Raw genomic sequence first — 121,896 nt, forward strand, 5'->3', positions numbered from 1 at the left:
CCCAGTCTGTTTCTGATCCTCCAGCTCCTCTCCTCCCTCCCCCAGTCTGTTTCTGATCCTCCAGCTCCTCTCCTCCTCCCCAGTCTGTTTCTGATCCTCCAGCTCCTCTCCTCCTCCCCCCAGTCTGTTTCTGATCCTCCAGCTCCTCTCCTCCCCCCAGTCTGATCCTCAGCTCCTCTCCTCCTCCTCCCCAGTCTGTTTCTGATCCTCCAGCTCCTCTCCTCCTCCCCCAGTCTGTTTCTGATCCTCCAGCTCCTCTCCTCCTCCCCCCAGTCTGTTTCTGATCCTCCAGCTCCTCTCCTCCTCCCCCCAGTCTGTTTCTGATCCTCCAGCTCCTCTCCTCCTCCCCCAGTCTGTTTCTGATCCTCCAGCTCCTCTCCTCCTCCCCCCAGTCTGTTTCTGATCCTCCAGCTCCTCTCCTCCTCCCCCAGTCTGTTTCTGATCCTCCAGCTCCTCTCCTCCTTCCCCCAGTCTGTTTCTGATCCTCCAGCTCCTCTCCTCCTCCCCCCAGTCTGTTTCTGATCCTCCAGCTCCTCTCCTCCTCCCCCAGTCTGTTTCTGATCCTCCAGCTCCTCTCCTCCTCCCCCCAGTCTGTTTCTGATCCTCCAGCTCCTCTCCTCCTCCCCCAGTCTGTTTCTGATCCTCAGCTCCTCTCCTCCTCCCCCCAGTCTGATCCTCCAGCTCCTCTCCTCCCTCCCCCAGTATGTTTCTGATCTCCAGCTCCTCTCCTCTCCCCAGTCTGTTTCTGATCCTCCAGCTCTCTCCTCCTCCCCCAGTCTGTTTCTGATCCTCCAGCTCCTCTCCTCCTTCCCCCAGTCTGTTTCTGATCCTCCAGCTCCTCTCCTCCTCCCCCAGTCTGATCCTCCAGCTCCTCTCCTCCTCCCCCAGTCTGTTTCTGATCCTCCAGCTCCTCTCCTCCTCCCCCCAGTCTGTTTCTGATCCTCCAGCTCCTCTCCTCCTCCCCAGTCTGTTTCTGATCCTCCAGCTCCTCTCCTCCTCACCCCCCAGTCTGTTTCTGATCCTCCAGCTCCTCTCCTCCCCCCAGTCTGTTTCTGATCCTCCAGCTCCTCTCCCTCCCAGTCTGTTTCTGATCCTCCAGCTCCTCTCCTCCTCCCCCAGTCTGTTTCTGATCCTCCAGCTCCTCTCCTCCTCCCCAGTCTGATCCTCCAGCTCCTCTCCTCCTCCCCCCCAGTCTGTTTCTGATCCTCCAGCTCCTCTCCTCCTCCCCCCAGTCTGTTTCTGATCCTCCAGCTCCTCTCCTCCTCCCCCAGTCTGTTTCTGATCCTCCAGCTCCTCTCTCCTCCCCCAGTCTGTTTCTGATCCTCCAGCTCCTCTCCTCCTCCCCCAGTCTGTTTCTGATCCTCCAGCTCCTCTCCTCCCCCAGTCTGTTTCTGATCCTCCAGCTCCTCTCCTCCTCCCCCAGTCTGTTTCTGATCCTCCAGCTCCTCTCCTCCTTCCCCCAGTCTGTTTCTGATCCTCCAGCTCCTCTCCTTCCCCCAGTCTGTTTCTGATCCTCCAGCTCCTCTCCTCCCCCCAGTCTGTTCTGATCCTCCAGCTCTCTCCCCCAGTCTGTTTCTGATCCTCCAGCTCCTCTCCTCCTCCCCCAGTCTGTTTCTGATCCTCCAGCTCCTCTCCCCCCCCCCCAGTCTGTTTCTGATCCTCCAGCTCCTCTCCTCCTCCCCCCAGTCTGTTTCTGATCCTCCAGCTCCTCTCCTCCTCCCCCAGTCTGATCCTCCAGTCCTCCTCCCCCCAGTCTGTTCTGATCCTCCAGCTCCTCTCCTCCTCCCCCCAGTCTGTTTCTGATCCTCCAGCTCCTCTCCTCCTTCCCCCAGTCTGTTTCTGATCCTCCAGCTCCTCTCCTCCTTCCCCCAGTCTGTTTCTGATCCTCCAGCTCCTCTCCCCCCCCCCCCAGTCTGATCCTCCAGCTCCTCTCCTCCTCCCCCCCAGTCTGTTTCTGATCCTCCAGCTCCTCTCCTCCTCCCCCCCAGTCTGTTTCTGATCCTCCAGCTCCTCTCCTCCCCCCCCCAGTCTGTTTCTGATCCTCCAGCTCCTCTCCTCCTCCCCCCAGTCTGTTTCTGATCCTCCAGCTCCTCTCCTCCTCCCCCCAGTCTGTTTCTGATCCTCCAGCTCCTCTCCTACTCCCCCCAGTCTGTTTCTGATCCTCCAGCTCTTCTCCTCCTCCCCCAGTTCTGATCCTCCAGCTCCTCTCCTCTCTCCCCAGTCTGATCCTCCAGCTCCTCTCCTCCTCCCCCAGTCTGTTTCTGATCCTCCAGCTCCTCTCCTCCTCCCCAGTCTGTTTCTGATCCTCCAGCTCCTCTCCTCCTCCCCCCAGTCTGTTTCCTGATCCTCCAGCTCCTCTCCTCCTCCCCCCAGTCTGTTTCTGATCCTCCAGCTCCTCTCCTCCTCCCCCCCAGTCTGATCCTCCAGCTCCCTCTCCTCCTCCCCCCCAGTCTGTTTCTGATCCTCCAGCTCCTCTCCTCCTCCCCCAGTCTGTTTCTGATCCTCCAGCTCCTCTCCTCCTCCCCAGTCTGTTTCTGATCCTCCAGCTCCTCTCCTCCCCCAGTCTGTTTCTGATCCTCCAGCTCCTCTCTCCTCCCCCAGTCTGTTTCTGATCCTCCAGCTCCTCTCCTTCCCCCAGTCTGTTTCTGATCCTCCAGCTCCTCTCCTCCTCCCCCCAGTCTGTTTCTGATCCTCCAGCTCCTCTCCTCCTCCCCCCAGTCTGTTTCTGATCCTCCAGCTCCTCTCCTCCTCCCCCAGTCTGTTTCTGATCCTCCAGCTCCTCTCCTCCTCCCCCAGTCTGTTTCTGATCCTCCAGCTCCTCTCCTCCTCCCCCAGTCTGTTTCTGATCCTCCAGCTCCTCTCCTCCTCCCCCAGTCTGTTTCTGATCCTCCAGCTCCTCTCCTCCTCCCCCAGTCTGATCCTCCAGCTCCTCTCCTCCTCCCCCCAGTCTGTTTCTGATCCTCCAGCTCCTCTCCTCCTCCCCCAGTCTGTTTCTGATCCTCCAGCTCCTCTCCTCCTCCCCCAGTCTGTTTCTGATCCTCCAGCTCCTCTCCTCCTCCCCCAGTCTGTTTCTGATCCTCCAGCTCCTCTCCTCCTCCCCCAGTCTGTTTCTGATCCTCCAGCTCCTCTCCTCCTCCCCCAGTCTGTTTCTGATCCTCCAGCTCCTCTCCTCCTCCCCCCAGTCTGTTTCTGATCCTCCAGCTCCTCTCCTCCTCCCCCCAGTCTGTTTCTGATCCTCCAGCTCCTCTCCTCCTCCCCCCAGTCTGTTTCTGATCCTCCAGCTCCTCTCCTCCCCCAGTCTGTCTGATCCTCCAGCTCCTCTCCTCCTCCCCCCAGTCTGTTTCTGATCCTCCAGCTCCTCTCCTCCTCCCCCCAGTCTGTTTCTGATCCTCCAGCTCCTCTCCTCCTCCCCCCCAGTCTGTTTCTGATCCTCCAGCTCCTCTCCTCCCCCCCCAGTCTGTTTCTGATCCTCCAGCTCCTCTCCTCCCCCCAGTCTGTTTCTGATCCTCCAGCTCCTCTCCTCCTCCCCCAGTCTGTTTCTGATCCTCCAGCTCCTCTCTCCTCCCCCCAGTCTGTTTCTGATCCTCCAGCTCCTCTCCTCCCCCCCAGTCTGTTTCTGATCCTCCAGCTCCTCTCCTCCCCCCCCAGTCTGTTTCTGATCCTCCAGCTCCTCTCCTTCCCCCAGTCTGTTTCTGATCCTCCAGCTCCTCTCCTCCTCCCCCAGTCTGTTTCTGATCCTCCAGCTCCTCTCCTCCTCCCCCAGTCTGTTTCTGATCCTCCAGCTCCTCTCCTCCTCCCCCAGTCTGTTTCTGATCCTCCAGCTCCTCTCCTCCTCCCCCCAGTCTGTTTCTGATCCTCCAGCTCCTCTCCTCCTCCCCCCAGTCTGTTTCTGATCCTCCAGCTCCTCTCCTCCTCCCCCCAGTCTGTTTCTGATCCTCCAGCTCCTCTCCTCCCCCCAGTCTGTTTCTGATCCTCCAGCTCCTCTCCTCCTCCCCCAGTCTGTTTCTGATCCTCCAGCTCCTCTCCTCCTCCCCCCAGTCTGTTTCTGTTCCTCCAGCTCCTCTCCTCCTCCCCCAGTCTGATCCTCCAGCTCCTCTCCTCCTCCCCCCAGTCTGTTTCTGATCCTCCAGCTCCTCTCCTCCTCCCCCAGTCTGTTTCTGATCCTCCAGCTCCTCTCCTCCTCCCCCCAGTCTGTTTCTGATCCTCCAGCTCCTCTCCTCCTCCCCCCCAGTCTGTTTCTGATCCTCCAGCTCCTCTCCTCCTCCCCCCAGTCTGATCCTCCAGCTCCTCTCCTCCTCCCCCCCAGTCTGTTTCTGATCCTCCAGCTCCTCTCCTCCTCCCCCAGTCTGTTTCTGATCCTCCAGCTCCTCTCCTCCCCCCCAGTCTGTTTCTGATCCTCCAGCTCCTCTCCTCCTCCCCCAGTCTGTTTCTGATCCTCCAGCTCCTCTCCTCCTCCCCCAGTCTGTTTCTGATCCTCCAGCTCCTCTCCCCAGTCTGTTTCTGATCCTCCAGCTCCTCTCCTCCTCCCCCCAGTCTGTTTCTGATCCTCCAGCTCCTCTCCTCCCCCCAGTCTGTTTCTGTTCCTCCAGCTCCTCTCCTCCTCCCCCAGTCTGATCCTCCAGCTCCTCTCCTCCTCCCCCCAGTCTGTTTCTGATCCTCCAGCTCCTCTCCTCCTCCCCCCAGTCTGTTTCTGATCCTCCAGCTCCTCTCCTCCTCCCCCAGTCTGTTTCTGATCCTCCAGCTCCTCTCCTCCTCCCCCAGTCTGTTTCTGATCCTCCAGCTCCTCTCCTCCTCCCCCAGTCTGTTTCCCCAGTCTGATCCTCCAGCTCCTTCCTCCTCCTCCCCCAGTCTGTTTCTGATCCTCCAGCTCCTCTCCTCCTCCCCCCAGTCTGTTTCTGATCCTCCAGCTCCTCTCCTCCTCCCCCAGTCTGTTTCTGATCCTCCAGCTCCTCTCCTCCTCCCCCAGTCTGTTTCTGATCCTCCAGCTCCTCTCCTCCTCCCCCCAGTCTGTTTCTGATCCTCCAGCTCCTCTCCTCCTCCCCCCAGTCTGTTTCTGATCCTCCAGCTCCTCTCCTCCCCCAGTCTGTTTCTGATCCTCCAGCTCCTCTCCTCCCCCAGTCTGTTTCTGATCCTCCAGCTCCTCTCCTCCTCCCCCCAGTCTGTTTCTGATCCTCCAGCTCCTCTCCTCCTCCCCCCAGTCTGTTTCTGATCCTCCAGCTCCTCTCCTCCCCCCCAGTCTGTTTCTGATCCTCCAGCTCCTCTCCCCCCCCAGTCTGTTTCTGATCCTCCAGCTCCTCTCTCCTCCCCCCAGTCTGTTTCTGATCCTCCAGCTCCTCTCCTCCTCCCCCAGTCTGTTTCTGATCCTCCAGCTCCTCTCCTCCTCCCCCAGTCTGTTTCTGATCCTCCAGCTCCTCTCCTCCTCCCCCCAGTCGTTTCTGATCCTCCAGCTCCTCTCCTCCTCCCCCAGTCTGATCCTCCAGCTCCTCTCCCCCCAGTCTGTTTCTGATCCTCCAGCTCCTCTCTCTCCCCCCAGTCTGTTTCTGATCCTCCAGCTCCTCTCCTCCCCCCAGTCTGTTTCTGATCCTCAAGCTCCTCCTCCTCCCCCAGTCTGATCCTCCAGCTCCTCTCCTCCTCCCCCAGTCTGATCCTCCAGCTCCTCTCCTCCTCCCCCAGTCTGTTTCTGATCCTCCAGCTCCTCTCCTCCTTCCCCCAGTCTGTTTCTGATCCTCCAGCTCCTCTCCTCCTCCCCCAGTCTGTTTCTGATCCTCCAGCTCCTCTCCTCCCCCAGTCTGTTTCTGATCCTCCAGCTCCTCTCCTCCTCCCCCAGTCTGTTTCTGATCCTCCAGCTCCTCTCCTCCTCCCCCCCAGTCTGATCCTCCAGCTCCTCTCCTCCTCCTCCCCAGTCTGTTTCTGATCCTCCAGCTCCTCTCCTCTCCCCCAGTCTGTTTCTGATCCTCCAGCTCTCCCCCCAGTCTGTTTCTGATCCTCCAGCTCCTCTCCTCCTCCCCCCAGTCTGTTTCTGATCCTCCAGCTCCTCTCCTCCTCCCCCAGTCTGTTTCTGATCCTCCAGCTCCTCTCCTCCTCCCCCAGTCTGATCCTCCAGCTCCTCTCCTCCTCCCCCTAGTCTGTTTCTGATCCTCCAGCTCCTCTCCTCCTCCCCCAGTCTGATCCTCCAGCTCCTCTCCTCCTCCCCCAGTCTGTTTCTGATCCTCCAGCTCCTCTCCTCCTCCCCCAGTCTGTCCTCCAGCTCCTCTCCTCCTCCCCCAGTCTGTTTCTGTTCCTCCAGCTCCTCTCCTCCTCCCCCAGTCTGATCCTCCAGCTCCTCTCCTCCTCCCCCAGTCTGTTTCTGATCCTCCAGCTCCTCTCCTCCTCCCCCAGTCTGTTTCTGATCCTCCAGCTCCTCTCCTCCTCCCCCAGTCTGTTTCTGATCCTCCAGCTCCTCTCCTCCTCCCCCAGTCTGTTTCTGATCCTCCAGCTCCTCTCCTCCTCCCCCAGTCTGATCCTCCAGCTCCTCTCCTCCTCCCCCAGTCTGTTTCTGATCCTCCAGCTCCTCTCCTCCTCCCCCCAGTCTGTTTCTGATCCTCCAGCTCCTCTCCTCCTACCCCCAGTCTGTTTCTGATCCTCCAGCTCCTCTCCTCCCCCCAGTCTGTTTCTGATCCTCCAGCTCCTCTCCTCCTCCCCCCAGTCTGTTTCTGATCCTCCAGCTCCTCTCCTCCTCCCCCAGTCTGATCCTCCAGCTCCTCTCCTCCTCCCCCAGTCTGTTTCCTGATCCTCCAGCTCCTCTCCTCCTCCCCCAGTCTGTTTCTGATCCTCCAGCTCCTCTCCTCCTCCCCCCAGTCTGTTTCTGATCCTCCAGCTCCTCTCCTCCTCCCCCAGTCTGTTTCTGATCCTCCAGCTCCTCTCCTCCTCCCCCCAGTCTGTTTCTGATCCTCCAGCTCCTCTCCTCCTCCCCAGTCTGTTTCTGATCCTCCAGCTCCTCTCCTCCTCCCCCAGTCTGTTTCTGATCCTCCAGCTCCTCTCCTCCTCCCCCAGTCTGTTTCTGATCCTCCAGCTCCTCTCCTCCTCCCCCCAGTCTGTTTCTGATCCTCCAGCTCCTCTCCTCCTCCCCCAGGTCTGATCCTCCAGCTCCTCTCCTCCTCCCCCCAGTCTGTTTCTGATCCTCCAGCTCCTCTCCTCCTCCCCCAGTCTGTTTCTGATCCTCCAGCTCCTCTCCTCCCCCCCCAGTCTGTTTCTGATCCTCCAGCTCCTCTCCTCCTCCCCCAGTCTGTTCTGATCCTCCAGCTCCTCTCCTCCTCCCCCCAGTCTGTCTGATCCTCCAGCTCCTCTCCTCCTCCCCAGTCTGTTTCTGATCCTCCAGCTCCTCTCCTCCTCCCCCCAGTCTGTTTCTGATCCTCCAGCTCCTCTCCTCCTCCCCCAGTCTGTTTCTGATCCTCCAGCCTCCTCCTCCTCCCCCAGTCTGTTTCTGATCCTCCAGCTCCTCTCCTCCCCCCAGTCTGTTTCTGATCCTCCAGCTCCTCTCCTCCCCAGTCTGTTTCTGATCCTCCAGCTCCTCTCCTCCCCCAGTCTGATCCTCCAGCTCCTCTCCTCCTCCCCCCAGTCTGATCCTCCAGCTCCTCTCCTCCTCCCCCAGTCTGTTTCTGATCCTCCAGCTCCTCTCCTCCTCCCCCAGTCTGTTTCTGATCCTCCAGCTCCTCTCCTCCTCCCCCAGTCTGTTTCTGATCCTCCAGCTCCTTCTCCTCCCCCAGTCTGTTTCTGATCCTCCAGCTCCTCTCCTCCTCCCCCCAGTCTGTTTCCTGATCCTCCAGCTCCTCTCCTCCTCCCCCCAGTCTGTTTCTGATCCTCCAGCTCCTCTCCTCCTCTCCCCCAGTCTGTTTCTGATCCTCCAGCTCCTCTCCTCCTCCCCAGTCTGATCCTCCAGCTCCTCTCCTCCCCCCCAGTCTGTTTCTGATCCTCCAGCTCCTCTCCTCCTCCCCCAGTCTGATCCTCCAGCTCCTCTCCTCCTCCCCCCAGTCTGTTTCTGTTCCTCCAGCTCCTCTCCTCCTCCCCAGTCTGATCCTCCAGCTCCTCTCCTCCTCCCCCAGTCTGTTTCTGATCCTCCAGCTCCTCTCCTCCTCCCCCCAGTCTGTTTCTGATCCTCCAGCTCCTCTCCTCCTCCCCCAGTCTGTTTCTGATCCTCCAGCTCCTCTCCTCCTCCCCCAGTCTGATCCTCCAGCTCCTCTCCTCCTCCCCCAGTCTGATCCTCCAGCTCCTCTCCTCCTCCCCCCAGTCTGTTTCTGTTCCTCCAGCTCCTCTCCTCCTCCCCCAGTCTGATCCTCCAGCTCCTCTCCTCCTCCCCCAGTCTGTTTCTGTTCCTCCAGCTCCTCTCCTCCTCCCCCAGTCTGATCCTCCAGCTCCTCTCCTCCTCCCCCAGTCTGTTTCTGATCCTCCAGCTCCTCTCCTCCTCCCCCCAGTCTGTTTCTGATCCTCCAGCTCCTCTCCTCCTCCCCCCAGTCTGTTTCTGATCCTCCAGCTCCTCTCCTCCTCCCCCAGTCTGTTTCTGATCCTCCAGCTCCTCTCCTCCTCCCCCAGTCTGATCCTCCAGCTCCTCTCCTCCTCCCCCCAGTCTGTTTCTGATCCTCCAGCTCCTCTCCTCCTCCCCCAGTCTGTTTCTGATCCTCCAGCTCCTCTCCTCCTACCCCCAGTCTGTTTCTGATCCTCCAGCTCCTTCTCTCCCCCAGTCTGTTTCTGATCCTCCAGCTCCTCTCCTCCTCCCCCCAGTCTGTTTCTGATCCTCCAGCTCCTCTCCTCCTCCCCCAGTCTGATCCTCCAGCTCTCTCTCCTCCTCCTCCCCAGTCTGTTTCTGATCCTCCAGCTCCTCTTCTCCTCCCCCAGTCTGTTTCTGATCCTCCAGCTCCTCTCCTCCTCCCCCAGTCTGTTTCCTGATCCTCCAGCTCCTCTCCTCCTCCCCCAGTCTGTTTCCTGATCCTCCAGCTCCTCTCCTCCTCCCCCCAGTATGTTTCTGATCCTCCAGCTCCTCTCCTCCTCCCCAGTCTGTTTCTGATCCTCCAGCTCCTCTCCTCCTCCCCCCAGTCTGTTTCTGATCCTCCAGCTCCTCTCTCCTCCCCAGTCTGTTTCTGATCCTCCAGCTCCTCCTCCTCCCCCAGTCTGTTTCTGATCCTCCAGCTCCTCTCCTCCTCCCCCCAGTCTGATCCTCCAGCTCCTCTCCTCCTCCCCCAGTCTGTTTCTGATCCTCCAGCTCCTCTCCTCCTCCCCCCAGTCTGTTTCTGATCCTCCAGCTCCTCTCCTCCTCCCCCCAGTCTGTTTCTGATCCTCCAGCTCCTCTCCTCCTCCCCCCAGTCTGTTTCTGATCCTCCAGCTCCTCTCCTCCTCCCCCCAGTCTGTTTCTGATCCTCCAGCTCCTCTCCTCCTCCCCCAGTCTGTTTCTGATCCTCCAGCTCCTCTCCTCCCCCAGTCTGTTTCTGATCCTCCAGCTCCTCTCCTCCCCCAGTCTGTTTCTGATCCTCCAGCTCCTCTCCCCCCAGTCTGTTTCTGATCCTCCAGCTCCTCTCCTCCTCCCCCAGTCTGTTTCTGATCCTCCAGCTCCTCTCCTCCTCCCCCAGTCTGTTTCTGATCCTCCAGCTCCTCTCCTCCCCCCAGTCTGTTTCTGATCCTCCAGCTCCTCTCCTCCTCCCCCAGTCTGTTGTTGATCCTCCAGCTCCTCTCCTCCTCCCCCCAGTCTGTTTCTGATCCTCCAGCTCCTCTCCTCCTCCCCCAGTCTGTTTCTGATCCTCCAGCTCCTCTCCCCCAGTCTGTTTCTGATCCTCCAGCTCCTCTCTCCCCCAGTCTGTTTCTGATCCTCCAGCTCCTCTCCCCCAGTCTGTTTCTGATCCTCCAGCTCCTCTCCTCCCCCAGTCTGTTTCTGATCCTCCAGCTCCTCTCCTCCTCCCCCCAATCTGATCCTCCAGCTCCTCTCCTCCTCCCCCCAGTCTGTTTCTGATCCTCCAGCTCCTCTCCTCCTCCCCCAGTCTGTTTCTGATCCTCCAGCTCCTCTCCTCCTCCCCCCAGTCTGTTTCTGATCCTCCAGCTCCTCTCCTCCCCCAGTCTGTTTCTGATCCTCCAGCTCCTCTCCTCCTCCCCCCAGTCTGTTTCTGATCCTCCAGCTCCTCTCCTCCTCCCCCCCAGTCTGATCCTCCAGCTCCTCTCCTCCTCCTCCCCAGTCTGTTTCTGATCCTCCAGCTCCTCTCCTCCTCCCCCCAGTCTGTTTCTGATCCTCTCAGCTCCTCCCCCAGTCTGTTTCTGATCCTCCAGCTCCTCTCCTCCTCCCCCAGTCTGTTTCTGATCCTCCAGCTCCTCTCCTCCTCCCCCAGTCTGTTTCTGATCCTCCAGCTCCTCTCCTCCTCCCCCCAGTCTGTTTCTGATCCTCCAGCTCCTCTCCTCCTCCCCCAGTCTGATCCTCCAGCTCCTCTCCTCCTCCCCCCAGTCTGTTTCTGATCCTCCAGCTCCTCTCCTCCTCCCCCAGTCTGATCCTCCAGCTCCTCTCCTCCTCCCCCAGTCTGTTTCTGTTCCTCCAGCTCCTCTCCTCCTCCCCCAGTCTGTTTCTGATCCTCCAGCTCCTCTCCTCCTCCCCCAGTCTGTTTCTGATCCTCCAGCTCCTCTCCTCCTCCCCCAGTCTGTTTCTGATCCTCCAGCTCCTCTCCTCCTCCCCCAGTCTGATCCTCCAGCTCCTCTCCTCCTCCCCCCAGTCTGTTTCTGATCCTCCAGCTCCTCTCCTCCTCCCCCAGTCTGATCCTCCAGCTCCTCTCCTCCTCCCCAGTCTGTTTCTGATCCTCCAGCTCCTCTCCTCCTCCCCCCCAGTCTGTTTCTGATCCTCCAGCTCCTCTCCTCCTCCCCCAGTCTGTTTCTGATCCTCCAGCTCCTCTCCTCCTCCCCCCAGTCTGTTTCTGATCCTCCAGCTCCTCTCCTCCTCCCCCCCAGTCTGTTTCTGATCCTCCAGCTCCTCTCTCCTCCCCCAGTCTGTTTCTGATCCTCCAGCTCCTCTCCTCCTCCCCCCCAGTCTGTTTCTGATCCTCCAGCTCCTCTCCTCCTCCCCCCAGTCTGTTTCTGATCCTCCAGCTCCTCACCCCCAGTATGTTTCTGATCCTCCAGCTCCTCTCCTCCTCACCCCCAGTATGTTTCTGATCCTCCAGCTCCTCTCCTCCTCCCCCCAGTATGTTTCTGTTCCTCCAGCTCCTCACCCCCAGTATGTTTCTGTTCCTCCAGCTCCTCTATCCTCTCCTCGTACTCTGCCAGCTCGTCCCGGTGGCGCCGGGTGATGTCGGCCATCTTCTGTCTCTGTGCGTCCTGCAGCGCTGCTAACTCATGCTGGTGTTCATCTACCTCGCGGCCCATCTCCTCACGCAGCTCCTACAATCAAATAGAATGTTCCACAGACATTCTCTTAGTCCAAGCAGGGTTTTTAACAATCATTTAAATGTTATTCACAAAGCCCTTTTTACATAAACAAAAAGGTTCTATAGCAAGGCTCTCCAACCCTGTTCCTGGAGAGCTACCCTCCTGTAGGTTTTAACTCCAACCCTGTTCCTGGAGAGCTACCCTCCTGTAGGTTTTAACTCCAACCCTGTTCCTGGAGAGCTACCCTCCTGTAGGTTTTAACTCCAACCCTGTTCCTGGAGAGAAACCCTCCTGTAGGTTTTAACTCCAACCCTAATCTAGCACCACTGATTCTAATAATTAGCTGGTTGATAAATGAATCAGGTTAGTAACACCTGGGGTTGGCGTGAAAACGTACAGGAGGGTAGCTCTCCAGGAACAGGGTTGAAGAGCCCTGCTTGACAGTAACCCGGTCCTAGACTCCCAAAGAGAAAGCACACCTTTATGATCCTCTGAAGCTTCAGGACCTCTCCCTGGTCACCGTTTCCTGCTCCTGGGGGTATGGATGCCTGAAACATATAAATATCAGAATTAAACTTTAATATGGGTTTTACGTGTATGTATTGCAAAGCTTTTCATTGGCATTTGACATTAACCTTTAGATATCCTTCCAGTAAACAGTAATAGATCAAATGTGTTATATTCTATGTAATGAACGGTGTTGCAACGAAACCTACCTGAGACACGCGTCTCCAGTGGGAAACCTCAGCCTCCAGCCTCATCACCTCCGCAGACAGACGGTTAATCTCCTGCTGAGACCAGATGACGTCACTGAAGTCCATCTCGTCGCTGCTGCCATGGAAACCCTGGTGGAGGGCGGCCCCCGGGGGGCGGGACATGTAAGAGGAAGAGGTAGTGGTGGTGGAGGCGGTGGTGGTGACCGGAAGTACAGCTGGGTCGGAGGTAACCGATTGAGCAGAGTGCTGTAGCTTCCGGACCTCTTCCTGTAGTCCACTCTGACGGGCTTTCAGGTGGCTGATCTCCACCTGTACAGGTAACATCATGACATGACACGATGACACAGTTAAGAAGTAGCGTAGACACATCCAGTAACTTTGCAGGGTGCATGACACAAAAAGCAATGTCCTGAAAGACAGATGGATACCAGCACACTGTGGAATGCTCCCTCAGAAGACCGTGGCTATTTTACATTTACATTTTAAGTCATTTGGCAGACGCTCTTATCCAGAGCGACTTACAGGAGCAATTAGGGTTAAGTGCCTTGCTCAAGGGCACACCGACAGATTTTTCACCTAGTCGGCTCGGGGATTAGAACCAGCGACCTTTCGGTTACTGGCACTGAGCTCTTAACCCCTAAGCTACCTGCCGCCCTATCTATCCTTATTTCAAGATGATGACATTTCGATTTCATAGTGTATCATATAGTTCCATGTATCAGCCCCGTACATCTTTCTGTTGCATCAGGGTCCTGTACTCAGCAGACTGCCGTTTAATCTGGATCTCTGAGGCCTCCAGCTTCTCCTCCAGCTCTGCATGGATCCTCTTTAAACGCTCGTACTGAAACAAGAGGAAAGATAGCGTTAAAGTCCTCCTCTAGTCTCCTTTTCACATCATTTAATAACCTGATTTACTTAACAAACGGGCACATCTCAATAGGTGGTCCAGGTGTAACATGACATGGGGGGGGGGGGTTCCTCTTTTGTTCTTCAAGCAAGGGGGGAGGCCGTTGACATCACAAATTACCATCAGACTCTGAATGCCCTACTCCTTGACGTTTGCAAAAAATATATTTGTTTTACCCTTAAAACACTCATACTGCAACACAGAGAGAACACAGCTTTATACAATCATACTGCAACACAGAGAGAACACAGCTTTATACAATCATACTGCAACACAGAGAGAACACAGCTATATACACTCATACTGCAACACAGAGAGAACACAGCTTTATACAATCATACTGCAACACAGAGAGAACACAGCTTTATACAATCATACTGCAACACAGAGAAAGCAGAGATTTAAAGGCTTGTACTGCAACACAGAGAAAGCACAGATTTAAATGCTTGTACTGCAACACAGAGAAAGCACAGATTTAAATGCTTGTACTGCAACACAGAGAAAGCAGAGATTTAAAGGCTTGTACTGCAACACAGAGAAAGCACACATTTAAAAGCTTGTACTGCAACACAGAGAAAGCACAGATTTAAATGCTTGTACTGCAACACAGAGAAAGCACAGATTTAAAGGCTTGTACTGCAACACAGAGAAAGCACAGATTTAAAGGCTTGTACTGCAACACAGAGAAAGCAGAGATTTAAAGACTTGTACTGCAACACAGAGAAAGCACAGATTTAAAGGCTTGTACTGCAACACAGAGAAAGCAGAGATTTAAAGGCTTGTACTGCAACACAGAGAAAGCACAGATTTAAATGCTTGTACTGCAACACAGAGAAAGCACAGATTTAAATGCTTGTACTGCAACACAAGGAAAGCAGAGATTTAAAGGCTTGTACTGCAACACAGAGAAAGCACAGATTTAAATGCTTGTACTGCAACACAAGGAAAGCAGAGATTTAAATGCTTGTACTGCAACACAAGGAAAGCAGAGATTTAAAGGCTTGTACTGCAACACAGAGAAAGCAGAGATTGAAATGCTTGTACTGCAACACGGAGAGAAACAGGAGTGAGCACAAACACAATTATCAGAATCAGATGAACAATGAACGCACAGGGAATCTGTTAGAAATCTATACTTTTAGGACTGGTTTCACAGACACAGATTAAATCTAGTCCTGGACATAAAAGCAGAACTCAATGGAGAATCTGAATTAAAATAGCTGTTTAGTCCAAGACTAGGCTTAGTCTGAGTCCGGGAAACCGGCCCTATGATGGTGAGAACCCTCGTACCTCAGCCTCCACTTGCTCCAGCTTAGAACTGGACGCCAGCAGCTCAGTGGAAGCATCTGAAAGAAAAGTATGAAATACTGTGTAATAACAAGTAGAATACCATTCACAGCCATGCACCCATGTGCCACATGTAAAAAATAAGCCAATCAAGTTTTACTTCAACACTCTTTATTTCTACAGGGTGTGTCCTGTCCTATAATACAGGGTTGCTGTTAGCCGGTAATTTTACCTACTGTCGTATAATACAGGGTTGCCGTTAGCCGGTAATTGTATCTACGGTCCTATAATACAGGGTTGCCGTTAGCCGGTAATTGTATCTACGGTCCTATAATACAGGGTTGCCGTTAGCCGGTAATTGTACCTACTGTCCTATAATACAGGGTTGCCGTTAGCCGGTAATTGTACCTACTGTCCTATAATACAGGGTTGCCGGTAATTGTACCTACTGTCCTATAATACAGGGTTGCCGTTAGCCGGTAATTGTACCTACTGTCCTATAATACAGGGTTGCCGTTAGCCGGTAATTGTACCTACTGTCCTATAATACAGGGTTGCCGTTAGCCGGTAATTGTACCTACTGTCCTATAATACAGGGTTGCCGTTAGCTGGTAATTGTACCTACTGTCCTATAATACAGGGTTGCCGTTAGCGGTAATTGTACCTACTGTCCTATAATACAGGGTTGCCGTTAGCCGGTAATTGTACCTACTGTCCTATAATACAGGGTTGCCGTTAGCCGGTAATTGTACCTACTGTCCTATAATACAGGGTTGCCGTTAGCCGGTAATTGTATCTACGGTCCTATAATACAGGGTTGCCGTTAGCCGGTAATTGTACCTACTGTCCTATAATACAGGGTTGCCGTTAGCCGGTAATTGTACCTACTGTCCTATAATACAGGGTTGCCGTTAGCCGGTAATTGTATCTACTGTCGTATAATACAGGGTTGCCGTTAGCCGGTAATTGTACCTACTGTCCTATAATACAGGGTTGCCGTTAGCCGGTAATTGTACCTACTGTCCTATAATACAGGGTTGCCGTTAGCCGGTAATTGTACCTACTGTCCTATAATACAGGGTTGCCGTTAGCCGGTAATTGTATCTACTGTCGTATAATACAGGGTTGCCGTTAGCCGGTAATTGTACCTACTGTCCTATAATACAGGGTTGCCGTTAGCCGGTAATTGTATCTACTGTCGTATAATACAGGGTTGCTGTTAGCCGGTAATTGCCGGCTTTTGGCCTATAAAAAAAATGAAAAGCTGATAAATAAAATAGTTGCTGGCAAAATTGTCCGGGAGAAAAAAAACAATCCCATTGCAAATATATCAGCCGATGTAAATACATTTCACAGTCATGCTTATCAGTCTATAGGTTCATTAGCCAATCATCTTGGAGTGTTGTTTAGGGTCATGGCACCCCTTACAGGACTCCAATTTCTTCCAAATACCCTAGGCAACACACTCCTGTTCCCACACCTGTTCCCACTCCCCTGTTCCCACACTCCTGTTCCCCCACACCTGTTCCCACTCCCCTGTTCCCACTCCCTAATCACCCCTCCTCTCCCTTCTTCACCCCTTGTAATCCCCATATAAGCTGCATGCTCCTTCCCTACTTACCAGGGCCCGGTTTCCCGATAGCGATGGAACTTAACGAGTGTTTTTAACATTACATTAAATTTTTTACATTTTAGTCATTTAGCAGACGCTCTTATCCAGAGCGACTTACAGGAGCAATTAGGGTTAAGTGCCTTGCTTAAGGGCACATCGACAGATTTTTCACCTAGTCGGCTCGGGGATTAGAACCAGCGACCTTTCGGTTACTGGCACAACGCTCTTACCCACTAAGCTACCTGCCGCCCGCATCTTTCCTACAACGGCCGAAGATGTAACACGCTTTTCACCAAACACCACACACGAAGAGAGAACGGTTGCTAAGTGCGTAGTTGGAGCAAGTGTCGATACTGCTAGGCTCGAAAGAAAGGGAGCGCTGCTCTCGGAGCAGCTTTCTCCATTCAAATCGTTCCTTAACATTATAATTATTTACCAATACTGAGGACGGATCAGCTCCTAGAGAGATATTACCACGTACCGATGCAAATATTGAGGCGGCTTATTCTAATGCCTTACGCCCAAATAAAATTCATAAAAATCCCTGATTTGGCACATCATTACGCACACGTTAGGCTACACATCATGAAATATATTGAGACAAATTACAGACAGTAGCCTACAGGTAGCAAAATATAACTCCATTGATTGAACATGAAATGTATTTCAATATGATTTAAAATAGGCCTATAGCCTACTGTTGATATTTTAAACGCAGTCATCTCGGTTTTCATTTGAAGCATCATTTCATACAGTGGGGAGAACAAGTAACAGTCCTGAACCTAGCTTACAGTCCATGGTGGCAGTAACAGTCCTGAACCTAGCTTACAGTCCATGGTGGCAGTAACAGTCCTGAACCTAGCTTACAGTCCATGGTGGCAGTAACAGTTCTGAACCTAGCTTACAGTCCATGGTGGCAGTAACAGTCCTGAACCTAGCTTACAGTCCATGGTGGCAGTAACAGTCCTGAACCTAGCTTACAGTCCATGGTGGCAGTAACAGTCCTGAACCTAGCTTACAGTCCATGGTGGCATCAACAGTCCTGAACCTAGATTAAACTCCCATTAGACAGCTCTGCAAGCGTTATAATGTCTAAATGTGTTAATTACTCACCAGATATGCATCTTCGCTTAGCAACTATCTTCATTTACTGCCGTTACGGCCGGAAACACTGATATAATATTGATTTCTGTGCCTTTCAAATAGGCTACTGTCATTCCGAGGGAATCTGATATTGTCTGGAAGGAGATGAGGTATTTCATTTATCCGGCAGCTATGAGGCTCTACCAGGGTTGTCAACTACATGTGACACATATAAAGAGATCTGCTTAAAAGTAATTCACATGACAAAACAAACATGCCTTCACCAGCACTCTCTACACGATCCCACAAACAAAAATAGATTTTCTAACTAATCTCAGTCCAATTAGCCTAAGTTCTCAATAGTTACGTAATATACTTATTTAATTTAAAAATGTACTGTAGGCTGTGCATTGATGTCAGAACTGAAACAGCCCTCCCTGAGCTACTGACATCAGTCATGCCTAATCTTGCTTTGCGTACAGTATGTGTCTGTTGGAATGTAGTGATCAAAGTTCTCTGTGGTTCCTGTCTGTCTGTCTGTCTGTCTGTCTCTCTGTCTGTCTGTCTGTCAGTTTATCAGTCAAACCTGGTTTACTTATGGCAGCAGCACTCTTTCTTGACAACATTAGTGGACTAATGAAAGCGTCCACACACTAAAGTATGGAGACAGAAATCTCTTGGAAAAAAACGGCTGTCCTTTTAGTAGTGGTTTCTTTGCAGCAATTCGACCATGAAGGCCTGATTCACACAGTCAAAAGTTTGGACACACCTACTCATTCCAGGGTTTTTCTTTATTTTTACTATTTTATACATTGTAGAATAATAGTGAAGACATCCACACTATGAAATAACACATATGGAATCATGTAGTAACCAAAAAAGTGTTAAACAAATCTAAATATATTTTATATTTGAGATTCTTCAAAATAGCCACCCTTTGCCTTGACAACTTTGCACACTCTTGGCATTCTCTCAACCAGCTTCACCTGGAATGCTTTTCCAACAGTCTTGAAGGAGTTCCCACATATTGTGAGCACTTGTTGGCTGCTTTTCCTTCACTCTGCCGTCCGACTCATCCCAAACCATCTCAATTTGGTTGAGGTCAGGGAATTGTGGAGGCCAGGTCATCTGATGCAGCACTCCATCACTCTCCTTCTTGGTAAAATACCCCTTACACAGCCTGGAGGTGTGTTGGGTCATTGTCCTGTTGAAAAACAAATGATAGTCCCACTAAGCCCAAACCAGATGGGATGGCGTATCGCTGCAGAATGCTGTGGTAGCCATGCAGGTTAAGAGTGCCTTGAATTCTAAATAAATCACAGTGTCACCAGCAAAGCACCCCCACACCATAACACCTCCTCCTCCATGCTTTACGGTGGGAAATACACATGCGGAGATCATGCATTCACCCACACCGCGTCTCACAAAGAAACGGCGGTTGGAACCAAAAATCTCCAATTTGTACTCCAGACCAAAAGGACAAATTTCCACCGGTCTAATGTCCATTGCTCGTGTTTCTTGGCCCAAGGTAGTCTCTTCTTCTTATTGGTGTTCTTTAGTAGTGGTTTCTTTGTAGCAATTCGACCATGAAGGCCTGATTCACACAGTCTCCTCTGAAGAGTTGATGTTGAGATGTGTCTGTTACTTGAACTCTGAAGCATTTATTTGGGCTGTAATTTCTGAGGCTGGTAACTCTAATGAACTTATCCTCTGCAGCAGAGGTGACTCTGGGTCTTCCATTCCTGTGGCGGTCCTCATGAGAGCCAGTTTCATTATAGCGCTTGATGGTTTTTGCGACTGCACTTGAAGAATTGACTGACCTTCATGTCTTAAAGTAATAATGGACTGTCATTTCTCTTTGTTTATTTGAGCTGTTCTTGCCATAATATGGACTTGGTCTTTTACCAAATAGGGCTATCTTCTGTATACCCCCCCTACCTTGTCACAACACAACTGATTGGCTCAAACACATTAAGAAGGAAAGAAATCCCACAAATTAACTTTAAATAGGTACACCTGTTAATTGAAATGCATTCCAGGTGACTACCTCATGAAGCTGGTTGAGAGAATGCCAAGAGTGTGCAAAGCTGTCATCAAGGCAAAGGCTGGCTATTTGAAGAATCTCAAATATAAAATATACTTTGATTTGTTTAACACTTTTTTGGTTACTACATGATTCCATATGTGTTATTTCATAGTTTTGATGTCTTCACTATTATTCTACAACGTTTGTGCCAGACATAGCGTTTTCCTTGATGGCCCAAAAGCTCAATTTTAGTTTCATCTGACCAGAGTACCTTCTTCCATATGTTTGGGGAGTCTCCCACATGGCTTTTGGCGAACACCAAACATGTTTGCTTATTTTTTTCTTTAAGCAATGGCTTTTTTCTGGCCACTATTCCGTAAAGCCCAGCTCTGTGGAGTGTACGGCTTAAAGTGGTCCTATGGACAGATACTCCAATCTCCGCTGTGGAGCTTTGCAGCTCCTTCAGGGTTATCTTTGGTCTCTTTGTTGCCTCTCTGATTAATGCCCTCCTTGCCTGGTTTTGGTGGGAGGCCCTCTCTTGGCAGGTTTGTTGTGGTGCCATATGCTTTCCATTTTTTAATAATGGATTTAATGGTGCTCCGTGGGATGTTCAAAGTTACTGATATTTTTTACAACCCAACCATGATCTGTACTTCTCCACAACTTTGTCCCTGACCTGTTTGGAGAGCTCCTTGGTCTTCATGGTGCCGCTTGCTTGGTGGTGCTCTGGGGCCTTTGCAGACTCTGGGGCCTTTCAGAACAGGTGTATATATACACTCAGATCATGTGACACTTAGATTGCACACAGGTGGACTTTATTTAACTAATTATGTGACTTCTGAAGGTAATTGGTTGCACCAGATCTTATTTAGGGGCTTCATAGCAAAGGGGGTGAATACATATGCACGCACCACTTTCCTGTTATTTATTTTTTTGAAAAAAGTTATTTTTTTCATTTCACTTCACCAATTTGGACTATTTTGTGTATGTCCATTACATGAAATCCAAATAAAAATCACATAGCCTGTCTTCTTTTGAGAGCCAGGTCTGCCTACGGCGGCCTTTCTCAATAGCAAGGCTATGCTCACTGAGTCTGTACATAGTCAAAGCTTTCCTTAAGTTTGGGTCAGTCACAGTGGTCAGGTATTCTGCCACTGTGTACTCTCGGTTTAGGGCCAAATAGCATTCTACTTTGCTCTTTTATTTTGTTAATTCTTTCCAATGTGTCAAGTAATTCTCTTTTTGTTTTTTCATGATTTGGTTGGGTCTAATTGTGTTGTTGTTGTTGTCCTGGGGCTCTGTGGGGTCTGTTTGTGTTTGTGAACAGAGCCCCAGGACCAGCTTACTTAGGGGACTCTTCTCCAGGTTCATCTCTCTGTAGGTGATGGCTTTGTTATGGAAGGTTTGGGAATCGCTTCCTTTTAAGTGGTTATAGAATTTAACGGCTCTTTTCTGAATTTTGATAATTAGCGGGTATCGGCCTAATTCTGCTCTGCATGCATTATTTGGTGTTTTTCGTTGTACACAGAGGATATTTTTGCAGAATTCTGCATGCAGTCTCAATTTGGTGTTTGTCCCATTTTGTGAATTCTTGGTTGGTGAGCGGGCCCCAGAGCTCACAACCATAAAGGGCAATGGGTTCTATAACTGATTCAAGTATTTTTAGCCAGATCCTAATTGGTATGTCGAATGTTATGTTCCTTTTGATGGCATAGAAGACCCTTCTTGCCTTGTCTCTCAGATCGTTCACAGCTTTGTGGAAGTTACCTGTGGCGCTGATGTTTAGGCCGAGGTATGTATAGTTTTTTGTGTGCTCTAGGGCAACGGTGTCTAGATGGAATTTGTATTTGTGGTTCTCTCTCTCGCTCTCTCATATATATATATATATATATATATATACAGTGGGGAAAAAAAGTATTTAGTCAGCCACCAATTGTGCAAGTTCTCCCACTTAAAAAGATGAGAGAGGCCTGTAATTTTCATCATAGGTACACGTCAACTATGACAGACAAATTCAGAAAAGAAAATCCAGAAAATCACATTGTAGGATTTTTTATGAATTTATTTGCAAATTATGGTGGAAAATAAGTATTTGGTCACCAACAAACAAGCAAGATTTCTGGCTCTCACAGACCTGTAACTTCTTCTTTAAGAGGCTCCTCTGTCCTCCACTCGTTACCTGTATTAATGGCACCTGTTTGAACTTGTTATCAGTATAAAAGACACCTGTCCACAACCTCAAACAGTCACACTCCAAACTCCACTATGGCCAAGACCAAAGAGCTGTCAAAGGACACCATAAACAAAATTGTAGACCTGCACCAGGCTGGGAAGACTGAATCTGCAATAGGTAAGCAGCTTGGTTTGAAGAAATCAACTGTGGGAGCAATTATTAGGAAATGGAAGACATACAAGACCACTGATAATCTCCCTCGATCTGGGGCTCCACGCAAGATCTCACCCCGTGGGGTCAAAATGATCACAAGAACGGTGAGCAAAAATCCCAGAACCACACGGGGGACCTAGTGAATGACCTGCAGAGAGCTGGGACCAAAGTAACAAAGCCTACCATCAGTAACACACTACGCCGCCAGGTACTCAAATCCTGCACTGCCAGACGTGTCCCCCTGCTTGTCCAGGCCCATCTGAAGTTTGCTAGAGTGCATTTGGATGATCCAGAAGAGGATTGGGAGAATGTCATATGGTCAGATGAAACCAAAATATAACTTTTTGGTAAAAACTCAACTCGTCGTGTTTGGAGGACAAAGAATGCTGAGTTGCATCCAAAGAACACCATACCTACTGTGAAGCATGGGGGTGGAAACATCATGCTTTGGGGCTGTTTTTCTGCAAAGGGACCAGGACGACTGATCCGTGTAAAAGGAAAGAATGAATGGGGCCATGTATCGTGAGATTTTGAGTGAAAACCTCCTTCCATCAGCAAGGGCATTGAAGATGAAACGTGGCTGGGTCTTTCAGCATGACAATGATCCCAAACACACCGCCCGGGCAACGAAGGAGTGGCTTCGTAAGAAGCATTTCAAGGTCCTGGAGTGGCCTAGCCAGTCTCCAGATCTCAACCCCATAGAAAATCTTTGGAGGGAGTTGAAAGTCTGTGTTGCCCAGCGACAGCCCCAAAACATCACTGCTCTAGAGGAGATCTGCATGGAGGAATGGGCCAAAATACCAGCAACAGTGTGTGAAAACCTTGTGAAGACTTACAGAAAACGTTTGACCTGTGTCATTGTCAACAAAGGGTATATAACAAAGTATTGAGAAACTTTTGTTATTGACCAAATACTTATTTTCCACCATAATTTGCAAATAAATTCATTACAAATCCTACAATGTGATTTTCTGGATTTATTTTTCTCATTTTGTCTGTCATAGTTGACGTGTACCTATGATGAAAATTACAGGCCTCTCTCATCTTTTTAAGTGGGAGAACTTGCACAATTGGTGGTTGACTAAATACTTTTTTTCCCCACTGTATATATATATAAGAAATCAAATGCTATTCGCATGTTAAAATGTAGGCCTCTACCGAGATGCATTTTCTCCATGGTTTATGTTTTGGTTGGTGCTGATATGATATGCTCATATTGCAATCTTGGAATCTGATCACAGCTCAAATAGAAAGCTCTCTTGATTAGGCATACTGTAGTCCGGTTATAGAATAACCAACCAGCAACATGGCATGTAGCGCAGTGGTTCTCTAACCTCTCCTCTCCCAGAGGTTTCAGTTTTGTTGTAACCCTGAACTAGCTCAGCTGATTCACCAAGTCAAGGGCTTGAGGATTAGTTGACGAGTTGAATCAGGTCTGCTAACTCTGGAATAGATTAAACACCTGGAACAGCTGGGGGTCCCCGAGGAGAGATGCGAGAGCCACTGATGTAGAGAACTGAAACCGCTTCTAGCTATTACTTTCCTGCTGACTTGAGTGCCCTGCTGGCTGTTACTGGGGTACCTACCGTAGGTAGCTTCTGCCATTTGATTTCACTCACCTCCGACTTCTTCAACTCCTTCCAGAAGCATATCTTTGGTGAAGGTGGATATTTGTCCGGTGAATGAGGAGAGGCTTCCTCCGACCTGGCCGAGAGACTGGCCCAGGCCGGAGCCCAATCCACCCAGCCACGATGACATCTTCGAGAATAACTAGCTAGTTAGCTAAACAATAACAAACAGGCCGAACACTGGCTAGCTGAAGTTAGGCTAGCTAGCTGGTAAGGTGGCGATCGACTTTGACCCTACCCTCATACAATTCAGCTCTCTTGTCAAAACTCATAGAAACGTTCTTTGTGAATTCTTGTACTTTTTAAAAAAAAACTAGCTTTTGTCACCTTTGTGATGTTGTCAATTTGGTAGAGTGAAACTGGTTGGCAAGCTAGCTACTGTAGTTGGCTGGATAGCTAGTATGCTAACCTAGGCTTGCTAGCAGGACATGTCACTCACTGCAGTCAGACTAGTCCGGTGGATTTACGAACCTAAACAAGCTCGAAACTGGATGATCCGCATAACATTAACGAGAAGATTATCTGGTCTATTATATCAGTCGTCTTTATCGTGTACGTATTTACCGGTTCAGACAACGCACTAAGTCTGCCATCTCAGCTTGGTGCTGTGCTGTCACCAGAGAGAGCTTGACGTGGACAGCCCAGCCGCAACACGGAATCATGGGATGTTGGAGGGACACAACACTAGGAGCGCATTCAAGACAGCAATGCTTTCCACACTGTTATTAAATGCTGTCATGGAAATTATAATGCACTTTTCTCCATAATGTAGATTTCATACATAGATTCCAGTCAAAAGTAAACGCCCACAATATGTTCCTATGATATTTTTTTGCAAGTTCATATGACCTTTTTGTAAGGCAATGATCAAATCAAATCAAATGTTCAAATATATTCAAATCAAACTATGTATAGACAGCGAGTAACAGCAGCAGGGGGGTTAATGCAAATAGTCCGGGTAGCCATTTGATTAACTGTTCAGCAGTCTTATGGCTTGGCAGTAGAAGCTGTTAAGGAGACTTTTGGACCTAGACTTGGCGCTCCGGTACCGCTTGCCGTGCGGTAGCATAGAGAACAGTCTGACTAGGGTGGCTGGAGTCTTTGACAATTTTGAGGGCCTTCCTCTGACACCGCCTAGTATAGAGGTCCTGGATGTCAGGGAACTTGGCCCCAGTGATGTACTGGGCAGTACGGACTACGCTCTGTAGCGCCTTGCGGTCGGATGCCGGGCGTTGATGCAACCAGTCAGGATACTCTCGATGGTGTATCTGTATAACTTTTTGAGGATCTGAGGACCCATGCCAAATCTTTTCAGTCTCCTGAGGGGGCATAGGCATTGTCGAGCCCTCTTCACGACTGTCTTGGTGTGTTTGGACCATGATAGTTTGTTGGTGAAGTGGACACCAAGGAACTTGAAGCTCTCAACCTGCTCCACTACGCCCCGTCGATGTGAATGGGGGCGTGCTCGGCACTCCTTTTCCTGTAGTCCACGATCAGCTACTTTGTTTTGATCAAGTTGAGGGAGAGGTTGTTGTCCTGGCACCACACTGCCAGGTCTCTGACCTCCTCCCTATTGGCTGTCTCTTCGTTGTCGGTGATCAGGCCTACCACTGTTGTGTCGTCAGCAAACTTAATGATGGTGTTGGAGCCGTGCTTGGCCATGCAGTCGTGGGTGAACAGGGAGTACAGGAGGGGACTAAGCACGCACCCCTGAGGGGCCACCGTGTTGAGGGTCAGTGTGGCGGAGGTGTTGCCTACCCTCACCACCTGGGGGGCGGCCCGTCAGGAAGTCCAGGATCCAGTTGCAGAGGGAGGTGTTTAGTCCCAGGGTCCTTAGCTTAGTGATGAGCTTGGAGGGCACTATGGTGTTGAACGCTGAGCTGTAGTCAATGAATAGCATTCTCACATAGGTGTTCCTTTTGTCCAGGTGGGAAAGGGCAGTGTGGAGTGCAATAGAGATTGCATCATCTGTGGATCTGTTGGGGCGGTATGCGAATTGGAGTGGGACTAGGTTTCTGGGATAATGTTGTTGATGTGAGCCATGACCAGCCTTTCAAAGCACTTCATGGCTACATACGTGAGTGCTACAGGTCGGTAGTCATTTAGGCAGGTTACCTTGGCGTTCTTGGGCACAGGGAAAATGGTGGTCTGCTTGAAACATGTAGGTATCACAGACTCGGTCAGGGACAGGTTGAAAATGTCAGTGAAGACACCTGCCAGTTGGTCAGCGCATGCTCTGAGTACACATCCTGGTAATCCGTCTGGCCCTGCGGCCCTGTGAATGTTGACCTGTTTAAAGGATTACTCACATCGGCTATGGAGAGCGTAATCACACAGTCGTCCGGAACAGCTGGTGCTCTCATTCATGCTTTAGTGTTGCTTGCCTCGAAGCATGCATAGAAGTCATTTAGCTCGTCTGGTAGGCTGGTGTCACTGGACAGCTCGTGACTGAGTTTCCCTTTGTAGTCAGTAATAGTTTGCAAGCCGCTCTACCCTTTAGCTCAGTGCGGATGTTGCCTGTAATCCATGGCTTCTGGTTGGGGTTTGTACGTAGGGTCACTGTGGGGACGACGTCATCAATGCACTTATTGATGAAGCCAGTGACTGATGTGGTGTACTCCTCAATGCTATCTGAAGAATCCCGGAACATATTCCAGTCTGTGCTAGCAAAACAGTCCTGTAGCTTAGCATCTGCATCATCTGACCACTTTTTTATTGGCCAAGTCACTGGTGCTTCCTGCTTTAGTTTTTTATTGTAAGCAGGAATCAGGAGAATAGATTAATGGCAGATTTGCCAAATTGAGGGCGAGGGAGAACTTTGTACGGATCTCTGTGTGTGGAGTAAAGGTGGTCTAGAGTTTATTTTCCTCTGGTTGCACATTTAACATGCTGGTAGAAATGAGGTAAAACGGATTTAAGTTTCCCTTCATTAAAGTACCCGGCCACTAGGAGTGCTGCCTCTGGATGAGCGTTTTCCTGTTTGCTTATGGCCTTATAAAGCTCATTGAGTGCGGTCTTAGTGCCAGCATTGGTTTGTGGTGGTAAATAGACAGTTACAAAAAATATAGATGAAAACTCTCTTGGTAAATAGTGTGGTCTACAGCTTATCATGAGGTTCTCTACCTCAGGCGAGCAAAACCTTGACACTTCTTTAATATTACATTTCGCGCACCAGCTGTTGTTTACAAATATATATGTTAATGACAAATAGACAGACCACAACCCCTCGTCTTACCGGAAGTAGCTGTTCTGTCTTGCCGATGCACGGAAAACCCAGCCAACTATATATTATCCTTTGAAACATTTTATACACTATATATATAAAAGTATATGGACACCCCTTCAAAGTAGTGGATTCAACTATTTCAGCAACACCCGTTGCTGACAGCCATGCAGTCTCCATAGACAAACATTGGCAGTAGAATGGCCCTTACTGAAGAGCTCCGTGACTTTCAACGTGGCACCGTCATAGGATGCTACCTTTACAACAAGTCAGTTCGTCAAATTTCTGCCCTGCTAGAGCTGCCCCGGTCAACTGTAAGGGCTGTTATTGTGAAGTGGAAACGTCTTGGAGCAACAACGGCTCAGCCGCGTACTGGTAGGCCACACAAGCTCACAGAACGGGACAGCCGAGTGCTGAAGCGCGTACAAATCGCCTGTCCTCGGTTGCAACACTCGCTATCGAGTTCCAAACAAGCAACATCAGCACAATAACTGTTTGTCAGGAGCTTCATGAAATGGGTTTCCATGGCTGAGCAGCCGCACACAAGCCTAAGATCACCATGTGCAGTGCCAAGCGTTGGCTGGAGTGGTGTAAAGCTTGCCGCCATTGGACTCTGGAGTAGTGGAAACGCATTCTCTGGAGTGATGAATCACACTTCACTGTCTGGCAGTCCAACTGAAAAATCTGGGTTTGGCGGATGCCAGGAGAACGCTACCTGCCCCAATGCATAGTGCCAACTGTAAAGTTCGGTGGAGGAGGAATAATGGCCTGGGGCTGTTATTCATGGTTGGGACTAGGCCCCTTAGTTTCAGTGAAGGGAAAATCTTAACGCTTCAGCATACAATGACATTCTAGAATATTATGTGCTTCCAACTTGGTGGAAACAGTTTGGGGAAGGCCCTTTCCTGTTTCAGCATGACAATTCCCCTGTGCATAAAGCGAGGTCCATACAGAAATGGTTTGTCGAGATCGGTGTGGAAGAACTTGACTGGCCTGCACAGTGCCCTGACCTCAACCCCATCGAACACCTTTGGGATGAATTGGAACGCTGACTGCGAGCCTAATTGCCCAACATCAGTGCCCGACCTCACTAATGCTTGTGGCTGAATGGAAGCAAGTCCCCGCAGCAATGTTCCAACATCTAGTGGAAAGCCTTCCTAGAAAAGTTGAGGCTGTTACAGCAGCAAAGGGGGGACCAACTCCATATTAATGCCCAAGATTTTGGAATGAGATGTTTGACGAGCAGGTGTACTTTTGGTCATGCAGTGTAGGTAGAGTCAGGTAGATTATGCAGTTGGCCAGGTAGATTATGCAGTTGGCCAGGTAGGTTATGCAGTTGGCCAGGTAGGTTATGCAGTTGCCCAGGTAGGTTATGCAGTTGGCCAGGTAGATTATGCAGTTGGCCAGGTAGGTTATGCAGTTGGCCAGGTAGATTATGCAGTTGGCCAGGTAGGTTATGCAGTTGGCCAGGTAGGTTATGCAGTTGGCCAGGTAGGTTATGCAGTTGGCCAGGTAGGTTATGCAGTTGGCCAGGTAGGTTATGCAGTTGGCCAGGTAGGTTATGCAGTTGGCCAGGTAGATTATGCAGTTGGCCAGGTAGGTTATGCAGTTGGCCAGGTAGATTATGCAGTTGGCCAGGTAGGTTATGCAGTTGGCCAGGTAGGTTATGCAGTTGGCCAGGTAGGTTATGCAGTTGGCCAGGTAGGTTATGCAGTTGGCCAGGTAGATTATGCAGTTGGCCAGGTAGGTTATGCAGTTGGCCAGGTAGGTTATGCAGTTGGCCAGGTAGATTATGCAGTTGGCCAGGTAGGTTATGCAGTTGGCCAGGTAGGTTATGCAGTTGGCCAGGTCAGTGCTTGCAGGGGCTCACCTCTCGTTGTTCGACAGGGTATATGAAGGCCTACAATAGTTTCAAAATCAGTTGAGTATAAAGAGGAATTATTATTTTTTTTTTTTTATTTTTTTTTAGCAGACGCTTTTATCCAAAGCGACTTACAGTCATGTGTGCATACATTTTTACGTATGGGTGGTCCGGGGATCGAACCCACTACCCTGGCGTTACAAGCGCCGTGCTCTACCAATTGAGCTACAGAGGAACACATCTCACTGCAAGTTCTTCTTTTGGTCAGAGTGAGGAGGAAATGCCCCAGAGATATTTCAGATGATCAAAAACGTATCATTTGATTATCAATCAAAACCTATACAAGTTGTATACATATTATAGAAGTTGCCACAATAAACAAAAACATCCATTGTACAATAAAACAAAGACATGTACACATTTGAAAACAGGCTGATGGTGATAGCAGAGGGAAAGGCTTTCAACAATTCTCATTATTTTAAACTCACAACAAAATGCACACAGGGGTAACTCAAAATCCAAAACATCAAAAAAGCACCTCACCGCCATGTAAGAAAGGTTTTAAATTAAGTGCTTAATAAAACAGGGTGGTATTCACAACACATACAGAACACAAATGCATGTGACTTGGGTAAACATGGCAGTGGAAGTCCTGGTACTCTGCCAGAGACTTATTATTGTTATTATTATTATGACTATGATTCTTCTACAGCATGGTAGTTTGCACTGCTAAGAAAAGCAGTGATGTGTTTTAACTGAAGCAAATCATTTATGCATCCACAGATAAATGAAACAAAAACAAAAAACATCGTTTTCATCTTGAGAGTTGATGTTTATTAAAATAATCCTTTTCACATTTAAATACAATCTCAGTAGCTAGGTTTCCATCCAGTTGGAGACAGATTTTCATGTGAATATTCTAGAATCCGCATAAAGAAAATATGCACATTTCTATTTGTCAAACAGCAGTCAAGCGTCGATCATCATGTCACCAGAATAAGAGACTCAATATTTATTGGAAAGGAGCATCAAGCTCATCACCGTGGCCCTTTCACCACCCTGTGAAGTTCATCATAACTTATTTGATCTGTAGCCTAATAAACTGCATGGTTTCCCGAGTCGTAGTGGGAGGACCACACAACATGTCATCGCGTGACTCAAAGTTTACGTCGATATGATAGTTATTATATCGATATTTGCGCATAAAAAGACGTTTTCCACTTCAATTTCTCGCGTAATTAATTTTACACAGACAAAAAGATCGCACCGAAACTTTCAGGTTTCCATCACAGCTTTGCTTGCATAAAAACTGTGGATGGAGACGTCGTTTCTAAGGGGGAAAATAAACAGATTTAAGATAGCGAGGGTAACGTCATACAGGAGAAGGCATGAGGAGAAATTAATATAACTTTAATGAATACGCCATCATCACTGCACCGCCCACCAGCGTCTGACTGCACAATAGCTATAAAAACCCATTCTACTGTGAATAATCTGTGGATCTTTGGGTAGGGTTGCACCAATTCTGGTAACTTTCACAAAAAGTCCCAGGTTTTCCAGAAATCCTGGTTGGAGGATTCCAGTTAGTTGATTCCCTCCTTGGTTATTCACCTGATTCCAGGAAACCTCCAACGAGGATGTCTGGAAAACCTGGGAATTTGGGGAAAGTTATATGAATTTCGCAACCCTTAGAGGGGGATAACAGGGAAAAGGTGATTATAAGTCAGTCAGTGTCCCATAGAGTAGCCATCATGTCAGTTCTGTACAAATCGAAAAGGAACCAACGAGCCTCCAAGAGAGTCATTATCAGCAGCTTGCCCCATCCCTACTCCAACTAGCATCTGGTCCCAGATCTATTTGTGCCGTCATTGTCATGCGGGGTCCGGAGGGGTCAGTCAACTTCCCCCTTAGGAAGTTGGAGCATTTTGAATTTTTGGAGCATTATGATTAAAAAAAAAAAAAAATGTAAACCTTCAACTGCCATTTCCTGAAACCTAGAGTCTTAAATTATATCAAACAATGTAGTCTTGTGTTTGATCCTAAATTAAAATTGAGGTGGCCTCAGTGACACTTGAAATTACATTTAGGGGCAATGATTATTCTAATGAATAGGTGTCTTTATGTGGATAGTCTTATGAAAGTGTAAATTGGCTTCATTTTTGTTTGTGGAGAATATTCTGAATAATTAAATTACTGGATGCAATGTATTAGTCTAGCTTACTGTAGGCTATTTGGAATATGAAACAAATTGAACGAGGCCTAGATGAGCTTGTTTCAGATCTCCATCCCTGACCTCATCCATCAGGTCAGACTACTACGCTACCATTCATTCAACATGCCTTGTGGCGGCAGTTAGCTTAGTGGTTAAGAGCTGGAGCCGAGAGCTTGAGATTTTTCCTCCTCGCCCAAGTCCTCCGATTGGCTCTGCTCCAACTTCAGACGGTTGAGTCAAAAGCCACAAATTTGCCAACTAAAAGCCTATTTTTGCTATTATTTTAGGGTCGTTTTTTTTTTCTTCTTCATACCAGCGTACTTTGACCTAAAGTTGCGTGCATGGTAGGCAGGTGTGAACAGCAGAAACAGATCTGGCACCAGGCTAGTCTTCGACGACAAGGAGAACACGTCTTCACCTTACCCCAGATCACAACAACATATCTATTATGACATCATTCATGTTCTATCTCCCTCCAGGAACGTCGTGGATCTCGTGCATCTCTGGTGAATAGGTCAACAGGACAACCATGACCCACAGGTGCAGTAGCGCCTGAAACAAACACAAAATGGGCCCACAGACATTTCAGTTGATTCAACTGGGCTTAAGATCATTGTGACATTTTGAACAAAAGAGTGTGTAAAACAACTCACCATATACAGTATTACAAAAACCCGAGCCATGGGGTAGCGTCTCAGGAAGATTCCTAATCGGATGCTGGAAGGACAAGATTTTTTTGGTTTGTTGTCGAATTGTGAGATATGATGCGACACTCGTGTGGTTGAATGGTAAACATTTGTGTCTATAAAATCTGAATACAGCGTCGCAAAATATATTTTTAAAAAAATAGAAAAACACATGTATTGTGACAAGTTAACAATACCAAAACAATTCCTCAAACTTAACTTGAGGTAAGGCCTGTGTGGTTGAGTGGTAACATTCCAGAGACTAAGAACAAACATAACAGAGACCTGACGGTCTCTGGCCTGTCTACCCGTTTCTGTACTGTCTGTAAAAAGTGTGTTTTGATCCAGCCAACCCTCTGGTGTAATAGCTCACCTGAACCGGTCGATGGTGCTGGCTGCCTTCCGTACCTGGCCATACACTCCTGGACTATCATGGTCGTTGAACAGGATTGGTGCATTCCTCTGTCGTGTCCCTGTGTGAGGTCAACATAAAAAAAAGGCTTCAGTCCTGCCATCCAAGGGGTTATGGTGAAATCATAAACAAATCTCAGAAACATATTTTGCTAGTAACATCTCAGCTTCCCAAATCTGCTCAATCGCCTTTTTAAAAAAAAACCTGCAAATGCATTCTCTTGGACTGGATAAAAAGACCAGAGCCACGAACGATAAATTAGTGGATCTTTAAAGTCCTGCCACTGGAGAAAATTAGTGCTATATTTAGGAACAAGGAAGAAGACTTATGGGATTCCTTTTTGCTATCTGTTCCCGCTAATCTTGCAGATACCTCGAGAAGTGTCAATATAAAAAAAATATTGTGAATCTATAGGTCTTCAAAATGTACAACTGGACTCTGGTCATTTTGATTTCGCTTTCTTGTTGTAGAGCTGTATTTTTCTTGTTGTAGAGCTGTATTTTCCTTGTTGTAGAGCTGTATTTTTCTGGTTGTAGAGCTGTAATTGTTCTTGTTGTATAGCTGTAATTGTTCTTGTTGTATAGCTGTAATTGTTCTTGTTGTATAGCTGTAATTGTTCTTGTTGTATAGCTGTAATTGTTATTGTTGTACAGCTGTATTTTTTCTTGTATAGCTGTAATTGTTCTTGTTGTATAGCTGTATTTTTCTTGTTGTATTTTTGTTGTATAGCTGTATTTCTTGTTGTACAATTGTATTTTTCTTGTTGTATAGCTGTAAGGCCTCTGATACACTACGCTACAGTTAACTTAATAAAGACAATAAAAATAAATAACTTTAGGGGTAATGAAACATTGTACGAGCAGAGAACTGAAAGTGAATCAGTTTTGCTTAGTTCTGTTGGTTATGCCATGTTTAATGTAATCTTGTTTCTTCTTGTTATTGAAAGATACGTACAATTTGTTATGATGTTGATCTGAAACAAGGACAATTAAATAAATAAAAATATATCTAAAAAGAACCAATGACATTCAATTGGAGGCGGGATTAAGAAGATAACCAGTATGGTTGAAGCCCATTAAGAAGGAAGTCATACAAGGGTCAACAACCAACGATTTTGAAACGTATCTCGCTTTGATACAGTAGGTCAATGTTGAGATATGTCTGTGCACCGGTTTGCTGTTGTAAAGAGTATGTAGCTTAGGGCTACACATTATTTATGGAGGTATGTCTGGTGGCTGAGTGGTAATACTGGGTGGTCCTCTGTAGCTCAGTTGGTAGAGCATGGCGCTTGTAACGCCAGGGTAGTGGGTTCGATCCCCGGGACCACCCATTACGTCAAATGTATGCATGCATGACTAAGTCGCTTTGGATTTTTAAAAAAGTGTCTGCTCAATGGCATACTATATAATTAACATTATTATAGATTATGACAAACTGGTGTGCTTTTGTTAAACGCTAGTCGTTTCCTCAAATCCTAGCAATGGAATTTCACATAGCGGTCTTGATAGACGCTCCCTCATAAGTGGCAGTAGTCTCCAAGGTTACAATGTTGCAACAATCTCTGAAAAAACGTTGTGCAGACTCAAATTTATATAACAAATTTGTATTCTGAGCAGTGAGCACACACACTGCAAATTTTTCATCTACACTGCAAATTTTCATCTACAGATTTCTTTGATGAAACATTTCTCAGTTATGATTTTATGCAGATGTCACAAAAAGCTCATCTAGAAACACCTAGAGCATGCTGTCTATGTTCTAAAAAAAAAGATGCATTTCATGGCCATGTTTAGTCAATTTCACATGGAATAACACTGTATTGTTGCGTGCTTTCATGTAGCATCTAGCTGTGAGGCGAGTTGTGGCTTGTTCACCAGAACCAGCCTTCCTGCTTCCTGTTTTTGTGAAAAGTGAGCCTGATTCTGGACCAGCGGCTGACCAACAAACAGGCTTTTTTCCTGACAGGAGAGTGAAGAAGCCTGGTCACATGCTGTCAGCACATAAGTATTACTCCTGGGCCTTGGCCAAATCTTCACATCAAAACTGAAGCAACAGGGAGCAACAGAAGTGGGTTGAAAAGTCACCCGGCTGAATGCTTTGATGACTTAAGAGACTTTGAGAAACAAAGAATTATACAGGAATCTGAACATCTAAAATGAAACGGGCTGAGGTCTTGTTGTTACAGTGGCTTGCGGAAGACAGAGATGAGAGTTTGTCTCTAAATAGACAGAGGACATCCTAAATGCACCACAATGTCAGACAGAGGACATCCTAAATGCATAATAATAATAATAATAATATAATATAATATAATAATATGCCATTTAGCAGACGCTTTTATCCAAAGCGACTTACAGTCATGCGTGCATACATTTTTACGTATGGGTGGTCCCGGGGATCGAACCCACTACCCCTTGGCGTTACAAGCGCCGTGCTCTACCAGCTGAGCTACAGAGGACCACATGCACAGAAGATCTGAATAAAACAGGTTCTCAACCCACCAAAACACATGGAAATGATCCGAGCAAAACACACAAGGAGATTGAAAGATAGATTGAAAAAAATTAATATTTTTTTGTGATCTGCGTGGAAAGAGTGATCTTCACAAGCGACACTTTGATGTTCATCTGCAAACACACACAGGAGATAGACCACACAGTTGCCAGCAACGTGGAAATGCTTTCTGTCAAAAATACCTGCTGAAAAGACACACGATAACTCACACTGGGAAAAGACCACACATCTGTGACGGATGCAGGAAGAGCTTCACCATCAGATAAAACTTAAAAAGAGACACCAGGCACGGCACACAGGAGAACGCCCTCATCACTGCACTGAATGTGGGAAGACATTTGCAGACACCAGCGATCTTAAAAAGCCACCAGCGGATCCACACAGGATCCGAGTGTGGAAAGAGTTTCCATCATTCATGTACGCTCAGTGAGCACAAGAGATCCCTCCCTCTGCTCTCAATGTGGGAAACGCTTTACATGTACAAAACATTTGAGAGGCCATCTGAACACAAAATAAATCAAGGAAAGAGCTTGAGTGTTGAGTGCTTGTTCATCAAATACAAAAAAAAAAGCTTCTTAAATCTCAAATAAAATGTATTTATTTACTTGCAATGACGATCTATCAAATAAAGTTAGCTTTTAGCATCAAGAAAAGTACTACTTTAAGCTGGCTGACCATTTAGTCCAGGGGTGGGCAATCATTTTGTCTCGAGGGCCACACCAGGATTTGAAAATCCCCCCCAAACTAGCCATTAGCCTGGACCCAGACCAATACACCTAAAGGAGTTGGCTATACATCATTACCAGATCTGGGACAACCAGGCGACCTAGTCATATCTATCCACATGACATTAGTCTCACCTGAGCTAGTCAAAAGTAGTGTACTACCGTACATAGGGAATAGGGAGCCATTTGAGACGCAGTCCCAGCCTCACCTGGGCTCTCCATGCTGCTCATGTTAATGGCCGGCCCCCCGGTCTGCCCTCCTCCCTGGACGCTCTTCAGCTGCGCCTCCAGCCTCTCTAGCTGGAAGACCAGTGAGCTCTTCTCTGTTCCCAGGGACTCCAGCACGGTCTGTTTCTGGATCAGCGTCTCGGTCAGCTGGTGCAACCGGCTCTCTAGTTCCACCTGGCTACTGCTGCTCAGAGCCTTATTGGTCAACTAGGGAGGAGGGGGAGGGAGGGGGGGGGGGGGAGGGAGGGGGGGGAGGGGGGGGGGAGGGAGGGAGGGAGGGAGGAGGGAGGGAGGGAGGGAGGGAGGGAGGGGAGGGAAATGTAACAACATTACTTGTGCTACTTCTAAAATCAAATAAGTTTGTTGGTAGCATACGGTTTAGCAGATGTTATAACGCGTGCAGTGAAATGCTTATGTTCCTAGCTCCTAACAATGCAGTAGAATGTCAATAAAGTACACAATATTATATATACACTACCAGTCAAAAGTTTGGACACACCTACTCATTCCAGAGGTCTTCTTTATTTTTACTATTTTCTACATTGTAGAATAATAGTGAAGACATCAAAACTATGAAATAACACATATGGAATCACGTAGTAACCAAAAAAGTGTTAAACAAATCAAAATATATTTTATATTTGAGATTCTTCAAATAGCCACCATTTGCCTTGATGACAGCTTTGCACACTCTTGGCATTCTCTCAACCAGCTTCATGAGGTAGTCACCTGGAATGCATTTCAATTAACAGGTGTGCCTTGTTAAAAGTTAATTTGTGGAATTTCTTTCCTTCTTAATGCGTTTGAGCCAATCAGTTGTGTTGTGACAAGGTAGGGGGGGGTATACAGAAGATAGCCCTATTTGGTAAAAGACCAAGTCCATATTAAATGGCAAGAACAGCTCAAATAAGCAAAGAGAAACGACAGTCCATCATTACTTTAAGACATGAAGGTCAGTCAATACGGAACATTTCAAGAGCTGTGAAAGTTCCTTCAAGTGCGGTCGCAAAAACCATCAAGCGCTATGATGAAACTGGCTCTCATGAGGACCACCACAGGAAAGGAAGACCCAGAGTTACCTCTGCTGCAGAGGATAAGTTCATTAGAGTTAACTGCACCTCAGAAATTGCACTTTTTTTGATTCCATATGTGTTATTTCACAGTTCTGATGTCTTCACTATTATTCTACAACGTAGAAAATAGTACACATAAAGGAAAAACCCTTGAATGAGTAGGTGTGTCCAAACTTTTGACTGGTTCTGTATATATTTACAATAATATATATGGGGGATTGGAAGTGATGCAGACAATTACATTGATGAAAGTTACAATCTACAGTTTTTCTTCTCCTTCATGTTTTATTTTATTTTATTTTTATTGTGTTTTTGAATGCACTTTAAATAAAGATTGGATTTGACGATGTATAAGAGTGATTGTTTACCTGGTTCCTGAGCTTCTGCATCTCATCCTCCCGATCCTTGATGCGACTCTGCAGTGTGGTCTTGGCACGGTGGCTTTCTTCCTCAGCATACTGCAGCTCCTACGTGACACAAAAAGGCACACACTTAAAACGTTCCCCTTAGACCAGATACAGAGAATGAAACAGACTGGGACTACCTGGACCTGTGGTCGAATAAAAAAAAAAAAAAAAACGCACATTTTCCAATTGCGAAACGCTTCGTAATGTTTTTCCGTTACACACCTTAAATGAATAGGACCAAGTTTCACGTTTTATTAGTCGTATGCATTGGATATGCTTGGTCCATTGAAATGCTTACTTGCAGGTTCCTTCGACAGTGCAACAATAAGAAATAAAAACACAACTAAAGTAAATGTCTCAGTAGAATAGAATACACATTTTAGCATCAGTATAATACAGGAAGGAACCATTTATAATATTTACACGTGTATTGGGGAAGGGGGGGTAGTGTATAAAGTATAATAAGAGTCTGGTAGCAGCAGGTGTGATGTGTGTGTAGCATGAATGTACACTACATGGCCAAATGTATGTGGACACCTGCTTGTCGAACGTCTCATTCCAAAGTCAAGGGCATTAATATAGAGTTGGTCCCCCCTTTGCTGTTATAACAGCCTCCACTCTTCCGGGAAGGCTTTCCACTAGATGTTGGAACATTGCTGCGTGGACTTGCTTCCATTCAGCCACAAGAGCATTAGTGAGGTCGGACACTGATGTTGGGCGATTAGGCCTTGGCTCGCAGTCGGCGTTCCAATTCATCCCAAAGCTGTTCGATGGGGATGAGGTCAGGGCTCTGTGCAGGCCAGTGAAGTTCTTCCACACCAATCTCGACAAACCATTTTTGTATGAACCTCGCTTTGTGCATAGGGGTATTGTCATGCTGAAACAGGAAAGGGCCTTCCCCAAACTGTTGCCACAAAGTTGGAAGCACAGAATTGTCTCGAATGTCATTGTATGCTGTAGCATTAAGATTTCCCTTCACTGGAACTAAGGGGCCTAGCCCAAACCATGAAAAACAGCCCCAGACCATTATTCCTCCTCCACCAAGCTTTACAGTTGGCACTATGCATTCGGGCAGGTAGCGTTCTCCTGGCATCCGCCAAACCCAGATTCTTCCGTCGAGCTGCCAGATGGTGAAGCGTGATTCATCACTCCAGAGAACGCATTTCCACCACTCCAGCCGATGCTTGGCATCGCGCATGGTGATCTTAGGCTTGTGTGCGGCTGCTCGGACATGGAAACCCATTTCATGAAGCTCCCGACGAACAGTTATTGTGCTGACGTTGCTTCCAGAAGCAGTTTGGAACTCGGTAGTGAGTGTTGCAACCGAGGACAGACGATTTTTTACGCGCTTCAGCACTCTACTGAAGTCCCGATGATGTGGATCGGGGCATGTTCCCTCCTCTGCTTCCTGAAGTCAACAATCACTCCTTTGTTTTGCTGACGTTGAGGGAGAAGTTGTCATGACACCACAACGTCAGTTCACTGACCTCCTTGCCTATAGGCTGACTCATCGTTGTTGGTTACCAGGACTACAACCGTGGTGTCGTCAGCAAACTTGATGATGGAGTTGGTGTCGTGCAAAGCCGCGCAGTCGTGGGTGAACAGGGAGTCCAGCAGAGGGCTGAGGACACACCCCTGGGGGGGCTCCTGTGTTAAGGGTGTTGTTGCCAATCCTCACACCATGTGGTCTGCCCATCAGGAAGTCCAGGATACAGCTGTAGGGGTCGGTGTCCAGACCCAGGGCTCCGAGGTTGGGGTCGAGCTTGGAAGGAACAACAGTGTCGAATACTGAACTGTAGTCACCAAACAGCATTCTCACATAAGTGTTCCTCTTGTCCAGATGTGGCCGTGTGAATAGCCGTGGAAATGGCATCTTCCGTGAATCTGTTGGAGCGGTGGGCAGATTGGAGTGGTTCCAGTGTGCCGGGCCTTGATGTGGGCCATGACCAGCCTCTCGAAGCACTTCATGATGACCGAGGTGAGCGCGACAGGGCAATAGTCATTTGGGCATGTCACCTTGTTTTTCCTTGGGCACTGGAACGATGGTGGTTTCCACAGCCTGGGACAGGCACAGGTTGAAGATGGTCAGCAAACACTCCGAGGTGGCTCAGGGATGCCATCTGGGCCGGTGGCTTTGGGAAGATTCACTCTTTTGAGTTTTCCTCACGTTGAACCTCGGAGAGTGAAAGCACCTGGTCGTCTGGAGCAGTGAGAGTCTTCCTGGATTGTCAGCGGTTTGCCTCGAAGCGAGCATAGAATGTGTTAAGCTCGTCTGGGAGGGAGGCGTCGGTGGGCACCGCAGAGCTGGATTTTGCCTTTGTAGTCTGTGGTAGTCTGTAGTCCTCGCCACATACGACGCAAGTCTGAGTTTCACATTAATTCAAGTTAGAGGCTGTATTGTCTTTTTTGTGTCCTTAAATGGATTTGCCTTGTACGCGTCGCACGCCACCGAGTCATCGGGGTTCGTTCTGCTGACATTGAATGCTGCAGTACGGGCTCTCAGCATTGGACGGATTGTTATTGGAAATTACTGCACGAACATTCTGCGCAAACAAAGTAATAATTAAAACGCAAAAAATCAAAGTCGAGCAGGAACAGGGCAAGACGCGCTCCCTCCTCAACGCCGCCATCTTTACTCGCTAGTAAAGCCACAGGTGATTCCTCCCATCTCTGTCCTCCGTAGCGGGGGTCGACGCGTTAGCAGAGTGCCACCCACTTTTCACGGAGTCGCAAGACATTCCCCGCTTCTTACCAAGGCTGTATTTGCCGCTAAACAAAAATGTGTTCAACATCCACTGACGTAACTAGCACTTTTTTACTAGATAGCTACAGTAGTTGCCTTGGTAACCAAACAAACAGACTCCCTAGCTTAGCTAACTAAACCGTCAGTCCTAGCTTGATATTATGAACATCGAATTCAACATTTCAAACTACTTTTGCTTTCAACAGCAGCTCAAACATAAAACATGTAAGAACGAACTTCATAGCCATTAAAATTATACCGTACATTACAGGGAAATAAAGCATGCTCTAGAATGCCCATCAGAAAGGAGTATTCAACAATGCCATGGTATGATATTGTATATTATGCTACCTGTTTGTAGCGCTCCACCTCGGCCTCCACTTCCTGCTTGGCTCTGGTCTGTTTGGCCTGCTGCTCCTGCATTTCCAGCTGCTGCTCTCTCCATGTCTCTGCCTCAGTTAGGGCTGCTACCTCCAAGTACTGAGAGAGAAAGACCACAACGTCGCACTCTTACAGCCAGGCCATCCGACCACCAAGGTTGTCTTGAAATGAGCATGTTCTGTGTGGCTCAGTAGGTTGCTAACAACGGCAAGGAAACGAGTTCAATTCCCGCCGCAGGGATACCGCAGGAATCACATAAACACACTAAGAATGCATGCACTCACACTGTACTTTTAAGTTGCTTTGTATGTGTGCTAAGCGGGTGTGCTAAAAGAGGGTCTGCTAAAAGAGGGATGTATCATTGCAACCGTCTCCAGTCCCTTCTCACCTGTATCTCAGCACGGAGCGTCTGCATCTGTCCCTGTAGTTTCTGGATCTCATCTCTCTGCAGCTCCTTCTCGTGTCTGAGCTCCTCAAGCTCCAGAGCTAATGTTCCTCCTCCCTCCAGCCCATCCAAGCCTGACCCTTCCTTCAGGCTGCTGATCAGCTTCTCTTTGGACTGGAGAGGACACACACACACACACACACACGTGTGGGAGGGGGAGAAAAAATAAATAAAATAAAAAGCATTTGAAAGGAAATAGTGACTTGTGTCCTAAATCTAAAATGTGTAAGTGGCTCTGGATAAGAGCGTCTGCTAAATGACGAAAATGTAAATGTAAAATGTAAAATGTGACAGATGAGAGTTAAATCTCTATCTCTTGAAAAAGAAAAGGAGAGCCTCTCACTCTAGGAGCTCAGATGCAATCATTTAATATCCTAATGACCAACGTTTCGACAGACAAGCTGTCTTCGTCAGGGTATAATTTAATTTTTCAAGAGTTTTACGCCGTCAGCTAGCACCTCGCCTAAATAGGTGAGCGTTTATTTCGCCTCTTATCTAAATCTCTATCTCTTACCTGTAGTATGCGGGAGGCCTTGTGTTTATAGTCCTGTAACTCCTGCTTGGCATTCTTCAGCTGCTGTTGGAGGTCCTCCACCCGGTGCCTATCCTCCGACGCCCGTCTCTCGGCACCCGTCACAGCCTCCGCCAGCGTCTGCCTCTCCGCCTCCACCTTGGACAGCCGCGCCGCAAACTCACTCTGTGGGTCCCAAGCAGAGGAAGGACGTGTTACAGTCCATGGTTGACTTACAGGAAGAACTTGCCCTGTTACCACTAGTTATCTGTATTTGACAGATTAAAGATTCATTAAAAAAAACTGTCTAACAAATATCAATGTGTACTTGACAGCTGGGACCTTGTGTGTGTCTGTGTGTGTCTGTGTGTGTGTCTGTGTGTGTGTCTGTGTGTGTGTCTGTGTGTGTGTCTGTGTCTGTGTCTGTGTGTGTGTCTGTGTCTGTGTCTGTGTCTGTGTCTGTGTCTGTGTGTCTACCTGCATCTGTCTGTAGCTGTCCTGTTCCCTGCGTAGGGCCATGTCTGCCTCCCTCAGTCTCTCCTGCATGGTCGTCATGGCCTGGGACTGCATACTGCTTCCTTCCGTGGTGTCCTGGAGGATCCTGGACATGAAGGGGCTACAAAGTTAGATTACTTGTCTCCCTAGTGCTATAAAAAAAAATGTGATGTGTGATGCTTCACTTCCTCCACTGTCCCGGTTCCCTTACTTAGTGGGCTCGGACCAGTGGTCCTCTGATCGTAAAGACATGTGACCGCCCTCCTTGACAACATACCAACCAGTTGTCCTACAGAAAAGGATGCGATTCACTGGCTCCGTCGGCGACATTTCAAGCTAGCTGTGGAGTGATCCTACGGCGCGTTCTTCCCTCCGTTACACGTAGACTACCCTATTCAGAGAACGCCTCACACAGAGCCTTCCGGAGCAAGCCTTTACCATTTATACCCACGTAAGTGCTGTAGCACATTGTTTATGTGGTCCTCTGTAGCTCAGCTGGTAGAGCACGGCGCTTGTAACGCCAAGGTAGTGGGTTCGATCCCCGGGACCACCCATACACAAAAATGTATGCACGCATGACTGTAAGTCGCTTTGGATAAAAGCGTCTGCTAAATGGCATATTATTATTATTATTATTATTATTATTATTATATTATTTATTCTCAGACTTTTCTGGGTTTTTTTTTAACTAATATGTAAATGTTGAAGCAGCAGGACATCCCCATTGAATACATCTATTCATTCACAAAGATTTGGTTCATTAAACGTACCTGGACATATGTCTGACAAATTGAGTTGTCTTTTACTAATAATGAATGAAGCAGCCAGATTTAGTACTTACAGGCCTATCCATCTACAAAGATTGTAAACATACCGGGACCTCTCAGTCTGTGCCTCCTCCAGAGCAGAGCTCCGTGACTTCAGTAACTGATCTGCCTCATCTAGCCTGATCTTCAGCACAGCCAACTGCCCGTCCTTAGCACTGAGGGCCTCTGTGAGGTCATCAACCTGCGACCGCAGCTCCCTGACCGTGCGGTCTGTGCGAGACTGGTCCGAATTCCACTTCTCTGTGCGTAACCGTGCCTGGTTCAATTCTGTGGGAAAGAGTTTATGACCATACAGTTACACCCACCACAGATACACATACATGAGCATAGCCTGGTCCCAGATCTGTCAGTGCCGTCTTGGCATGACAACATCCATCATCATGACAATGACCATAGGAGTTGGCAAGACAGCAGAAACTGATCTGGGACCAGACATGAGTCTTCTTCCTAAGCCTTCTCTCTCAGCTCTCTCACCCTCCTGAGTGTCTTTTGCTCTCTGGATGATGGAGGCCAGTTCCTGGTTGAGGGAGGTGACCTCTGACCTCAGTAGCTGGTTCTCCAGACGCAGACTGGACATCATCTGACTCTGCTGCTCCACTATAGGGGGCGGGGCCTGGGCTGGGGGAGGGGCCTTGTATGTGGGTGTAGACTCTGATAGGTAGCTGATAGACTGGGGAACAGCCAACCCAGAATCAGAACCATCAGGTGTGTCTGGAAAAAAGACAGAAGATATATAAAAGGAGGGAACTTTGAACTGATCTCAATTAGCAATTGTAACTTTAACACTGTCTTGATTACTTCATAAACGTGTATGATGTCGACCAAACATTCGAGATCAAAGAACAAAACAGCATACATCTTGTGCCTAGACATTAAAAATTACCAGTTTAAGTGTCAGTACCTTGACTTTCTTTGGCAGAGCCATCCTCTGAACCCCCTGTTTTGGCACTGTGAGTACTGGTGGATAGAGAGCTGGAGGAGCTGGAGGTACGAGACATGCCCCGTAGGGAGGGGGGCGTGGAGGGGGCAGAGGGGACCATGAGGGGGGCAGCTGCCAAGGCAGGAGGTGCTGGCTGGGGGGAGCCTGATCCTTCAGGAGACACTCTGAGAGGATCTCTGGGTCTGACCTCCCTCCTCTCATTGGCCGGAGGGTCTGAGCTGTTAAGGAAGTCAAACAACAGGTCATCATCCACATCTTGCTCACTCTGACTCTTCTTACTGGGCCTCACGAAGCTGGAGGACGGTTTGATGGAGCTGGAGGAGGAAGCAGTGCTGGAAGACCCCAGGGGAAGGGTGCTGGTGGTGGAGACGGTGGCTGAGCTAGTCAACAGGGAGCCTTTGGATTTCTTGATGTTGCCAGCAGCTGCAGTAATGAAACCAGATCCTGATGCATTGTGGGAGGTGGAGTTCCCATAGGGGTGTTGCTGTGTCTCTGATGTGTTGGTGCTGTAGCCAGTGCCGGTGCTACTGTACTGAGAGTTGTCGGTGGAGTCAGGAGCATCGTAGGCTGAGGAGAAGGAGGAGGTGCGGCCTTGGGGTTTGGTCAGGCTGGCAGCTCCTGCATCCACTTTATTCAGGAAGTCTTCAGCTTTCCCTGCCAGGTCGGCGAACCAAGACATTCTGCATCCTAGAAACACAAATGAACCACAACCTAAATGAATCAGTTTGTCAGATTCGAGAATTAAATTACAATAAATAGCTTTTTGTGACAAAAGACATTATCCTAAAACCAAAACATAATGCTAAATGTTATGATGACATAGCTTCTACCGTACAAACAGATAGCAAGATTGTTGATGTTATGGCTAACATCTTTGAAGGTTAGCTAGAAATCCGGGTAATAACTTAACCCTCAAAATAGTACAAATGGTTTGTGTGGGTAGGTTTAACAACATACTGAGATATCAACTTTCAGCTTTTGGCATAAATCACGGGTGGATTACACAGGGTTCGACAACTAAACTAGCTTAACATACTAGCATCCATTAGCGCTAACTAGCTAGTCGATTTACCGTATAACAACAACGACGTCCAAAATTACAAATATCCCAGACGATTTATAAGCCGGGATTAATCATCAACAATAGACTGTAGTGTCACATTTACACATTATCTGGTAAATCTTTGTTAGCTAAGTATTTGCTTTGGATCTGGCTCATACGTGGACCAGGAACTACCGCAAGGACCCCAAAACAGAACGCCTATCTCAACGCCTGATTAAAAATACAAACCAGCTGTCAGAGTTTTGACACAGATAAAACAATGAGCCAGATGTTTCACCCGGATGTATAAATCTGAAGCATCCGGTTGGCAATTCCACTCACCACCAAGGTGACGAGAGGAAGCCCAGTGGCCGGCAGTGGGAGAATTGAATTTGGCCGATATTCTGCTAATTTTCCCTCATCGATGGAACATTTGATCTCAATATAGTTTTCTGTTCCCAAAACTAGAATATGTTACGAACAGAGTGGACTAAGTTTGGTAGACTTTACCATTTTCCAATGTTTCAAAATGTGTGTTTGTTCTTTAGCAGGAGTACAAGGGTGAATTGAGTTATTACACGCGCACACTTAAGAGTAGGCGTTCCCTAAAGGAAATATGCAAATAATGCTAAAACACACCAATAGGATCTCGGTAGCTCGTACTTGGGTCTGCCCACTATGATTCATTTGCTCCCATTGGTCCATCTTGGGTTAGTTATAACAAAATATTTGTTTTTTTAACACGTCACTGGAGAGAAATTGTTGACCACTGTGATATTGCAGTGGGCTTTGAGTATTACTAATTCCCTAATATTCATTTTTAATTTAAATATCAGTAGTCCAAATCCCTCATCTAATCCCTGATACTGAAAATCAAATCCCGTTTATTTGATCGAACAGAAATGTCGTAATGTTTAGGCTGTTACAAACGTACTGATATGAGTGAATGCAGCTGGCATTCTGGCAATTGTTCACACGCATATCTGCCATCTCATTGGCTAGAATGGTCCCACCTGGCCTCACGCCTTCACTCGTTTCCATTTTCAATATAACAAATAATATTTTGCCCTGTTTAATTTGGGACTGCGGTCAAGTGACCAGGCCTAAAACTAGTGACTGGTCGTTTGCGAACTAACCGCTCTTTTTTGAACGAATTGCATCTTTGAAAGAGCCGTTCAGCTATCATAAATTGAATGCACCAATTTGTAAACCGCTCTGGATAAGAGCGTCTGCAAATTTTTTGGCTCCCTGATTTACATACTGCTACTACTACTGCTTTTTGAGCTCATAACTCCGTATGATGCTTGCTAAAATGATAGGTTTACAGAGTCACGTATAACAATACAAAATCACTGTTTTCTACTCTATGTTTTGGGTTAATAATGGATTTTTACGGCGTTATAGCGATTCACTTTTCACACATATAAAAATGTTTGTTTTTACTCAGTTGCTATGGTCGCCCTAACACGCCTGGTGGCTAAATTGATGATGTAGTTAGTGGCTACTGCCTGGCCAGTTTCTTATCTTTTTCATTTTAGCAGAACCTCTTATCCAGAGCAATTAGGGTTAAGTGCCTTGCTCAAGGGCACATCGACTGATTTTTCACCTAGTCGGCTCGGGGATTAGAACCAAGCGACCTTTCGGTTACTGGCACAACGCTCTTAACCACTAAGCCACCTGCCGCCCAGTGATCTAGCTACCTATATTTCAGTAATTAGCTATCCTTCTAGATGCGGTAGTCAGTGGATAAACTAAGTTGAATAGTTGGAGATATGTCTGAAAACGAATTAGTCGCCAGTTATTGTTGCCCGTGGTGTAACGTCAATCATGCCCCCTAGATGATGTCTTTCCTTCACACTTTCATACCAACATCACCTTAGCCACTGTTCCTCGTGAAACATCAGCAAGTTGAGCAGTCTTGGCCCTAAATTGACCCTAAGCATGATGGGATGTTAATTGCTTAAACAACTCAGAAGCCACACTTGTGTGGAAGCGCCTACATTGTATCCATCATTTCCTCAAGTGTTTCCTTTATTTTGGCAGTTGCCTGTAATTCCATGGTTGATTTAATTGACCCTCCCTTTTTTTAACTGCCCCTAATTGACCAATTTTTATATACAAATTCCGAGTCCGTTGGAAAGGATCAGACTGAGAAAAGTGAGGTGTAGAATCACTGATCTTCAAATAGAATTCCAGGCCGAATAATAGACTTTGTGTGATTAAAATTCGCAGATTAAGATACGCCTCCCCTGGTTTAGGCGATCCCCCACCAAACACAACCAGACATTGATTGATTGATTGATTGGAGACAGCTTGTGTCAATTAAAGAACATTTCCTAGGATGTCCTACCTGCAGCAAACATGTTGGAAATACCGGTAAAAGCAAAGTGCCAAAATTTTTTTGGTGAAATCATGGCCTTATCAAGTATCAAATAGGGCTAAATTGTAGTGTATGTACAGAATGCACCTGTGTTGTACACTTTAAGCCACTAGATGGCAGTAATGTGCTATTACCTCTACTGAAAGTCCACCACACCTGTATTGAGTTACAGTGCCTTCAGAAGTATTCACACCTCTTGACTTTTTCCACATTTTGTTGTTACAGCCTGAATTTAAAATAGATTAAATTGAGATGTTGTGTCACTGGCCTACACACAATACCCCATAATTTAAAAGTGGAATTATGCTTTTAGACATTTTTACAAATTAATACAAAATTGAAAAGCTGAAAAATCTTAAGTCAGAAAAGTTTTCAACCCCTTTGTTATGGCGAGCCTAAATAAGTTCCGGAGTAAAAATGTGCTTAACAAGTCACATAATAAGTTGCATGGACTCTGTGTGCAATAATAGTGTTTATATGATTTTTGAATGACTAGCTCATCTCTACCCCAAACATACAATGATCTGTAAGGTCCCTCAGTCGAGGAGTGAATTTCAAATACAGATTCAACCATAAAGACCAGGGACGTTTCCAATGCCTCGCAAAGAAGGTATTAAATATCCCTTTGAACATGGTGAAGTTATTAATTACACTTTGTATGGTGTATCAATACACCCAGTCACTACAAAGATAAAGGCGTCCTTCCTAACTCAGTTGCCGGAGAGGAAGGAAACTGCTCAGGGATTTCACTGTATTATGTACTGTGTTCTACTATACTGTATTTTAGTCAATGCCACTCCGACATTGCTCGTCCTAGTATTTATATATTTCTTAATTCCATTCATTTAATTTTTGATTTGTGTATTGTTGTGAATTGTTAAGATACTACTGCATTGTTGGCGCTAGCAACACAAGCATTTCGCTACACCCGCAATAACATCTGCTAAATATGTGTATGTGACCAATAAAATTTGATTTGATTTAATGAGGTCAATGGTGACTTTAAAACAGTTACAGAGTTTAATGGCTGTGATAGGAGAACACTGAGGATGGATCAACAACATTGTAGTTACTCCACAATACTAACTTAAATGACAGAGTGAAAAGAAGGAAGCCTGTACAGAATATAAATATTCCAAAACATGCATCCTGTTTGCAACAAGGCACTAAAGTTAAACTGCAAGAAAAATGGCAAAGAAATTAACTTTATGTCCTGAATACAAAGCGTTATGTTTGGGGCAAATCCAACACAACACATCACTGAGTACCACTCTTCATATTTTCAAGCATGGTGGTGGCTGCATCATGTTATGGGTATGCTTGTCATTGGCAAGGACTAGGGAGTTTTTTTAGGATAAAAATAAACGGAATAAAGCTAAGCACAGGGAAAGTCCTAGAGGAAAACCTGGTTCAGTTCGCTTTAGAAAAGACACTGGGAGACAAATTCACCTTTCAGCAGGACAATAACCTAAAACACAAGTCCAAATATACACTGGAGTAGCATACCAAGACGATATTGAATGTTCCTGAGTGGCCTAGTTACACTTTTGATTATATCGGCTTGAAAATCTATGGCAAAACTTGAAAATGGCTGTTTAGCAATGATCAACAAACTTGAAGAATGTAAAAAAATAATAATGTGCAAATATTGGACAATCCTGGTGTGCAAAGCTCTTAGAGACTTACCCAGAAAGACTCACAGCTGTAATCTCTACCAAAGGTGATTCTAACATGTATTGACTCAGGGGTGTGAATACTTAGTGTGTAAATTAGATTTCTGTATTTCATTTTCAATAAATTTGCAAACATTTCTGGTCAGTATGGGGTATAGTATTTTAATTTAGGCTGTAACACAACAAATTGTGAAATAAATCAAGGGGTATGAATACTTTCTGAAAGCACTGTAGCTGTTTCAAAAGAGTAATGTGAGCATAAAGCCCATTTTCTAGTGTGTTTTACTCAGAGTTAAAAAGAAAACCTGAGTAAAAACACACCAATCTCAGTCCTAATTTCAATGTAGTAAATGTATGCTCATTTCTCCCTGGTAGTGAAACTGAGCCATATATTTCCTATACGCAACTTCAGTACCAAACTGTTCTTGCTGCTCAAACAGGACAATCCTAATGAAAAAGGTGTACACCACAAAGTAGAGACTGGATTTAAAACCTCCCGTAGTGGGGTTTTGACACTGGCAAATTTGGTGGGGTGCTATGCGTGGTCCTCTGTAGCTCAGCTTAGCGTCTGCTAAATGGCATATTATTATTATTATTATTATTATGCTGGCCCAATGGTTCCATGGCCACATTGAAATAATGAATGAGACTGTCATGGCCATTTTTAGTGCCAAATTTGGAGAATAGTTTGCCTCACCGCTCTACCCCTGCCTACTCAGCGTAATATTTCTGTTGCTGCTAATGGATTTAGGGATTGAGCCTAGTCCTAGTCTAAAAAGCGAGATCAATGGAGTTTTATTCATTGAAAAGTGCTTTTTTTTTTAGCTTAATCTGTATCAGGGAAACCTGCCCTTAGTGTACGGCAGGTAGCTTAGTGGGTAAGAGCGTTGTGCCAGTAACCGAAAGGTCGCTGGTTCTAATCCCCCGAGCCGACTAGGTGAAAAATCTGCCGATGTGCCCTTGAGCAAGGCACTTAACCCTAATTGCTCCTGTAAGTCGCTCTGGATAAGAGCGTCTGCTAAAATGACTAAAATGTAAAATGTGAAAAATGTACCACGGGTAGGCTTTACTTTCTTCCAGTTGTTTCCTAGACACCTCCTGGTGTATATATTGCTGTGTCTGTTGTAACGTTGTTTAGCTCCTGGCTGATATCGTGTTTTATCTGTTGTAACGTTTACATTAAATGCTCATCAAATAAGCCAATAGGCAGAGGGGTAGCCTACATAGTCTAATTCTCTGTATGGTAATAATAATTAATTGTATTTTGTAAAGTGGTTTCTTGCATCATACAACACAAAAACAATGCAATTTACAGTCAGCTATCTGGCCCATGGTGTTACAGACCAAGTATAAAATCAATAATTCATGTCAAGCCCTTCATAATGTAAAAACGTTTTTAGAAGTATCACGCAATTTAGGCCTGCATTGAACACCACATAGTGCATTCAGAAAGTATTCAGACCCCTTCCCTTTTCCCACATGTTGTTACATTACAGCCTTATTCAAAGATGGATTGCATTTATTATTTTCCACATCAATCTACACACAATACCCCATAACGACAAAAACGAAAACAGGTTTTTATAAATTTTTGCAAATGTATAAAAATAAAAGAAAATAAAAATACCTTATTTAGACTTTTAACTTATAAAATATTCAATTTCATTAGATTTTGGATCACAGTTCAAATGCAGCAATTACATTCACTTTTATCACTCATCAAGAGAAGGAGGGAAGATGGTAGCGAACTTTGTAATTTTGAAACAAATTTCATGCAATTCTACTCATTTTGCATTTTGGGCAAATCAAGTCAGACATTTTAAAGTGAAAGTTACAAACTTTAGAAGCCTTTTATACACTACAAGTTTGGAAATGTCATGCAACAACAGGGTGATCAAACTAATATCCTACACCTGTATACATTCAGAGAAGAAAGCCAATTGTTGCAGCAATAGTCGTGTTCACAACAAGAGTCTAGCCTACGTATAATAAGCTTTTCAGTGAGCAGGAAAGGATGTTGGTGAAGCATACCCATACCAATAAAAATAAGCTTATTTTAACTGACTGTAATTGGCTGATTTTAACTACATGAAGTTCATGATGATCAGCTGAGATGCCATACGGTGTCATTCTCCTGCGGGAACATCCAGAACACACACAGACACATCAGCACTGACTATAGCTTAATTTGATATTGTTGAATGTGTGAGCAATAGCGAAGTTAGCTTTTCAAAAGTGCCAGATAGGTAACCATGTACATTAACTGCTCATCATTATTACTCACGTCAATAAGCACCATCAGCTGACAGAAAATCTAGCTAAGTTAGCTACAGAAGTGATGGAGAAATCTGACCTTTCTGCAGCAGGTACCTCTGGCCAGGCAGCTTCATTTTGTAGCAGGTTGACCTTTCTGTAGCCGGTACCTCTGGCCAGGCAGCTTCATTTTGTAGCAGGTTGAGGGACTAAGTTACTTCCACTAGCTAGCATGACTATAGCCAGTAACCAGGTAGGGCTCGCTAGCTAGCTAGCGCAAGGCAACTTTGTTCAGTTGTTGAGTTTATTCTATTGGCATGCTAACTTCATAAGTTTTGCATCATGAGTATTTTTAACCTCATGTCACTCACAGAGTCTAGCCCTTTCTTTGTGATGCCAACCTAGGCTGTAGACACATCCCCTAAGCCCTGTGAATATTCTATGAGGGGGGAGTGTACTTCCGGGTATGAACAAAACATTAAACAAAAATATAAAAAAATTGAACACATTTGATTGTTATTTGTTTTGTTATTCCATGTCCAATTTTGACACAATAAATAAACAAACTCTCCGTTTTGACTCGGAAATCAAAATAACGAAACGTACATGGACTGTACATTGACCATACAGACCCCATTGATTTACAACGCAGTCTGACGCAAAGTGTACTGTGTAGCCTATGCGAAGGTTCTGAATTTCATTATAAAAAATAAATCGAAGCCAAATTATTGTTCAGATGGAAGACAGTTCAAATAAACATTTGCTGCTTTTTAGCCAACATCTGCACATTGCTTTAAAGTAGGAAGTAACTCCAGAAACGTTTTGGTCGTTGGTAGCCTAAGTCTGCAGCGCATGCTGCCAACGATGAGAAATGAAATGTCAACATGACCGGGCGGAGCCAGCAGCAGTGTAGGATGATATTATTCAAATATAAATTGAACTATCATTAGTCTATTATAATCAGATCGCTGTTTGACGTTATGTGGTTGGTAAAAAAATACATCCCACCCAAACACTCTGAAATACCAGGAATTTTTTTCAAACAGCTGTTACAAAAATAAGGCATTATCATCGTTTTCTAAATTTTGTGTGGAAATATTTAAAATCTCATTTGGACTTCACTGCCCCTTTAATGAAATACAAATAAAAACAATTGTGTGTCTTCAACTGAGTACCTTCGACTCAGTTTCCGGAAAACATGTGATACCAAAGTGTTGTGTATTCGTGCAAAAAAAAAACTTGGACAGAACATTTTGTGAATAATTGGATGGGATAGAGCTAGGGTTAATATTTCTGTTAAAAATGACCATAGACCAAAAATCACTCATGGGGATAGTTCCAACACCCCCAGTTATCTCAATTTGTTCTCTCAAATTTTAGTCATTTAGCAGACACTCTTATCCAGAGCGACTTACAGGAGCAAATTAGGGTTAAGTGCCTTGCTCAAGGGCACATCGACAGATTTTTCACCTAGTCGGCTCGGGGATTAGAACCAGCGACCTTTCGGTTACTGGCACGACGCTCTTAACCACTAAAGCTACCTGCCGCCCCACTGGTAATGGGGAGAAAAACTAAAACACAAATTGGACACAGACGTTACGAAACAGCGCCTCTCTTTATTCTGTCGTACTCACTCCAATGTGTAGTATTTACATGGCATGCCACATCAATACAGGAACCGACTTAACGACACAATCGATAACACTTAGAATCTGCTCTGGAAATGGGGAGGTACCAAAAAACTATATATAAAAAAAAAAAAAATATCAACAATTCTCTCTGTGATCCATGTAAATGGATTAATTTTAAACCATTTCTTTTTGTAGACTTTACAAAGTGCTGTCCAGGCAGATAATGGGTCAGCGCTGCTGTCTAAGAGAAAGGGGTGATCAGGTGATACTGTCCTCAAAATCTTAGGTTGGGGGGAAAACCTAAATCATGTACGAAAGAAAATCCAGTCGGTGTTGACGACAGGGAAATCAAGATTGAGCCCCTAATAAATGTTGACAAGTCCAATAAAATCTCAAATGATCTCAATCTAAGTCTTACAAGACCGTGTTCTTCAAGGTTAGAATCCACAACCACCGTGCCCCTTGCAAAAAGAACTGGACACCAAAGGAGTGAACTTCAGATCCGTACGAGGGAGAACCAACGTTAGATTTATTTATAAAAACGTAGAAATTACAAAAGAAAAATAACACAATTCCAAGTACGATTTACCACATAATAACGGGGAAAAAAGTAAAGGTGGACAACTGTCTTCTAAGAGAGAACCTTTGAGAAAAAAAGTTGTCTTCTCTTAATTAATATTTCCTATCATTTTAAGATGGACAGTATCTAGCGTACACACTCAAGTTTACGGTCATACACACACACACACACACACACACCCCTTCACTCCCTCAAACACTCAGTCATACAACACACACACTCAAGCATAAGGTCATACACACACACATACACTCCTTCACTCACTCAAACACACACTCACTCTCTTCCCTTAAACACACACACACACACCTCTCAAACACACATCCCTCAAACACACACACACATCCCTCAAACACACACACACATCCCTCAAACACACACAGGGACCCTGGGGTGAATGGCCAACCAACACATGCAGGTGGTTCTGACTGAATGAGGTTTTAGGCCATTAGATCATAAGATGAAGCCCCTCATCTACTTCCTGTAGTTCTTTAGACCAAGCCCCTCCTCTTCCTGTAGTTCTTTAGATCAAGCCCCTCCTCTTCTTGTAGTCCTCCAGGTTGAGAGACCTGCGCGGAGCACCGTCCTTCACTGCCAGGGTGTTAGCGCTCACTGACAGAGACTTGGCTTCTGAAACACACCGGAGGAACAACATTAGTGTGACACATTTGCTGTTACAGTACAGGTGCCCCCAGACGCTGACCTTGAGTGAGTTTAGCATTTTCCTGACTAATGGTTAAGGTTAGGACTCGGGGAGGGGATAAGGTAGGACTCGGGGAGGGGATAAGGTTAGGACTCGGGGAGGGGATAAGGTTAGGACTCGGGGAGGGGATAAGGTAGGACTCGGGGAGGGGATAAGGTTAGGACTCGGGGAGGGGATAAGGTAGGACTCGGGGAGGGGATAAGGTAGGACTCGGGGAAGGGATAAGGTTAGGACTCGGGGAGGGGAAGCTGATCCCTTAGCTGGTAATAGCCGGCTTTTGATCGATAAAAAAATTAAAAGGCGATAAATAAAATAGCCACCGGCCAATTGTTAGAAAACAAATAAGAATCCCATAGCGAAATAATGCTTTTTAGCCGATTAATTTATGTAAATACAGGGAGGGGAAAAAGGATTTAATCTCCTGCTGATTTTGTACGTTTGCCCACTGACACAGAAATTATCAGTCTATAATTTTAACGGTAGGTTTATTTGAACAGCGAGAGACAGAATAACAACAACAACAAAAATCCAGAAAAACGCATGTCAAAAATGTTATTAATTGATTTGCATTTTAAATGAGGGGAAATAAGTCTATAGGTTAATTAGCATAATTTAGTGGAAATAATTGGTGCGTGTGTATATTCATTATGTATCTTATCTATTACAATGCACACAGATAAAAGACTTCTGTCAGACAGCGCGAGAGCTGCTACAGCTCCTCAAACACTGGAGTGAAACGTGCTTTTAGAAGCCCCAAATCATGGCGCGATGTTGTAACGAGAGCCCACGATTGAGGTCACACACCCTCCAGGCAAAGACGGCGTTTCGTTGTTGACAAATGACCCTCAATTACGAATGGTGGAGAACAGATTTTCCCTATGCACCACGTTCCGGAGCCAGAGCGAGTGTTCTGTTATCGACAGCGCTTCCTCAAGCTATGATTGATGAAGGAACCAGAGCTCTTTGATTTCCGGCAGAAAGCCGTTATAAAGATAGCTGACGGCAAACATTTAGTAGTGAATTGCCTCATCACCTCATGTGTGCCCACACAGGGACTCGCCGATAGATACAGAACGCTATGGACTCACCCGCTCCCGCTGTGTTATTTACAAACAAACATGTGACTGGCTCAACTGTTCTGGGGAACTACGGTAAGCTTCATAATGTAAAATAGTGTGACAGTTGAAATGCAGAACTCAACCTGCTTTATCTCCTAATGTATTGCACAAGTTGACTGCAGGTATAAACTTAAAAAGTAGCTAAAAAATATTCAAATTTATTTAAAAAATGTCAAATAAATAGTTTTCACATTATTGAAAAACCATCCTGTGGCTTTTTCCAAATACCCCGGTATAAGGTATATATATATATTGTATACCGCCCAAGCCTGTTGAGTATGTTAAGACTGCAGGTCTAATTGACAAACCAATGACCAATACTGTCCCCATCGGATGCTAATTGGTAGCCTAGTTCATGTCTGTTCCTGGTTGGTGTGCTGTAGCCCTCTCACATCTTCTCTTCCCATGAATAAGATCACGTCATTAACAACTACGGATACAGTTCATTCAAGGGTCTCACTATATTCAACACTTAATGGTGCCCTCTTAGAATCATTTACATTTTAGTCATTTTAGCAGACGCTCTTATCCAGGGCGACTTACAGTTAAGTTAGTGAGTGCATACGTTATTCATACTGACATGAGACATGATATGATATATAATATGCCATTTAGCAGACGCTTTTATCCAAAGCGACTTACAGTCATGCGTGCATAAATTTTTTTTTGTGTATGGGTGGTCCCGGGGAATCGAACCCACTACCTTGGCGTTACAGGCGCCGTGCTCTACCAGCTGAGCTACAGAGACATGAGGGGTGGGATGTGTGTTCTGGGTGACGGGTCCACACAGTGTCCGAACCACAGCGTCCCCATGCTGACTAGTGGGTTGGCTGGCTGTGGACAGCTTTTTTTGTCTTGTTACTGTGCTACATTTGGACATGCTTAATTACCCTCTTTTCCTAGCTGTGGTTAGTTGGTTAGTATATTACCTTGGCTGCATATCAGACGAGGCTAGCTACTCCTGAAACTCACAGCCAGAGCTAACGCCACCAGCAGCCTAGCCATGCCGCGCTGCTAGCTAACCGTTTATTCATTAAAATCAGACTCAGTCACTCTTTGGATACGATAACCAAATTATTCAAAATCAGATAAATGAATTATTTTAGTAATTAAAATCAGTAAATGATCTTGAATATTAATTAGCCAAAAGTCAAAACAGCAACAATTCTAAATGTAATCGCATGTAAAAAAAATAAATAAAAAAAAACGTTTTGATGGCCACGATTAAAAATAGTTATTTTTATTTCTCAACTGGAAATTGAAGTGCGCTTCCCATTCGCCTGTACATAAGAAATGGAAGGCAGGTTTCATCAGCGCGTCACCACTTTGCATTGAGCTGGAGGCAGTGTGCATTTTGAAAACATATACTTAATTGTTTGAAAAATGAATGTTTTACTACATATTATGAGGCATATTTTACCTTGCTTCTAAGTAGACTAAATCTGACCATATACGTAGAGGCAATTATTTTATAAAGACTTCCACATGCCATTGAAACCAGTAGCCTAATTCTCTCATGTTGCATGTGTGGTGCACTTTTGACAACGGTATTTTCCAGCTAACTGCGTTACGGAACGAACATTCAAGCGTAGACTACTGCCTGGTGCACATTGCTGTGCTTAAACTGTGAAGAAATCATTGTTTATTAAAATGTTAAACTAAACGTTCTTATCTGCCTAATAGCTTTTATTTTTATATGTAGACGAGGCCTATTGGTTGTATGAAATTAGGATATATCTTCCCACAACTGTCCCAGAGTCTGATTGGACCAGGCTATTTCTTTCTCGACAAGCTGACCAATACAACGTGGTCCTCAGTAGCTCAATTGGTAGAGCATGGCGCTTGTAACGCCAGGGTAGTGGGTTCGATCCCCGGGACCACCCATACGTAAAAACGCATGCACACATGACTGTAAGTCGCTTTGGATAAAAGCGTCTGCTAAATGGCATATTATTATATTATATTATTAGAATAGGTAAACGTTTCTACTATGGGGGATAGTAGATTGACATAGGCTACTGATTTTGCTGTTTGTTACATGTCTTGTTGGCTGAGGAAGAGTACATTTGGACAGTTATTGTAACATCTTCAAAGTGTGTATCGGAATTGCATGTTCTGTTAAGATGAATTACCGTAATCTAAAATGTGATTTCTGTCATTCTGAGCACAGTGAGTGGACACCCTAATCAAGTTACGCACAAAATGCATATGGGTCTGGTAAATTTCTCAAATGTCCGGTCAATTAAAATGATGCCGGTCAAATGTCCGGCAACACATTTTCCTAACGGAAACCCTGATCTGTACCTGATCTGATCTGAGGCCTCTCCTATCATTGCTACGCAGACGACACACAATTAATCTTCTCCTTTCCCCCCTTCTGATAACCAGGTGGCGAATCGCATCTCTGCATGTCTGGCAGACATAGCTGGGCTCCTGAGTGGCGCAGTGGTCTAAGGCACTGCATCGCAGTGCTAACTGTGCCACTAGAGATCCTGGTTCGAATCCAGGCTCTGTCGCAGCCGGCCGCGACCGGGAGACTCATGGGCGGCGCACAATTGGCCCAGCGTTGTCCAGGGTAGGGGAGGGAATGGCCGGCAGGGATGTAGCTCAGTTGATAGAGCATAGCGTTTGCAACGCCAGGGTTGTGGGTTCGATTCCCACGGGGGGCCAGTATAAAAAAAATATTTATTCACTAACTGTAAGTCGCTCTGGATAAGAGCGTCTGCTAAATGTAAAAATGTAAATCAGTATGGATGATGGATCACCACCTCAAGCTGAACCTCGGCAAGACGGAGCTGCTCTTCATCCCGGGGAAGGACTGCCCGTTCCATGATCTCGCCATTACGGTTGACAACTCCGTTGTGTCCTCCTCCCAGAGTGCAAAGAGCCTTGGCGTGACCCTGGACAACACCCTGTCGTTCTCCGCTAACATCAAGGCGGTGACCCGATCCTGTAGGTTCATGCTCTACAACATTCGGAGAGTACGACCCTGCCTTACACAGGAAGCGGCACAGGTCCTAATCCAGGCACTTGTCATCTCCCGTCTGGATTACTGCAACTCGCTGTTGGCTGGGCTCCCTGCCTGTGCCATTATTCCCCTACAACTCATCCAGAACGCCGCAGCCTGTCTGGTGTTCAACCTTCTCAAGTTCTCTCACGTCACCCCGCTCCTCCGCACACTCCACTGGCTTCCAGTTGAAGCTCGCATCTGCTACAAGACCATGGTGCTTGCCTACGGAGCTGTGAGGGGAACGGCACCTCCGTACCTTCAGGCTCTGATCAGACCCTACACCCAAACGAGGGCATTGCGTTCATCCACCTCTGGCCTGCTGGCCCCCCTATCTCTGCGGAAGCACAGTTCCCGCTCAGCCCAGTCAAAACTGTTCGCTGCTCTGGCACCCCAATGGTGGAACAAGCTCCCTCACGACGCCAGGACAGCGGAGTCACTCACCACCTTCCGGAGACACTTGAAACCCCACCTCTTTAAGGAATACCTGGGATAGGATAAAGTAATCCTTCTACCCCCCCTTACCCCACCCCCCCAAAAAAGTGGGTTGTCCCACTGGCTATCATAAGGTGAATGCACCAATTTGTAAGTCACTCTGGATAAGAGCGTCTGCTAAATGACAAAAAATGTAAAATGTAATGATCTGTACCTAGGGGAAACGTCACCCTGGAGAGCCATGTCTAGCAGTAGTGTTACCGACCGCACATTGACTACCCTCCTGGAGGCAGGGATCGAACCCACCACTTTGTGCTCGGTCCATCTCACCTGCATTGGGAACCTGTAGGTCTATCTTGACGTCAAAGTCGTGAACTTTAAATAGGTCCTCTGAGAGGTCGCTGGTGTTCTTAGTAGGGTCAATGACTTTCAGGGCAGCCTGTCCCGCTCCCCTGCCCATCTCAAACTCCAAGTCCATCTCTTTGCCCGACCCTTCTCCGTACTTCTCATTGAGGTGTTGGAGGATAGCTGCATGGACTGAAGGGTCTCTGGCCTGTGGGAACACAAAACACAAACGTAAATACTGCAGACAGACAAGTTATTCTGAATATTATGTGTTACATACAGTTGCTTCTGGACTCAAAGCACTCAAACCATGCAACCATGGGCTCCCGTGTGGCACAGCGGTCTAAGGCACTGCATCTCAGTGCTTGAGGCGTCACTACAGACCCCCCCTGGTTCGATTCCAGGCTGTATCACAACCGGCCGTGATTGGGAGTCCCATAGGGTCGGCGCACAATTGGCAGGAACCCAGACTTCATCAAAGAAATCGGAAATACAGACATTGTCATCCTACAAGAAACATGGTATAGAGGAGACGGACCCACTGGTTGCCAGCTAGGTTACAGAGAGCTGGTAGTCCCATCCACCAAACTACCAGGTGTGAAACAGGGAAGGGACTCAGGGGGTATGCTAATTTGGTATAGAGCAGACCTAACCCACTCTATTAAATTTGTCAAAACAGGAACATTTTACATCTGGCTAGAAATGTATAAGGAAAGTATCTCAGAGAAACATGTTCTCATGAGTGCTACCTATATCCCCCCAATAGAATCCCCATACTTTAATGAAGACAGCTTCTCCATCCTGGAGGGGGAAATCAATCATCATTTCCAGACCCAGGGACATGTACTAGTCTGTGGTGACCTAAATGCCAGAACTGGACAAGAACCTGACACCCTCAGCACACAGGGGGACAAACCCCTTCCTGGAGGTAACAGCATTCCCTCCCAAATATGCCCCCCTAGACACAACTATGGCAAAACAACCAACAAAAACAGGTCACAACTCCTGCAGCTCTGTTGCATGCTGGGTCTGTACATAGTCAATGGTAGGCTTTGAGGAGACTCTTACGGTAGGTACACCTACAGCTCATCCCTGGGAAAGGACTGGCCATTCCATGATCTCGGTTGACAACTCCGTTGTGTCCTCCTCCCAGAGTGCAAAGAGCCTTGGCGTGACCCTGGACAACACCCTGTCGTTCTCCGCTAACATCAAGGCGGTGACCCGATCCTGTAGGTTCATGCTCTACAACATTCGCAGAGTACGACCCTGCCTTACACAGGAAGCAGCACAGGTCCTAATCCAGGCACTTGTCATCTCCCGTCTGGATTACTGCAACTCGCTGTTGGCTGGGCTCCCTGCCTGTGCCATTAAACCCCTACAACTCATCCAGAACGCTGCAGCCCGTCTGGTGTTCAACCTTCCCAAGTTCTCTCACGTCACCCCGCTCCTCCGCACACTCCACTGGCTTCCAGTTGAAGCTCGCATCTGCTACAAGACCATGGTGCTTGCCTACGGAGCTGTGAGGGGAACGGCACCTCCGTACCTTCAGGCTCTGATCAGTCCCTACACCCAAACGAGGGCATTGCGTTCATCCACCTCTGGCCTGCTGGCTCCCCTACCTCTGCGGAAGCACAGTTCCCGCTCAGCCCAGTCAAAACTGTTCGCTGCTCTGGCACCCCAATGGTGGAACAAGCTCCATCACGACGCCAGGACAGCGGAGTCACTCACCACCTTCCGGAGACATTTGAAACCCCACCTCTTTAAGGAATACCTGGGATAGGATAAAGTAATCATTCTACCCCCCCTTACCCCACAAAAAAATAAACATTGTAAAGTGGTTATCCCACTGGCTTTAAGGTGAATGCACCAATTTGTAAGTCGCTCTGGATAAGAGCGTCTGCTAAATGAAGTAAATGTAAATGGAATGTAAATGCACAGATTCTGTCAAACCTGGGCCCTGACAGTAAATCTCAGTAAAACAAAAATAATGGTGTTCCAAAGAGAAGTCCAGTTGCCAGGACCACAAATACAAATTCCATCTAGACACCGTTGCCCTAGAGCACACAAAAAACTACACATACCTCGGCCTAAACATCAGCGCCACAGGTAACTTCCACAAAGCTGTGAACGATCTGAGAGACAAGGCAAGAAGGGCCTTCTATGCCATCAAAAGGAACATAACATTCGACATACCAATTAGGATCTGGCAAAAAATACTTGAATCAGTTATAGAACCCATTGCCCTTTATGGTTGTGAGGTCTGGGGTCCGCTCACCAACCAATAATTCACAAAATGGGACAATCACCAAGATGAGGCTCTGCATGCAGAATTCTGCAAAAACATCCTCTGTATACAACGTAAAACACCAAATAATGCATGTAGAGCAGAATTAGGCCGATACCCGCTAATTATCAAAATCCAGAAAAGAGCCGTTAAATTCTATATCCACTTAAAAGGAAGTGATTCCCAAACCTTCCATAACAAAGTCATCACCTACAGAGAGATGAACCTGGAGAAGAGTCCCCTAAGCAAGCTGGTCCTGGGGCTCTGTTCACAAACACAAACAGACCCCACAGAGCAACACAATTAGACCCAACCAAATCATGAGAAAACAAAAAGATAATTACTTGACACATTGGAAAGAATTAACAAAATCAAAGAGCAAACTAGAATGCTATTTGGCCCTAAACAGAGAGTACACAGTGGCAGAATACCTGACCACTGTGACTGACCCAAACTTATGGAAAGCTTTGACTATGTACAGACTCAGTGAGCATAGCCTTGCTATTGAGAAAGGCCGCCGTAGGCAGACCTGGCTCTCAAGAGAAGACCGGCTATGTGCACACTGCCCACAAAATGAGGTGGAAACTGAGCTGCACTTCCTAACCTTCTGCCAAATGTATGACCATATTAGAGACACATATTTCCCTCAGATTACAGAGATCCACAAAGAATTTGAAAACAAATCCAATTTTGATAAACTCCCTTATCTACTGGGTGAAATACCACAGTGTGCCATCACAGCTGCAAGATTTGTGACCTGTTGCCACAAGAAAAGGGCAACCAGTGAAGAACAAACACCATTGTAAATACAACCCATATTTATGTTGAGTTATTTTCCCTTTTGTACTTTAACTATTTGCACATCATTATAACACTGTATATAGACATAATGTGACAATTTAAATGTCTCTATTCCTTTGGAACTTTTGTGAGTGTAATGTTTACTCTTAATATTTATTATCTATTTCACTTGCTTTGGCAATGTTAACATATGTTTCCCATGCCAATAAAGCCCTTTGAATTGAGAGAGAGGATCTGCAACTTACGTAAGGCACCATAGTGGGATTGGGAGGGGGGACGAGAGAGAGAGAGGAGAGAGGAGAGAGGAGAGAGGAGAGAGGAGAGAGGAGAGAGGAGAGAGGAGAGAGGAGAGAGGAGAGAGGAGAGAGAGAGAGAGAGAGAGAGAGAGAGAGAGAGAGAGAATCTGTGACTTACGTTAGACACCATGGTGGGATTGGGAGGGGACCAGAGAGAGAGAGAGAGACAGAGAGAGAGAGAGCGACAGAGAAAGGATCTGTGACTTACGTTAGACACCATGGTTGGTTTGCACTGCCGTCTAGTGAACGGGTCCATCTGCAACTTGGCATTCTGTCCCTCAGCCTGACAGAAACAGTATATTATATATATTAAAAACATATTTTTTAAAAAGTATCACCATTTATTAATTTTTACAGGACATTTGTTTTGATCGGTCACAGTAGGCAGTAGTTTAGGTGTGAGATCTAATGAGAGAACGAGAACTGCAAGTTTTCCGTGAATTTAGGTAAATCACAAGGCCCATTTGAATTTCCTGCGGCGTAACAACAGTGATCAAATTAAGATACTACATCTGTAGTACGGATGCTGGGATACTTACCACTAGGGCCTTCTCAGACTCCACAATGTTCCAGCTCCGATTTCTCTGGTTGATGTAGCTGGAGAAAACAGATGGACAGGCAGAGAGGTTCATATATAGACAGAGAGATAGAAAGAGAGAGAGAGAAAGAAAGAAAGAGAGAAAGAGATAGAAAGAGAGAGAGAGAAAGAGAGAGCAACAGCCCTGTGTGGCTCAGTTGGTAGAGCAGGGGATGAACTTTGACCTGAACTCATCATGGGGGGCCACAGTAGCCTTTGAGGCCCCCACCTTGCGATCAAAACATTTTAGAGGCTGTCCTCTTGACAGCGGAGAGAAAGAAAAAAAAGTGTTTTAGAGTAAATATCCTGCAATTCTACACATTTTGCCATGGGATGGAGAGAAGATTTTACAATTTCATAATACATTTCATGCAATTCTACACATTTTGCCTTGGGCGGAGAGAAATGTTTTTAATATGATATCTGAGTGAGAGTGACTAACACAATTAACGGAGGCCCACGGTCCGTAATTTAACAATATCTACAAGTTTAGATGGCTGGTCGCTAGACTAACTTACCGATCTAAAAAATGTTAGCTGACATGAGCTACAGGGTTGTGAGTTTGTTTCTCACGGTGGACCAGTATGAAAAAGTATGAAAATGTATGCACTCACTACTGCAAGTCGCTCTGGATAAGAGCGTCTGCTAAATGACTCAAATGTAAAAGGTAGAAAAACATGATCACCCGTACACTTCAGAAAACAGAATTTTACCGATCAGCAAAATATGCATCAGGTCAAAAAACTATGTTCTAACAATACCAAGTGGTGAAAGACTGGTGGTCGTCTCACCTGATGGCAGAGATGTTTTTGGTCCTCTGCCTGTCCAGATGCTCTGCCCTCTCCTCCAGCTCGTTCAGTTGGTCCTGGATCTCTTTGGCTTTGTCTCCTTCTCCACTCTCCTCTGCCATGGCCTAGGGGTGAGCACACGCACATTATAGCATGCCTATGGAGGCTCCTCAGAGGAGGAAATGGAGGACCACAGACGACGCAAACAGTACACACAGAACACAGTAGTACACACAAGTATAAACAAGTACACAGCAGTACACAGTACATAGGCTTGCAAAAGTATTCACCCCCCTTGGCCTTTTTCCTATTTTGTTGCCTTACAACATGGAATTAAAATTGATTTTTGGGGGGTTTGTATCATTTGATTTACACAACATGCCTACCACTTTGAAGATGCAAAATATTTTTTCTTGTGACACAAACAAGAAATAAGACAAAAAACGGAAAACTTGAGCGTGCATAACTATTCACCCCCCAAAGTCAATACTGCAAGTCTCTTGGGGTATGTCTCTATAAGCTTGGCACATCTAGCCACTGGGATTTTTGCCCATTCTTCAAGGCAAAACTGCTCCAGCTCCTTCAAGTTGGATGGGTTCCGCTGGTGTACAGCAATCTTTAAGTCATACCACATATTCTCAATTGGATTGAGGTCTGGGCTTTGACTATTCCAAGACATTTAAATGTTTCCCCTTAAACCACTCGAGTGTTGCTTTAGCAGTATGCTCAGGGTCATTGTCCTGCTGGAAGGTGAACCTCTGCCCCAGTCTCAAATCTCTGGAAGACTGAAACAGGTTTCCCTCAAGAATTTCCCTGTATTTAGCGCCATCCATCATTCCTTCAATTCTGACCAGTTTCCCAGTCCCTGCCGATGAAAAACATCCCCACAGTATGATGCTGCCACCACCATGCTTCACTGTGGGGACGGTGTTCTCAGGGTGATGAGAGGTGTTGGGTTTGCGCCAGACATTGCGTTTTCCTTGATGGCCCAAAAGCTCAATTTTAGTCTCATCAGACCAGAGTACCTTCTTCCATTTATTTGGGGAGTCTCCCACATGCCTTTTGGCGAACACCAAACGTGTTCGCTTATTTTTTTCTGTAAGCAATGGCTCTTTTCTGGCCACTCTTCCATAAAGCCCAGTTCTGTGGAGTGTATGGCTTAAAGTGGTCCTATGGACAGATACTCCAATCTCCGCTGTGGAGCTTTGCAGCTCCTTCAGGGTTATCTGTGGTCTCTTTGTTGCCTCTTTGATTAATGCCCTCCTTGCCTGGTCCGTGAGTTTTGGTGGGCGGCCCTCTCTTGGCAGGTTTGTTGTGGTGCCATATGCTTTCCATTTTTTAATAATGGATTTAATGGTGCTCCGTGGGATGTTCAAAGTTACGGATATTCTTTTATAACCCAACCCTGATCTGTACTTCTCCACAACTTTGTCCCTGACCAGTTTGGAGAGCTCCCTGGTCTTCATGGTGCCGCTTGCTTGGTGGTGCCCCTTGCTTAGTGGTGTTGCAGACTCTGGGGCCTTTCAGAACAGGTGTATATATACTGAGTATATATACATGTGACAGATCATGTGACACTTAAATAAAGCCCACCTGTGTGCAATCTAAATAATTATGTGACTTCTGAAGGTAAATTGGTTGCACCAGATCTTATTTAGGGGCTTCATAGCAAAGGGGGTGAATACATATGCACGCACCACTTTTCCGTTATTGATTTTGCAGAATTTTTTTTTAACAAGTAATTTTTTCCCATTTCACTTCACCAATTTGGACTATTTTGTGTATGTCCATGAAATGAAATCCAAATAAAAATCCATTTAAATTACAGGTTGTAATGCAACAAAATAGGAAAAAACGCCAAGGGGGATGAATACTTTAGCAAGGCACTGTAGACAGTAGTACACACATTGGTAGTAAAACAACTTTCTGGGTCAAGAGATGTTTCTTTATCTACCTTATCTTTCAGTAGTGATGTTTCTTTATCTACCTTATCTTTCAGTAGTGATGTTTCTTTATCTACCTTATCTTTCAGTAGTGATGTTTCTTTATCTACCTTATCTTTCAGTAGTGATGTTTCTTTATCTACCTTATCTTTCAGTAGTGATGTTTCTTTATCTACCTTATCTTTGAGTAGTGATGTTTCTTTATCTACCTTATCTTTGAGTAGTGATGTTTCTTTATCTACCTTATCTTTGAGTAGTGATGTTTCTTTATCTACCTTATCTTTGAGTAGTGATGTTTCTTTATCTACCTTATCTTTCAGTAGTGATGTTTCTTTATCTACCTTATCTTTCAGTAGTGATGTTTCTTTATCTACCTTATCTTTCAGTAGTGATGTTTCTTTATCTACCTTATCTTTCAGTAGTGATGTTTCTTTATCTACCTTATCTTTCAGTAGTGATGTTTCTTTATCTACCTTATCTTTGAGTAGAGATGTTTCTTTATCTACCTTATCTTTGAGTAGTGATGTTTCTTTATCTACCTTATCTTTGAGTAGTGATGTTTCTTTATCTACCTTATCTTTGAGTAGTGATGTTTCTTTATCTACCTTATCTTTGAGTAGTGATGTTTCTTTATCTACCTTATCTTTTTTTTTTTTTTTTTTTTTTGGGGGATGGATCAGCTTAATATTGCAGATAGATTGTATCTTCTATCAATGTAATTGTCTGCATCACTTCCAATCCCCCATGTTTTTTTTATTTTTTATATATATATATTCCCCTTTATTACTTTTCAACCCCACCATCCTTTCCCTACTTGGAGTAAATTAGTGAACAACAACGCCCAGGCCTCTACTTCCGGTCTATACTTACTATCTACACCTTATGGACAGAGTTAATTTTACAATAATTCTATATCTATATATATATATATATATATATTTATTTATTTTTTGCTCCTGAACTTCTTCTATTCTCAACCTCTCCGATCATTTTCATGATGTCCATCCGGTTTGCTTCTAAATGCCATATCTTTCTAACTGTGCTCTTTCCCAAAAGCTCCCAACATACAACCTATATATTTATTATGGACACAGTATGCTTACATTATTAGCTATCTTTGTTATTATTTGTTGTTATTTGTTATTAGTCCCATCCTTCAACTCTATTCAATACCTCCCATCTATCTCTTAACACCATCCATATAGGATTTCTATTTGCCATATATATTTCAACCATACTGTGATGTTTTACAAAAGTTCTGAACCTTTCTATTCTCATTGCTTCTACAGATTGTGAATTAAAAATAAACATTTTTGCTAAAAGTATTATTATATTATTGATTGATTGACTATGACTTTTCAGATCACCCAGTAATGCTATCTGCAAGGTTAGTTCCAGGTAAATATTGCAATCCTTTAGCCATTCCTGGACCTGTGTCCAAAAACAAGCTACAAATGGACAGAACCAAAACAAATGATCTAATGATTCTCTCTTCACAGCAAAATCTGCAGAGCTGGGAAGATTGTATCCCCCATATAAATAACATTCTATTGGTAGCAAGAATTTTATATAATTATTTAAATTGAAAGATTCTAATTTTTGAATCCGGTGTCGTTTTTTGCGTGTCAGTTCATAAACACTATGCCATGGGATCGGTACGTCAAAGATCTCTTCCCAACTATTTTGCAATCTATATGGGACTGCTGTCAATCCTTTGGTCCTTAAGTGAAACTGATATACTTTTTTATTTATCACAGTTCCTTAACCAATTATGTTCTTTAATGCAAGGCCGACAGACAAGTTCCTTACTTTCTCCCCCTTCAACTTTCCTCTTCCACTTTTGCGGTAAGGCTGCAATTATTTGGTTGTAATTTTGGGTAGAGCAGACATTTCCATATGTTTTTGTTAGCTGCATGTGCGACATAACTCCACCAGTCCTACCGATGATATCATTTACGAAGATTATACCTTTTTTAAACATTCTGTCAAAAAATAAAGGTTTTTTGTCAATTAGTATATTTGAATTTAACCACAATATTTGTTGCATTATTTGTTCTGTCGTTTCTGGAGGATTAAATTGAAATTGCAACCAACTTTCTATGGCTTGTTTTAGAAATAGTGACATTTGGGAGATTATTTCCTTTTCAAATAACTGAAAGTGAGAGGTTGTAATCTGAATAAAGGGAAAAAGGCCTTTCTTGAACAGTGGGTGAGACAATCTTACTAATTTGCTTGAGAACCAGTTCGGATTTAAGTATAACTTTTGGATGACTGAAGATTTTAGTGATAGGTCTAATGCTTTAATATTTAATAATTTCTGTCCTCCGAATTCATATTCATTATATAAATATGCTCTTTTAATTTTGTCTGGCTTGCCGTTCCAAATAAAATTGAATATTTTTTTCTCATATAATTTAAAAACTGTTTGCTAGGCGTAGGCAAGACCATAAGCAAATAGGTAAACTGGGATAATACTAAAGAGTTAATCAGGGTGATTTTTCCACAAATTGACAGGTATTTTCCTTTCCATGGTAGTAAGATCTTATCTATTTTTGCTAACTTTCTATTAAAATTTATTGAAGTGAGATCATTTATTTCCTTTGGGATATGTATTCCGAGTATATCCACATCACCATCAGACCATTTTATTGGTAAACTACATGGTAATGTAAAAATTGTATTTTTTAGTGATCCAATACGTAATATAGTACATTTGTCATAATTTGGTTTTAATCCAGAGAGGTTAGAAAATGTATCTAGATCCTCTATGAGGCTGTGGAGGGATTCTAGTTGTGGATCTAAAAGAAAACATGAATCATCTGCGTACAATGACACCTTTGTTTTTAAGCCCTGTATTTCTAATCCTCTGATATTATTATTGGATCTGATTTTAATAGCTAACATCTCGATGGCCACAATAAATAGATATGCCGATAGTGGACAACCTTGTTTCACTCCTCTTGACAGTTTGAAACTTTCTGAGAAATAGCCATTATTTACTATTTTACACCTAGGGTTACTATACATGATTTTGACCCATTTTATAAGAGATTCTCCAAAATTGAAATGCTCCAGGCATTTATATATAAATTCCAGTCGAACTTTATCAAATGCCTTTTCGAAGTCTGCTATGAATAGCAGGCCTGGTTTCCCATATTTTCCATAGTGTTCTATTGTTTCCAATACTTGCCTTATATTATCTCCAATGTATCTTCCATGTAAAAAACCTGTCTGATTAGAATGAATAATATCCGACAATACCTTTTTAAATTCTATGCGCTATACATTTTGCTAGGATTTTTGCATCACAACACTGAAGTGTAAGGGGCCTCCAATTTTGTAAATGGACTGGATCTTTATATTTTCCACTTGTATCCTGTTTCAGTAATAATGAGATCAGACCTTCTTCTTGAGTGTCAGATAATCTACCATTTACATAGGAGTGGTTAAAACATGCTAATAACGGTCCTCTTAGTATATCAAAAAGGTTTGGTATACCTCGATTGGTATGCCATCCAACCCTGGAGTTTTCCCGGACTTAAAGTCTTTAATTGCATCCAGAAGTTCCTCCTCTGTAATTTCACCTTCACATGAGTCTTTCTGTGTGGCTGTTAATTTGACATTATCAATAGGAAAAAAATCTCTACAATTAGCTTCAGTTAGAGGAGATGGAGGCGACTGAAAAGAAAACATATGCTTAAAATACTTTGTTTCTTCCTTCAAAATATCATTAGGTGAATTATGGGTGACTCCGTCAATTGTAACCAGTTTCATTAAGTTCTTTTGGTAGCATTCCTATGTTGAAGATTAAAAAAGAATTTTGTGCATTTTTCCCCATATTCCATCCAGTTTGCTTTATTTTTATAATATATTACACTTGATCTTTCTTGAATAAGTTTTTCCATTTCTTTTTGTTTTTCCTCTAATTTATTCTGAGCCTCTATGTTACAGTTTTTATTGCCATCTATCTGTTCTGTTAGACTTTCTATTTCCTTTCTTAGTATAAACTATTTTGACCTAAATTGCTTTTGTTTTCGAGATGAGTACTGAATTGCATGGCCTCTAAAAGATATCTACCTTATCTTTGAGTAGTGATGTTTCTTTATCTACCTTATCTTTGAGTAGTGATGTTTCTTTATCTACCTTATCTTTGAGTAGTGATGTTTCTTTATCTACCTTATCTTTGAGTAGTGATGTTTCTTTATCTACCTTATCTTTGAGTAGTGATGTTTCTTTATCTACCTTATCTTTGAGTAGTGATGTTTCTTTATCTACCTTATCTTTCAGTAGTGATGTTTCTTTATCTACCTTATCTTTGAGTAGTGATGTTTCTTTATCTACCTTATCTTTCAGTAGTGATGTTTCTTTATCTACCTTATCTTTGAGTAGTGATGTTTCTTTATCTACCTTATCTTTGAGTAGTGATGTTTTCTTCATTGCATAGTTGGAAGGCGCCTTTCGGAATCTGTCTTTCTCTTTTACGATCTGTGAATCAACAAATAAAACAACAACAAATCACATCTGGGTTGAAATTCAACATTATACGGTATACTAGGGTTGGGCGGTATCCAGATGTTCATACCGTCATACCGTCTCTGTACCATACCAGGGTATATGGTATTACCGGAAATGCACACAAGGGGGCGCTATTACCCCCCCAAAAAAAAATAAAAAATAAAAATACATAAAGAAATAATAATAATAATGTTTTAAACTCTTTTTAAACAATTTAGGCAACAGGGATCTTGATCCAGGAGGGGACTGAATGTCTCTGCTGTAACCAAGGTGCTTGATCTTGACAGCTAGCCACTTAGCTAGCAAGTTAGCAAACCAAACACACATAGCTGGAGCCCTGAGCTGGATAGAATGTATTTACATTTACATTTTAGTCATTTAGCAGACACTCTTATCCAGAGCGACTTACAGTTAGTGCATACATTATTATTTTTCATACCCCCTGTGGGAATCGAACCCACAACCCTGGCATTGCAAACGCCATGCTCTATCAACTGAGCTACATCCCTGCCGGCCATTCCCTCCCCTACCCTGGACGACGCTGGGCCAATTGCACGCCGCCCCATGGGTCTCCCGGTCGCGGCCGGCTACGACAGAGCCTGGATTCGAACCAGGATCTCTAGTGGCACAGCTAGCACTGCGATGCAGTGCCTTAGACCACTATTTGACACATCTTAGATTTCTTCTAGTTATAAGCAGTGGCCCCGCGAGGCTGCGTTTTTATATATAAAAAATAATAATTTAACAGTATTGAAAATCATACCGTCGCCATTTCGAAATACCCCGGTATAAAATGGTATATCGCCCAAGCCTAGCATACACTATGAGCATAATTAATACTTCACAAAATAGGTATGGCAGGAAATTGAGCCAGATGAGAAACACATACTGCGCCCCAAATGCCACCCTATTCCCTATAGTGTCCTGGTCAAACGTAGTGCAACACATAGAGAATAAGGGCGCCATTTGGGACGCACACAGATACACTACATCACCAAAAGTATGTGGACACCCCTTCAAATGAATGGATTCGGCTACACCCCTCCACTTCAATGATCCTCAACAGGGGCCCCACAAGGGTGCGTGCTCAGCCCCCTCCTGCACTCCCTGTTCCCCCATGACTGCTCGGCCACGCACGCCTCCAACTCAATCAAGTTTGCAGACGACACAACAGTAGTAGGCCTGATTACCAACAATGACGAGACAGCCTACAGGGAGGAGGTGAGGGCCCTGGCGGAGTGGTGCCAGGAAAATAACCTCTCCCTCAACGGCAACAAAACGAGCTGATGCACCATTGAGAGCATCCTGTCAAGCTGTATCACCGCCTAGTACGGCAACTGCACCGCCCGCAACCACAGGGCTCTCCAGAGGGTGGTGCGGTCTGCCCAATGCATCACCGGGGGCACACTGCCTGCCCTCCGGGACACCTACAGCACCCGATGTCACAGGAAGGTCAAAAAGATTATCAAGGACATCAACCACCCGAGCCACTGCCTGTTCACCCCGCTATCATCCAGAAGGAGAGGTCAGTACAGGTGCATCAAAGCTGGGACCGAGAGACTGAAAAACAGCTTCTATCTCAAGGCCATCAGACTGTTAAATAGCCATCACTAGCCGGCTACCACCCGGCTACTCAACCCTGCACTTTAGAGGCTGCTGCCCTATATACATAGACAGGGAATCACTGGTCACTATAATAATGGAACACTAGTCACTTTAATAATGTTTACATATTTTAGCTTTACTCATCTCATGTGTATATACTGTATTCTATACTATTCTACTGTATCTTAGTCCATGCCACTCCAACATTGCTCGTCCTAATATTTATATATTTCTTAATTCCATTATTTTACTTTAGATTTGTGTGTATTGTTGTGTATTGTTAGATACTACTGCACTGTTGGAGCTGGGAACACAAGTGGAAACGCGTTCTCTGGAGTGATGAATCACGCTTCACCATCTGGCAGCCTGCACAGAGCCCTGACCTCAACCCCATCCAACACCTTTGGGATGAATTGGAACGCCGACTGCGAGCCAGGCCTAATCGCCCAACATCAGTGCCCGACCTCACTAATGCTCTTGTGGCTGAATGGAAGCAAGTCCCTGCAGCAATTTTCCATCATCTAGTGGAAAGCCTTCCCAGAAGAGTGGAGGCTGTTGTAGCAGCAAAGGGGGGGGGCCAACTCCATATTAATGCCCACGACTTTGGAAAGAGACGTTGGACGAGCAGGTGTCCACATCCTTTTGGTCATGTAGTGTACGTACGTCTTCTATGTCTTTGTCGTTGAATTTGTAGTTGCAAGCCTCTTTGATGGCCTGTTCCTTCTTATTGATCTCGTCCAGAGTGGGAACCTGCATACTGGCTATGATCATCTGTAGACAGAGGAGACATATCAAACAAGTTCAATACTCCACAAGAGAGACTGCTCTACGACAGGCCTGACATAACCCATCCAACTACCCATCCAACTACACATCCATCCACCCATCTTAGATCCATCCACCCATCTTAGATCCATCCACCCATCTTAGATCCATCCACCCATCTTAGATCCATTCTCTCGTTATTCAACTGGTCTGTTGTTAGAAATCTTGCCATCTACCAGGTGGAGGAGTTAAAGCAACCATGCCTCATCCAATCAGCACACTTCCACTGGCACTTCCTCAAGTCAACCATCCAATCAGCACACTTCCACTGGCACTTCCTCAAGTCAACCATCCAATCAGCATTCTCCCACTGCCACTTCCTCAAGTCAACCATCCAATCAGCATTCTCCTCCCGCCACTTCCTCAAGTCAACCATCCAATCAGCATGCCCCTCCAGTCAACTCACCGCCTCCTTCCACTTCATGAACTCGTTTTCTGTGAACTCCTGATTGGATACAAATTCCAGTCTGAAGACTCGGGTGTCACCACCATGCCTAGAGGAGAGATATGGGACAGAGCAGAGGGAAACCGTTAGAAACAGGGACAGAGAAACATTTAGTCAGAACAGAGAAACAGTCAGTCAGCACAGAGAATGTAGTCAGCATAGAGAAACAGACCGGCATAAGAGAGAAATGGGACAGAAAAAGAAACAGGCAGAGGAGGAGGAGAGAAACAGGAAGAGGAGGAGGAGAGAAACAGGTAGAGGAGGAGAGAAACAGGCAGAGGAGGAGGAGGAGAGAAACAGGTAGAGGAGGAGGAGGAGAGAAACAGGCAGAGGAGGAGGAGGAGAGAAACAGGCAGAGGAGGAGGAGGAGGAGGAGGAGGAGAGAAACAGGCAGAGGAGGAGGAGGAGGAGAGAAACAGGCAGAGGAGGAGGAGGAGGAGAGAAACAGGCAGAGGAGGAGGAGGAGGAGAGAAACAGGCAGAGGAGGAGGAGGAGGAGAGAAACAGGCAGAGGAGGAGGAGGAGGAGAGAAACAGGCAGAGGAGGAGGAGGAGGAGAGAAACAGGCAGAGGAGGAGGAGGAGGAGAGAAACAGGCAGAGGAGGAGGAGGAGGGAGAGAAACAGGCAGAGGAGGAGGAGGAGGAGAGAAACAGGCAGAGGAGGAGGAGGAGGAGAGAAACAGGCAGAGGAGGAGGAGGAGGAGAGAAACAGGCAGAGGAGGAGGAGGAGGAGGAGAGAAACAGGCAGAGGAGGAGGAGGAGGAGGAGAGAAACAGGCAGAGGAGGAGGAGGAGAGAAACAGGCAGAGGAGGAGGAGAGAAACAGGAAGAGGAGGAGCCATGGGTAGCAGCAGGTAAGAGCAGAGTAGGTTTAAATGAAGGATGCCGTACCGTAACTGAAGTCCTTTGTTGGTCCGGGTCGTTCCCAACTGGTAGACTTTAGCCGTCTCTACCACGTCAACTATTTCAGCCACCTTCTCACAGGGAATGACAAGAAGTACTCATTATTGAACATAGCTAACTGAAAATCTAAATCAAACATATAGAAAATGGTCTGCAGCAACATTGACAAGGAACAATCTCCTAAGTTAAATAGGAGTAAGGACTCCGGCAGGTTTCCCACACAGAGAGTAAGCCTAGTCACTTTCAATTGAGATTCACCATTGAACTCTATTTTTTGTCTTAATCTGGGTCCAGGAAACTGGCCCAATAAATGCGTCTCCTCACCCTGTAAACCGGTTTGCTACTACTGTTCCCAATGCCAATCCGTACGAAGCAGCCGCTCACGGTCTTCTGGAAGAAGGGCATGTGGCACCAGCGCTCCAGCTTGTGTCGGGACAGACGGACACGGTTCAGCTCGTCTGGTAGTGAAACGGGCTGCGACTTCGGTGGCGTATCCTCCTTCCTGGACAGCCACAAGACAGGAAACACAAAACGTTGGTCACTGGTTGTTGGTCATGAAGAAATGTGTTAAATTGTTGGTAAAAAAATTTGTTTTCTTATCTCAAGAAACACTTCCAAGACCGAATGGAACAGGTCCTATAGAGCAATGATGAAAACGCTCTGCAGTACCCGACAACGAACTCCAGTCAAACCATCCAAAGCTGACACGCGCGGTAGTACTACCAATGAAAGCATTATCTGCAGCCGATCGATAGATAGATAGATAGACACTTACTCGTCGTCTTCGGAATAAGATGAGGAGTGTGAACTGCGATCGCTCTTTACGGACGATTTGTCGTCATCCTCCTCCTCTTCCTCCTCATCGTCCGAGTAAACCTCGCTGGTCTTCAGGGGCTGCCGTTTCGCCAGGAGCTCCGCTGTCCAAATTTACATTTACATTTGAGTCTATTTAGCAGAACAAATCAAACTATATTTAAAGTACATTTCACAAACATGGCCTTTTGATCTCCCAACAGAGATTAAAAAGGTCAATAACACAGGAACACCCACCAAAATGTTTTGCAACGGAAAACAAAAAAAAAACCAACATTTCTTATTGGACAAATACAGATAACACCACCCTGTTTCACTACCACCCGTTGACCCCGGGTCCATAGATGCAATCTATTGACTAGATGTGTGGTTCGATGAGAACGGAAACGTGAAGACAAACATCGACAACAGACCTGTCCTGGTCTTCTTCTTCTCCCGCTCTGCTTTCAGTTCCTCCATGGCCTGAGACTTCTTATCCAGCTTCTCATCCCGTTTAGTCCTCCTCTCCTTGTTGTGAGACATAACCTAAAAAAGGAGAACGCAGTCGCAACGTACCGGTAAGGACTACGGAAACACAATATTACTGAATAAAGTAGTGTGTTGTTTAAACAGGTTTGGGATTAGACGGTGAACTCACCACTTGCTGGTCCTGATGAGTTCTGTCTTCGTGATGAGCGCCGGACGATTTCTCTCTTTTCTTCTTCTGTTCTTCCTCATGTTTCTTTTTCTTTTCCTCTTTCTCCTTCTTCTTCGCTGTTTTCAGCTTCTTTTTGATTTCAAATCTGACAGAAAGATTGACAGTGTCAGGCAGACGGTGTTCCACGATGAGTTACATAGTAATGATCGCAGGAAAGAAAGATTGTGGTAGGCATGTTGTGTAAATCAAATGATACAAAAAAATATATTTTTAATTCCAGGTTGTAAGGCAACAAAATAGGAAAAATGCCAAGTGGGGTGAATACTTTCACAAGCCACTGTAGTAGCAAGAAGAACAAAATAACTAGAATAATGTTCACAACCAGGCTCTGTACTGTTATGGCTCCAGACACAGTAACAACTCTCCTGCTGAACGCACCCCAGGCTCTGTACTGTTATGGCTCCAGACACAGTAACAACTCTCCTGCTGAACGCACCCCAGGCTCTGTACTGTTATGGCTCCAGACACAGTACCAACTCTCCTGCTGAACACACCCCAGGCTCTGTACTGTTATGGCTCCAGACACAGTAACAACTCTCCTGCTGAACGCACCCCTGGCTCTGTACTGTTATGGCCCCAGACACAGTACCAACTCTCCTGCTGAACGCACCCCTGGCTCTGTACTGTTATGGCCCCAGACACAGTAACAACTCTCCTGCTGAACGCACCCCAGGCTCTGTACTCTCATGGCTCCAGACACAGTAACAACTCTCCTGCTGAACGCACCCCAGGCTCTGCACTGTTATGGCTCCAGACACAGTAACAACTCTCCTGCTCCTCCTAGTCTCACCTCCTCTTGAGCACCTCCCTCTTCTCTATCCTGTTAAAGAGCTCCTGCTCCCTCTCCTTCTCCGTCATCTGCTCCAGCCGAGCCCTGTCCTCCTCGTCCCCCATCAGGTCCTCTCCGTAGCCATCCCTGAACACATCGTCCTCGGACGAGGAGTCTGAGCTGGAGGCAGAGCTGTTGCTCTCGGAGTCAGACACCTCACCTGGACGAGGAGAACGTTACATGGCGTTAGCATTGTTGTAGAGAGACGGCATAAATTAGATCCTCTTTTAGACCGCATTGCATCTGTATGACGATACAGTGCCGTCTCTATAGCCATGACGATACAGTGCCGTCTCTATAGCCATGACGATACAGTGCCGTCTCTATAGCCATGACGATACAGTGCCGTCTCTATAGCCATGACGATACAGTGCCGTCTCTATAGCCATGACGATACAGTGCCGTCTCTATAGCCATGACGATACAGTGCTGTCTCTATAGCCATGACGATACAGTGCTGTCTCTATAGCCATGACGATACAGTGCTGTCTCTATAGCCATGACGATACAGTGCTGTCTCTATAGCCATGACGATACAGTGCCGTCTCTATAGCCATGACGATACAGTGCTGTCTCTATAGCTATGACGATACAGTGCTGTCTCTATAGCAGCATATTTTGTCTTTGATAAGGCACCTTTCGATACAAGAGTCAAATCAACTGTTGGTCAAATTAACCAAAGGCAGCAATCAACCACTCTCTTGGGGTCTGTCCACAATTTGTCTTTATATGATTCCTTGCATCCTATCTCCTCACCTCCTTCTCAACCGTATTGGAGGAGAAGATAGAAGGTCCCTCCCCTCGGATCATCCTCTCCAATGTGTTTTGAGAAGGAGCCAAGGACAGAGGATTCCAGAATGAGTCCGGACCTTCAGAGAACTTACTTTTGTTAGTCGAACCACTGACAGTTACCACTCTCTTGGGCTACCTCCTGAAGTGTGGCCTTGCACACTGCCCACCATGGATGTAAAATTCATTGGATTGTTGTAAGCACTGGCTGGAGGGAGTTTCCACTATTCAATCCACGAGAGGGAGTATGCAAGTTCACACTTTGTAAGAAAGGGCGTAGAATCGGGCTGCAACCCTAAGTCTCAGGACAACGTACCCTCCTCTGGGGCAGAGCTGTCGGCAGAACTGTCTCCGTCAGAACTTCCGGATGATGCATCTTTATGAACCCTCTTCTTCGCTGCCTCTCTCTTCTTTTCTGTTGCCGTCGGTTTCCCTGGCTTGACCTTCTTCTTTACTTTAGGACCACCGGCGGTCCACTATGTGAAAACAACACAAAAAACAGAACATTATCACGTGACGTATCAAGGACTGTATGAAAGTATGTTAACTAATACCGTGTCTCTTTCATACCACTACTGTAAGGGCTGGTTTCCTGGACACAGATTAAGCCTAGTCTGGGATTAAGAAGTTATTTTTAAAGGTGACCCTACATTGGGCATGCATCTTAGTCCGGGAAACCAGCCCTAAGAAGATCAAACTATATGGAGAGAGGACATCACTGTGACATACCTCATCATCACTGTCTGATGTCTCAGAGTCTGATGAGGCTGCAGGCTTGCTGACTGGCTGGTTATCCTGCTGGTCGTCATGCTGGTCGTCCTGCTGGTCGTCTGAGTCCACCCTCTTCCTCTTGGTGGCCAGAGACAGGAGCTCCTGGGGGGCCACAGGGTGAGAGAGACAAAGCAGAGAGGTGAGTTTAAATCATGGGGTGAGTGAATTTACAGTGATTGGGGAAACAGAGGCCAAAGTGGAGGAGCACATATTAATGTTACGATATAGATGTTGTTATAAAGATAGTCTAAATACAAATAGGCACAATAGTGGAGGAACTGACATCCTGTAACAACATAGATCAATAGTTAATATGGATAGATTTTCACAAGATGAATGCTGCATGGTTTGCTCAGGGGACAGCTGACGGGTAAAGGAAACATTTCAGTTAATAATATAATATAATATGCATTTGCAAAGCGAACGTCGTGGCATACATTATTGGCGGACAACACACAAGCCTTCCATGAGCTACAGAGGACCAGTTGACTGACAATCTCCTTTACAGCATATTTAGTGGCTGCTGCAATGTTAGGAAGCATTACAGTACTGTAGCGGTAAATTATTCATAGTTTATCAGTCAGTCACTTTTATTATGTTGTCTTTGATTTTATAGTGTGCAACTTAACTTATTGTATTTCAATATGGTGCTGTGTAAATAACTAATGAGACATCATTGGGTAATAAGATCTCTCTGTTGAAGTTTGTCTAAATTTTTAATTGTAGCTATGTTTGTTTATGTTTTGTTTCTACGTTTCCCCAACAGGCCGAATTGTTAACTACCGACACCAGCATTATGACATTAACTAGCTGCTAACTAACTAGTATTAGGTTTAACACCAAGGTAGCAAAGATAACTAGCCAACTAGCTAGTTAGCAACTTCAAAGCGGCAAGTTACGTGATGTTAAAATCTACGATTGGCGTGTTTTTATAGCACAATATTGGCTGTAAAATAAGTAACATGACAGGTTACCTTTCAACACGTTCCCTCCGAAGCTAACTTTAGCGTGTGGTTAGCTAGCTAGCTAACTGTTTTGTCAACACCAATATAGAACTTTAGTCATGCAGGAGATAACGTTATAAATCCGAAGGTCACTGTAGTCTTTGATTACCAAATGATCACAACAACACATTAGATTAAATGTTGCCCACAGGATATTATACTGGGATTTAAATGAAGCCAATAAAACTTCAGGCCTACGGCGCGGTGTTTTCCTCCAAACTCAAGGCACAGCCAGCACGCTAAACATAAGCTAGCTAGCTAACCCAAACTGTTCTTATCCAGTTGTCAACCCCGCTAGCGGTAAACAAATTCAAACCAGACAAGGTGCATCCTCACCTGATCTAAATTATCATCACTAGCGCTGTCTTCAGAGTCAGAGTCGATAACGACTCGACCTTTCCGCTTCTTTACATTCACCATGATGAGCTAGTTGACTAGCTCGGCTACCCGTGTGTGCGGTGTGTTGTTGAAGACGAGCGAAACGGCGGTAGTTAGCGCCGCAATCCTGCGCTAGAGTACCACTGGGCATGCGTCTCAATGACAAACCGCGCAACAACAAAAAACTAGTGGAACGGAAAATACCAGCCGTGATTCCAGGGAGGAAGTTAATCTGCACGGACCACAACATTGGACATGGGAGCTACACGTTCTTTCATAATGATTACACATGTATAAGTATGTGGTACACATGTTATCATATGTATTCCACGCTGTGAGTGATGAACACAATGCAATCTAACAAAAGGCCAGTTCTAAATCAATTCACAAGACAGATCCAACCGGCAAAAATTAGCTGGCTAGCTAAAGCCATCAGTCACTGTGTAACGTTGGTCGTTGAGTAAGTAACTACATCGAGGTTCCTGCTATGTACTGTCAAAACTAGCTTATTCATAGTGTACATTCGGCGATTCACTTTATCAAATAGCTTGTCGTCGTGGCTATGAACCAGAATGCCCTGCTACAAAATGTTGATGTGGCCATCTACCTATTGCTTAGCCCAATAATGGACTAAAGGAGCCTAACGTTACTCCTTCTAGTCCAAGGACCTTACATGTTCTGTTTAAAGGTGAATTGGCTCTATCTTAAACGTGAATCGATTCTCAATTACGGTATGGTTCTAGAAACATAAATCCTTCTAGTTTCATATCACATCCAAATACATTCATAAATGCAAAATAAACACTTACTGTACACTGTTTTAACCGCTTTTAACACAGTTGCAGCCGACAGTATTTTTCAGTGACAATACGTTTGTGGCGTCCGTCTTCCGTTTACACACAGGTGTTCGGAGACGCAGATAGCTATAAGCACAGATAGTCCACCCTGTCTTCCGTCTGTTTTCCATAAACAAGCGCTGTAACATCGAAATATGGCGGTGTGGGAACCCTAGCCCCATAAAGGTGTTTATCAATTTAACGTTTAGTTTTTTTCGTTTTTTTGCTGATATGAAAGATCCTTGTGCTTCTGTGGTGTCCAAAAGACAAACCTTTGCTGATAATGCCGTGATGATAAGAAGTCCGCCGACACTGTACTTTGTTTATAAAGGTTTATTATAACAAAGAGTTTCAGCGTCAGATTTACAGATACCTGCAGATATCTGAAGAACAGCAAGAGCCAATTCTGTAATTCGCTATTCCCCCTCCTGTTCAAGACATGGTATTTATATCATATATGACATAGTATGGCGTGATTTTAATATCCAATCCCTGGCCTTTTTCACATATCTCCCCATATCATTTTTTCCAGGAACTTTAGTAATGCTTTCCAGATGTTTCAGCAAAGTAGAGTAAAGTTAATCTATTACACCATTTGCAAACATCAGCAAAATCCTAGACCCTCAGACACTACATATTTCCCCCCTTCGAGACTAATTAAGTCTCGAAAACAAAAAGAATAGGATTATGACAAATAACAATTTTCGTACTTGAGTAACTTTAACAATAAACCAACATTTATGGAGAGTAAACACATGTTTATATAAACACATTTTTGTATGTAGTGTAAATACATTATTATGGAGTGTAAATAAATTGTTATGAAGTGTAAATAAATTGTTATGGAGTGTAAATAAATTGTTATGGAGTGTAAATAAATTGTTATGGCGTGTAAGAGCGAAAAACCGGTCTGGCAGCTTTCATTCCAAATATCCATCAGTCAGTCAAGACAGGAAAATTCTCTCACGGCCCCTCTGCCCTAGGCGACCACCTAAGTACTCCAGATCAATTTATACATCTTTATCAATACATTTTAAGCTATGATGCAATTGAATACATATGAAAACCCCAGCAAACAAAATACAATCAAAATGTCCACATTCAGGCTGGTCGACCCATCGGACCCTCCTGTGGATTCTCTCTGTCCTTGCCTAGACCCCATATCCCTAAACTTCAACGAAATAAACAAAAACATCTGATGTCCCCACATGTACCCAACAACAGAAAACATAGTTCTTCAAAAATTAATACAGAAAGAATATAACACTGGAATGTAGTCCACTACACTTCATCTCCTCCACAGTGTCGACTTTCAATGCGACGTTGATGATGGAATCTGAACATTTCCACACCTTCCTTGTTCCACTTCCTCCAGTCCATTCATATTGTCCATGTTTGAGTATTTGAGTCCCTCTACATATTCCCCCATATGCTTCTGGAAGAAAAGAAAATACCAAACAGTATCTTTTGCAAAACAACACATGCAAATTAAAACATCAATATCAACTAAAAATGATATATAAAATGATATATAAAATTAATCACATTCCATTTCCCCCCTTTGATTCATAACAAAACACTAAATATCACAATAATATGTAAAGACGTGAAAAATGATCGGATAATCAAAATGGATATCTATCCATCAATACTCCATCTAGCCCTACTTGTTTATCTCCATCCAGTTCAGTAACAGTTAACAACGGCATCTGAGTGTTGTCCCCAGGCATCACAACTCCAACCCATCTCAATATCATAGCCTTCGCAAAAGTCAATAACAGAGTACAAAAACAAAACATTACACACAGCGCTATAAGAGCTGCTACTAAAATCTGAACTATCACTGCTCCCACTGGGCCCAACTGATCTTGCAACCAAGCCTTCGCTGACCATCCAGCTCCTTCAGATCTACCAAACGCATCCCTTATACTCTTCAATGCATCTATAACACTAGTGATATTATCGGAACTATCGGGGATCAAAGTATAACAATCATCTCCCGTCAGATTCATAGCCACACATAAGCCACCTTGTTTGGCTAAAATATAGTCAAGAGCCATGTCATGTTTCAACAACGTCAGTCTGTGACTTCTTTGAGTATTTGACAGAAGATCAAACCCTCGTATCGTTTCATTTGCAAAACCCTGCAAAGTATAGGTAATATTATCAATGTGATCTGCCAAAAATGTTACACCATACCATGGAAAAAGTCCCAGTCCCCACTTCTCTCCTAGACTTATCCTCCAATGGTAGGACTCCAAACTATTAAATTGTGCCATTTCCCTTTTCACCCTATTTCCAGACCTAGAATCAGTTTTAGCAGTATCCGATGCCTTTCCCTTTTGGATAGTATAAACCTCATATGGAAGTTTCAACGTCGACATGTAACAACATCCTGTCCATCCATAGGGTAAGAATATATATGCTTTATCACCACAAACCCACCAAATATCTCGAAAATTCCCAATAGTCACATTCCCAGGCAAAAGCTGATCTTTTACCATCAAAGTCCTTCTGTTCTTACTAAATGGAACATAAAAAGTTACTTTATATGTCTCACCACTAACCTTACGTTCATGCTTACCCAAAGTCATCATATACTCATCACAATCTGATATTCCCATAAACATACCTGGTCCATCATATGTTTTATTTGAACAAAAACAGCTTCTAGCCCTTACTGGTTTCACCTCCAATGCTTCAGGAATCGCTGTTAACTGATTTTCATTCTGATCTAACAAATTGACATAGGGTAATTCATTTAACCAAGAGCAATTAAACCTAGGCCTAAACAAATGCCTCGACAATGACATCATCATATCTGTTACTGATTGTTGCTGATACAACAACCATGATAAAGCATAAGATTGACACGCGGTTGATAGAGGTTGAGCCACTGTCTCTAAGATTGAACCCCATGTACCTGGTGATGGAATTCTCAGCAGACATGGACCCTCAAGATTCCTCACTGATCTTACAGAATGAGTTAACTGCTGGAACCATAGATTCTTACCTGCCCATCCATCTTTAATTTGCAAAACAGAAGAATCAAATCCATATGCCTTCCATTTAGTTTCTCTCTTCCCTAAAGAGCGGTATTGATCAGATATATGTTCTTGTCTTCCATCAAAATCAAAGAACTCATCCTGTACCCCCGGGATAGTATTCTCCACTATTTCAGATGAATGTACATGATTCACTGCTACCATCTGTTCTCCTGTTTCAACACTATCCTTACTACCATTTACAACACTCTCCATCTGTATCACAGACTTCTGAGTCATGTTTACTACATCCTTTAGTTTCAGGAAAGTTGTTATTGGTGTCTGTGTCACATTTCCGGGGCGTGTTATCGCTGTTGTAACATTCCTTTCTTCCAAAGTTATTGTTAAAATAGTTGCTTTAGTTGATGTATTAACACTTTTAATTAGGTCCAGTGGCAAAGTTACAGATGTCCTCTGTGTATTATTCATTGTTGGAGTAGCTACTGTAGTATACTGCTCCTGAACTCCTTTGGTAACTGTGGAAACTTCAACAGACTTTAAAGTTTCTATCATAAGCGTCACCTTACGGGTTACATAGCCTTCTAACCAGTAATTCTTAACCGGAACAAATTTGAATGCTGGCTCTAAATAAGTACAAGTATATTCTCCCTGATCTTCCCATGTAATATTACGCAAAATAAGTGAGCAATCACTCATAACCCTCTTCCATTTCATATCGTTGTACAAAATATACTTCCTTTGGTTAGGTGGCACAGCTTCTACTTCTAGTCCTGATAACAACATTTCTTCTCCATAATTATCTCTCCACGTGGGAGGAATGTCACCACCCCCACTCCGTCTCTCACATCTACAAGGGAGATGAGCTGTACCACCCATCCTAGCCCTAATGACAGTCTTTTCTTCTAAAATTGGTGTTGGAGCGAGTTTCTGAGGCGCCATTGTAATGAAATGTGATACATTTATAGCTTTAATAGCTGTCAATGTTGAAAGAGTTGAATTGCTTCTCACTGTTGTTGCATTAGGTTGAAGTGTTGATGTAATTGTTGTGGATTCATCTATTTTCCCTACACCTTGGAGCTCTTTACTTGTATTTCCATCTATCACCACTAGTGTCACTACATTAACTCTCAGTCCCGACTCTAATCCCTCACTTTCAAACTGTGGATTATAAAAAATACATTTATAATCACCTTGATCCTCCTGCTGGGAATTGTACACATAGAGAGTACAATCACCCTCAATCTTCATTCTTCTCTTATCATTCAGCAACGCATACTTTCTCAATGCAACTGCTCCTAACAGATCTAAACTCCTGCCATGGTTGTCTTCCCACTGAACTCTAAATTTCCCTTCACCACTGTTCTCTCTCGTGCACTGGCATGGAAGCTGAGCTGACTTTCCTAGGGTTACTTCAACCCTAGTTTTCGTAACGTTTTGGTCTGACTTTTCTCCTAGCTGGTCTGGGCCTACTTTGTCTAACTGAATCATCAGCTTCTCCTGTAACAGAGTTGCCCTTGGTGATCTCCGTGGTTTCACATTCCACTGAAATATTCGCTGTTGTGTCTGGGACGTATTGAAAATCAATGTCCCCAAATCTCTTTTCCTTTCCATCCATTGCAGAGTCATCTCTGGCATCATCAGAAGTGTACACATTATCATCAATGTTGTCCACAACATGAACAATCTCTCCTTCTGGGTTTTGACTCTGGATATTGTCAGGCATCTCTCCTTCCACCTGTTCTTCCCTATCTTCATCCTGCTCTCTTGAGCCTTCAACATCCTGTCTCTCTGTGCGTGGCACCACTTCTCCAGGCGCTTTAACACAATGTGACAAATGATACCACGTTGGAGATCCTTTAACCTGGACAGCTGTTCCAGTACTACGAACAACTTCAAATGGTCCCTCACGACGTTCGTTATACCACTTCCTTCTAAATACCTTCACAAACACCTTGTCCCCCTGTTGCACTGTACTCCTTTTTTGCTCATCAAGCTTCTCCTGCACCTCTTCTTTTCTTTGCCTGTCAGAAACATATGTGGACAGCTTTTTATGAAAATTGGCCATATATGTAACGTACGCTCTCATTTCATCTTCCAAGAGAGCCAAGCTTGGACCCTTTCCGCTTGTTCGCAAACAAGGCGTAGGCATCCTTCTTCCTGTGACCAGTTCATGGGGTGTCATACGTAGATCACGCAACTCACTTGAGCGACACACCATTAATGCTAAAGGAAGCGCCGCTATCCAGTTTAGACCCGTATGCTGGCAAATTTTGACAATGCAATTTTTCAAGACACCGTTCATTTTTTCACAAATCCCTTGACTTTGTGGGTGATAAACTGCTCCAAGACGTTGCTTAATTCCCAATTTTTGCAACGTCAATTTCACTGATTTATCCACAAATTCTTTCCCATTGTCTGAGGATATTCGGTTGGGAAATCCCCACCTGCTTATGACTTCTTTGCACAAGAACTTAGCAACCGACTGAGCATCTTTTCGCTTGGTTGGACAGGCCTCCGGCCATCGTGAAAATCTATCTACAACCACCAACATGTATCTTTTCCCATCAACTGGTTTTATCATATCAACAAAGTCGATAACCAACTCACGCATGGGACCTCTCGGTGTAGGAATGTGGCCAGGAAGAACAGTCACACCCCTGCGAACATTGTTTTTCAGACAAATTGTGCACCTGCCTATGACATAGTCAACTTGTTCAAGCAAATATGGTGCCCAAAAACCATACTCCTTTGTGATCTTTCTCTTAACCTCCCCCCTTGCAACATGAGCTAACCCATGTGCTTCCTGAATCATCAGACCTAATAGGTCTGGAGGCGCTACTATCAACCCCTCATGGTTTCTCCAAAGACCAGTAGCATCTTTGACGGCACCTCGGTCAAACCATAATTGTTTGTCGATCGTAGAAGCAGCTTCCTGCATCAAAATCACATCCTTAAGCGTAATTTTGTCTTCCAAGTCCACTGCATGAGTGACCAGAAAAACTTTGCCCAATTTGTCCGCTCCTGTGACGGCTTTTGCAGCTTCATCAGCAGCTTTGTTCCCTTGTGTTACTTTTGACACATCTGTCTTATGAGCTGCACACTTAGCTATCGCTATCTCTATAGGCTTCATCATAGCGTGTAACAGTTTCATTATTTGCGCATGATGTTGTATCGGAGAACCATCCGTTTTCTTAAACCCTTGACCTTTCCACACTGCTCCGAACAGATGACATACACTATGTGCATATGCTGAATCAGTGTATATCGTCACTCGCTTTCCTACCAAACATGCTTCTGTTAGCCCCACAAGTTCAGCAAGTTGTGCAGACGCAGGCTGTGGTATTACTTCAGCCTTTTCGACGACAAATCCAGTTCCTTGGGCTTTGACTACTGCATAGCCAGCGCACAATTTGTCTCCCACACGATAACAAGACCCATCAGTCCAATACTCCAGGTCTGCTTCACGTAATGGAAAGGCTTGCAAATCTGATCGAAGCCTTGAGTATTTCTCTGCTTCCTGGACACAATCATGTGGCTCACCATCCTCTGAAGTTGGCAAATTCTCGGCTGGATTCACCGTATCACACTTCACTAGGGTGACATCTTCCTGCTCTAAGAGCCTGTGATAGTCTCTGAGCCTAGGCATAGTCAATGTATATTTCCCAAAGTTCAGAAGATTTCTGAGACTATGATGGGTAAGAATTGTTACTGGGTAACCCATTGTAACAGATGATGCTTTGTTATACATTGAATATACTCCCACCATTGCTCTGTAGCACAGTGGTAGTCCTAGTTCTACTTCTGAATAGGCAGTAGAGTAGTAGGAAATAGGCTGAGGATTCATCCCTGTGCCTGTCGGCTGACAAAGAACTGCACATGCATATTTACCTCCAGTAGAAGTAGACACATATAGCAAACAATTCTTAGAGTAGTCTGTTAATGTGAGTGCAGGTGCCTCCTGCAACCTCTGTTTGATCGTTTCAAATGCCACAAGGCCTTCCTGTGTCCAGGAAAGATTGCTATGGAGTTGACCATTTCCAGTATCCTTAACCATAGCTCTCAAAGGCCCTGTCAAACTAGCATAGCTCTCAACCCAAGCTGAAGAATATCCAGCAATACCAAGAAATGTCATCATCTCTCTGACAGTTCTAGGCTTCGGAGCCTTACGAATAGCTTCCAATTGACTATCCGAAATGCTTCTGTTTCCGTGCGTTATTTTCTGACCCAAATAAACAACCTTCTCCTGGCAATATTGCAACTTTTTTCTGTGAAACCTTATGTCCCTTTTCTGCCAATACCTGTAGCAATTTAATTGAGTCTCTATGACATGTTTCCTTATCCTGTGAGCAGATAATTATATCATCTACATACTGAATGACAGTGCTTTGCAATATCTGATCTATCCCTACCAAATCTTCCTTCAATACTTTATTGAAAATGTGAGGGCTGTGCCGAAAACCCTGTGGCAAACGATTGTACTCATAGAACTGTCCCTTATATGTGAACCCAAATAAACCCTGACTCTCTACACTAAGTGGAACACTAAAAAATGCACCACATAAGTCTAACACCGTAAAATGTGTCGCATCAGGAGGAATTTGGGCTAACAAGGTATGCGGGTCTGGCACTTCCGCTGGAAAGTCAGTTACTACCTCATTCACTGCTCTTAAATCATGAACCACACGATAAGTTTCATCTGGTTTTTTCACAGGTAACAAAGGTGTGTTACTCTGAGGATTTTTTGTTGTCCTTAAAACACCTGCTTTCGAAAGTCCTTCAATTTGTGGTTCGATCCCTTGGATTGCTTCATCTTTCAATGGATACTGATTCTTCCAAGGAGGTCTGGCTCCTGGTCGAAGTTCAACTTTCACCGGTTGGGCTGATTTCACAAGTCCAATATCGGTACTGTGTTGAGACCACAAAAATTCTGGAACTTGTTGCAACATCTCCTCTTTCATAGGGTCTGAATCCATCTTCACACTGCAAATAGATTCGTGTGTTATCCGTACAGCTTGTGGCTCTCCTTGCCCTTGAGCCGAAATCATGATTTTGAGAAATCGGTGATCTTCAGTCCTCCAAATCGCCAAATTCTCTTTCATCGGTATGAAAACAGCTTTCTCTGCTTCTGTCATCATTTCTCCTATTTGCTTCTGCTCATAGCCTTCAGAAACCAACAAGGTCACATGTGGCACACTCTTCTCAATCTCAAATTCTTTATCCAGATAATCGTCTGTGTTTATCTTCATAGCTGCTCCTTGTGGTCCTAAAATTATGCAACATGAGCTAAGTTGAACTTTCTTTGGTTGATGACTCAGCCATTCCTCTGAGTCCGATTGGGCAGCATTCTTGAAATACTTGAGCGTACAATGAAATTGATATTCCGGAAACCTCGCATCTGGCATGTTTGACACAATGAATTTCTCCCACATCTTAGCCTGCTTCAAAAAATCTTCACTGAGATTTCCAATCCAGAATACTGAAGAAGAATCCATCTCTGTCGTCATCGACAATTGGTAAACATTTTCCTTTGGCACCTCTATCAGACAGCCGTCTGGTGTACATTTTATTGTACAGTTCAATTTACACAATGCATCTCTTCCCAACAATGCAATAGGTGTATGTTCTGATACTAGTATGGGTATTGTAATTTTCTGATTTTCATAGCAGAGCTCAATTGGTTCCGTAAGAGGAATCAGCTGTTTCACTCCCTCAAATCCGATTGTCCTAATGAGTTGATTGGACATAGTGAGATGTGTAACCTCTTCAGGCCGAACGCAGGTAAAAGCAGCTCCGCTATCCGCCATCACTTCCAATGGTCGGTTGTTTATTTTTACCTCAATTGTTGGATCTTTTTCCGGTCCTGATGCTACCAGCTGACACCCCCCTTTCGGATCTTCTGGGCACCTCTAGAATCCTTGCTCCGGGCCCCTATAAGGGTTCACCGGTCCTCCAGATGATCTTGACTGGCCCCTGTATCTTCCTCTGAAATTCCCTCTGGTGTTTCCTTCTGGCCCATTACACTCACGGGCAAAATGACCAACCTGTCCACAATTATAACACACTTCTGAAGATTGCTGGAAGTGTGGCTTAAATCTTCCTCCTCTTCCTCTTCCTAAACCTTCTCGTCCTCTTCCTCTCCAATTCTGTCTCTGTCCAGAAACTGGCTGTGGATATGAAAGAACTGGTACCGCTATTGGTGTCTGGTACAATTGTGGTTGGAACTGGTTCGGTTGAAGCTGTGGCAGTGATTGTTGATTTGCTTTACCCTGATTCTGCATAACCAGAGCTTGTTTCTTCTCCTTCTTATTCTCCACCAGTTGTATTTGATTGAGTTTTCTGAGAGTTTCTTGGTCCTGTTCTTTCTGGTTGTGTTCCTTTTTCCGGTACAGATCCACTTGATGGGCTATATGATCTGTATAGACACCTTTTGTCATGCTCCCAAGTCCAACCACTTCTGCCAGTTTGCTCCTTACCGGTAAGGGCAGTCCCATCTGTAGTTTAGCTCTCAAGATTGACTGCTCAATTTGACTCACATCTGGATCATTTCCGGTAATATTTCTCCACACCTGATGAACTCTTGACACGTAGGCTCTCGGATTTTCTTGTTGTCCTAGTGGGTCAATCAGAATGTTGTCAGGATGCACATTTGTTGGAAATGTATCTCTCAGTGCTCTCCACAGCCGATTTCTACTTGCAGCCAACAATTCAGGGTCGTTCACTGCAGTCCCCACATATCTATGAAGTCCAGCTCTCTGAAAAATTTCTTCCATGCCTGGAATCCCAAGGAGATTAGCCAAAAGTCTCTTAATGTCTCCTATGGCAGACTGTGTTCCCACCGTAATTTCTTCCAACTTTGAAATCCAAGGATATGCTCCATCTTGAAGAGTAGGCAGCTTCTCAAGTATATCTGACATATCGGTATTCTGCAAAGGCTTATATTCTAGGTTTTGTCCTCGAATGATCACCGGCATAATTTTCTTACTAGTGCCATCTTTCCTTGGCCTCAATGTATATTTCTTCTCAGATTCTTGGGATTCTTTTCTCAGCAGCTTCTTCTCCTTTGTCTTCAGCTTCTTGAGTTGTTCTTCCAGTTCTTTTACTTCTTCTAAATTATTGGCCTTATACAGGTATGATACGCATCGGTCTATATCTCTTTCTATTTCTTCTGTGCTAGTCATTGTAGGATGAAATCCTCTTGAATATGAAGCACCTTTAGTCTCCAAATCTTCATCGTTGTCTCCATCTTCGTTTTCATCAGAACTCGAATCACTTGTATTCTTCTTCTTCCAACTTCCATCACCCCTTCTTTCCGCTCTGGCCAACCTCTGTCTGATGACAGGGTCATATCCACCCATGATCTCTTCTGAATCACTCTGATCATCATCATCATCATCATCGTCATCATCAAGTTCCATCCTCCTTGACCTCACTCTACCCTTAGTCTCCAGACATCTCGTTTTCTTCCTGCTTTTGGAGTTTGGATTCATCTTTATGGTCGTTTCTGCTTGTCCTCTCTCTATTATTCGTTCATCTTCATCTCTGATGCAATAATCACCCTCCTGAATGATCACTGGAAGCTGAGGATAAACGTCCTTAAACTTGGCTTCTTTCTCATAAGGTGGGGGTGTTTTTGCTGAATCCATATATGAGAAAGGTGTATTGACTTCTGCCATTAGTTTTTCTGTCACCTTCACCTCTTTTGCCATTTTCTCTGTACCTCTGTCTCTCTTATCTTTTGTATCTTTTATCAGTTTTTGTCCTTCATTTTCAAACAGCTTAAGAACACCCAGCTCTCTTTGTCTTTTTTCTTTGCGTAGTTTTCCTTTCTTCCCCTTCTTTTGATCTGCCTTATACGTGGATACAAGCACTTGCATTATCTTGATGACGTCTGGGTTAAGAGTCCCTTCCACTGGCCATGGTTGTTCAATGTCAGGCCAACGTTTATTCCATTTTTCAGATAATTTTGCTATACTATTAACTAGAGGATTACTATTCTGTACTACATCAAGAGGAGTAATTGCTTTTGTAGTTTTGATGTTCTTTTTCCCCATTGTAATGACTATGTTATGTGTTCCCTCTTTTTTTTTTTTTTTTTTTATTAAAAAATAATTAATCAATTAATCCAATCAATCAATCAAGTAACTAAATCAATCAACTAATTCAATCAATCAACCAATTAATCAAATCAATCAACTAATCAATTAAATCAATCAATCAATCAATTAATCCAATCAATCAACTAATCAACCAAATCAATCAATCAATCAATTAAATCAATATATCAATTTATTTTGTGAATTTTATTTTACCAAATGATTGATTAGTGGCAGTCTTACCACATCCGATGAGGAAGAGTAAAGGAAAGTAGTCAACTTCAGAGCAATTCAAAAATAAAAGACCTGTACCAGCAACACTAGAGCACTCACAACCCAATTGCTTAATAAGCACCTAATTACCTTAATTTTACAGAATAATGTCAATGCTGGATTTCCAACACAACTCTAATCAAAACAAGTCATTCACAAAAACTCTAATGTGCAATTATCAATTACATCAATTCATCAGTCTGTTGCCAAGTTCCTGCGAAATGGTCACAACATGAAATATTCTATGTAGACACAATGTATCAATTATATCCTGTAAGGGAAAGTAGGTTTTGTGGATAAGAACAGCACTGGCCTTGATTGGACTGGGTTGTTGTCGCTGATGTCAGCTGATGTCAGCACCTCCTCTCTCTCTTTCTCTCTGTCTCCTCCTTCTCGTCTCTCATATGACAGAAAGACAAAAGAACAAACAAGATTTTTTTTTTCACATTCACGCTAAGAAATAAGCAAACAGCTTAACTCAGGAATATTATAAATAGCTCAATAACATTTTATTTTATTTATTTATTTTATTATTATTATTTTTAATCCGTCAATATATCTCTCATTCACCAAACTCAACCGATTATCAACCAAACAGTTTTACAGTCAAGCAACAGTTAATTCAACAGAACATTTCACTTGTGTGCAAGATTCCCCCTCCCTTTTCTTTTTGTCTGCTCTGAGACTGCCTCTCCCAGCAGTTCAGTGCAGGGGAGTGGCACATCTGTTGTACGTAACTCTAAACTCATAAAATCCTACGCGTGCGCAGTTCAGTCACCAATGTGATTTCAGAGTGAAAGGAACAGACAGACCCGCTGTCGCTCCGTTCTCTCCTCCCATAGACAAACAATAAGACTTTACAGAACTCACAAACGAACACGGAACACAAAGAACATAGAACACAAATCCCACTTCCAAGTTTGTTATCTTCACTTATCCTAATCTGCAGATTTATAGTTATGTTGTTATCAATTACAAAACATCTCTATACACACTTAAAAAGTCCTCCCTGTAGGCTCATGATTAGTTAGTAAACGTTCTCTTTTTCTAGAGACTCATAAGATTTTTAAACTTATTGTCCTTCCAGGGGGCTCATAGTTTATATAGTTTAAGAATTATAAACGTTCTCACAAACAGAGACTCATAAGATGTTTAACCTTAACTTCGTTGTAGGGGCTTAACTTTTTTTTTCTAGGGGCTTAACTTCTTATGAAAACAAAAATCCCTGTTCTCAACCAAAACATATATATATATATATGTATAAATCTCTAACATAGATCTTATTTTAACATGAGTCGACACACAGCTGGAACTCATCAGGCACGCAGCCACTCTCTCTGTTTCACACAAACACATACACACCCGCAGGCTCCGTTTTCTCAAACACACAGGATCCGTTTATACAAAGCATGCTTATCGCCGTTCCTATTTTCTTTTATATTCCTTTTGCTAAATTTCTGCTACCTTCAGGTTGTAGACATTCAAAAGAGAGGATTACTTCAGACAAATACTTCGTCAAATAGATTCTGAGCGGTAAACATACAATTGAATATATTTTCTTCCAACCTGCAGTTCCCAGAACTGACTTGAGAGTTAATCTAATAACTATCAAGATTTATGGCCCATCATATTGATCGCCTCGTTTTTCAAGGGCTTCCTTAAATTAACGGCGTCCTAAAGTATACTGTCTTTTATTCCTTCATGCCTTATTTCTTCATAATTTTCCTGGACACTCCTTTTCCTTTTATTAAAGCTAAATATATGTGTGCCCTATTGGTGTGCCCTATAGACACTCCCCACTTTTTGCGTTGTTCTCAACGCAAACTAATTTAGAAAATTTAGAACGGAATTCCTATCACACAGCAAAAAAAACAGCAAAACGCACGCACAAGTAATTTTGACGGTACATCTTGAACGCACACACTCTGGACTCACAAAACGGCCAGCGCCCAATATTAGGGATTAAGCTCACCTTATCTGCCGGCTTCTTGAGCGGGAGTCACTTTGTAGCCCAGGAATGGAATGCAGAGAAAAGATGTATCACGCCCCCAAAAATAAAACAACCTCGTCGCCATTATGTGGTGTCCAAAAGACAAACCTTTGCTGATAATGCCGTGATGATAAGAAGTCCGCCGACACTGTACTTTGTTTATAAAGGTTTATTATAACAAAGAGTTTCAGCGTCAGATTTACAGATACCTGCAGATATCTGAAGAACAGCAAGAGCCAATTCTGTAATTCGCTATTCCCCCTCCTCCTGTTCAAGACATGGTATTTATATCATATATGACATAGTATGGCGTGATTTTAATATCCAATCCCTGGCCTTTTTCACATATCTCCCCATATCCTTTTTTCCAGGAACTTTAGTAATGCTTTCCAGATGTTTCAGCAAAGTAGAGTAAAGTTCATCTATTACACCATTTGCAAACATCAGCAAAATCCTAGACCCTCAGACACTACACTTCCAACCCCGTACCGCAAGCGATGCGTGTTACTGTTCGGATCAAGCGCTGGGACTCTTAACAAAACACCCACATACAGAAGACACCTTCATCCTATGACTCTTATGTGTAATGTAATGGAACTGAGAGTCATGGCCAAGGGCTACCTATGGCTAAGAACATGAGAATGCCCTGGCTGATGCGTTTTATTTGATCATATTGACAGTCACGACTTGAAAACCTATTTTTTTGTATTTTTCTCAACACCAGGATTACCTATCATGGCCGTGTCAAGGGCTACACATTTCACCCCAGCAGTAAGGTTTCTGGGCTCCTGGCTACAGAGACTCTTCATCCCGGGGGCCCTCAGCTGTCTGTGGGATGTAGGACCGTATCTGGGGGGGAGTACAGACATCCAGGCCAGACACAGGACCACACCCCTATCTGGAAGAAGTTTGACTTCCAAAAAAATAGTGCAGGGGATGAGGAAGCATTTTACCCTGATGAAGAATGAGTTTCTGGGCTGCTGGACAGGGCCGGAGTGGAAACAACTGGTTGAACACATTCTGGAGCAGACCAGAGTGATCTAGGAGTTCAGAGGGCCAGAGAGCCATCTGAAGCTGGGCAAGAACAATGCTACATATCTGGTGTGTGGAACTCTGCTCTGCTCCCCCCAGGGATGGAGTGACACGTTATAGTGGATACTGCGCTCCAAGCTACCCATGGTTAGTGAATGATGCTGTCTTAAATATAGCCTGGGTGCCCATGGTTAGTGAATAATGTTGTCTTAAATGTAGCCTGGGTGCCCAGGCTGTTTCTGCTCTCTTGCCAACTCCTTATGGAATGACTGAGGGACAACTTGGCATGATCGCAGACAGACTGGCACTCAGGCTAGTCTTCCCTCCCCAAACGATGAGCATGTCCTTTCATGTTACAGAATTAGTTTTAAAGTATCCATTTATTATGTTAACCCTAAACCTGGTTTTTACAGGGTCCGTTTGACAGTAAGCATCATGATTGGTCCAGTTTCAACACCCTGCACATCTGTGGTGCCGGGTGTCCATGGATGATCAACGTCGGTGCCGGGACTTACTTCTCCCACCAGAAGGATGACATGTACAGTTACTTCCTGTACAAATGGGGAGGGCCTTACTGGCAAGATACAGTAAAGCCAGGTCTCCTGAGTTTCTTTTCATTTGAGTACTGAACTGTCTTCAGTGGTTTGAGTCCCACACAGTACATATTAAGCTCCCTCACGACGCCAGGACAGCGGAGTCACTCACCACCTTCCGGAGACATTTGAAACCCCACCTCTTTAAGGAATACCTGGGATAGGATAAAGTAATCCTTCTACCCCCCTAAAAAAAAAAAAAAAAAAAAATTGTAAAGTGGTTATCCCACTGGCTATAGGGTGAATGCACCTATTTGTAAATCGCTCTGGATAAGAGCGTCTGCTAAATGACGTAAATGTAAATGTAATTAACCTGGGTACCAGTCTGTTTGTGCCTTCATGCCAAAGGAGTTGACATGACAGCACTAACACATCTGGGACAACGCTAAGTACCTGTATTTCTGGTATCACTGTGTGATCTTGTGAGAGCTAATATGTTCGGGTCAAAAGACTAACATATGATCACTCCTTTACAAATTCCATGCTTAAAATACTTCCCTCTAGTCACGGTAGGATAAATGTGATCAAAATCCCCTCTGGTTAGACAAGGTATCAATGGATTTTCTTACGGTACTACATTGCAGAAGGGAGGTATCACGATTTACTTGCTATGCTAACAAAATTGTTTCAAATATGTTAATTGAAAAGCATACAAGCAAGTAAACAGACAAAAGGATTCTATGCTAACTCTATTCTAATGCCTGGATCTTAAGTCAACACCATTGGAATCATGTTGAGTGATAAGGCCGATGGTCCGTCTCAACTGGAGATTGATTTCATAGCCACCTAACGATCGCCGCACAGAGGAGTCTGCATACGAGGTATACAAGAGGACCCCTGAAGACCGAGGACAACAAGCATCACCCACCAAGTCCTCAATAACAACAAGAAACGTTACACTACTTTAGGAAATGATTTTTTTTTTTTTACTACCGGTATTTACATTGGCTTTACACGAGCTATGTTCGAAATGGTATTAAAAAAAACAACAACATACAATTCACATGAATTAGATATGACCAAACTGTACAACATTTTAGACTATGGTCCTGTGTGGCTCAGTTGTATAGCATGGTGCTTACAACATCAGGGTTGTGGGTTCGATTCCCACGGGGGGCCAGTACGGTGAAGATAAAAAAAAAACGTACAAAAATGTACGCACTCGCTACTTTAAGTCGCTCCGGATAAGGGCGTCTGCTAAATGACTAAAATGTAATGTAAATGTCTACCAATGACACTGGTATACAAAAGATTCAACATGATTTGTACCATACTAAGTTAATAAAAAACGTTTATTAAAAAAGTTGTTAGGTGTTTCTAAAATCGAACAATCATAAAACAGGTTGGAGCTGAAAGTCAAAGTAGAACAGAGGAAAAAGGTAGAGAAAGTGGGACTATTCTTCGTCAAAAAGGGGACAGGCATCAAATCAGCAGGTCTGAAATAACACGGTTTAAACTTCACAAGAGTAAAAGTGTAGAATAATCAGGTCAAGACGAGGCCTCGTCTGGCTCCAAGCAGCTTCTCTTTCTTACGCTTCCTGACTTCAGTCTGTTTTGTCCTCCTTTCCTCCCTGGAATAAAAGCAACAACAACAGGTTTTACATCCAAGCCATTCGGAGAGAAAACAAGTTTCAAAACAGAGGCTCTCAATCTCAGTCTTTCCTTGATTCCTCATCTCCTTATCAAATCAAATGTTATTGGTCACATACACATATTTAGCAGATGTTATTGCAGGTGTAGCGAAATGCTTGTGTTCCCGGCTCCAACAGTGCAGTAGTATCTAACAATTCACACATCTAAAAAAGTAAATGAATGGAATTAAGAAATATATAAATATTAGGATGAGTAATGTCGGAGTAGTAGCATACAGTATATTCACATTATTAGTGATGGCTATTTAACAGTCTGATGGCCTTGAGATAGAAGCTGTTTTTCAGTCTCTCGGTCCCAGCTTTGATGCACCTGTACTGACCTCGCCTTCTGGATGATAGCGGGGTGAACAGGCTGTGGCTCGGGTGGTTGATGTCCTTTTAACTTTTTGGCCTTCCAGTAACATCGGGTGATGTAGTTGTCCCAGAGGGCAGGCAGTTTGCCCCCGGTGATGCGATGGCAGACCGCACCACCCTCTGGAGAGCCCTGCGGTTGCGGGCGGTGCAGTTGCCGTACCAGGCGGTGATACAGCCCGACAGGATGCTTTCAATTGTGTGTCTGTCAAAGTTGGGCCAAGACGAATTTCTTCAGCCTCCTGAGTTTGAAGAGGCGCTGTTGTGCCTGCTTCACCACAGTGTGTGGGTGGACCATTTCAGATTGTCAATACTCCGAGGAACTTGAAGCCTTTTACCTTCTCCACTGCGGTCCCGTCAATGTGGATAGGGGCGTGCTCCCTCTGCTGTCTCCTGAAGTCCACGATCAGCTCCTTCGTTTTGTTGAGGGAGAGGTTATTTTCGTGACACCACTCCGCCAGGGCCCTCACCTCCTCTCTGTAGGCGGTCTCGTCATGGTCTCTCAAAGCACTTCATGATGACAGAAGTGAGTGCTACAGGGCAATAGTCATTTAGTTCAGTTACCTTTGCTTTCTTGGGTACAGGAACAATGGTGGACATCTTGAAGCAAGTGGGGACAGCAGACTGGGATAAGGAGAGATTGAATATGTCAGAATATTCCAGCCAGCTGGTCTACGCATTAACATGCTTAAACGTCTTGCTCACGTCGGCCACAGAGAACAAGAGCCCACAGTCCTTGGCCCACGTCTGTGGCACTGTGTTATCCTCAAAGCGGTGAAGGTGTTTAGCTTGTCCGGGAGCAAGACGTCAATGTCCGCGACGTGGCTGGTTTTCCCTTTGTAGTCCGTGATTGTCTGTAGACCCTGCCACATACGTCTCGTGTCTGAGCCGTTGAATTGCGACTCCACTTTGTCTCTGTACTGACGTTTTGCCTGTTTGATTGCCTTACGGAGGGCATAACAGGACTGTTTCTATTCGACCATATTCCCAGTCACCTTGCTTAAATGCGGTGGTTTGCGCTTTCAGTTTTGCGCGACTGCGGCCATCTAGCCACGGTTTTTGGTTTGGGTAGGTTTTAATAGTCACAGTGGGAACAACATCCCCTATAAACCGACCCGTAGCACTCACGTCTGTAGCCGTGAAGTGCTTTGAAAGGCTGGTCATGGCTCACAACACCATTATCCCAGAAACCCTAGAAAGACTCCAATTTGCATACCGCCCCAACAGATCCACAGATGATGCAATCTCTATTGCACACCACACTGCCCTTTCCCACCTGGACAAAAGGAACACCTATGTGAGAATGCTGTTCATTGACTACAGCTCAGCGTTCAACACCATAGTGCCCTCAAAGCTCATCACTAAGCTAAGGACCCTAGGACCGGTCAGGAAGTCCAGGATCCAGTTGCAGAGGGAGGTGTTTAGTCCCAGGGTCCTTAGTTTAGTGATGAGCTTGGAGGGCACTATGGTGTTGAACGCTGAGCTGTAGTCAATGAATAGCATTCTCACATAGGTGTTCCTTTTGTCCAGGTGGGAAAGGGCAGTCATTTAGGCAGGTTACCTTGGTGTTCTTGGCCACAGGGAATATGGTGGTCTGCTTGAAACATGTTGGTATTACAGACTCAGTCAGGGATAGGTTGAAAATGTCAGTGAAGACACTTGCAAGTTGGTCAGCGCCTGCTCGGAGTACACGTCCTGGTAATCCGTCTGGCCCTGCGGCCTTGTGAATGTTGACCTGTTTAAAAGGTCTTACTCACATCAGCTACGGAGAGTGTGATCACAGTCATCCGGAACAGCTGATGCTCTCATGCATGCTTCAGTGTTGTTTGCCTCTAAGCGAGCTTTGAAGTAATTTAGCTTGTCTGGTAGTCTCGTGTCACTGGGCAGTTCGTGGCTGTGCTTAACTTTGTAGCCTGTAATAGTTTGCAAGCCCTGCCACATCCGACAAGCGTCGGAGCCGGTGTAGTACGATTCAATCTTAGTCCTGTATTGACGCTTTGCCTGTTTGATGGTACGTCGGAGGGCATAGCGAGATTTCTTATAAGCGTCCGGGTTAGTCTCCCGCTCCTTGAAAGCGGCAGCTCTACCGCTTAGCTCAGTGTGGATGTTGCCTGTAATCCATGGCTTCTGGTTGGGGTACAGTGGGGAGAACAAGTATTTGATACACTGCCAATTTTGCAGGTTTTCCTACTTACAAAGCATGTAGAGGTCTGTAATTTTTATCATAGGTACACTTCAACTGTGAGAGACGGAATCTAAAACAAAAATCCAGAAAATCACATTGTATGATTTTTAAGTAATTAATTTGCATTTTATTGCATGACATAAGTATTTGATCACCTACCAACCAGTTAGAATTCTGGCTCTCACAGACCTGTTAGTTTTTCTTTAAGAAGCCCTCCTGTTCTCTACTCATTACCTGTATTAACTGCACCTGTTTGAACTCGTTACCTGTATAAAAGACACCTGTCCACACACTCAATCAAACAGACTCCAACCTCCCCACAATGGCCAAGACCAGAGAGCTGTGTAAGGACATCAGGGATAAAATTGTAGATCTGCACAAGGCTGGGATGGGCTACAGGACAATAGGCAAGCAGCTTGGTGAGAAGGCAACAACTGTTGGCGCAATTATTAGAAAATGGAAGAAGTTCAAGATGACGGTCAATCACCCTCGGTCTGGGGATCCATGCAAGATCTCACCACGTGGGGCATCAATGATCATGAGGAAGGTGAGGGATCAGCCCAGAACTACACGGCAGGACCTGGTCAATGACCTGAAGAGAGCTGGGACCACAGTCTCAAAGAAAACCATTAGTAACACACTACGCCGTCATGGATTAAAATCCTGCAGCGCACGCAAGGTCTCCCTGCTCAAGCCAGCGCATGTCCAGGCCCGTCTGAAGTTTGCCAATGACCATCTGGATGATCCAGAGGAGGAATGGGAGAAGGTCATGTGGTCTGATGAGACAAAAATAGAGCTTTTTGGTCTAAACTCCACTCGCCGTGTTTGGAGGAAGAAGAAGGATGAGTACAACCCCAAGAACACCATCCCAACTGTGAAGCATGGAGGTGGAAACATCATTCTATGGGGATGCTTTTCTGCAAAGGGGAAAGGACGACTGCACCGTATTGAGGGGAGGATGGATGAGGCCATGTATCGCGAGATCTTGGCCAACAACCTCCTTCCCTCAGTAAGAGCATTGAAGATGGGTCGTGGCTGGGTCTTCCAGCATGACAACAACCCGAAACACACAGCTAGGGCAACTAAGGAATGGCTCCGTAAGAAGCATCTCAAGGTCCTGGAGTGGCCTAGCCAGTCTCCAGACCTGAACCCAATTGAACATCTTTGGAGGGAGCTGAAAGTCCGTATTGCCCAGCGACAGCCCCGAAACCTGAAGGATCTGGAGAAGGTCTGTATGGAGGAGTGGGCCAAAATCCCTGCTGCAGTGTGTGCAAACCTGGTCAAGACCTACAGGAAACGTATGATCTCTGTAATTGCAAACAAAGGTTTCTGTACCAAATATTAAGTTCTGCTTTTCTGATGTATCAAATACTTATGTCATGCAATAAAATGCTAATTAAATACTTAAAAATCATACAATGTGATTTTCTGGATTTTTGTTTTAGATTCCGTCTCTCACAGTTGAAGTGTGCCTATGATAAAAAATTACAGACCTCTACATGCTTTGTAAGTAGGAAAACCTGCAAAATCAGCAGTGTATCAAATACTTGTTCTCCCCACTGTATGTACGTACGGTCACTGGGGACGACGTCATCGACGCACTTATTGATGAAGCCAGTGACTGATGTGGTGTACTCCTCAATGCAATCGGAAGAATCCCGGAACATATTCCAGTCTGTGCTAGCAAAACAGTCCTGTAGCTTAGCATCTGCGTCATCTGACCACTTCTTGATTGACTGAGTCACTGGTGCTTCCTACTTTAGTTTTTGCTCGTAAGCAGAAAACAGGAGGATATAATTATGGTCAGATTTGCCAAATCAAGGGCGAGGGAGAGCTTTGTACGCATCTATGTGTGTGGAGTAAAGGGGGTCTAGAGTTTTTTTTCTCCCACTGGTAGATGGTGTCGGACTAGAAGTCATGCAAAGCATCCAATTCGTGAAAGTTGTATTTCTGGTCGTAACGCTGGTGAGTTACCGCCGCTCTGATATCCAAAAGTTATTTCCGGCTGTATGTAACAAAAAACGTTCTGGGCTGATAATGTAAGAAATAACATACAAAATAAACGTTGCTTATGAGCCAGAAGCAGAGCTGCCATGTCTGTCGGCGCCATCTTGTGGATGGAGGACAAGGTCCAAAGTCCCTTCTCTCAGACATTCCTCTCCAATAATGTTTTGAGGAATCAAGGAAAGGTGAATTGAGAAAGAGCCAGGAATTCAATACATTTCCCCCCCTCCACTTTTAACCGGTTGTTCCGGATACTGACCTTGTCTGAACCTGATGCTGTTTGTAGTTCTTCTGGTGGGAGGGAACGGTCATAGACTGGCTGGTCATGGACTGGTCCACTGTGTTCTCTTTGGTCACTCCGAATGGCTTCAGCTTTCCTATACAGGCAGACCAGAAACGATGACCACTAAAATAAATGTTTTTATTAGCCTACAGACAACCAGGCTCGTGCTGAATGCGCTGGTATACAGTCAGAATCTGAATGGTGACATATCTTACCCTTATGAGGCTTATAGGAGAGAGGTTTAGAGAGACTGGCCTTCAGATCAAAGTTGGCCTTCTTGTTGGTTTCAGGAGAGTTAAAAAGAACACTGGTGTTTGCATTAAACACAAACGCTGAATAAGATAAAGCAAAATAAAAGCCAGTAAGGGATACATTCAGTGCATAGAAAAAAACTAGTAAAGACTACTTAAATTAATCTACATTTAGCAGGATGTATATTAGGCAGAAATACAAAACATGCAACAATTTCAAGATTTTACTGAGTTACAGTTCCTATAAGGAAATCAGTCAATTGAAATAAATTAATTTGGCCCTAATCTATGGATTTAATATGACTGGGCAGAGGCACAGCCATGGGCGGGCCTGGGTGGGCAGAGGCCCACCCACTGAGGAGCCAGGCCCAGCCAATGAAAATGAGTTTTTCCCCACTAAAGGGCTTTATTACAAACAGAAATACTCCTCAATTTCATCAGCTGTGCGGGTGGTTGGTCTCAGACGATCCCGCAGGTGAAGAAGCCGGATGTGGAGGTCCTGGGCTGGCGTGGTTACACGTGGTCTGCGGTTGTGAGGCCGGGTTGGACATACTGCCACATTTTTACATACTGCCAAATTCTCTAAAGCAATGGAGGCGGCTTATGGTAGAGAAATGAACATTCAATTCTCTGGTAACAGCTCTGGTGGACATTCCTGCAGTCAGCAAGCCAATTGCACGCTCCCTCAACTTGAGACATCTGTGGCAGTGGTTTGCGTGACAAAACTGCACATTTTAGAGTGGCATTTTATTGTCCCCAGCACAAGGTGCACCTGTGTAATTATGCTGTTTAATCAGCTTTTTGATATGCCACACCTGTCAGGTGGATCGATTATCTTGGCAAAGGAGAAATGCTCACTAACAGGGATGTAAACAAATTTCTGCAAAAAAATTGAGAGAAATACGCTTTTTTGTGTGTATGGAACATTTCTAGGATATTTTATTTCAGCTCATGAAACATGGGACCAGCACTTTACATGTTGTGTTTATATTTTTGTTCAGTATAGTTACCTGGGGTCTTTGTGCTGGAGAGGACAAAGGTCTTGTTGACTTCAAGTTTCCCTCCAACTTTAGTCTCTTTCCCAGGAGTGAGGAGGTCCACGCGGGTTGACATGCGTGCTGGCGTCTTCACCATGGACCTCTTGTGCTCATTATCCTGGGTAGCCTGAGAGAACCTGAACACAAACCAACAGTTGGACTGACTATATACAGTTTCATTCCACAAACTGACAATAGTATTCAGAAGTAGCTAAATCCTTCCCAAAGAAATGTCAATACATAGTTGTCACCTGAACTAAGCCAGTTAGCAACTCATGACAGTGCATCTTGTGTAATGATGTGAATGTTAAATCAGAAGTGGTAAATCAACATAGACACCTAGAAGCTTCAGCACTGCTAAAATACTCAGGAATACTCAGACGAATAATGTTTGAGTGTCTCACCGAACGTTGATCCGGCGAGCAGACAGGACTGTGGGTCTGAATGGGACAACAGTGTCCTTCTGGGGGTGTTTTCTGGCCGAGAGTCTGCGTTTGTCGGTAGCAGGCTTGCTGGCAGAGACCTGGGTAAGTCTGCGTCTGTCTGTAGCTGGTTTCTGGGATGCCGGGCTGAACAGGGGGGCACGGCTCGAGGTTGAGCTCTGCAAAAACACATCAATACATTGACCACACCAATCAACATATTTTGGGATGTTTTGGGATGATGATTTTGGGATCATCCCTCTCAAAATAGCCATCTGGTTTTACATTTGAAAGGAAAAATGTTTCATTGGTTGTAGTACTTCACTTTTTACAACTATGGAAACCAAAAAGTCTACTTACTGCTTGAGTTTTTCCTTCCGTTGGTTTCAAAAGAGTCTTATCTGAAAGAACCTGAAGAATAAAAGAGAGTGTTTATAGTTAACTACTTGCAAAATGTATAAATGATGACTACAATAAAACAATTTTTCATTGTTGGGCTTAATATTTAAATGAAAACCACACCATGGCCAGATCCCAACGATCTCCACTATGACGTTATATACAATTCATTACCTTCAATTCATTCACTGAATTTCTGAACGAACCCATTTGCTTGGTCTTCCTTTCCACGTATGAATCAATTGACTCCATCCTTTTGAAATGCTCCTCGTGGAGTTTTCTGAAGTCTAAAATAGAAAGTGGTTATTAGTATTTTAAATGACAGAACTGAGAGTTTGTACATGTTTTAGATCATGTAGCTACGGCAAATATAATTCAGATGACTAACTTGGTGTAGTAGGCTTCAGCATTGGTTTAGTCCTCTTCAGGAGCCCCTCATGGCGAGGGATCTTTCCTACTGGTTTCACCACCTTCTGTCCCTCTCCTGTGCAAAGCAATATGAGAACGTGATCAATAATAAGATTATTAAAACCCAGAGTTGATGCTCATGTAGTCACCTATTTCATAAACAAAAAAGGACAAGGACACAACCACATAAGACTTCTGCAAAAAAATAAGTCTAAAAAAAATCATCATGGCCTTTAGAGTCTTCCAGACTAACCAAACATCACTGCTGCAACTTTGTGTTCAGAGTCAGGCTGTGTCTCAACGTTGGCGTCCTGTGACCCTTCCACTGATGGTGGCACAGCCACCCCAGAATCCTTAACGGCAGACACCCTCCTTCTCTTGGCACTGCCTTTGCCGATGATGGATTCAGTCACCTTGTTAACAACCTATATTGAAAACACTAGTTTAGCTTGCTATTCCTCGATAAATGTAAAGCAAAAAATGCATTTTTTTTTGGTTGACAGAGGTACATGCACAGCGCTATTTCAGTGCATTAAAACACTTCTCTAAGTCTTCTCACGCCTCTTACATTTTAGTCATTTAGCAGATGCACTTATCCAAAGCGACTTCCAATAGTGAGTGCATACATTCATTTTCCTAGTGGTCCCATACCTCGGCTGGCTCACACTCTGCCTCCTCATCTTCAGGCTCCTTCCTCGTCTTCCGTTGCCCTCTACAACGACGTTTGGTCACAAACTCCTGAGCTGGAGGTTTTGGTGAAAGCTCATCAACATGTGCCGAATTGCTGTCATCCTGGGTTGAGTTACTGTTAACCGTGTTATCCTGTGCATCAACGCCAGTCTCAACTCCCTGCTAAATACACGACCATCAGAGGTTTGCTATTACTAGCAATAATTACAATTACATTGCAAAACAGATCTATCTACAGACATAAAGAAACAAAGCAAGCTAAAGAGGAATCAAAAATATACATAGCATTTCATGTTGAAGTGTGATCATTTGAACAGAAGAGGGAGGGAGCTTCAAGCCAGAACTTACGTCCACTGCAACATCTTCCTGCGTTTGTTGTTGCTGGAAATGCTCCTTGAGCGCCTTCAGAAGCTTATCAGCCTGTGTAGCAGTGGACACAGGTCGAACACAGTTAGCAAGGTACACTGCATCACAAACGAGCTGGATAATAGCTAGTTAGCTAGCTATCTGGTTAACGTTAGGTATTGTAACTAACTAACTAACCACTCGCAACACAAACAAACAACCCAATGCAATAACTCTTAACTATCGTTAGCGATTTACCTTCAGTTTTGAGGATTTGAGCCCAACCTCCTTGGCAAGACTGCGCAATTCGGCATACTTCATGGAATCCAAGTCCATTTTTCTTGTTTTAGCTTAATAAAAAAACAATGTGCTTGCCAGTGCCACTGGAACTCGTTTTATGAATCAGCTCCTGTTTATTGAACGAGTAACGCTACACACACACAGTCAACTAAATGTATCTTTCGCGCCTGACCGTTAAAATGCGGAGGTTCAAAAAATTGGAGTATAGGCCATTTGATTGGCTGGCAGATGTATACGGAAGTACCTTGCGACCAATCAACAAATATTCCCGTTGGCACCTAGGTTCTCCGCTAGATGGCGATAAAACAACGGGAAAAAAGAACCACATAAGACACTTGAAAGTAACAGAAGCGGTTATCACTGAAGTTGAACAACAACGTGACATTTGAAAGAAAATCAATTTTAAAAATGTATAATTTTGAGTCATTTCTGTCCTGCGAAACAGATGACCAAAAGCTGGAGAATGAGTCAGTGAACCAAGCCATCGTCGAGAATCCAGTGACTTTCCATTGTGGACAATGCAACACCGTGTGGGCTGATTCCCGAGGGGTCTGTGGAGAGGCGACATCCGTCAACTCTCTCATTTGTCTTGGTGAGTTACTTCATTGCATCTAGATAGCTAATTAGGTGTTCAATGTTTTTGCTAACAAGAAATCGTGACCAATGATTTATATACACACTAGATGACTGTTGGGGGCGCTATGTTGAAGCCACTGTGCCGCCATCTTGGCACTACCTCACCGGTGTAACAAAATATTTTGTAAGTTATCCACCTCATTTTCATTTTCTGCTAGCTGATACATCCTGAAGAAAATACACGATATTACTGGCCTGCTAATATGCCTGGACCTTGTAGGCTAAACTGCCGTGTGAAAAAGCCCATAACTGATCCAAATGGTTGCCCAATCAGGCAGGCTGCATGCAGTTATTTCGAAATGAATATACATTCAAAACGCCAAAATCACTTAGGCTATTCACTGCAGTTTACAGCCTAGACTAAAGTTTTGTACCCACTTGATAACAATAATAACATTCATCATTACATTGTGTGGTTGTAGCCTAGGTAGGATACATTTCTTGTCCCTAAATAAATAACTGAAACAATAGGGTAGCTTTTCGAGCTGCTACCCAGGGACAATATCACATTGAGCTTGTGAATTATGGCCTAATATGCATACTCTTCTCACTTAGGCTATAGTCTACACGTCGAGCCTGTCTGTCTTTGTTCTGTTGCGCAATTACGCACCTGGCCTCTCCACTGCAACGGCTATTCCAATTAAATCTTGTAGAGGCCCAGGAAAAGCCAGACTACAAAAGCTTGTTGGACACTTATTTCGACTTTCTTTAGCCTATTAGACGAGAGATGCACGCTTGCTGGATGTAAAATAGGCTACAGCATTAAGAACGGGCAGGGTAGTTGGAAAGGAGAAGCCCATCTTTTCCAATAGTCCAATCTTAACACTGGGCTACATCCTGACAAAATACATAATATGAGTGGCCTGCTAATGTACCTTTCTTTACCAGCGATTACAGCCTCAAGTTTTCTTGGGTATGATGCTACAAGCTTGGCACACCTGTATTTGGGGAGTTTCTCCCATTCTTCTCTGCAGATCCTCTCAAGCTCTGTCAGGTTGGATGAGGAGCGTCGCTGCACAGCTATTTTCAGGTCTCTACAGAGATGTTAGATCGGGTTCAAGTCCGGGCTCTGGCTGGGCCACTCAAGGACATTCAGAAACTTGTCTCAAAGCCACTCCTGCGTTGTCTTGACTGTGTGCTTAGGGTTGTTCTCCTGTTGGAAGGTGAACCTTCGCCAAGGTCCTGAGCGCTCTGGAGCAGGTTTTCATCAAGGATATCTCTGTACTTTGCTCCGTTCATCTTTCCCTCGGTCCTGACTAGTCTCCCAGTCCCTGCAGCTGAAAAACATCCCCACAGCATGATACTGCCACCAACATGCTTCACCGTAGGGATGGTGCCAGGTTTTCTCCAGATGTGACACTTGGCATTCAGGCCAAAGAGTTCAATCTTGGTTTCATCAGACCAGAGAATCTTGTTTCTCATGGTCTGAGAGTCCTTTAGGTGCCTTTTGGCAAACTCCAAGCGGGCTGTCATGTGCTTTTTACTGAGGAGTGGCTTCCGTCTGGCCACTCTAACATACAGGCCTGATTTGGTGGAGTGCTGCAGAGATGGTTGTCCTTCTGGAAGGTTCTCCCATCTCCACAGAGGAACTCTTGAGCTCTGTCAGTGTGACCATCGGGTTCTTGGTCACCTCCCTGACCAAGGCCCTTCTCCCCGATTGCTCAGTTTGGCCGGGTGGCCAGCTCTAGGAAGAGTCTTGGTGGTTCCAAACTTCTTCCATTTAAGAATGATGGAGGCCACTATGTTCTTGGCCTTTCAATGCTGCAGACATTTTTTGGTACCCTTCCCCAGATCTGTGCCTTGACACAATCCTGTTTCGGAGCTCTACGGGCAATTCCTTCGACCTCATGGCTTGGTTTTTTTCTCTGACATTACATTTTAGTCATTTAGCAGGCACTCTTATCCAGAGCGACTTTACAGTTAGTGAGTGCATAATTTTTTTTTTCATGCACTGTCAACTGTGGGACATTTCTTTTTACATATAACAAAAACATTTTAGTCATTTAGCAGACGCGCTTGTCCAGAGCGACTTACAGTTAGTGAGTGCATACATTTTCATACTGGCCCCCCGTGGGAAACGAACCCACAACCCTGGCATTGCAAGCGCCATGCTCTACCAATTGAGCTACAGGGGACTACAGGGGACCTTTTATATAGACCGGTGTGAGCCTTTCCAAATCATGTCCAATCAATTGAATTTACCATAGGTGGACTCCAATCAAGTTGTACAAACATCTCAAGGATGATCAATGGAAACGAGTCTCATAGCAAAGGGTCTGAATACTTATGTGGTATTACTGTTTTTTATTTTTTATAAATTTGCAAACATTTCTAAAAACCAGTTTTCGCTTTGTCATTATGGGGTATTGTGTAGATTGATGAGGAAAAAACATAATTTAATCAATTTTAGAGTAACGCCGTAACCAAATGCGGAAAAAGTGAAGGGGTCTGAATACTTTTCGAATGCACTGTCGTCTCAAACTGATCCAAATGGTTGCATAAATCAGGCCTAGGGTGTAGGCCTATTCAGTTATTTCGGCATGAAACGAAGCAGGATGTTTGAGCGGTTATTCAAATTAGCCTGCATCACCGCATTTTAACATTTTACATTTTACATTTTAGTCATTTAGCAGACGCTCTTATCCAGAGCGACTTACAGGAGCAATTAGGGTTAAGTGCCTTGCTCAAGGGCACATTTACGTCATTTAGCAGACGCTCTTATCCAGAGCGACTCACCAATTGGTGCGTTCACCCTATAGCCAGTGGGATAACCACTTTACAATTTTGGGGGGGGGTAGAAGGATTACTTTATCCTATCCCAGGTATTCCTTAAAGAGGTGGGGTTTCAAATGCCTCCGGAAGGTGGTGAGTGACTCCGCTGTCCTGGCGTCGTGAGGGAGCTTGTTCCACCATTGGGGTGCCAGAGCAGCGAACAGTTTTGACTGGGCTGAGCGGGAACTGTGCTTCCGCAGAGGAAGGGAGCCAGCAGGCCAGAGGTGGATGAACGCAATGCCCTCGTTTGGGTGTAGGGACTGATCAGAGCCCGAAGGTACAGAGGTGCCGTTCCCCTCACTGCTCCATAGGCAAGCACCATGGTCTTGTAGCGGATGCGAGCTTCAACTGGAAGCCAGTGGAGTGTGCGGAGGAGGGGTGACGTGAGAGAACTTGGGAAGGTTGAACACCAGACGGGCTGCGGCATTCTGGATGAGTTGTAGGGGTTTAATGGCACAGGCAGGGAGGCCAGCCAACAGCGAGTTGCAGTAGTCCAGACGGGAGATGACAAGTGCCTGGATTAGGACCTGTGCCGCTTCCTGTGTAAGGCAGGGTCGTACTCTCCGAATGTTGTAGAGCATGAACCTGCAGGAGCGGGTCACCGCCTTGATGTTGGCGGAGAACGACAGGGTGTTGTCCAGGGTCACGCCTAGGCTCTTCGCACTCTGGGAGGAGGACACAGCGGAGTTGTCAACCGTGATGGCGAGATCATGGAACGGGCAGTCCTTCCCCGGGAGGAAGAGCAGCTCCGTCTTGCCAGGGTTCAGCTTGAGGTGGTGATCCGTCATCCATACTGATATGTCTGCCAGACATGCAGAGATGCGATTCGCCACCTGGTTATCAGAAGGGGGAAAGGAGAAGATTAGTTGTGTATCGTCAGCGTAGCAATGATAGGAGAGGCCATGTGAGGATATGACAGAGCCAAGTGACTTGGTGTATAGGGAGAAAAGGAGAGGGCCTTTAAAGCTTATGGACAATAATTGTGTACTCACTTGATATTGTGTACTCACTTGATATTGTGTACTCACTTGATATTGTGTACTCGCTGTGTTGTAGATATAATTATTTTTCTTGTCTGCAAAGCTAGGCCTGTTAACTCTTGACACAACCAGTAGTGTGTCAACTGCTAAATTATGTAAATGTACTACGGGTAAAATTACTGGGGAAGCCAGATAAAATTTAAAAAAAAACATATGTGGACACCCTTTCAAATTAGTGGATTCGGCTATTTCAGCCACACCCGTTGCTGACAGGTGTACAAAAATCGAGCACACCGCCATGCAATCTCCATAGACAAACATTGGCAGTAGAATGGCTTTAATGAAGAGCTCATTGACTTTCAACGTGGCACCGTCATAGGATGCCACCTTTCCAACAAGTCAGTTCGTCAAATTTCTGCCCTGCTAGATCTGCCCCGGTCAACTGTAAGGGTTGTTATTGTGAAGTGGAAACGTCTAGGAGCAACAACGGCTCAGCATCGAAGTGGTAGGCCACACAAGCTCACAGAACGGGACCGCCGAGTGCTGAAGCATGTAGTGCATAAAAAATCGTCTGTCCTCGGTTGCAACAATCACTACCGAGTTCCAAACTGCCTCTGGAAGTAACGTCAGTACAAGAACTGTTCGTCGGCAGCTTCATGAAATGGGTTTCCATGGCCGAGCAGCCACACACAAGCCTAGGATCACCCTGCGCAGTGCCAAGTGTCGGCTGGAGTGGTGTAAAGCTTGCCGCCATTGGACTCTGGAGCAGTGAAAACGCGTTCTCTGGAGTGATGAATCACGCTTCACCATCTGGCAGTCCGACGGACCAATCTGGGTTTGGCGGATGCCAGGAGAACGCTACCTGCCCCAATGCATAGTGACAACTGTAAAGTTTGGTGGAGGAGGAATAATGGTCTGGGGCTGTTTTTCATGGTTCGGGCTTGGCCCCTTAGTTTCAGTGAAGGGAAATCTTAACACTACAGCATACATTCTAGATGATTCTGTGCTTCCCACTTTGTGGCAACAGTTTGGGGAAGGCCTTTTCCTGTTTCAGCATGACAATACCCCCGTGCACAAAGCGAGGTTCATACAGAAATGGTTTGTCGAGATAGGTATGGAAGAACTTGACTGGCCTGCACAGAGCCCTGACCTCAACCCCATCGAACACCTTTGGGATGAATTGGGACGCCGACTGCGAGCCAGGCCTAATCGCCCAACATCAGTGTCCGACCTCACTAATGCTCTTGTGGCTGAATGGAAGCAAGTCCCCGCAGCAATGTTCCAACATCTAGTGGAAAGCCTTCCCAGAAGAGTGGAGGCTGTTATAGCAGCAAAGGGGGGGACATTTACATTTTACATTTTAGTCATTTTAGCAGATGCTCTTATCCAGAGCGACATACAGTTAGGGAGTGCATACATTTTCATACGACCAACTCCATATTAATGCCCATGATTTTGGAATGAGATGTTCGACGACCAGGTGTCCACATACTTATGGTCATGTAGTTTATGTGTCGTGATAATTGCGTTGTTTGCTCTATAACCTGTTAGTTCATGTGCCTTGCGACTGTGATATATAGGCCTAAAGGCCGAGACAATAAGAAGACACACCTTTTTGTTTCATCACAAAACCGGAGAGCAACCGCTATCTGGTGAGGTACATGAAGCGTAGGCCTTATTGCATGTAACAAACAGTTACGTGACCTACAGCATGGTCAAGCAAGTTCATGTTTTCAGACCACTGGACAACTATTGATTTTAGAACCACGGAGAGTTACCGCAGGTCGCAGAGAAAACAGGAGCTGCCGCCACTATTCCTGCCCCATTACAACTTCAAATAAGATGTACAGTGACAACTAAAAGATAACAAAAACTATTTAGTCCAATCAACGTAAGCTAAATATGATGTGGCTGTCCATGGTTTTGATTTGTGTGTGTGCGCGTGCGTTCATTCAAGTAGAAAAACATGTCGACTCACCCTACTTGTAGAGAAACGCCATCCTCCTCTCGTTCATGTTGACGAAACGGTCTACAACTCTGTCATACAGTACACGCTTTTATTTTTTGTTGTCCTAGGCAACCTGGCTAAAATTCTTGCTCGCTAGCCTAACTTCCTTTCATGGGCAATGTTAGCTAGCAAGCATTAGCCTTGTACATCTAGTTATACCGTATATTGAACTACCATCCTCTCAGTCCATGGGGCACAATGTATTCATTAATGGTTGGATCAGGAGCGCCATTATAATCATTGGCCAGTACAGAGAATTAAGTAAAACCACAAGTCCAAATCCCTATCTCCATCCATGGCTAATTTAGGAAAGGGCCAATAAAAAAAATCTGTCAATGAGGTATGCTCTTGACGCGATTTGATAGGAGTGACGCTAAATCCAAAATGGCTTCCCTTGACACTTTTTTAGTGCATCAGGACCATTCACAGTTTAGCTCAAAGCTGATTGGCTATTATTTTATACTTTTCTTTTTATCAAGCGAGGCCAAATGCTCGCTGGCTTCCCTTGCATTCAACGCTACGGGCGCAAACAATGTCAAACTCCTTTGGACCAGACAGCATCAGATAGATGGCCTACAAATACAGAGACAGAGAGGGGGCGCTGTTTCGCTCGCTCGGATGCTTTCTGCAGTGAGATACGTTCAGCCTCTTGCGAAATGAATGACAATTATGAAATACATAAGACACTAAATATTTGGCATCCATGAATACACGCCACTGGACACGAACACAACTAACGTTATTATCACAACGGAACTAGCCTACTAGTAGGTCTAGCTAACGTTAGCGAACTTGAATTTATATTAATATAAAATTACACTTCCTACTTGTTTACTTGACTTTGACTCCTTCAAATAATTTACTGTGGCAAGTTTGCCACGGGAAGTAAAAGCAGAAGTCGAATCCATGACTTCCATTGTTTGGCTGTGCCCGTAGCAAAGTTAGAAAATGAGGTGAGGAAGTACGGGTGCTGACCGTGCTGCAGCGCTCCCAGAAAAATCGGATAGAAAATCCAAATAAAAGCACGAAAGTAATGAATGGGACTTTACTAGTCCTGTATTAGCGGACCGATACGGCCATCTGTAGCGCGGTCACAATTATTATTTTTTTATCAGCAAAAATACTTAAATACATGTCATTTTGTCCTTCAAACATTTTAATTGAAATACTGTAGAATTCCATTCATACCTATGGAGGACTGCTCCTACTGGGGAGTGCCAATATGGCCGACCGGTGGCTTCAAAGCCTCTCAATGGCCAATAAATAGCATCAGCAATCCAGGGTTTATATACATCATTGGTCGTGAAGAGGAGCACACAAACCCCATCAATTTGAACATAAACACATTTCATCAACAGCCTGAGACCTCATGGATAATCCTACCTTTGCCACCAATGTAGCGATTTTAGATGAAATGGCTTGAGTGGGCACTGGGGCTTGAACCAGCCACCCTGTGGTTACATCCTGACCTGTGCCATTAAAGTCCCGACCTCTTGGCAGAGGCAGTATGGATAGAGGATGGGATGCACTTGGGATAAAGCTTTTGTAATGATGTCATCTCTTTTCAGAGGTAACCCAAGATGTGACCATCAATGGTGAACGGGAGTGGAGCTTGGATGGTCGGTTCGGTGCATGGTATGATCAATGTGCAATGTTTTACTACAAATACACACCGAGTATACCAAACATTAGGAACACCTTCCTAATATTGAGTTGCACCCCCCCCACCACCCTTTTGGCCCTCAGAACAGCCTCAATTCGTCAGGGGATGGAGTCTACAAGGTGTCAAAACCATTCCACAGGGATGCTGGCACCATGTCGACTCCAATGCATTCCCACAGTTGTGTCAAGTTGGCTGGATGTCCTTTGGGTGGTGGACCATTCTTGAGACACCCGGGAAACTGTTGAGTGTGGAAAAACCCAGCAGCGTTGCAGTTCTTGACACAAACCGGTGCGCCTGGCTCCTACTACCATACCCCCGTTCAATAAGGGATCATATCTTTCACCTGGTCAGCCTGTCATGGAAAGAGCAGGAGTTCTTAATGTTTTGTAAACTGTGTGTGTGTGTGTGGCCCCGTCTAGAAGATATTTCAGATGTCATCAAACCCTTCCCCCCATGTTAGTGTGTACAACACTCTCCGTTGCTCCGGCTGTGTCTGTCGCATGGGGGTTGTCCTCCACTCAACACCACAGCACCTGTCTGCTCTGCGCAACCTCTTTCTCCTCAAGAAAGACAAAATGTACTGGTAAGTAGGAAGCACGGTTACCTTTTTTTTTTTTTTTTTTGTGTTACCAACGCTAGTCATCGTTGGTTTACCTGCCATATGACAGGGATAGCTGTCAGAATATATTTGTTTATTTCTTCCCCCACCATGTTTAGTTACATTTTCAGCAGTGGCCAAATGGTGAAAGCCTCTACACTCAACTTTGGTGTAACACCACTAGGAGAAGGTATAAGTGAGGTAAGAAGACAACTTGCGTTCTTCTTTACTCTGCACGTTGACACCCATCATATTTCCACGATAGTAGTCAAATCATGTTTAGCCTCTAGCCATGAATGCTATTTTGAACTAATGCTAATTCCAGTGAAAGATTTCCTTCAGGGTTGGGTTCAATTCAGGAAATAAAACTGCAATTTCAATTCTGTAATTGGGTAGAGAAAAAAAAAAAGATAATCTCAATAAACTGAAAATTCTAATAACTTCCTGAATTAACTGCCTGCGATTCAAATTGACCCCAACCCTGGCCCTGTCTCGTCCGTTCTTCCTGCCAGCTGACGCAACTGATCCAGGAAGTGGAAAGTAACCTTGACAATGTGTCAGCCGTGATGGACGACACCCGCACGAATGACGCCACCTCGTCTGTCCAGTAGTCAAGCTGATCCCACACGACAACCCTCCATCAACTGGACTTTATTCTCTTGTTCCGTGTTCTCTGTTTTTGAAGTGCCTTTTTGTAGCCTGGTTACCAGTCTGGTTGTGCCATCATGCCAAAAAACAACCTCAGAATAATTTGACTAAATAAGAGGACGTTCCTATGTGTGGGTGTGCTGTTCCACCAAAATTGACAATTTTAGAGTGAAAATGGGAGTTCCCTCCTTGAGATAATGTTCAAAAGTAGCTACCTCGTATTCTACTGTTCGATGTGTTTGCCTCAGTTTATGCTAAACTATACTTTATAAATGTTTACTAATGTGACATGGCACCTTGTGTGTGTGTGTGTGTTCAGATATTAAAACTTATGTAAACCAATAAACGTCTCAATTGCATACTTCTATGACCATGTTGCATCTTTGTAAAGCCCTGCGCTATAATAAATGTTTGCTATCCTGGAGTGTCGGTTGACATCTCTTGCCCAGGGACTAAGGACAGACACACTTTTCCCTTTATCTGTGCACTGAAGAGTTCAGACTTCACCTTTTACGAGATTTGGACGAAGAGGAAGTTGCAATCACGCACTGAAACCAGTCCGGTCGTTCGTGCTATTGGCACCATGCTGCTTTTTTTTTTTTTATTGCAGATTCTTCAGTTAAATACCAAACCAGAAAAAGAGGCTTGTTCTAGCATGCCCAGGGCGTCCTCTCTCTGGAGTGCATAGTTAAACCACAAAGCACAGTACACTCATTCGGTTGTTTACGAGTTGATCAATACAGTCTTTCTGCCATAACGGTGTGAAATAAATAATAGCCTGAAATCCAGTCTAGTTGTACTATAATTAACATTGTACATCAAAAGTAATTTGGATCAGAACAGGAGAACAGGTGGTTACAATGTGCTCACTGTAATGTCAACAACCATCCCTGTTATTCAAGACATGTCAAGACAACTTATATCATAGGAGGTACAATATCAACCTTTCAGTACATTTTACATTTACGTCATTTAGCAGACGCTCTTATCCAGAAGCATAGCTCTATTGAGCAACACAAATTAAAGTCGATTATTGCATGCAATACAAAATGTATTACTTTTACTTTAATCATGCATAATCTTTTCACACATTCATGCCGTTTAAAATGACAGATTCTAAAAAATCTTCTGATCCTGACCATCGCCACATTATGTAGCATTAAAATGAGTTTTAGAACACAGTATTCAAGACAGGTAGTGATAAATGCTTTACAGTGTTCTCCTTGAGGCATCTATTGCTTTCAGTTATCAGGACAGGAGGTATAATCCCCATGTATACATAAATACATGATAGTTTGATCTGGACAATGGTGGAACAAGGAAACAGAATGTAAAACAAGGCATTACAATAGGCCAACTAAAATCAGTGGTTCTTACAGAACGCTATTGTATGAATCTGACAAATGGCACCCTATTCCGTATAAAAAGTGCACTACTTTTTTCTTTCTTTCTCCCAGAGCCCAAAAGTAGAGCACTGGTCCCGTTTAGGATGCAAGCCGGAACAGAGTTTCCCCAGAATACAGGCTGTTTTGCCAATCCAAAAATTCAGCCTTTTGTTTTCAATGTGGTACCTTTATGTCCGGTTGGGTGGTTCTTACTTGGAACATACTGTATTCTAAAGTAGAGTCCCAAAACGTTCTTACTTGGAACATACTGTATTCTAAAGCAGAGTCCCAAAACGTTCTTACTTGGAACATACTGTATTCTAAAGCAGAGTCCCAAAACATTCTTACTTGGAACATACTGTATTCTAAAGCAGAGTCCCAAAACGTTCTTACTTGGAACATACTGTATTCTAAAGCAGAGTCCCAAAACGTTCTTACTTGGAACATACTGTATTCTAAAGCAGAGTCCCAAAACATTCTTACTTGGAACATTCTGTATTCTAAAGCAGAGTATATTCAATACTCTTCCCAAAACGTTGATTATAGCTACTAATATCCTAAAAATTCCTTTAAAAAACAGATTACAATAGATAAAATACCCTCAAAATACACAAATCATGCAGAATTGTTATTGCTTTTAAAAAATGTCTAATCAAATACTTGCTTTTTACTATATTCTGAACAAAAAAAAAAACGGTTTGCATTCCAGACTGAGGTATCACTCTACCGATACATTACAGTATTCTGCTATTACAGACTATTTTATTGGTCAATGACTACTGACAATGATGTCGATTCTTAAGTGTTAATTATATAGAACGCATATAGTTTAGAATAGATACTATATATAATTATACATCATCTCGGTCTGAATAGATATTAACAATTCAATCGATCTCTCAATTCAAATCTCCCAGTTAGTAGCCAAACACGTTCTGTCTGTTTATAGAAATCAATTTCTCTAGAATTCTCATTAGTACATTTTACATTTTAGCAGACGCTCTTATCCAGAGTGACTTACATTATTATTTTATTTTTTTCATACTGGCCCCCCGTGGGAATCGAACCCACAACCCTCTCTACATCCCATAGTAAGCAAGCATCACTAGCTACCTTTCATGCACAGCTAGTTATAACCTTGGCACCACAATCCCTCTATATAAAAGCTAATGCATATGAAGACCTTAAATGGAAGACGTTGGTGATTTTGTTGTTTTCAAAACAACTTGTCACTTGTTCATACAATATACATATTAGATAAACATGACAGGTAATGAGATACCATATTGCACATTATCCCGGAAGGAAGGGTGGCGGAACACAAATGTTGCAACCAAAACAGGTCATAATCAAATCAAAACGTTAACTGGGGCACAACACACACTGACTGGACCTAACTCGGTGAGGAGAGAGGAGACAGACAAGGTTTGTACCATTCACACACCCTCTGATAAGGTTATCGAAATAATTCTGGAAAGGGGGGGGTATAAATCGTGTCCTGTGAATTTTGGTACAGTATGTTTTATGGTACGTACTTCATATTTATTTTATTTCTTATTTAACCAGGCAAGTCAGTTAAGAACAAATTCTTATTTACAATTAAGGCCTACACCGGCCAAACCCGGACGACGCTGGGCCAATTGTGCGCCGCCCTATGGGACTCCCAATCACGGCCGGTTGTGATACAGCCTGGAATCGAACCAGGGGGGGGGGTCTGTAGTGACGCCTCAAGCACTGAGATGCAGTGCCTTAGACCGCTGCGCCACTCGGGAGCCCAATGGCGTGAAGTCTAAGGGAACGCATGTTAATCATGTCCCAGGATTAGAGTTCTGCTGTTGGTCTCGACCCTGTTCTATCATGTAGAAAAGCACCAACTGTCACGGTGCGAAACATATCAATGAGGTAGAGCGATATTTCCATCTTTCAACCATAGACCAACTGTCACGAGGGGGGCTATTAATCTAAAATCTCACACAGCCAGACAAGTGTCTCAGAATATTGCATAATATTTAGACAAACTTTACTCTGTAATGTCTGGCATGCGAGATTAGGCAGCTACACAAGATCTTTGCTACAGTTTGCAATGTCTTCTAAGTTCTACTCCATTTGTGAAGGTTGGGGATAGGGCATTCAGAAAAACAACAAACCACTGATCCCAGTACATCTAGGTCTATACCTAGATAAATTCATTATAAATGGCAAATTGCCTTTGTTCAGACAGCAGTAGAGCAGGGGTCAAACTGGGCAGTAAAACTACACAATTCCTGTTTGACCCCTAGTTATGAAAGGAATAGGATCAAACTTTACAGATATCATCATTATTGGCCACAAGGAGTGGTGATCTAGGATCTGTCTAGGATCTGTCTAGGATCTGTCTAGGATCTGTCTAGGATCTGTCTAGGATCTGTCTAGGATCTGTCTAGGATCTGTCTAGGATCTGTCTATACAATCTTATTCATTATGATCCAAAAGTCTAAACTGATGCTAGATCAGCACTCCTACTTTGAGACGCTTTGTGGATACGACCCCTGACCTTTGTGGATACGGGCCCTGACCTTTGTGGATACGGGCCCTGACCTTTGTGGATACGGGCCCTGACCTTTGTGGATACGGGCCCTGACCTTTGTGGATACGGGCCCTGACCTTTGTGGATACGGGCCCTGACCTTTGTGGATACGGGCCCTGACCTTTGTGGATACGGGCCCTGACCTTTGTGGATACGGGCCCTGACCTTTGTGGATACGGGCCCTGACCTTTGTGGATACGGGCCCTGACCTTTGTGGATACGGGCCCTGACCTTTGTGGATACGGGCCCTGACCTTTGTGGATACGGGCCCTGACCTTACAGTTATCATCATTGTTGGCTATAAGGAGTGGTGGAGAGGAGACAGACAGCTCGGTGAGGAGAGAGGAGACAGACAGCTCGGTGAGGAGAGAGGAGACAGACAGCTCGGTGAGGAGACAGACAGCTCGGTGAGGAGACAGACAGCTCGGTGAGGAGAGAGGAGACAGACAGCTCGGTGAGGAGAGAGGAGACAGACAGCTCGGTGAGGAGAGGAGAGAGGAGAAAGACAGCTCGGTGAGGAGACAGACAGCTCGGTGAGGAGAGAGGAGACAGACAGCTCGGTGAGGAGAGGAGAGAGGAGAAAGACAGCTCGGTGAGGAGAGGAGAGAGGAGACAGACAGCTCGGTGAGGAGAGGAGACAGACAGCTAGGTGAGGAGACAGACAGCTAGGTTAGGAGACAGACAGCTAGGTGAGGAGACAGACAGCTCGGTGAGGAGACAGACAGCTAGGTGAGGAGACAGACAGCTAGCTCGGTGAGGAGACAGACAGCTAGCTCGGTGAGGAGACAGACAGCTAGCTCAGGGAGGAGACAGACAGCTAGGTGAGGAGACAGACAGCTAGGTGAGGAGACAGACAGCTCGGTGAGGAGACAGACAGACAGCTCGGTGAGGAAAGAGGAGACAGACAGATCTGGGTTGTGGTACCCAGTCTCTCCTGTAACCCACACATCCCCGGAGCGGTCCACTCTTTACTGAAGAATGGCGGAGGTTGATATCTCGATCCATTGATGTTGACACAGACCTTGATCCATCTCTGGTTTCAACAGCTGAGCTTGACAGTTGGTCGGTGTTATCCTAACTCCTGTGGTCCGCAGGACAGTTTCCCCACACCTGGCAGTCATTTAGTTTGCATCTGTTTTGGGATTTGAGAACCGTGAGAATAGTAACTGAAAAGCACATAGCTAGCTACATGCCATTATGGTTTATGATGGCTTAAAAAGGACTGACCTTTGTCAAATGATGGACATGTTCGGATGTTGCACAGTCAGAGATGATCTTGTCTAGAAGCTGGAGAGGCAGACTGTGGATGGACAAACATAATACCCAATTTAAAAAAACGTAGCGAGGAAATGAGCTTGCTATTTAATTATGTCATCCAAATGATCTATTATGGAAAACAGATGTAGAAACCCGTGACATGCCCATAGTAAAGCAGTAATACAACGGCAACCAATCATTATTGCTACAGATGTTGAGTTGCTAGCTATTAGCGGACTAAACTCCACCAATGGAGTGGCACCGAGACCAGGCTTTGTGGAACCTAGCGCTGACTAAATCGATTCGCCCAAGATCAATACCTTATGAAAATTATGAAACGCCCACCTTGTACCTTTGTCTGTCCTCCGTATTTTACATACACATTTGTTTACATCCCTGTTAGTGAACATTTCTCCTTTGCCAAGATAATCCATCCACCTGACAGGTGTGGCATATCAAGAAGCTGATTAAACAGCATGATCATTACACAGGTGCACCTTGTGCTGGGGACAATAAAAGGCCACTAGAATGTGCAGTTTTGTCACACAACACAACGCCACAGATGTCTCAAGTTGAGGGAGTGTGCAATTGGCATGCTGACTGCAGGAATGTCCACCAGAGCTGTTGCCAGAGAATCTAATGTTAATTTCTCTATCATAAGCCGCCTCCAACGTTATTTTAGAGAATTTGGTAGTACGTCCAACCGGCTTCACAACCGCACACCATGTGTAACCACGCTAGCCCAGGACCTCCACATCCGGCTTCTTCACTTGCGGGTTCGTCTGAGACCAGCCACCTGGACAGCTGATGAAACTGTGGGTTTGCACAACCGAAGAATTTCTGCACAAACTGTCAGAAACCGTCTCAGGGAAGCTCATCTGCGTGCTCGTAGTCCTCACCAGGGTCTTGACCTGACTGCAGTTCGGCGTCGTAACCGACTTCAGTGGGCAAATGCTCACCTTCGATGGCCAATTGCACGCTGGAGAAGTGTGCTCTTCATGGATGAATCCCGGTTTCAACTGTACCGGGCAGATGGCTGACAGCGTGTATGGAGTCGTGTGGGCGAGCGGTTTGCTGATGTCAACGTTGTGAACAGAGTGCTCGATGGTGGCGGTAGGTTTATGGTATGGGCAGGCATAAGCTACGGACAACGAACACAATTGCATTTTATCAATGGCAATTTGAATGCACAGAGATACTGTGACGAGGTCCTGAGGCCCATTGTCGTGCCATTCATCCGCCGCCATCACCTCATGTTTCAGCATGATAATGCACGGCCCCATGTCACAAGGATCTGTACACAATTCCTGGAAGCTGAAAATGTCCCAGTTCTTCCATGGCCTGCATAACCACCAGACATGTCACCCACTGAGCATGTTTATGATGCTCTGGATGGACGTGTATTGACTGAGTGTTCCAGTTCCCGCCAATATCCAGAAACTTTGCACAGCCATTGAAGAGGAGTGGGACAACATTCCACAGGCCACAATCAACAGCCTGATCAACTCAATGCGAAGGAGATGTTTCGCGCTGCATGAGGCAAATGGTGGTCACACCAGATACTGACTGGTTTTCTGATCCAGGCCCCTACTTAAAAAAAAAAAAAAAGGTATCTGTGACCAACAAGATGCATATCTGTATTCCCAGTCATGTGAAATCCATAGATTAGGGCCAAATGAATTCATTTCGGTTTACTTATTTCCTTATATATATGAACTGTAACTCAGTAAAATCTTTTAAATGGTTGCGTTTAGATTTTTGTTCAGTGTAGATTGTGAAAAGTGTCACGCACCATTGTTTTAACACTATCCACTGACTTTAAACAATGACGTCATATGAATTCTGCCATCTTTATGCACATTCGCCAGTGGTATGGTATTTAATTAACGTTTATTATAAATAAAAATAAAAAAGAATGGATTTCAGCAAACAAAGTAAGGCACGCAGGTGGCTTAGTGGTTAAGAACGTTGTGCCAGTAACCGAAAGGTCGCTGCTTCCAATTCCCGAGCCGACTAGGTGAAAAATCTGTCGATGTGCCCTTGAGCAAGGCACTTAACCCTAATTGTTCATGTAAGTCGCTCTGGATAAGAGCGTCTGCTAAATGACTAAAATGTAAACTACAGAGGACAAACATAGGTACAAGGTGGGCGGTTCATACGGTCATTTACATTTGTTAAAGTATTGACCTTGGGCGAATCGATGTAGTCGGAGCTAGATTCCACAAAGACTGGTCTTGGCGTCACTCCGTTGGTGAAGTTAATCATAAACTTCCTTCACTATGGAGTAGAGTTTAGTTCGCTGCTAGCTTTGTCGCGGCTACACAAGTAAACAAAGGGCTAAGTGCTCATCTCGCAAAAACTGCTCATCCAACCACCCATAGCTACGTCTAAATATTATATTCCTCATTAAAGTACTCACTGAAAGCATTCCAAGCCACCAAAATCATCAGTAACCGCTAATGTCCCGGGTGTTGTCCGTCGGTCGTTGAACGGGTCTCCACCGTTCTACGCCATTTTTACTCTTGCATGGGCAGATATACTTTTGAGATGGGAAACTCCATTGGAATCGTATTAACGCTATTGTGTACGTTGCTCAATGCTACCGCAATGGGCCACGCGGTGCATTCTGGGCGATTCTGGGACAAGGAGTCAATTGGGCGCTAGCTCAAAAACCTAACATTAGCATGAATTTTGTCAACAAGAAGTACAACATTACAAATATTTTAAAACATGTGAGATATTTAACTTGCTGTCTGTGATACTGTATAGCTCCGGGATGGTGACATTACGTACTTTCGAGGGAAATAGGCACGTTTCTCGACTGACCCTGACTTTGAAAAGGGATTGCGTGACGCAGCATGATAACGGGAACGCGATTGGTCGACAAGTCTGCTGCGTGGGGCGTTTTACGTTCAACCATTCATTGCCTAATGAATTCCTATCAATTCAATTCAAAGGGCTTTATTGGCATGGGACACATATGTTTACATTGCCAAAGAAAGTGAAATAAACAATCTCCTCCAATCTCCTAATATCTCTGGCATAGGTGACTGCCAGCTTTCTACTGAGATGCGCAGAAAACATGTCACTCAAATCCTAAAGCCCGCCC

General features: G+C 44.7%; 5 protein-coding genes and 2 long non-coding RNA genes across 8 annotated transcripts in view; 2 read left to right on the forward strand and 5 right to left on the reverse strand.

Moving 5' to 3' along the window:
* trip11 (thyroid hormone receptor interactor 11) overlaps window positions 1-23,652 on the reverse strand; it is a 79,263-nt gene extending 55,611 nt beyond the window's left edge. Inside the window, exons 1-6 of the mRNA XM_041854489.2 lie at window positions 23,007-23,652; window positions 14,284-14,339; window positions 12,817-12,927; window positions 12,087-12,395; window positions 11,850-11,918; window positions 11,214-11,382 (exon numbers count right to left, since the gene is read on the reverse strand). Coding sequence (XP_041710423.2) covers window positions 11,214-11,382; window positions 11,850-11,918; window positions 12,087-12,395; window positions 12,817-12,927; window positions 14,284-14,339; window positions 23,007-23,145 — 853 coding nt within the window. The 5' untranslated portion in view covers window positions 23,146-23,652. The remainder of the gene's footprint in view (window positions 1-11,213; window positions 11,383-11,849; window positions 11,919-12,086; window positions 12,396-12,816; window positions 12,928-14,283; window positions 14,340-23,006) is intronic.
* A 6,945-nt stretch (window positions 23,653-30,597) lies between these two features.
* On the reverse strand, window positions 30,598-43,953 carry golga5 (golgin A5). Its single transcript, XM_041854490.1, has 13 exons — window positions 43,771-43,953; window positions 42,660-43,385; window positions 42,233-42,469; window positions 41,806-42,025; window positions 40,914-41,037; window positions 40,440-40,622; window positions 39,869-40,039; window positions 39,451-39,579; window positions 36,318-36,416; window positions 34,858-35,083; window positions 31,371-31,470; window positions 30,965-31,028; window positions 30,598-30,863 (listed from the first exon to the last, which is right to left on the reverse strand). The coding sequence occupies exons 2-13, from the start codon at window positions 43,375-43,377 to the stop codon at window positions 30,777-30,779; spliced, it is 2,358 nt and encodes a 785-aa protein (XP_041710424.1). The 5' UTR covers window positions 43,378-43,385; window positions 43,771-43,953; the 3' UTR covers window positions 30,598-30,776.
* Window positions 43,954-52,569: 8,616 nt separating this feature from the next.
* Window positions 52,570-78,280, reverse strand: rtf1 (RTF1 homolog, Paf1/RNA polymerase II complex component). Its single transcript, XM_041854491.2, has 17 exons — window positions 78,084-78,280; window positions 76,702-76,845; window positions 76,289-76,448; window positions 75,145-75,343; window positions 74,295-74,439; window positions 74,071-74,182; window positions 73,620-73,761; window positions 73,169-73,346; window positions 72,833-72,915; window positions 71,906-71,993; window positions 71,338-71,445; window positions 68,962-69,039; window positions 62,615-62,736; window positions 61,786-61,843; window positions 61,455-61,529; window positions 57,851-58,073; window positions 52,570-52,887 (listed from the first exon to the last, which is right to left on the reverse strand). The coding sequence occupies exons 1-17, from the start codon at window positions 78,165-78,167 to the stop codon at window positions 52,781-52,783; spliced, it is 2,106 nt and encodes a 701-aa protein (XP_041710425.1). The 5' UTR covers window positions 78,168-78,280; the 3' UTR covers window positions 52,570-52,780.
* On the forward strand, window positions 76,798-94,090 carry LOC121544554. Its single transcript, XR_005996129.2, has 3 exons — window positions 76,798-76,882; window positions 93,047-93,501; window positions 93,768-94,090. It is a non-coding gene; the product is annotated as an uncharacterized LOC121544554 (long non-coding RNA).
* A 757-nt stretch (window positions 94,091-94,847) lies between these two features.
* nusap1 (nucleolar and spindle associated protein 1) lies at window positions 94,848-104,428 on the reverse strand. Of its 2 annotated transcripts, none has more exons than XM_041854494.2 (12): window positions 104,233-104,428; window positions 103,978-104,049; window positions 103,591-103,788; window positions 103,193-103,364; window positions 102,920-103,015; window positions 102,706-102,818; window positions 102,493-102,543; window positions 102,115-102,311; window positions 101,684-101,847; window positions 100,638-100,754; window positions 100,399-100,516; window positions 94,848-95,518 (listed from the first exon to the last, which is right to left on the reverse strand). In XM_041854494.2, the coding sequence occupies exons 1-12, from the start codon at window positions 104,308-104,310 to the stop codon at window positions 95,431-95,433; spliced, it is 1,464 nt and encodes a 487-aa protein (XP_041710428.2). In that variant the 5' UTR covers window positions 104,311-104,428; the 3' UTR covers window positions 94,848-95,430. The 2 variants fall into 2 exon arrangements, with proteins under 2 accessions (XP_041710428.2, XP_041710426.2); XM_041854492.2 differs by having other exon boundaries at window positions 103,591-103,791.
* Window positions 104,429-104,594: 166 nt separating this feature from the next.
* oip5 (opa interacting protein 5) lies at window positions 104,595-115,793 on the forward strand. The gene is made up of 5 exons (XM_041854495.2): window positions 104,595-104,866; window positions 112,239-112,305; window positions 112,794-112,916; window positions 113,051-113,132; window positions 113,444-115,793. Exons 1-5 carry the CDS (start codon window positions 104,683-104,685, stop codon window positions 113,540-113,542), a joined length of 555 nt encoding a protein of 184 aa, XP_041710429.1. The 5' UTR covers window positions 104,595-104,682; the 3' UTR covers window positions 113,543-115,793.
* A 2,572-nt stretch (window positions 115,794-118,365) lies between these two features.
* LOC121544235 lies at window positions 118,366-121,401 on the reverse strand. The gene is made up of 3 exons (XR_005996071.2): window positions 121,207-121,401; window positions 118,758-118,830; window positions 118,366-118,662 (listed from the first exon to the last, which is right to left on the reverse strand). It is a non-coding gene; the product is annotated as an uncharacterized LOC121544235 (long non-coding RNA).
* Window positions 121,402-121,896: the final 495 nt, after the last annotated feature.

Source organism: Coregonus clupeaformis, chromosome 29 (genome assembly GCF_020615455.1).
Source record: "Coregonus clupeaformis isolate EN_2021a chromosome 29, ASM2061545v1, whole genome shotgun sequence".
NCBI classification, from domain to species: Eukaryota; Metazoa; Chordata; class Actinopteri; order Salmoniformes; family Salmonidae; genus Coregonus; species Coregonus clupeaformis.

Bases quoted from the DNA above. Each gene is read 5' to 3' on its own strand.
- golga5 (XM_041854490.1), bottom strand. From the start codon at position 43,377: ATGTCTTGGTTCGCCGACCTGGCAGGGAAAGCTGAAGACTTCCTGAAT. The intron at 41,038-41,805 runs GTATGTTTACAA...CTTCATGTCCAG, and splicing joins GCACAGACTGAGAGGTCCCG to GATCCTCCAGGACACCACGG. The intron at 35,084-36,317 runs GTAAACAATCAC...CCTCCTCCCTAG, and splicing joins TGCAGAAGCTCAGGAACCAG to TTGACCAATAAGGCTCTGAG.
- rtf1 (XM_041854491.2), bottom strand. From the start codon at position 78,167: ATGGTGAATGTAAAGAAGCGGAAAGGTCGAGTCGTTATCGACTCTGAC. The intron at 74,183-74,294 runs GTGAGTTCACCG...CTCCTTTTTTAG, and splicing joins CTCATCAGGACCAGCAAGTG to GTTATGTCTCACAACAAGGA. The intron at 71,994-72,832 runs GTACGGCATCCT...TCTCTCCTCTAG, and splicing joins AACAAAGGACTTCAGTTACG to GCATGGTGGTGACACCCGAG.
- nusap1 (XM_041854492.2), bottom strand. From the start codon at position 104,310: ATGGACTTGGATTCCATGAAGTATGCCGAATTGCGCAGTCTTGCCAAG. The intron at 103,792-103,977 runs GTAAGTTCTGGC...TCGTGTATTTAG, and splicing joins AGGAAGATGTTGCAGTGGAC to CAGGGAGTTGAGACTGGCGT. The intron at 103,365-103,590 runs GTATGGGACCAC...TTTTCAATATAG, and splicing joins CAGAGTGTGAGCCAGCCGAG to GTTGTTAACAAGGTGACTGA.
- oip5 (XM_041854495.2), top strand. From the start codon at position 104,683: ATGTATAATTTTGAGTCATTTCTGTCCTGCGAAACAGATGACCAAAAG. The intron at 112,917-113,050 runs GTAAGTAGGAAG...CACCATGTTTAG, and splicing joins AAGAAAGACAAAATGTACTG to TTACATTTTCAGCAGTGGCC. The intron at 113,133-113,443 runs GTAAGAAGACAA...TCTTCCTGCCAG, and splicing joins TAGGAGAAGGTATAAGTGAG to CTGACGCAACTGATCCAGGA.